General features: G+C 41.8%; 2 protein-coding genes and 1 long non-coding RNA gene across 11 annotated transcripts; 2 read left to right on the top strand and 1 right to left on the bottom strand.

The window, feature by feature from the left end:
* Positions 1–50,045: 50,045 nt before the first annotated feature.
* Positions 50,046–68,776, bottom strand: LOC135254912 (thyrotropin-releasing hormone receptor-like). Its single transcript, XM_064335512.1, has 4 exons — positions 68,535–68,776; positions 59,385–60,019; positions 58,316–58,724; positions 50,046–55,287 (listed from the first exon to the last, which is right to left on the bottom strand). The coding sequence occupies exons 2-4, from the start codon at positions 59,768–59,770 to the stop codon at positions 54,793–54,795; spliced, it is 1,290 nt and encodes a 429-aa protein (XP_064191582.1). The 5' UTR covers positions 59,771–60,019; positions 68,535–68,776; the 3' UTR covers positions 50,046–54,792.
* Positions 68,777–70,384: 1,608 nt separating this feature from the next.
* Positions 70,385–74,398, top strand: LOC135254911 (uncharacterized). 5 transcript variants are annotated; one of them, XR_010329987.1, is made up of 6 exons: positions 70,385–70,821; positions 71,414–71,709; positions 71,994–72,289; positions 72,574–72,869; positions 73,154–73,462; positions 73,924–74,394. It is a non-coding gene; the product is annotated as an uncharacterized LOC135254911 (long non-coding RNA). The 5 variants fall into 5 exon arrangements; XR_010329989.1 differs by lacking the exon at positions 70,385–70,821 and having other exon boundaries at positions 71,170–71,709; positions 71,994–72,329; positions 73,924–74,398; XR_010329988.1 differs by lacking the exon at positions 70,385–70,821 and having other exon boundaries at positions 71,171–71,709; positions 72,574–72,909; positions 73,924–74,398.
* A 4,153-nt stretch (positions 74,399–78,551) lies between these two features.
* On the top strand, positions 78,552–137,497 carry zc3h18 (zinc finger CCCH-type containing 18). 5 transcript variants are annotated; one of them, XM_064335508.1, is made up of 19 exons: positions 78,552–78,685; positions 80,069–80,949; positions 85,438–85,522; positions 91,955–92,103; positions 93,334–93,429; positions 97,330–97,487; positions 98,913–99,027; positions 100,034–100,305; positions 121,075–121,257; positions 121,880–122,005; positions 123,542–123,643; positions 125,479–125,688; positions 127,179–127,307; positions 128,408–128,416; positions 130,209–130,405; positions 131,423–131,622; positions 132,244–132,340; positions 135,886–135,979; positions 136,349–137,497. In XM_064335508.1, exons 2-19 carry the CDS (start codon positions 80,080–80,082, stop codon positions 136,569–136,571), a joined length of 3,315 nt encoding a protein of 1,104 aa, XP_064191578.1. In that variant the 5' UTR covers positions 78,552–78,685; positions 80,069–80,079; the 3' UTR covers positions 136,572–137,497. The 5 variants fall into 5 exon arrangements, with proteins under 5 accessions (XP_064191578.1, XP_064191579.1, XP_064191581.1 ...); XM_064335509.1 differs by having other exon boundaries at positions 78,562–78,658; XM_064335511.1 differs by having other exon boundaries at positions 78,618–78,803; positions 132,247–132,340.
* Positions 137,498–144,179: the final 6,682 nt, after the last annotated feature.

Here is a 144,179-nt window from a genome sequence, read left to right as displayed (position 1 = left end):
TTTTGGGTGTCACAGTAGTCCCCGTGCTTGTGACAGCATGTCTGGTCTGGCTGAGACACGCCAGGGGAATCCCCCCGTGATACCACTAGATCTGCCATCCTTTACTGCTGGGGCCACTTGCAGGACCCTGGTCCACAACATCCTCACCTTGGCCAAAACCACTGGCAAAAGAGGAAAGGAGGGAAAATGGACAGATGGAACTGAGGCCACATTTTCGCTAGAATATCCACCCACAATGTCCCTCTGGGGTCCACTATTAAATACCACTACAGGCAATGAGTAGTTTCTTGAGTGGCAAAGAGGTCAATCTAAGCATCCCTGAATTGGGCCCAGATAGCCTGCACAATATCTGGCTGGAGTTGCTATTCCCCTGCTCTGGGTCCTCCCCTGAACAGAAGAATGGCTGCCACATTGTCCTTCTCTGGCAGATGTACATCCCTCAGTGACACCCCCTAAGCATGTGCCCAAAGTGGGAGCTTTCATATCTCTGAAGAGATAGAGAGTACACCCTGCCTTGGTGGTTGATGAAAGAAACCACAGCGGAATTGTCTATTTGGATGACGACATGCTTTTCTTGGAACTTCGGAAGGAAGTACACCAAAGAACAAAATACTGGTTATAGCTCGAGCAGGTTTATATGAACCCATCTCCAGGTGGGTTACCACAGACCCTAAACTGGGTTGCCATGCCACATGGTACCCCGGCTCACCTCAGAGACACCTGTAGTTATGACCACCCTGGAGCTCACTGGAACACCCCATTGAAGGCCCAGAGTTGAAAGCCACTACTCTATGGCTGGAAGGCAATCTGGGTCCAACGGAAGAATCTGTTGGCCACCCACTAATGGGCTCACCTTGTGCTGCACAAACCACTGCTGCAGTGGGAAATGTGATGCAGCCCCAATGGCACTACCTGCTATACTTCACGGTCACCTGTTTCTCCATAACAATGTGGGTGAGGTATTCCCTCAACTCTAATATCCTCTCGGGTATCAAAAAGGTTCTCATCATAGTCGAATCCAAAACCAAGTCGAGATAAGTCACTGTTCTTACTTTAAAGAGGTAAGGCGACTTTTTTCCCTGCTTAAGGTTAAACCTAGCCTGAGGAGATGGGTCAACACAGTCCTTGTGTTGCATCTGGCTTGTTGCTCCGTTGGGGCACATATCAATCAAACATACCAACCTCATTCTAATATTAGGACTGGTAGTGAAACTGCCAGTATATAGATTTCACAGTCAAGGATTTTAAATTATATGATCACTACAATAAAAAGACTAGAACAGAAAATGTACAAAAGTACAGTGCTACCCTATGGGCTGCTTTCTTTTCTAAACATACGAATGGTGTTATTGTCATTGCGGGATGCTCTAAAAGGCTTAACATGCTTAACAGCAACTTAATGTACTTCAACTATGAGCTAGAAATCCCAAATTTTTTACAGATGAAGCTTAGTATGAGTAATAATTGTGCAAAACGATGTGAGTATCATTTTAAGAAAAAACACCTTCTACTGTATGCTCGTTAAGCACTGTTTCAACAAGTTGCTTAACTGGGCTCAATATACCTAAACAAAGACCAATAAACCCCCAAATTTGCACAGATGAAGCTTGAGTACTGTGAGTAGGCCTACTAACTGCAAAAGAATTAGAAAATGCTATGAAACATGTGTTTTAACCATTGTTTTTCCTGCTTAATTTTGCTTAACAAAGCTTAATTTACTAAAACAATGATCTAGAATGGAATAGGAAATACATTTAATGAGCATAAAATGCATTTTTCTTTAATCATTTTCTTGTTCTTTTGCACACTCTCAGTACTCATGCTAAGCTTCATCTATGCCAATGTTGGGCTTTGGGCAAATTTTATAGCTCTTTGTTTAGGTTCTGTAACTACATTAAAGCCTTCCTAATCAGCTTGTTACACTGGAAAAACAGTGCTTAATGAGCACTTAAAGGCATTTTTCATTAAGCTTCATCAAGCAAAGAAAAGAAAAAAAAGGGACATTTTTTCTTAAACATGAGAGTCAGCAGGGGAATGGTTTCCAGAAATAAAGTCCAACAATTCTTCAGGAAAATAATGAATTCTTATTGAACTGAGGCCAAGTCCCCACAACAAAATAGGGATAAAACATCACAACATAACCACCAAATTTCGAACATCAACCGAAAAGTGACGAGGACAAATCAAGGGTGCACTGCCGCTTTCAGAGCAGAGGCTGCAATAGACAATGCCACACTCAGGTAATAGAATCTGGCGAATGTCAGTGAGGAAGGCAAGCCAGCTGCAGCACAAACTTCTCCCAAAGAAGCACCCCTGAACAGTGCCCAAGAGGCAGCCACTCCCCGGGTGAAGTGGGCCACCACACCTGTGTGCAGGGGCACCCCAGCACTGCAGTAGGCTAACTCTATCGACCCGACCAACCAGCAAGCCAGTCGCTGCTTAAACACAGCCTGGGCTTGCACTGAGACCCCATAGCAGACAAAAAGCTGATCTGTTCATATGACAGAGCAGGTGCGCTCAATATGAAACTCTTCAGTGCTTGAACTCATCAAATTAGGTATTACCTAGCTGCCTCTGGAGAGTCATGAGGAGGGGGATGAAAGGGGTCCAGAAGTAAAGGCCTGGACATTAACGAACAAGGCAGAACCTTTGGCTGGAATGCAGGTTTAGGGAGGAGAGGGATAGCCGAGCCTTCCAGTCCTAAGCACAAACATGCTGGGTGTGCAGACAGGGCATGCAGCTCACTCACACAACTTACCGAGGCAATAGCCAAAAGAAAAGCTGCTTTTAGTGAGAGGAGTTCTAGCTTTAGATAGGGTAGGGGCTCAAAAGCGGGCCCTGTAAGAATGTCCAAGACAAACCACAAGTCCCATAAGGGGAATATTTTGGTAAAATGTAAAATAAAAGGAATATTTTGGTAAAATGTGGGGAAAACACATGGTAAATGTGGTCTGCAGGAGAAGCGGATTGGTCTTGGCAATGCGGGCTGGTGGAGAGAGCACACATGCCTGGGTTGCGTAAACTAATCAGCCCAGGTGTTTAAAGGTGTGTTTCTCTCCACAGTTCGGGGCCGAGACTGGGAGCACACACTGAGAAAGTGAGTTTTGAGTTTCATTTCATTTTTTTTTAGTTTGTCTGAGCACCACATGATGGAGAAAGAACTGCCGCTGAAAAGCTGGAGGTCAGCTGAGAAGCTGGCCAGCTAGGAGCGGGGAACTGAAAAGTTCCCACTCAGTTTAGCTTTATTTTGTCTTTTTTTATTTTAGTTTGTTGTTTTAGTTAATTTTGTTTAGCCCGGAACCTGTGAGGGGGAAGGTATTTGTTTATTTAATTTTGTGTTGGTGTGAGTGCTTTCTCTCTCCATGTAGCAACTAGCAGTGCGCTGCTGGAACTTCCTCATCTCTTTCCCAGGGGTGTCACATTGGCTTGTGACATTTTGGTGCCAAAATCCAAGAGGGAGTGGTCTTGGCGTAACCTGAATTAGCCTCCGGCTGAATTCTGGGGTTGGGGGTGTGTAGCATTCGTTCTGCTAGAGAAGCAGATTGGTCTTGGCTGCGCCAACTGGTGGAGAGAGCACACGCACCTGAGTTGCGTTAACTAATCAGCCCAGGTGCTTAAAGGTGTGTTCTTCTCCACAGTTTGGGCCGAGACCAGGACACACACACCGAGAGAGTGAGTCTTTAAGTTTCAGTTTGTCAAAGCATGACTAAGAAACTAAACCACTGCTGAAAAGCAGGAGGAGCTGGTCAGCTGGGAAGCTGTCCAGCTGGGAGCAGGGAACTGGAAAGTTGTCACTCCATTTTACTTTCTTTTGTCTTTCTTATGTTGGTTTGTTTTTGTCGGGAACCCGTGAAGTGGAAGGGTGAAGATGTTAGTTTATTTAACTTTCTGTTGGTGTGGGTATGCTCTCTCTCCATGCGGCAACCAACGAGGTGTCACACTGGCATGTGACATTAAAATAATAGTTTCATGTCATATCGGCACCCCATAGTATATTTTGTAAACTAGCTGTCGACCGCACTAATGGTTGTGCTGTGGCGGAACATTGACAAACTCCTTTCCTGTTACTTGGGTGATGTTTTTTCTCTGCTTGGCTATTGGAGACCTGTTTTTGCATTTGTATGGATTTATTCCCTGCTATTAAAATAAACTACCTCTTGTTAGAGACTCATCATCTAATGCTAGTTTTACAGAAAATTGAAGTAAATTTGTTATAAAAGTAAAAGGTTACATTTTTCCTTCATAAGTATCTGTGCTCATCTACTTGCATGGATGCGTAAACTGTGTTGCGGTTTGGATTTTTGAGAGGCCAAATCCAGGTAGAAATACATGTCTGGATAAATGTTGATTATAGCCTATAACTCAGACTTTACTTGAACAAGTCTGTCTTTGCAATACCAATTTAGGAATGTAAGTCAGCACAGAGCTCAGTCTGCCAGAATTCCTTAGGTTATCACCTAATCAGTACCCCATTGCTACACAGCAAGTGATAATGAACTCTGAGTATATTTTACTGGAGTACAATTTTATCCCTTGTAGGCTCTTATAATCACTGAGTTAATTCAACAATGACTGGTTCAAATAAATGTGTCACTGACGACTTATAGTTTCATGAAAACTCATTCCAAATCACTACTCACCACATACCCACAGATTACCAGTTGCTATGGCTCTCCTAAAATACACTGTGTGGCATGTAATGTGGAAAATAGTCATGGCTGACAGGCAAGTGCAATGGAGATTCTCTGTGTGGGTGCAGGTGGCATAGTAGTGACAAAAGAACATAATTCATTTGGGTCTTTCAAACCATGAAAAAAGAGGAAAAAGTAAATGAGTTAAATATGAGACTTCATCAGCTGCTTTGAAGTTGTGAGAAGCTGGCAGACTATTGGGAGTGTGTGTGCATGTGTGTGTGTGTGTGTTTGCGCATATGTGTGTGTACTGTATGTATGCATAACTGCAAAATGTACAAGTACCCTTGATGAAAATTTCTTCTGTGATCCAAAGAACCAAAACAACATTGATACGTACTGAAAACTGAACCAGAACAAGTCATTGTTTGCCTGCATGCATTTGTTTGTGTGTACAGTACATGTGTGGAATTTGTGTTTGTGCATGTGTGTTTGTGTGTAGCGTGGCATTTGTGTTTTATGTGTGGTGTTTGTGTGTCTGCATGTGTACTCACAAGAGATAATAGGAACAGATGTCCACAATTATATTTTTGCTCACTGTTTGTTGATGTAGACAGACTGCAACCTTCAGGCTGAGCTTTGCTGGGTTCAACAGGGGAAGGGAAGGGGTTAAAACAGTGGATAATTGTGTCACATGGTGGATTGGGAGCAGCAGCATTCCCCAGAACACGACTTAGGATGATCAGAAAATCTTCAAGGTCTCAGGGATAAAGCAGGGACCTCGTTAAACCAGACCTTGTTAAGCTTGCAGGGCGCACCTCATAGATGATGAATCTATTCGAAAGAATTGAGCACAAATAGCTCCCTCCATGCAACCCCCCCACCACCCCCACCCTGCGATTAGTCACCCATCCTGCAAGTCGCTTGCTTTCCCTCTCTCCCCTCTCCCCTGCTCCAAAACATTCAATAATTAGATAAGTAGGAAATACAGAAATGTTTTTTGATCAGTCCAAAAATATCAACAATATATGGGGTTTGAACATGGCACTGCTGTGATATGACCAAAACCCCAGCTGAGATGTTTCAAAAGCTGACTTCCATTTATATCTGAGAAAGGTTGGCTGGAGCTCCAACGGTGACTGAATTTTGAACCACCTGCTGACTGCTACATCTTAGGAAAGGTTGATGTATGTGTTGAAGAAGACTGGGCTGAACAAATGAAATCTGCTCAGGATGTGAGGTCATACTGTTCCAAAGCTGCCCAGAGGCTACTGAAGACTAGGATTTAATATATTCTGGTTTTACCATTTTGTATAAAATGTCATATTGGAAATAGCAGGCCATTTTGTGCTTGTTCATTTGCCCCAAAGGCAACTGAAGGCATGCTGTTCCAGAGCTGCTCCACAGGTAACTCCACCCACCTTCTACCTCACCCCATTATGAACATGGGGATCCAGGATTCTGACTGATCAGGTGCAAGCATACCTGCGAGCAGAGACAACAGTGCAGGCTCACCTTCACCATCACCGCCCACCAACAAATCCAGAAGGCTAACTGCAATGACCTCAGCAATGCAGTTTAGATCAAGAGGCCAATGAACTCCCATTATAACTGGAATGACAGTTCCTGATCACACAGATTACAAAAACCATTCCAACTTTCATACAGGTCGGTAGTCCAGTGGACTAAAGTCAAGGTTTATAAGCCTTGCTGAGGTCATTGCAATTGGCCCCATGTGCTACAGCTTAACCGTGGAAGCGGAAAAACCATCACTGACTACTTCAATTTACCATTACAGCAAAACCCCTGGTAAGAGTGTAGATGCTCTTTGTACAAATGAACCCTTCTTCTAACTGAGATGCTGTATGTTGTTGCCCACACTTATAAATAGAATCTTTACAATGATAAATATAATTAAGGAAAACTTGAAATCAAATACAAATCGTGAATAATAATAGCAAATGTCTGGCTTTTGGGGCTGGCTTGTGATGTGTAGCTGAATGGTGTCCAGTATGACAAGCTTACTGTGCTTTTTCCTTGATCAGGAGAGCCTCTGGGAACTTGAAGTGTTAACATTGTACAAACTGTATTTAAACCAATGATCTTCATACTCAGGTCCTGGAGGACTGCAGCCTCTGCTGGTATCGGATGTTTTCAGCACATAAGTGCTTCATTTAAACCATTATTTCCAAGGCCTAAATTGGCTGCTGACTGAAATAAAAACCACCAAACCTGCAGAGAAAAAAGCTCTCTCATCAGTACTGGATTTTGAGATCCTGGATCTAAACTTCAAAAACTTTCAGGAGATAAGATCAGGCGGTGAGGAAATGAAAATGAAAATTGAAGGCATACCATAAGTTGTGTTGCTTGTTTCTGGCAATAAAACAACAAAAAATGATTGGATTGATGAGTGGCATGTTCTTTTGGGATGTGATGCTCTTTTTCATACTGTTTAGAGCCTGTTCACTGTTTTTCCTTCGAACAAAATCGGTGCCTTTTAAAAACTTGAACTGCATGCAGAGAGACATTTGAAACACTCCTCTGAAGAAAACATGTCGATCTTTTGCTAGCTGTAGTTTCTTTGTGGTATCCATGGAAATGGGAGGTGTGGTGGTGTGGGTGGGGGAGGCTAAAGTATTTTTAACATCTTGTACAAATGGATTAGGTAGGTTCTTTAAGAGTTACTGGATGTACTTTGAAATTGCTAATTGGAAAGTTATCGCTGTGGAACAATGGTGGCCTTGGTGGTCTCCAGACTTCCCCCTGGCATCTGAGAAGAATGAGGAGGGCGGGTGGAGGTGGGGTGTTTCTCCTTTTTAGCGAAATTATGTAGATGTGTGGTCTTGAAAACAAGCTTTAAAAGGCTGATACAGGACCAGTACATCACTCAGAGAACCAGTTTACAATAATCTGTGCTCCACATTTCTTATTTATACAAATCTTCAATTAGTGTATATTTACATTTTAGGCATTTAGCTGATTTACGGCTTACTTACAATTAGTGCACAAAGAAAAGGACTAGATTTGTAAATCACCAGATGAGCAAATAAAGGGTTTAGTTAAATGATCGCCTGTACAAATAAATGTTTCTAATTTTATGTTTTTTTCATTTTTGTTTTTTTTTGCAACACGGAGCTGGATAATGGTTGCTGTGGAGATGTTCATGTGTTCCCTGACATTAATAGTGGCATTATGTTGGTTTAATGGTTGTGTGTGGTTGATTTTCATATTCCTCAACTGCTCCTTCTGACCCGTTTTGTCATTTTAGCCTTGACAGTGCAGTTGACATTTTAACTGTGAAACTGGAATTGTTTTTGCAGCCTATTATTTTAATTATTTCAACATTGCTGCATTGTTCACCTGGACTTTTCCTTTTATGAACAAGGAGATAATGGCCTAGTTATGCATTTAGGCTGATGGCAAATCTGTTAATAGGTACAGAAATATTTTGACCATATACAATATATCTTGCCTTAAATATAGCCAGCTAGTTATTACAGTATGTCCACATTATCTTGCTTGTACAGACATGTTCTTGTGAAGACATCTTCTCCTGAGCATTATGCTGAGATTATACTGACCATTACATCATCTAAAGGAACGGCATTGCGGAGCACATGAAACTGCAACATGCGTCTCCATACTCCCAAGCTTCTGAATTCCGCCCCCTCCTTTTCTATGGGGTGCCAAATGTCAAGTAAAACACAACATGATTTTTTTTCTTCTGATTTAGCCTAAGTATGGCATTTCCCTGAAGATTAAGACTAAGTTAATATAATTTATATATATTTTCCGCTGGCGTATTCAAATGACTTATGGCTTGTTTACACAGGACAAACAATATGTGTCCTTTCATGCGAGCCTAACAAAGTACATTAGAAACCATTGAAACCATTATTTTATAGGCTAAAATGCTTTTCAGTTTACACTATAATATATTTCCACTGCCTGGCTGTCTACTGGACAGAATTTATACTGTCCACCTCAAGTTGTTACTGGTGCATGGTGGGTTCCATCAGCTATACTGAGGGGCTTCTTGGCCAGTACTTGTCAGAGAAGTGGACTCATCTTGTTTCAGAGTGTCTATCCAAACTGGAGATAATAACATTCATATGTACGCATTGCATTCCACATGTTTCTAGTGGCAAAATGGATAACAATGACAATTCCTCTGGAAGTAAACAATGGACATTCTATTGATGCTTCACAATTTCTGGGCTAAAAATGAGTATGTATTTGATACGCTCGGTCCTTGCGTATCAAATACACTGACTTGACAGTGATTTGTGTTGTCTGTGGATTGCCAAAACACATAGAAGCTGAGGGCCCCCAAGCTTGTTTTGTCACCCCACATGTTACAACTGTTGTTGCTAAAACATTGGCACCGTAAAATAGTTTATTGAACTGTGAGTTTTGACGCTTTCAAACGATATCATGTGACCAGACTGATTGAAATTTGCACCAAATTAACAAACAAAAAAACTCAACTAATCCCTCAGCCTTAACTCTTTACACACTGGCCACAATTTATTCACATGTTGATTGGCTACATAAATTCAAACTCATGTCTTGTTAATGAAATCTTGCACATCAAATGGAAAATTCTGCTTGCGATAATGCGACATTGATTTTGTTGGGAGCAACATCAGAGTTTTCATTTGCAGTACTATTTATCTGGCCAATTATCGTTGTGCAGTTCCTGTCCAGTCCTGGAAGTGGGGGAGCTGGGAGCCCCAGCAGGGCAATTGGGGAGCCTTGAATTGGCAGAGGTGAGGCAGTCAAAAATCAATCAGCCAATCAATCTCTGTTTTGTACACCACCATTAGCAACATGGTTTCACGCAGCGCTTCACTGTGGAAATTTTCAGGAATTAATTTTAAAAATGTATTTTTAAAAAGGCCTTAAAAACCTGCAGACGCCAGTAAGGCATTAAGAACACAAAGAACACGAATCCACAGCCAGTTAATAAACACTGGTCTGCCCAGAGAATCAGCACAATGGCATGTCTGGTGCTCAGCTTACAAGCTATCAGTGACACATTGAATCGGGTACTGTAAGGACAGATTCAGATATTTTGTTTAAAACAAGGTGACCCAGGCCAAGTTCCATTCCATGACAAACATCATTTAAAAAAAATAATATGTGGCTGTGGTCATTGTGTGTAATTGGTCAGGACATCTTTTCAATTTGATTTCAAGTTTCACATTCAGGCTTGAATTCTGGGTTTATTCCTTTTCCTTTGTCCCAGGGCACCAGAAAATTTTAATCTCGTGAACGTAATTCAATTCATTATGCAGTTACAAACTCCAGAGCTTTTAATTACATTGAGAATGTCGTATTATTCAGATTTCTGTCTCATCTGCGGTGCTATAGTTTGCATAGAAAACTAAACGCTGAATACCTGAAGGACACACACTGCATTGCATTAACCAGATAAAGCACATCACACAGCGCTGCTTCATATTAATTGAAACAAAAAAGAAACTTAAGCAGAATAACAGGTTTGCCAGGGTGCATATTTACTGTAATCACTGCTGCTACGGATGATGCTATGCTGTTGCCATAGCATTCTCCCAGCTGCCTTCTTTTTCAGAGATTCTCAGGTATGTGAATGACTGGAGCAGACCTGCAAGGTCACTGGCAGATCGTGGGCAGTATTTTTAAACCTGTAGTGGGTGGTGAGGGAAATACAATGATAGTACTGGCACGACAGTACATGATTTTGTAAAATTTTTATTTCTTAACAGGTATTATATGAGGTTTAGGCGTTGGATAATTTATTTTGCAGTGGTGGTAGTAGCTGGTTTTAAATGAAAAGTAAATTATTTTTCATTTACTTATCTAAATTAAATGTCATTTATTTTTTGCTGTTTCCATGAATTATTGTTAATTATAATACACCGAAAGTCATAGTGAAACATAGAATCAGGCTGGGCCATGTGGTGTTGAGCATAAAGACCATCATCTGTTCATTAATTGATTCAGGTGTTTCAGTGCCAGGTAATTTTCTATGTACGGTACACCCATACTTGACATTCTGGCTCTACTGTTCTCAGATAAGAAGGGACACCCTTGTACTAGCTGAATGATTAACATGTCATGTTGGTTACTTACAAGTGGCTTCATAAAGCCCTGTATGGACCAGGGCTGTAGCCATCCCAAAATGGTGAGATCCAAGATACAAACCTTTGGTGAGGGGTCTGTGTGTCCTCTTCCAGAAAAATGTTGGCTATTTAAAACTAATTTGCTGCATTTTCACAATACATTTCCATGCTTTATTCCAGTGGTTCCAAACCCTGTTCTTGGAGATACACTGTTCAGTAGGTTTTCACTCCAACCCTAACAAACCACACCTCATTCAAGATAGCATGGTGGCACTGCAGAAAAATATGTTTTGCTAATGGGGTTGCAGCTATGGAAATTTTCAATCTCACAGGGAAAAATTACAGAGGTCTGAACCTCGGTGCCCTCCTATGAGGCTGTGGCACTGGTATTGACCACTTGTTGTTAATAAGTACAAGTTAATAGAAGGGATCAAAAAAGGGGTCAGGAAAAAATACGCCTCCCACATCCCAAATACTCATAACCTCTTGTAATAGCGTCTTTAGTGTCAACTACATTATAAGTACATCGTCAAAGGAGTTGAGCTGGTCATTATGGTGGTTTTCACATTTAAGGGTTTTTACAAACCTGAGAACGTTTTTACAAGATAGTCTCAGGTAAGCTGCACAAACAAGTGAACTGTGGTTTGGTTCTCAGCTGAGAAAGGAAATAATCAGTAGGCGCATGCACAAAGTTGGAAGTACTGTATGAGGGGCACTGCATTAGTGAAGCGCTATCCAAAATGATTAATAGACATTAATGGACAACATTGATGAGCCAAAGCATATTACACAAACACACCATGGTTTGACATTTGTTGTATACTAGGACACCTGCCTAGCAATGACAAAAAAATACACTTATGGAAACACACTGGTTTGGATTCCAGAAAACTCCATGTGAAACGGACCTAAGCTCATCCTGTGCTAGGAGGTCCCCACTGTGTTTTCCTGGGGTCAGGCCAGAGCAGGGCTGCCCAACCCTGTTTCTGAAGATCTACCATCCTGTAGGTTTTTATTTCAACCCTAATTTGGCATGCCCGATTCTACTAATTAGCAGCTCAAAACATAGCTGTTGAATGAAGTGTACTGAAAACCTACAGGGGGTGAATCAGGGGAGTGAGAAAATGGCTGAGGGATAACTCACTGGTTATGAATGGAGAAGGCTGAAGCATCAGCACAATACTACTCTGGCAGAATGCTCCTCACTTCACAGTATTTCAAAATAAGCACATTACAGAGATTTATTCAGCATTCTGCAGGTGCAGTCTGCTGATTACCAAGGTTCTTCTATTTTATAACAAAGAAGAGACTCTCTCAAGCTAAAGCAAGGAATTTTAGCTGTAATGGAGACCTTGTCTGATATTAACCATAGATTGTCCATTTTGTCCATTTTGCTCTATCTTGTATGATTCAGGAGTGAAAATGAATGTTGTTAGCAGGCAGATTCAGCCAGGTACGAGCACAGCCCTCTGGTGACTTTTGTTTAATAACCAAAAATGTTCTTCTGTAAACCTCTCATCATATGCAAACCCTCCGTCAGAATTTTTTTTTGAAGTAGTGTTATTTGGTACTAAGATCATTTTTAAATGCAACCTGCCCATTTTAACTAAGAATGATGATGCATCCCCCCTCCCCCCAGCCAATATTTTTTTGACTCTACAGGCTTTCTATGTGGATATATTAATTAGTTCTCAATCATGGGTAGTATCTCTTTTGAGTTTACAGAGAACATTGAGAATGACATCTCCCTTGCTGGATGTGGAATGCTTAATTAAAGGATGTCGAAAAACGAACTGCAACTGATAAAAACTCATTTTTCAATCGTTCCACAGCTCATGTTATGATTTCTGACGCATGGCACTGGTCGCAGGGAGAGACAAGAGAAAAGAAGAGGTGCAACAGTTTACTGATACAGTATATGCACCCCTCAGCTCCTGCCCTTCATTCTCCGCACCATCCCCAACCACTCGATCCTCAGAGCTGAACCTTCTCAACCTTCTGTTCTCATTTGCTGTCTTTGAGCTGGAGGTGTATTTTTGAGAGATGTAATTAAAAAGAACTAATGACTGAAAAATAGAAAATTATTTTACCGTTCTTAATTACATGGCAGTGCAATTTCACTGATTCAGCTGGGTTTGGAATGGGCTCAAACCTGGGGCACATTTTACTAATGAAGATCTCTCTCTCTTTCTCTCTTTCTCTCTTTCTCTCTTTCTCACTCTCTATCTCTCTTTTTTTACATAGTGTAGTTTAGTCTTTTACTTTTGACTCAATTTAAAACAGAAGTCCATCCCTTGAAGCACCCCCCACCACCACCACCATCATGGCTTGTTGTAAATTCATAATCATTACTATATATCATTCAGAAACTAAACATTGAAAAGCAGGGGAAACCCAAACACTGTCTCGTAAAACACAGACCTCTGTTCAACAAAGATTAAGAAAATATATACTTTAATTAATTTGACATGCTCAGGATAGAAAATTGAAAGCAAATTGAGCCGACACTATAATTCAGTCTCTCTAATGCTTGATGGTTTGAAAGATAGGTAGTTATCTTTCTGGAATTAAAAATATGTCACTGTCAAGGACTTGTTCATGTGACTTTGTTAGTGTCTCGTGAGTATGTAATATTCCAATCAATCAAAAACTGAAAACGAAATCCTCTGGTAACCGATAGTAATTTCTTAGGCCAGTTTATAAAACAAAGAAAAACCTATTAGTCATTTAGTGACTAATCATTTCCTGGCTGATTAAACAGTCACTTGAAATCAATGGCTGAATGGTCATTAATTCAATGATTTGTTGTTTTCAAACTATTTCCTTTAAATAATGTCTAAATGGTAGTGGCAGTGTGGCATCTAGGAATGATCAGAGGATGGATCGATCTGGATTCTTTTACTCATCTTTGTGTCTTAGTAACAAAAAATTATATCACTTACAAAACTAATAGAACCTTTACAAAAGGGGTCCATAACTCCAGCCTTGAATGGCTAGTGTGTTGGTTTTTATCCCAGTGAATTTGTTCTGGTTCAGTTTTCAGTATGCATCAATGTTGGTTTGGCTCTTTGGATCATAGTAAAATGTTTTCATAGGGTACTTGTACATTTTGCAGTTATGCATACATACAGTACACACACACACACACGCACATACACATGCACACACATGCAAACACATGCACAAACACATTCTTGTTAGGATGTGTTCAGAAGTACAGGCCCAGTTAAAGCTATTGACAAATTTATCTTTGGCTGGAGAACTCTGATGAGCGCTGGTGAATACAGAGTCTACTATGTGGATTCCATCACCAATTTCATTGTACTCACTCAATAATTACTGCTGGCTGGAACACAGAATCTCCATGTGTTTGACCTCTGTCATTCCCCTAATTGGAGAGCCCCCATATTCTGCTATTTTGATGAAGAATGTTTTTTTAGTTTTTTTCCGAGGGAAGTCTTTATTTTTAACATAATGTGACAAAGTCTATGCAGACCAAGCATGAAAACACTCCTGTTTTTTCTCATGTTGACCGAAGAAATTATTTCGTCTTCAATATTGTGATCTCAGCAGCAATCATTCAATTATTCACCATTCAGACTGCAGCTAAGAATAGCCCCTCTAAAAAGAACTGTAAAACCATCATCCAGAGGAGTAGCATTCTGCTAGCCTGATTTATTTCCCCCTTTGTTATTTAACACTGAACTTATGGGGAGAAGGGCAGTGCTCACTGAACTGAAAAAACTCATTTTTTCCAAACTTTTCAGTACTCTCTGTTTGAGGATAGATATTGCTTACAGATGGCCTGCAGTTTGATGTTACCTTTAAATTTAATTCTTCTAAATTCTGCTTGTAGATCAGAAGCTTACCCAGCTAACACAAAATGTTTACAAGACATTCCTGTGTCCAGATTCCCATTTGGTAGTAAGATAATGCTATGATGAGAATGTTCCCAAAGTCAAACAAGTTCTGTCACTCACAAAAAAAATACTCCAGACATGACAAATACAAAATTACAACTCCCCCTGATTGTCACCATTTATAGTCATGAAAAACATCATGAAGGACACATTAAAAAAATGTTGCAAAAAAAAAGTATTGAAAAAGATGATTTAAAATCCCTGATAACATGACTGTGAATGACTATCCACAACTGAGATTATCAACAGAACAGCATTCCAAGTTCATGTCCAATGTCAAGTCCATGTTCCTGGAAACTAAAAGATTATATTTAATGGCTGTCTGAAAATAGACAAGTGTACAGTTAAATGCAAAAGTACTGGGACAATAATCCAATGTGCTGGAGTACAGGGCCAAAACAACACAATTTGTGTCACTCTCCCAATGTGCATTTAGCTGTATGTCTTCTTAACATTTACCATAATTTTATGGGGAGTGTTCTGATAACCAAAAATTGTTAGCTGTCAGTTTCCTTCTCTATAGTACCTCTGTATTTTTTGGTATGCTTTGCATTTCTCCACCTCTGTTCTGATCTTTCATATTATTGTTTTAAGAGTAATGTATTGGGTCTGGTTGACCGCTGGCTGGTACACTTCATGGTGCAACACTCTACGTGGCGGTAGTGTAGTATAATGGGTAAGGAGCTGGTCTTGTAACCTAATAGTCACAGGTTTGTTTCCCAGGTAGGACAGTGCCATTGTACCCTTGAGCTTGAGCCTGCATTGCTTCAGTATCAATCCAGCTGTATGAATCGGTCCTATATAAATGCTATGCAAAAAGTTGCCTTATAGATACCTCATGGAAGGTATTTTCTTTTTTGCAACAAAGTTCAGTTTATTGTATTTTTGCCCATCTTTTTCATAGCCTGGAGGTCCATGGCTAGAGTAGAATGCTCTGAAACCAATCAATGTGTAAGAGAAAGTACGTGTCTCTATTCAGTAGGATGTTTGAGTTTGGCACTTTGAGTAAGTTTCTCTTTTTCATGTCTCAGATTGACAGAATTTGCACAGTAGGCATTACACATTGAATTCTGGAGATAATAACACCTAATTATATGATTATACATTTTAAGATCCACTTTTTATGTGTCTAACCTATTTACTGATCATATTGTTTTGTGGAAAGATGTTTTGCTTTTGTTATTATAATGTGGTTCTTGTAAATATATTTCCAAGATACTTTGTTCTGTATTGTTTGCTCTTGTTATCCCTGGGACTTGATCTATACAAACAGGGGATGATGGATATTTAGGATTTAAAAAGGTGCATTGTTCCCTTGTAACCTCTTAAAGAAGAATTGGTCAATCCATTCAGTGAATGACTGGATTATATAATTGTCCTGTAAACAAGGCAATAGAGAACTAAGAGAGGCCTAATTTGAATATTCTTTTGAAGCTGAAGTGGGGAGAAAAATATCATTTCACACAATGGCCTTCTAGACCGGTAGTCACCAAAAAAGAAGAAAAAAAAACTTCTATATTTGGGTACCCATCAGAATTATTTCCTCTCTTGCTGGACAAATATTAGAGGGAATGCTTTTTACTTAAGGGGAATTTTAAATGAAAATGTTTGATGATTAAAAGCATATGTGGAGAAAGTGACTTTGCTCATTTCTTTTGGAGAAGGCCACATAAAAGCCGCATGGCGCATATCTCCCTTTGGACAGAAAAGCCCAGTCGCATGAAAAATGCATGAAAAATGCAGGTCTTATTATCAGTGGGAAGGAAAGAACAGAGACACGGTGGCTGCCGGCGTGCTGGGCTCGAGCCCACTGGCAACAGAAACGCTTCTGTTCCTGTTGTCGGTGTATCCTGTAGCATATTATAACTGCTCACAGCTAATGAGCCAGCTTTGTGAGTCCAAATGGCTCCTGAAACCATTGTGCCTTCTGCTAGTGTTTATCAATCTGTGGCCCGAATCACATTGTGTAAAAAAATTAACAAGCAAATAAAAACAAATTTATTCAATGACTGTCGTGTATTTAATGAACAGTTTACTTGTGGGGGTTGTTTTATGCTGACTTGAATTCTCCATGCCCTGTAACATAACCTTTTACCTTTAATCACTAATTGCATGTTTCATGTGCATCCTGTCATGATGAATGGGGAAGGACCTGGTCAAATATATTCAGTGCTAATGAAGTAACTGGCCAATGTCATCTGAAATCATATTTTCTTGCTAGCATCCGGAGATTTCTTCAAAATATCACAGCATTTTCTTTCTTTTTTATTTTGAAGTATTTTAAACTGTTTGGCACCTGGTGTAGGTCTGTACATATCCGATTCCCACCATAAATTGGAACGTCCAGTTATCTGCAGAATTCATGCGTCCCACTGCCAATCTGGGAGAGCGCAGACATACACAGTTCTCCTCAGAAATAAGTGGTGTCAACAGCTGCTTCTTTTCACACCACAAAATTACAGTTCAGCTTGCATAGACCGGAGTCAAAGAAAGACCTGTCATATGCAGCTTTTATATGCAGTTCACTTATTGACCAGTTGGACCCCTGACCTACTGAACCGTCCTGTACCCTGTGTGATGCTGCTCTATGGAGCTACCAGCCACAGTCCGCAAAGGTGTGCTTGGGAGTCGATCCAAGACTGCCTGCGGGTATCATCCACAGGGTGGTGCCTTTACCAAATGAGCCGCCAAGCACAGCATTCCCTTTCCAATGCGAGCAGGTGTTCATTCACATGTCCGAGTGTTTGTTTACTTGCAGTCATGACACAACAGTGACTCAGGCTGCACAAATAGCATTTGGAGTGAGTCATTCATAATGTTTTAAAAAGCCAATTAAATAATTATAGAATGAATCTTAATGGGCCTCACAAGCACTGTCTTCAAGATAATTTATCTGAGGGCAGTTTATCCGGCAGATGCAGATGTTCCCATTAGAGGTTTTTGTTGTGTCCCAAATGTCGAAATATAGTAATAACCTTGCCTACAAGAACTCAGCATGTAACTTAACATGGAGCCTGGATGGAATGTCCTAGAATGTGAACCCAGCCCAGCAGTCAACCAATGACATGCAAACTTTTCATTTTGCAAATACATGATTGTTGGGAAAGTGAGAAAGCCAAATGTGTTGATAGGCAGAAAAACCTATTGTGTCAATCATTAAAATGTACCACTCACAACCAGAATCAAATTAATATATTTATTAAGTTACAACAACTATTTAATGTCTAATCTAAAGACGAAGGTTCAACTCAACCTTAACAAACAATGAATGTTAGAGACATAGACACCATAACCAAATAAATGAATGAAAGAACATATCAAACAACAGTTTGATTCTCTTTAGATAATCTCAAGTAAATCAATACCAAAGTTCAAAAATCAAAAGATAGCAGAATATTACAGAGCCAGGGATGAAAAGCAAAAATGGCACATGCAGGACTGCACAACAAACACCAGACCCAGCTGCAAGATTCCCAGATCCCAACTCGCAGATGTCCATCCCCATCAACCAACAAAATAAAGGCCCACAATTTAAGTAACTGGAAGAAGGGGAGGGAATGATCAGATATCACCTCTTAGTCCTGCACTTCCACCACTTTTGCTTTTCCATGGTTCCTTCATAGGGTGGGAGTGGAGTCAATATCCTTGTCTTTTCAGCCAGGTGCTTGCAGAAATAGCAATAGCCAATTTTTCAGAAAAGCTTATGAAATAACTTTCATGGATTTACTACTTTGGAGGCATTTAAAGGCAGAAAACGAATGGTTCAATATCTAGAAACTGGGGCAAAAACAGTTCTCTGCAGCAGTGGATCTGTAAAGCTTAAGGTTGCCACTGTGAGCCTCACACCAATACAGCAAGCGCACAGCAGGTGTAGAGTGAAGTACTGATGTACTGGTGAAAGCGAAGAGGCAGCCGCAGCAATTGACTAAAACCTGTGAATGGGAGCTAGCCCTAGATATGGCAAGCTTAACTTTTTTTCTTTCATGTTATGCTTCAACCTCTGTTTTTATTAATTTATACTTAATTACATTGTAACCACTGAAATTAATTAAACATAACATTGTCTCTTAAAGAGGATTGTAGTTTTATTGATGATTTAATTTTCATCATTGCCATAACTTAATCTTATTGAATATGTCAATTGCTGTTCATTTCTTAGTGTGTTTGTTTTGAATCTGACCTCATATTTATTTTATTCAGGATATATACAACATTGAGCTGCACTTATTTGTATGAACTGTGTTATAACAATGAATAAAGTTAATAATAGTTCTCTTGAGCTTAAGCTCAAGAGGAGGTTCAGACACAGCTGCAACCTGGATATGTATTCAAAAAGCTTCTCAGCGCAGGTTTCCCCTGCCCATGTCCTACCCTTATCAATTAAGAGCTGAGCGGCAAAACTGACCCTAGATCCCTATACCTCACCTACTTTGAGTCCAACCCTGAGTTGGTTCTCTGAGAGGGCTCATGGGTATGGGCCCTGAACCCTTCTCAGAACCTACATAGCTGCAGGGTGAAGGAGCTCTCTGCATGTGACTATCTCCTGCCCCCCACTTACCCACTCATCCACCCCCTCTGCTCCATTACACCCACCCCCCTCTCCCGGCCCCCCAACCCCCCTCCCCCAACCGTCCCCCCCCCCCCCCCCCCCACCACCACAGAGTAGTTCTCCTGCTATGGCAGTATTTGGAGACCAGATGGAGTCATCCTCTCCCCTGATTCTGTTGCCAACTGTCTGTCAGTGCCCTCGTCATGGCAACACTGTCTCGATCCACCTCCTGGAGCTGTGGCAGTGGGCGGGTTTCATGAGGCAGGTCACCTTTGTTTAACCTCTCTGTCATTGTATCAGTGCATAAAGCCATCTGCTGAAAGGACATCTCTGCGTCAATCACGTGGCATATGTGTTTAGGTTTGTTTTTGGTGTTTTGAAAATCAGTGAGCTCGAGAGGTCTGTGAGAGAGAGAATTACAGGTGAGCAGTCAGATGTGGCGCTTAGAAGAAGGGATAGAGGATAAAGGGGAAAGGAAGAGCAGGGGGAAAGAGAGGGCAGGAGAAAGAGGAGAGAATTCTTCGCTGAAAGTCATGTGATACGGAAGCATTAGTGAACTTGCAGTGTCTTTACAAAAGACTTGAATCTGCGTTTGAGTGATGTCTTTCTGTATGTGTCACTTTGTGCGCGTGTGTGAATGTGTGTGCGCTCCTGCGTGTGTGTTCATGTATCTGGCCCCCTTGCCATGACTCAGACCAAAGCGCTATCGATCAGGGTGATGACATCCCCGCCGACAGCCCACGGGATCGGTCCGTTTTTAGAACCCTGAATGTTCTTTTCTTTTGTCCTTTCTTTCCGTCAGCGTCGCTCAATGGCTCAATCGATGCCTCCTGCTCCCCGGGCCTGCTGGGATTGTACATACTGCAAGAGGAGAGGCTGAGGGAGACCAGATGGGAGGGGCTAACGCCGATGACACATCGCGCCATGGTATGAGCTAGAACTTCTGTTCCATTCAAAGTTTGAATGCAATATTGGAATGTGGGGAGCACAATGAGGCACGATCTGTTTCAGGATTTCATGCCAATTTACTTGCTCTTACTCAATTAGCCCAATCATTCATTTCATACATTTTTGGTAATGCGCCACTGCTGCAGACTTGAGAGACTTACAGAAATGTTTTACATGCACATACAATAAAGCTCATCAAATAACACATGTTGACCTACCAGGCAGCTCTTTTTAAAATATATGATCAGAATGTCAGATATGAAGCCATCAAAGCAATGGAGTACCAGCATCTTGGGGTTTGTGAAATTTGAATGAGATCATGAAGCGCTTGGAAGCCATTACCTATACATCCAATGGCAGACTGGCTAGACCCTAATGAACACTCTCAAAGGGTGGTGACACATACTGTATATATAAGTCTCTTCCAGAGGCAACTTGAGGCAACAAGAAATTGCCTGTAGAGATGATATGGGAGAAGGAGCTTACAAGTGCTGGGGCCACGCCAGGCAGCAAAAACCTGGCCTAATATGAGTGGAGCATCTAGGAATCTATCACACCAGCTCATTCATTTTAAATTAATGCATAGGGCATGTGACACATCATATAGACGGTTCAAAATTAAACTGATTACTTCTCCACATTGTACTGTATGTCAAGGCAATGCCGCAGGGACCTTCTTGCACATGTTTTGAGAATGTTCGGTCGTCCACACATTCTGGGGTCATGTCCGCTCAATGATACGTAAATGAGTAGGAGCCTGCTTCAACCCAGATGCCTGCCTATGCCTGCTTAATGATGACTCTTCTCATAATTCCACAATGGCTCAGTGCAGACTGCTCCTGGCAGGCTTTACTGCAGTGAAAAAACTATCTAGCAGCGCTGTATACATCCAGACGTAGTGTTGAAGAGATACTGGATACTTACTCTACAATATATATACAGTATATGTGAATTTAGAGTGAACTACTGCTTGTCTAAATAGAGCGAAGCCCTCAATGATGCAGGCCTGAGCTGAAAGCTCTACAAAGATCAGGAATTTTCTTCCGGGTTAAGTCCACTTCATAAATGTTTTTTCCCAGTCTGTATATAGCAACATGGAAATAAGTATTTATTAATTCTTTTTCAATTTTTATGACATGAGCTGACATGATACAAGACCACGTTATGGTATTAATAATTAGTGTTGTCTGTAGTGATATTGTTGGTACCGTAGTGTTTCTGGTTTTTGTTTGGTGTGTCTGTATAGGTTAGTAATATGTGCGTATGTATAAAAAAATCTATTAAAATGTTGATCAGATAAAATAACACCTTTTCAAAACTACCTTCTGTGGGTTTCCTTTTGCTGTTCTCTCTTTGTATGTGCACACTCGTGTTCAATCAGCATCTTGCAGCCAGGGTTCACCTGAGCTTCTAAAGTCTCCAACTACACGAGCACTCAGTGACTTCTTTCAATGGCCATCCTGTATAAATCCGTTTCCATGGCGACCAACCACTTCTTCAGCTTATTCGCTACGGTTTCAGAACTCACAACTAAGAATACACATAAAGCGCACATATTCGTTGGACAATGTTCCCTAGTAATATCTTCAGATATTCACCATGCAATGAATGTTGAAATGCAGTCCTTCCAGTTTACAAAAGATCAAAGCTGCAGAAAAGATGTATTTTGAATTATTTAACAAATGTTTTAGTATGTTTTAAAAAAAATACCAAGCAATAACTCAGCCAGCCGACTCAGAACTTGACTCATTGTTATGAAATGAAAGGGTGAACCTCCTTTGGGTTCTTTCAGTCCAGGTTGATCATGGATTAGTATCCAAGCCTTACTGAACAGATTAACTTGCTCTTGAATGCACACATACTTGCACACGCATTCACTCTCAGACTGTATGTAGTTCATGAAGGGTTTCATTACTGGAATAAATATATATTTTCCCTTTATATTTCTCCCTCTCTCCATTTATTTTCTTTCCCCATTTCTTTCTTGTCTCCTTCTCTACATCTTGCCCTTTTTCTTTTCTGTTCTGCCCATCCTTTTAATCTTCTCTGCTTCTCATTCATTCACCTATTCATTTGACTCCTGAGTGCAGCAGCTACATGTTTTGAGCAGGGGAACTGGAAAATGAGCAGCTACCCAGTTGATTCATGCTAAAATGCATCCTCATTATTTTCCTTTTTAAAAAATCTGACTCAAGCTATCTTCACACACAGAAGTATTTAATTATGGTTAATTAAAGATGAATTAATCAGCCAGTGCAAGATGACTTCCCCCTGCTGTTGGCTTTTCTACTGCCCGTGTGTGTGTGTGTGTGTGTGCGTGTGTGTTTCCTGACTCTCAGCTACCTCTCTGAACAAGTTATTGAATCCAATCCTATCACATATTCTAAATGGCTGTTATGAATACAAAGGGTTGTACATAGCAAGGCATGGTAGAATTGTGGAACTGTTAATGAAGGACCTATTACCATTATATCCATCTACTATGAGAATGTACAAGCATTCCTGTGTCATTTCTACCATGTTCTACCTTTGCAATAATGATAATGACATAATCTATAATGCCTCTGCTAATTCTCCAGATGTTGTTGATCATGAAACCAGAGTTGTGCATGTTTTGGAGGTAGGCTGTACTTTTGTACTAAGGTACTGAAGTACAACCTGATGTGTTAGCTCTTGAACAAATTGGCAATAAATGTAGGTTATTAGTATTTATATTTGGTAGCCTTGGCAACAAAAGACTAGTGGTAAGGGGCAAAGCAGCTGGAAAGATAATATCTTTCACTGAATATCTTTCAAAGATAATATAATAACAATATTATTGTTCCATGTCAACAATTACGAGTAGCCTTAGTAGGCAGGAAATCTTGTGTTAAGATGGAAACCATTTCCATTCAAAATGCTGAACTTCAATGATTATTTGAACAGATTCATCACCACTGGGAAACAATAGTTACTTTAATTGTCCAATCAAATATTGCGCCTTTTGCATAAATAAAAGAATTTGCCTCTGTTATGACCCCTGTCTTAAGTTTGTTTATATTTGTCTCTCTTATTCGTGTTTTGTTCTTTCAGTTCCTCATCTGATTGGCTGATTCTGTCTTTGGTCACTCTGTTTGAAAAAGTCGCTGTTTGCCACTTACCAGTGGAGACTAACTCTTCAAACTTGCGCTTGGTGTGTTGTGGATAGTAATTGCTTAATCGCATATTTTACCCTATTCTTGTTTCATACCAATTCCTGTCTAGCCCTTCTGGTTCGTTTGCTGATTAGATCTCATGTCCGAAGCTCAACGTTCAAATCCACCTTGTGCCCAGTACCCTTTGAAGGCTAGTCAGCTTTCAGTTAGATTTGGATAGGCAGATAGGGAGTTACTGGTCGGCTTGCAGTACATTTCCCTTACCCATTCCCCTTATCATTCATCCTGTTACGGTCTGACCCTAAACTAGGTGGTAACAACTACATTATGAAAAACAATTTAGTTAAGACAAAAGAAATGTTCTGGCTAGCTTTGCAAAAGAAACAGTGAAAGAATTGCACTACCAGTATGTACAAGCGCTCTCCTGTATGTTGCATCATCATTTGAGCACCGTATGTTGTAACTATTATCAACGTATTGTAAAAACCAAAATTACCTGTTAACCCATTAATCTAAAGGTTTATTTGAGCAGTGCATTGTGCAGTTGTTCGTGGAATAGGCCTTAGGACTCACTATATAAATGTTGATGGGTGAATATTTATTTCTGATACTGTTTTTCAAATAAAATCTAATTTTATGTGCATACATTTTTTTTCAAATTCTATATAGCCAATAAATAAATAAATAAATAACAGTAATGGATCTTCAGCCCTTCGTAAATGTGTCAACAATGTCCACAGTGTTGTAGTCTGTATTTCCAGTCACTTGTCTCCCCAGTACTGTCTCTGTGTCTGTGTTCCCTGAGCTGCTTCACTCCCCTGTACTTGTGTGATTTCACTATTCGGGTGGTTCCGGGTTTTCGTGGTTTCCCCCCTTCTTTCCAGTCTCGCTTTACTTCCTGCTTATTTCTAGTTTTACTAATTTCTACTAATCCCTACTAATTTATAGATTGTAAAGTACTAACCTCACTAATATACTAACATGTGAATATTACTAATGGACTAACACACACTAGTTTTGGGTTTTTGATAGTTTAGATCACTATACTAATACATTAACCAGTCTCCCCTTTTCCATGCTGCGCTGTAGCTCCGCCCCTTTTCTTTCTAGCCTGCTCTAACGCTGAGTTCTGCAATTGCCTGCACCTGTCTCTTGCTCTAACTGCACCTCTCTCTCTCGGCACGTGTTTTACCTGCTTCACCCAGGCCGTCTATTATCATTGTTGTCTATGTGATTCCAGTCCGCGTTTTTGTCAGTCCCCTGTCATTGAATTAGTTTTCCTAATGTTCTTCACCTGGATGTTGTTTGTTACTCCTCCCTCACTCACTTAACCCCTCCTTGATTGTTACCTTCCCCAGTGTATAAATGTCAGTCTTTTCCACCAGCTCAGAGTCGGAACGTTGATTGTATTCATTGTGCCGATTATTTGTAAGCCTTTGTCTATCGAGATTCCTGCGACACCCGTTTGCCCGACTTCGAGTTTGCCTGCCCCTTTTGGTTTTGTTTGCTTCTGGTTCGACCTTCGCTTTCCCTTGACTTCTCTTTTGCCTGTCCCTTTGTACTTTCGCCATTCTGATCTCCTGGTTTTTGATTTTTTGCCTGTTTTTTCACTATTCTTTTGGAAACTCGATTCGGCACCGTCCTTTCTCTGATTACCTGGCTTCGAACCTCGGACTGAATAAAGACAACGTTTTTTGGATTTCCCTGGTCTGCGTGTGGGTCCTTAGAACATCACACACAGATCTTATATCTAAAGGGAGGCTGTTTTTCTTTATTTCATAAGCCCGATCAGTTTTCATTTTTAGTTTAGCCTGAGGGATAGCCAACATGTCTTAACTTTAGTCAGAAGATCTGGGAGACCTACTTGTGGTGTAAGGCTGGAGTAACTCACTAATGTAAGGCTGCGTCAGACCATGCAGAGCCTTATTGGTAATAACAAGAATTGAGTTTGGTTCTGAATTTGATTGGGAGCCAGTATAATGAAGTTAAGATAGGAGTAACCATCTGTTGGACCTGGTAAACAGCCTAGCAGCAGTGTTCTGGGCCAAGATTTGCTCAGGCATGTAAAAAGTGAATTGCAATATTCCAGATGAGATGAAATGAATGAGTGAATGATTAATCTCATTTCAGGTCTGGACAGAACTGGCCAGAGTTTGGCAATATTCCACACCTGGAAAAAAAACGAGAACAAGTCAACATCCTGACATGTCGGTCAAAATTCATTTACTGATCAAAAATGACACCTCTATTTCTGAGACTAGACCTAATGATTGAAGAGAGGGAACCAATGCAATGTTGAACCTTGGAAGCCAAACTATCTGGTGCAATACTTATAACTTCGGTTTTGTCTATGCTGAGCTGCAGGAGATTGTTTGCTATCCAGTTCTTGATGATGCTTAGACAATCATTTTAAACAATCAACTTTAGGTAGCTTATATAGTAAAAATAAATCTCACTCTACTGTTTCCATAATTTTGGAAGACACTCTATTTGACTTAATTGGTGATTCAATGGAATCAAACAAAAGAACACATTTTCCAATTTATAAATTTGCTTCCAAAAGAATTAAATGTCACGATCATTCTTTCAACACTTTGTATTCCCTCTGCTTACAAGAATAAGGGCACTGAGCCTTTTTCTGTTGTTTTTTTCTGAATGTTTAGGTTTAAAGGAAAAATACAGCTGATTGTCATCCATGTATCAATGATCAGAATTTTCAATGCAAACAAAATAGGACCCAAGACTGAGCCTTGCGACACATCCCATGCCAGAGTAGCAGAGGATACAAAGTTATCAACAGACACTGAAAAACTTCTGACAGGTATGAAGAAAATAATTCCAGGCCAGTCCCAGTAATGCCCACCCACTGTCTGAACTATTCAATCAAAATATTGTGGTCAATGGTATCAAAAGCTGCATTATGATCCAACAGTGGCAGAACAGAGCATTCTCCTGCATCAGTGCACATCAAGATGCCACTAGAGACTCTGAGGAGAGCTGTTGCAGTACAATTCTCCAGACTGTATGTGCTACCAAGACAACCATTGACTGTTTAACCACCACTTTTTTGAAGATTCTTGAAATTAAAGGGAATTTTTGGCTGGTAATTTTTGTAGTAGGGATAGATAATGATTGGAATTTATAGGGAGAGGCTGAACTATTGCTTGTATGAAAAATGCAGGGACTCAACCTGATTGTAGGAAGCTGTTGGTAATATAAAACATGCAGGACCCAATACATTTTTAGCAATTAAGTGATATCTGGCATGGCATGGTATCTAGGGGGCTGGAAGATGCTAGCATATAAAACACCAGATTAGTGATGTATTAAGGAGAGATGGAAGTGAGGCAACCAAAGTTACAAGCTGAGATGGAAAGTTTGTTAAAGGAGTGTGTGAGAGGGAGATGTTAGCCATTATATCTTTAATCTTATTGACAAGAAAGTTGAGAAAATGATCATTTTTTTGAAAATACACATTGTAAGACAGGCAGGAGTAGCAATTTTATTAATTTTGGATTATGTTTGCTGGGAGATATGAGTCAGAGCAGTAGGCAACCCATGCATTTTTACCATGTTGTCAATGGCAGATGAAGGTTCCTTAAGATAAAGGTAGTAAAATTGGAGTTTAGTGGATTTCCCCAAGTACTCCACCTATTCACACTTGAAACTATGAATGTTACCATTCATCCAAGGGGATGAATTGAAAAGGAAACCAATCTAGTTTTTACCGCAGCTACGTCATCCAGAACAGAAGTGCAAACAGGGCCACAGTAAGTGAAACTATGCGATCTGAGTGTATAGTTTCTATGTAAATTAAGTCAGAAGGATTCAGCCTTGTTGTTTGCTACGTAAACTTCACAGCACACTTGTAGCAGGACGGTGTGTCCAGTCAGATTTCTTTATGGGGCGTGGAAAGTGGTTACTGTACTTGTGACGCACTAAGTTGATAACATTCTCAACCGCCTGAAAATAGGACGATACATTTAAAACGCGTATTTCTCCAAAAATAAAGAACGGACATATTTAATACTTTACTCATTGTGTTTCTTCAATGCCTCTTGTGCAAATAGCACATAAAACCGAGAAAGTGTGAAAACCACCATGTTACTCCTTTAATGTAAATGTTGAAATCTCCAACAATAATTACTTTATCAAGGCTAAGGATAGAGGACAAAAAGTCAATAAATTCTGACCGGAAGAAACTGTTCAAGCCAGGGGTACGGTACATTAAAATACAAAAGAATGAATATGCTTGTCCACTATAGATCACTTGTTGTTCAAGAGGAGAACAGCCCAGTGCTTACTGTGCGACAGATGAAGTAGTTCCCAAACACAACAGCAAGGCCTCCACCCCACACTGCTCGATTATGGCAGGGCTGCAGATGGGGGGGGGGGGCAACTGGGGCATTTTGTCCTGGTCCCAGGCCCAAGGGGGGCCGAGGATATGGGGCGCAGCTATTTTCAATTTGTTACGAAATATATTGGGGGGCCCTCACAATATATTTTGTCCTGGGCCTGAGAGTTCATAGCTGCAGCCCTGGATTACGAGACCATATTCCATGCTTCTCTGCCAGGTCTCAGTCAAAAAGAGGAAATCCAAATTCCTTGAGACAAAAGATTATTAAGTACAATGGTCTTATTTGCAATGGAATAAGCATAAATCAGCGTCATCCTAAGAGGCGTAAGTCCACCCACATTGGAGGTAGGGGCTCGAGCCAAGGGGTGCAACTGCCAAAAGTTCACCGTTGCATGGAAGGGAAGGCAACCAGCTCACAGGGTGTGTCATGGAAGACAGGTCAGAGGCAGGAGTAACTGATGTTTCTGTCCATGGAACTCCAGGACAAGGAGAAACCATTTGTGGCAGGGACAGAGCTAGCAGAAAGAAAACTCATAGGAACCAATGCAGTTTCTCAACAATGCCTTGCTTCCAAAGCCACCTCAGCGTCCCCTGCGTCCCACTCCTTTTCCTGCAGCAGCAGCAGAAGCTTTGGTGGTGCTGGCTTCTGGGAAGACAGGCTTCTGGTGCAACTGGCAGAAAGAGCAAGGTTTGAAGGCACCATGCCTCAGATTTGAGTCACTGTTATCCACCATTAGGCAATCAAATGAAATCCCCCCTCCCCCCCTTTTTCATGACACTTGTTACATGTTGCCCCATCCCAGCACTTTTTGGCAATTTGTATTTGTCCTAATACTGTAGCTTATTCTTCTGCCTAGTTGGCTTTTCAGAGGTTAGGTCTGAATAGTGTTCACTGTGTGAACTAAACTGTGTTCTTGGCTAGAAATAGCTGTACAAAATAAGTATTGTATCTTACTGAACCTGTGCTTAGTAGTTGTCTATGACCATGAAATGCACTTTTTGTACGTCGCTTTGGATAAAAGTGTCTGCCAAATAAATGTAATGTAATGTAATGTAAGAGTCTGGTGATCATACACCTAAACAGCAGGCACATCCTGTATAAATATATCAATACAGCTACACGGAGGACAGATTGGACCAGAAAAGTCAGTCAGACAGAGGCAAAGCTAAACACAGGCTCCATCTTTCCCCTTGACCTTTTTCTAAATGTAAGAGTTTGTCCCCACATGGTGGTAGAACATGTACAACATCAGCCCCCATCACTATGTGCCCCTATTCCAAGCAATGGTGGAGGCATGTGGGGATAAACTAGACATGCCAGGTCATGCCAAGGGTGGAAGCGCAGATGCCAAAAGATCTTTCCATCACTCCTTGACCGAGAGAAACAAAAGCAGAGACTCTATTAGTTAAAGAAGAATCATTTATTTCATTTTTTATTTGTTTGTACGCTTGTATTTGTCTCCAAGCACTGTGTGTTATTTTTCTGTTTCTTTTTATTTTATATAGCGGGCCCAGTACTGCAATGTGTAAAAAAACAAAAAAAAGAAAACAATTTAGTATTTTCCGGCTATGTGTATGCTTTTGTATGCATTTCTTTTTATATTGTATTTTTTTTCTGGAGTGAGTGGTATGTGTTTGTGTTCATGTAGGACTGGGGGGCAATTAAGCGGTGGGTGGGGAGAGGACAGAGCAGGGACCTCTAAATCAAGTGAGTGGGGCTGTGAGTGGGGCAGCAGCAGGAGTGTTACCCTGGGACCAGATTTGGGCGTGATGGGAACGGAATTCCTGGTGGTGAATGCACTCGTCGTCGAACATCGTGGGGTGCGTGTGTTTGGCACCGAGGGGGGTTCCCAGGGTTGATCCGGCTGCTTTTTGTGCTGGAAGCTGTGGGACTGGATGGTGTGGGCTGCTGGGGCTGACAATGACCAGCTGGGAGCGAAGTTTCCTGGTGTTCCAAAGACCGGGAGTGGAGACTTTCGGTTACAGAATGAGTCTTATTTTGGGATGTAGGGAATCCCAGCATAGTGATGCGAGCCTTTGTTTTTCTCCCTCTTTTTGTGTGTGGGTGTATGTGAGTTTGTGGAGGCCTCCCCTGGCAGTAGGTCTCCACAGACGGTTGGCATTGCTCTCCTCCCCTCATGAAGAGGAGCGCAGCACAGGGGAGCTGGTGAGAGCACAGGGAGGGTGGCATGACATGGCTGTCTGCATGAGTGGGAGTGGGAGAATACTTACCATAGGGTATCTGAGTATGTGCAGTGGGGGAGCAGGGTCTAGTTCTGAATGGGTTGTCGTCTACAAAACGTGTTACTTGCCTTGTCTGGAGTTATCCATTGACAGGTGGATTCCAGTAGGAAAAAAATCACTTTACAGTTGGGTAATGGGGAAACAGTTTCTGCTGACATACTGAAACTTGACTGCAAGTGCATCGCCCAGGAAGGAAATGACACCAACAACATCCACAAAGAAAAAAAAACCCACAATGAAATGGTTATTTGACCGTAAAATCTACTTTATGGACTTGAACCCCTTTGAGAGCCTGTGATTTCATTGGAAAAGGCAAGGCCAAAGAATATGAATTATATGGAAAGATTCTAATGATGAATGGTCTCTGATCCATTTCAAAGTATTTTCCATTTTTCAGAAGACTTTACTGAAAAAGGCTCAGTGCCCTTATCCTTGTAAGCAGAGGGAATACAAAGTATTGAAAGAATGATCGTGACATTTAATTCTTTTGGAAGCAAATTTATAAATTGGAAAATGTGTTCTTTTGTTTCATTCCATTGAATCACCAATTAAGTCAAATTGAATGCCCTCCAAAATGGAAACAGTAGAGTAAGATTTATTTTTACTATATAGGCTACCTAACACATTTCAAATTTCAGATCAAAAGAATATAAGATAAAAGTACAGACTATCAGCTTTTATTTCATGGTATTTACATGGTATATATGCTTTTCAGTTTTACTGAAACTGCTGTTTTTGTGAGTCTCCCCATTTTCAGCTGTCCAACAGTAAGTTAACAGATGATTGGCAGTTGTTAACTGTTTCTCAGGTGTTTCCTTTCGCATGGATTGTTCACACATGAATGCAGTGAGAGGTCTAGACTTCACTCAGCTTTTGTTTTTATTTGTGCAGACTGCATTTGCAGTCAGAGGCATACACCGTCATGAAGACCGAAAGACTAATGGTGGCTGCAAAACAACTAATCTGTAAACCGAGAATATAGAAGAATTAATTACGAAGCATTGCACAGAAACTGGGTATATCAAGTACAGCAGTTTGGGAAGTCTTGACAAAGATACCACTGATGGACTGATAATCACTGTACAGGTCGGCCAAGGAAAACAACTGCAGTTGATGGCAGACTAATTGAAAAAACCCCAAAAACAATGGTCAGTGACATCACCAGCAGTCTCCAGGGGGCAGAGGGGAAAATATCATAAGTCACCAAACGCAGAAGTCTTCGAGAGCAAAATTATTATACTGCAAGATGAAAACCTCTCATCAGCTGGAATCAAAAGGCCAGATTATAATTTGCCAAAAAATACAAAGATGAGTCAGAAGAGCTCTAGAAAAATAAACCTTTACCAAAGTGATAGAAAGCCAGAGGTGGGGAGACAGGAAAGAACAGCCCATAATTCAAAGCATACCACCTCATCTGTGAAATATGGAGGAGGTAGCGCCATGGGCTGGGCATGTATGGCTGCTTTGGGAACAGGCCTACTCATCTTTATTGATGATGTAATGGAGGATGGCAGCAATAAAATGAAGTCAGAAGCGAGGAGACAGATTTCTTTCAGCTATGCACAAAGAAATTCCTCCAACCTCATCCACAGGCACTTCATTCTGCAGCAAGACAATGACTTCTGCCTACCTAACCAAAGCATCTATCAATGGGAAACTGGAAAATTTCGCACTGCCAAGTCAGTCAACTAATTTAAATTCAATCAAGCATGCATTCACTTACTGAAGAGGAGACAGTAAACAGAACCCCCAAAACAAAGATCGACTGAAAATGGCTGCTGTGCAGGCCTGGGAAGGCATGTCTAAAGAAGGTACCAAACGTTTGATGATTTCAGTGGGTCGTAGACATGAGGCGGTTATTGCATTCACTGATTACGCTCCCATACATTAGAATTTATTGCTTTATTTACTCAGAAGTTCATCCATTAACTTGCTTTGGCACTGCTAAAAATTATGGGACTTAACACAAAAACAGCTGTTTCTGCAAAACATATATGTATATAAATACCATGAGATAAAAAACCTAATAGTCTGTACTTTACTCTCACATTCATCTTTTGATTTCAAATTTAGCAAAAAGAACAATTTCACACTATTGTTAACATACTTTTGGAGGGAACTGAGTATTCTACCACAATATAGCTCAGTACTACTATTATTTACTCTTTATTCATACTTGATGCAGTCTTTTTTGTTTATCTTTATAAAGGTTAAGTCAGGGTGTGACTATGTGTGTGTGCAGATGTAAAGGTGCCTGTGTTCATCTTCTTCCTGCCAGACAGTGATTTATGTTTGACTAGACCCTGGAGACAGGAGGGGTGGTGGGAGTATTGATTAGTGCTTAGTGATAGTTGAAAACATTCAGGCTCTCACCCCACTCTGTAGACTCAGGCAGTATTGATCAGTGATTAGTGGTGATGGTATTCATTCAGGCATGTATGCTCCCTGCAGACTGACATTCTTCTCATCCCCAGCAAAGCGGTCTGGAAATCCTCCATGAAACAAACACTATCTCCCCAACCAGCACAGGGTGTGATTACAGCGTGGCAGTAAGGCTGTGAAAGGTTTTGGTGAAATCAAAACCAGAGAAAATTCACAACACGAAAAGGGAGAGGAGTCCACAAAAACTGACATCTCTGATGATATATTCAACACAATGAAATGTCCTACTTTAAGACTCTCAGTGGTGGTTTCATATCGACCATATTATGGCAGAAACAAGGGTGCCTTCCCGCATGTCCATTTTGTGTACACACTTCTGGTTTGCGGGGTTGCCATTAGTCTTTGTAAAGACTAGACTGCTCACCACAAATGTTACTAGCTATAATAATCAATTAATTCAGAACACAGATGGCCCAAGCTAAAATAAATGATACAAGGCAATGATACAAGTTGGTAAAATAATGATTGTTGCAATTTTCTGGTTGGAAGCAGATATTTTTTAGTACTTCTTGAATCCTTTCTGGTGGAAGTGGGCCTCTCCCAAGTGTCATCACAGGGTCAAGCCAGTTCCTGTTTACGGTTAGAGACAGTAGCTAAAAGAGCATGTTTGTCACTCCTGTTCAGCTAAGTGATCACATTAAACCACCATCTCAACTGTTCACTAAGCAGGATATTCACCTCCATGTCTATCTAGCAAATCTAGCATCTAACATTACCTCACTACATTTCATTACATTGTACCATTCATTTAGCAGACACTCTTACCCAGACTGACTTACAATACAGACAAAACATGAGTGTGTTCACTTGATTAACATGAGCAATAATGCCTGACCTGGCTTACAACAGCCCCAGAGCAGCGAGTAAGATGAGGATGAAAGGCAAAGCTGTTTTATTTATTTTTGTAATAACAGCATATACTTCTGTTATAAAATAAATACCAGAATATTCTGGAATTCTCGCATCTCCCTGTGTCCAACTCTTCTGTCCACCAAAGGGGTGTGTCATGGCCTGCGACAATAACATTATAACTTTTGCATCGTTGCAAACATCTTTCTTACGTTGATATTTTTTAGGTGGCATTTTCCACCAGTAAACACATAAGCTGGCAACCTCATGACTGTCATCAACAATAAACATAATCAACTTTGTGCTTTGTGGGTCTGTGTACTTGGCCAAATACTGCTCTGGAGTAGTCTTAGCTAAAGTCTGGATAGAGTGCACATCAAGCGAACAGAACTTTTGATTATTCAAGAAATGGAACACACTTGCCCACTTATGCTAAATGCGTAGATGCATGCCGAGTGCCCAAGCAAGCAAGTGGGCATACTGGGACAGCCACAGCTTATAGGTACCGTATAGCACATTTAGTCAAGGGTGAACAAACGGGACTGCCCAGTTGTCTGAGAAGGATCGGGGTGGAGACAGCGTGATGGACAGCTGTCACAAGAATCAGGGAGGGTATAGCTTTCACAGACATCTGGGTGGAGGCTGTGTGATGGACACCTGTCGCAGGGATCTGGAGAAGGATACAGCATGACAGGCAGTTGTGACAGCAATCAGGAGACAGAAACTGTGCAAAGGACAACACATCTCTTTACCCTGATTTACTGGACCATTTCTTTCTGTCCCTTATTCTGATCCTGTCACCATACCAGAATTGAAACCAGAAATCAGTAACCTGTCTGCTTGATCTGACACGCACACATGCAGACACACACACACACACACACAGACTGAATCAGCTGAGACACTAAAGGGGTTAAATGTCTGTTCTGTGTTGCTCTGCTACACACTGCATGTGTTAGGAATACTGTATTTACTGGTTTTTATTTTGTGTCAATAAAGCATTTTGGAATTGGACCAAGGGAGAAAGAAACTGTGATAAACAGATTTCAGAGGGATCTGAATGAATGGGTTACTTATATGCAATTACTACTACTACTACTGTGGATAGGTTAGGTGGATGATTACACACTGTTGAGTTTTAAGTAAACAAAACCCTATATGTGGTGATGCGTGTGAACCATGCATGATTAATAAGTCACTGTAGCAGTCGATCCGCCGGAGAGGCGGATTGGTCTCGGCTGCGCCAGCTGGTGGAGAGAGCACACACACCTGGGTTGCGTTAGCTAATCAGCCCAGGTGCTTAAAGGTGTGCTGCTCTCCACAGTTTGGAGACCATTAGCTAACACCAAGAGTGCTGTTATGATTTTCGTTTCATTTTTGTTTGAGCACTGATGAAAAAGAAAACATTCCTGGAGGAGCTGGACCTGGGCGGGAAGGAGGGTCAGCTACGGGCGGCGCACGGGAAAGTAGTTGCACCTTTTTACTTTCTTTTGTCTTTGTTATTTTAGCTTGTTTTAGTTTATTGTTTTTGCTCGAAACCTGTGAGGGGGAAGGGTGAAGGTGTTCGTTTATTTTATTTCAAGTTTGTGTGGATGCGCTCTCTCTCTCTCACTGCCGCATCTCCCTCCCAGGGGTGTCACATTGGCGTGTGACAGTCACAATCATCACATATTCAACCCAATAATCTCTCACCCTGTACCATGGTAATGTTGCTTTTCAAAAAAACGTGAATCCTCATTCTAAAATCAAACTTACATGTGTTGTCGTGACAGGAGTGCTGTGGTCATAAAATGGAGAGCACTAGTTTTTTTTCATGGTAGTTACACTTATCATGCATCCTAAGGTAGTGAATTGCCATACTTTTAGTGTAGATTTTTGCACCATATTACGCTCATTTTCTTTCCAATCTGTATGTTGTCATGAAGTTTACAAAGCACTGACAAGCATAAATATACGGCAGTTAGTGGGAGAAGACAATCACGATTGTTGCCTTTTGTGTCTCAGTGAATATATAAGTTCCACACCACTTGTTTGCATTTTTTACCAAACTTTTATTGAAGCTAGAATCCCAAGTTTATGGAAGGCAGCTCCGGGAAATCTCTATATAAAGATGGAGATACTAGCGATATAAACAATTATCACACAATTTAACTTGTTAGAGCTTTTTAGAGATGAAAAGCATTTTACAACCACAAAAATCTGGTTTTAGGCCCGGTCATAGCACAATAACAGCAGAAACTCTTGTGATAAATGATATTGTCAACTCTTTGGATGATAAACAGCATTGTGCAGAACTCTTCATTGACTGATCTGAGGCATTTGACACCGTTGACCATAATATTTTGTTGAATTAGTAATCTTACATTTGACTGGATGAACCTTCTCTTAAGTAGTTTTATGCATACCTTGGGGGTTGGGGGTGGGGGGTGGGGGTGGGTTGGGGGGTGTAGTCACACTATTTATTGATTAAGTTGTCTTAAATAGGACTGAAAGAACCTTCTCTTATATAGTTTTATGCATACCTCTGGGGGGTATTAAATCAAGCTCTCTTGAAATGAATAATGATGTCCCTGAAGAGTCCATAAATAGCATAGTATTCTTAACACCACATTGTAATGTTCATTTTTATGCAGATGATACATTCTTACATGCCACTGGCTCCTCACTTAACTAGGCTGTTACTAATTTACAGTCAGCCTTTGGTGCTTTTCTGTTGGCTCTTATTAATCACAAGCTTGTTTTGAATTTGGATAAAACAAAATGGTTTTTATGCCTCCACCACAGCCGTGGCAGGAGACATTATGTTTTTGGGTTGTCCGTCCGTCTGTCCATCCTTCCGTCCGTCCCAATTCTCGTGAACGCGATATCTCAGGAACGCCTTGAGGGAATTTCTTCAAATTTGGCAAAAACGTCCACTTGGACTCAAGGATGAACTGATTAGATTTTGGTGGTCAAAGGTCAAGGTCACTGTGCCCTCACAAAACACGATTTTTTTGGCCAACTCAAGAATTCATACGCTAATTATGACAAAGTTTCACACAAATGTCTAATAGGATAAAATGATGAAGTGATGATATTTTATATCCAAACTGACTACTGGTTGGTGGAAGCATACAACCGCGAGGCGGTATTTCTAGTTTTTCAAGACATCTATTGGGAATTACTTCTAATGTCTGCATTAATACACTTCAGGCTACCCAAACTGACACTGTAGAATTTTGTAAAAACTTGAAAATTTGCCTGAATGGTAAATTGTCCTTTAAGACCTTTAATTGTTCTTTAAGGTGGAACATCTATCTCTAAAGGGAAAAGCTAAAATTGGATTCTTGTACAGAAATAAGACATTATCACTCCTTTGTTAATAAGGAAACCATTGTACAATCAACTGTCTTGTCAGTATTTGATCAGGGAGAAATTTTGTATATGCACATTGCACCTTACACGTTAAAACCTCTTCATGCAGTGCATCATAGTGCATTGCGTTTTATCACTGGGGATGCATTTCTTACTCATCACTGTATTTTGTATGAAAAAGTAGGAAGGTGCCTTTTAGCAAAGAGAAGGGAACTGCATTACATTTCTGTTTATCTATCAGACTCTGCCTAAGAAACTTCCCCACTACCTCTCATCTTTAATTACTTTTAAATCCTGTAATTATGGTACCAGGTTTCCTTTGATATATCCTTGTATGATGTTTGACAGCAGAAAGTTAACATGTGACTGATTTGTACTTAATTGTCTGTTTAAAGTTTTTAGGCATGTTTTATTTGTTCACAGGTCTCCCTTGCAAGAGATATTGATCTTAATGAGGCTACCTGTAAAAATAAAGAATAAAAAATAATAAATATATTATTTTGTGTGTTCTACCACTAATTATGTCTTTGCCTAAATCATCACCCTGTAATTGGTTGAATCTCTTTTTAATCATAGGCCATGTTTGTGCACTTGCCTACTATTGAGTAAACAAGTCTTACACAACTCAATAGTAAATAGTCAACTCAATAGTAGGCAAGTGTTCTGATTCGAACATAGCCATGCTCTCCTTCAAATTTAGGTGATGATATAACATGGAGTACCCCAATTGATGACCAGGGATGGGTAATTGCTGCGCTGACGAGCTGAATAAGGGGATGGCAAGCTGGGGCCAAACATCAGTTTAAATTCAGTGCAGCTGGTGTCTTGGAGAGCTGCTTCACATGGGAATCCTGTGTGCATTTGGAGACATGGTGGCTGTTACATGTGTAGTAGTTTCTCCTCTTAAGTAATGTTCAAATCTTTGTCTATGTGAAATTATTGTGTTGTATTTATGTTCTACCAGACACTGTGAAAAATGTAGCTTTCAAAGCATATGTGTATGTCCCAACTTGCACATATTTATGATGCCTCTTTTTAAGTTGATGTTGCGCTCGTTCTATGGTAATGTAGCTATACCCTATACCCTAATAAAGATTTACTCATGTTGTAGTCCACCTTAGTGCATTCTCTTTTACATTTTACAAGTGAAGGGGAGAAGATGGTGGACTACAGAATTTTAGCTTTTGTTTAAATCAAGTTTTAAAACCTCTTACAGACCCCTCACCAGTCTGTTGTAGTATAAGGGCACTTGGCTGCAGTTTGTAATCACTGTGTGGTGTGTGTGATTTTGTATGTGTGTGTGAGTGTGGAATGGTGATCGCTGCTGTGTAGTACTCTATAACTTTAGTGTGCTGTGCTTTGTGATGGCTTTCGTATTGTATTGCAGCTACCCTACATTTCTGTGGCCCTATTCCCTTGCGGCCTGGTCACTTTATGGCCTGCTTCTAAACCTTTTATTATATCAATAAATTGACCATAATCCCGAAAAACCTGTCTTTGTCTGAATTGCATTTGTTGCCCCCAAAGCCCTGCTCCAAGTTTCCTTTATTTATTTATTTTTTACATTTATCCTGCATTGATTTCCATTTTAGCAGCACATTACATTTTCGGGTTCCTGTACTGTACATATGCTTTTGGTAGTGTCTATCTGTTGGGACACAATGATATCTGTTCTGACAGATGTGACTGAATTTAAAACCTCTTCTGGACTTATGAAGTGGAACAATTCTCTCAGTCTACCACAATCCCCCCTCCTCCCCAACTGTCTCTGACTGCTTAGTGAGAAGCGCTGAGGGATTCCTCTCTTTCCAGAAGTTTCTGTAACGTCTACCCAACGGCAGGCCACAGGCATGCACACTCCCTCAGGGTTTAGCAGTGCATCCCTCAAGTTTATACATTCGCTGTTTTAAAATCAAAAGAAAAATCTTTAGCTATAGAGATTCTTTAACACTTTACCATTTGAGTAACACTTTACCATTTGTTAACAGGGACATTGTACAATATCTATGTAGAAGTGCTTCAATTGGCTTTCATTTTCAGTCTGCCTTTTCACTTGTGATGTGTGAGAATGTGCTTATGGGCTTACCTGGGGCCTAATCCAGTGACTTGAAATGTAATGGGAATGTTCAAAAATGGAAACAAGACTGTACGGCATGACTGCACAATGTTGCAGGCATGGGAAGTGAAAGGGTGACTTTGTGTGGCCTTTACAGTTCATCTCCCATTCATCTGTCCTGATCCTCCTAGACCTTTCTGCTGCCTTTGACACCGTCAACCATCCCATCCTCCTGTCCTCCCTGGCAGCTATGGGGATCTGTGGCACAGCACTTGACTGGATTGAGTCCTACCTCTCCGGTCGCTCCTTCCAAGTCGCCTGGGCTGGTGCAGTATCAGCACCTCGCCCCCTTGCCACAGGAGTTCCCCAGGGCTCTGTCCTTGGTCCCCTCCTATTCTCCCTGTACACCCAATCTCTTGGTCCTGTAATCTCTGCCCATGGGTTGTCCTATCATTGTTATGCCGATGACACCCAACTCTTTCTCTCCTTCCCGCCCTCTGACACTCAGGTCTCTGCTCGCATCTCTGCCTGCCTGAGGGACATCCAGAGCTGGATGGATAACCACTATCTTAAGCTGAACCCAGGCAAGACGGAGATGATCTTCATCCCTGCTCCATCCTCTAACCTTCTTGACTTTTCTATTTCCCTGGGGGACACTGTGGTGTCATCATCACCCACCGCAAAAAACCTTGGAGTGGTGATGGACAACAGACTGTCCCTCTCCCAGAACATCACGGCGGTGAGTCGAACGTGCAGGTTCTTCCTGTACAACATCCGGAGAATCCGCCCCTTCCTCACCACCTACGCAACCCAGCTCCTGGTTCAAGCGATGGTCCTGTCCCGCTTGGACTACTGCAACTCGCTACTGGCTGGTCTGCCAGCATCCGCCATCAGACCCCTGCAGCTCATCCAGAATGCTGCAGCGCGTCTGGTCTACAACCTCCCCAGACATTCCCATGTCACCCCCTGCTCACTGACCTCCACTGGCTGCCTGTTATGGCTCGCATCAAATTTAAGTCCTTGGTGCTTGCATACCAGGCAGCTAAGGGGTCAGCACCAGGGTACATTCAGAGGATCATCAGACCCTACACACCAGCCAGACCTCTCCGTTCTGCCACCTCTGGACGCTTGGCACCTCCCCCTCTTCGCGTCTGCACTTCCCGCTCCTGTCTGCTGTCTGTCCTGGCCCCTCGCTGGTGGAATGACCTCCCCGTGATGGTCAGAACAGCAGAGAATCTCACCACTTTCAAACGCAGACTGAAGACTCATCTCTTCAGGCTGCACCTCTCCCCACCCCTCCCTAGCCTATAGTTCAGCTCATTGTACCTAGCTAGGATAATTTGATTATATTAGTGTATCTGGCAGGATTGTTTTTGTATGATTAGGTGTGATTCCAGTGCTAGTTTGTACTTTGTACTTGGTAGGATTCTTGCTGCTGAACAAGCTTACTCTACAGGGTTGGAGTCCTGATCGATGTGGTCACTTCTGGCACTACGATCCTTACTTCACTCTAGTGTTTCTTTTGCGCCTCTACATCATGAAACCTATGCACTTGTTGTACGTCGCTCTGGATAAGAGCGTCTGCTAAATGCCTATAATGTAATGTAATGTAATGTACAGTATACTGTGGCCAGTCGCAAACTTTAACACCTAACTCTACTACCAACCCACTGAAGCCAATCCCTCACAAAATAGCAGCAAAACATCTCTCAAACGAGTGCTGCAAAATATTGCAAACCTTCAACAGTGAATTAAACAAAACTTTGAAATGTAACAGAATGTCTTGCATATTGAATAAACCCCTGATGTGGATGAATGTTACGCTGTGTTGCTGTGCTCACGCCCTCTGGAGTGAGTCTTGCACATCTCTGTGAAGCCTGTTTTTAAGACAAGAGGTACAGATCTCTCTTTGCTCCTCTCACCTAATTGTTCTTCCTCCACTTCATTTACAGTCACCACAGTCCTCATTAAAACCAATCAGATCACCATCACCAACAATGGTACAGTCACTGTCACCATGGAAATCAGAAGGGCATGGAACGAGGGAGCCGAAAAAAGATGACGAGAGCCCGCCGACGCTAGTCTCTCGTTGAGCCCATCTATTGGCCTTGTACCCTCCCCCCCGTCCCCTGTCCCCCCGTGCACAAACACACACTACAGAAATTTAGCTGTGAGCAGCTGCAGTCCAATTTCCAAGTTCTGCAGCTGCTCACTTTCATGTGTTTGCAAATGCAAAAAAAAGAGTGAAAAAGTTCCAAAATTGAAAAAATACCATAGTAACAGCATGGAGAGGGGGGTGTGGGAGACACTGCCAGTAGCTGATGGGTTTTATCCACAGGGGATTTGAAAATTCTTGCTCTTACAACCATCCGTTTCTTTTTTAACAACTTTTCTTGTTATTCCAAACAAATTATCTGGCCCAGGGGCAAAATATATTGGCAGGACCCATCTCTATATATTTTGTAAAAAATAAAAAATAGCTACACCCTGTATCCTGGCCTCCCCCTTGAGCCCGGGCCCAGGACAAAGTGTCCTAGTTGTCTCCACCTATTTATGGCCCTGTCCCTTAACTTGGAATACTAAATTGCAGTTGTGCCTGCTGTTTGTCAAATGTCACACCAAGATGAACCACTCAAGTCTAATGTTATGTTTCATACTTTGCATGTATGTAGCACCTTTCACAGTTTCAGAAGATTTTGCAGTGTTTATATCACATCCGCCATCAATGTGTAGAATCCCCTCCAGAATGGTGTGTCAACCATTTTGTGCAAGAACATCCGGGTATATCTGTTGCACAGATATCACTAGATGTTACAATGCTGTGTTATATATGGACACAATCATTGTATGATTGGGTCAGTATGTTGATGTAAATTGCTAGTTTTCTGAGAGATACATTGAGGTTAATCATGTCTTTGGCCTCCTGGTGGTGTGAGGTGACCACACTCAATCCCACTCACTCGCAACCATTTTTCGGGCAGTGGAAGTGTACGAAGGCAACTACCAGACTGCTGACGTTTCTTGAGTTGACGTTTCCATGACAATGGTCCTGTCACTCATGACAGGTGTGATTCACATTAGCAGGTAACATTGCCTCCACGCTAACTAATCTTGGCCAGTGGGTTGAGAAATTGTGTGTGGGGGATGGGGGGTGGAAATGGGACCAGCAGGGCATCCCTAATCGAATTGACACAGCAAGGAGCACTGGCCTTGATCGAGTAATTACTGTGTGCCGTACAGCTCCTACCTCCATACACACAAACATATACACACACACAGAGGCACACACACACACACACATTCACACACACTTGCTGGGCCATTTCCAATTTAATCTCAGTTCCAATAAAGGAGACAAAAAGGGCAGGTGAAAAGCGGAGAGAACGAATGAACACCCGTTTCCCCAGCACCATTCTCTTTTTTCTTTCTTCCTTGACCTCATTGTGCATCCCATAGACCAGGATGTGCACAACTCCATTCCTGGAGGACCAGTGTGCATGCTAGTTTTTGTTCCAACCAATTACCTTGGTTTTAGTTTTCTGCGGCTCTTAGAATTACGCTGATCTGTGGCTCTAGCGTGTGTTTGTACAAATGTCAGATCAAGACATGACTGAACAAATTAAATAATGAAGAGCACAGAAGTTAACGTCTCAAAATCCTGAAACGGATCAGCCCTTTGTTGTGCACCCCTGCTGTGGAGAGTGCAGATCAATGTTTACATCAGTCCATTCCAGCTGTGAGCATGTGAAGGACCGCATCGACAGTCACGACTGCGGCGGCTGCAATAAAGACCCGTCTGGCAAGCAACAGCTAGCCATCTCTGCCAGGGTTTCATGCATCATCTCTACAGTGGTGGGCTAGCCAACAGTCTAGCATGGCTCAGCAATTAACAGAAGGCAAAATAGTTGGTGAATCATCCCACAACTAGTGGACTGCTCTGGTGATCAATTTCAGAACTGGGCCAACATTTGCTCTTCGTGGTGATAATTTTCTTTAGTGCCCAGCCCATGGGGGCTCTTCAAAATAAGCAGAGTAACTGGAATGATACGAGATGTGAAGTCCAAGGCGAGAGGAATAGAGGTAGGTGATTCTAGAATTGGGGATACTAGTGCTTTGTTTGAGCCATAGCTTCCTATACCATACTAAAAACACTGCCTGTGTGTAGTAATACAGTCCAGCTTTGTTACTTTTATTACGTCTCACTCCACCTTACAACCACCATTTACACACATGCACACTCTCTCTCACTTAATGTTATTTTATCATTCATTTTTTTACTTTAAAAAGTGACTCATTGAGTTGCCCAATAGCAGTGTTCAGAATTGGAGACATCGGTGGGCTGACATTGTTGTGGCGATCTGAGCCCCTTGCTGTAGGTTTATGGAAACTGGGGGTTGCATTTTTTTTCAGTCAATGATATTGATTTGAGAGAACAGGAAGGAAATTTCCTTTACCTCCAGCCAAGGCTTGTCTAACCCAGCTCGCAATCTCCCTTCAGATGGAAGCCATATTGATGTGGGATTGACGTTTTTTCTTTTGTGCTGTTTTTCCATTCATATTATGGAAGGATGTCGGTTGCACCTCAAAGGGCCTGAAAGCAAGAACCGCTGCTCATCTCCTAACCCTTGTTAATATTTGCTTGTCTATGAAATTGCAGGCGCAGCAAAAACAATGTGTGTTATTAAACAGAACTAATTTATGACTTGTGCGGTCATTGACCTAGCACGCCTGTGTGTTTCCTGTGTGCACTCCTGTGTGTTTTGTACAGTCCAATACTTGGGCTCTCATCTGACACAGGGGATTAGACAGGAAAAACAAGCGTTTCTGTTCAGTTGTGGCTTTTCAGGTTATGTGTTCTCAACGATAAGCTAAGTTCAATTTCCCTTCTTGGTATTCAGGCTTTGCAAACATTCATTTCATTTACATGAAAATGTGAAGTCTACGGAACCATTGGCTAATCTGGTGTTTTAGCCAGTTTTTACCTGCTGCACTTTTATCTAATATCTTCTTTTTCTGTCTTTTGAATAGAGCCTAAATGAAAGACTTTCTCTTTGTATGGATGCTTCACCAAAATGGGCAACAAAGTAGCGTTAATATCGCCAGATTAAAGGAGGGATGGGGGACCAGTTTAATTGAAACTGTAACGACGAGAGAAGAGGGTGGAAACAAAGGGGAACAAAAGAGGCCAAAGTTTCTTTTTTATATGGTCTTGGTTTGTTAAAAAGCATATTTCATTCTCCCATTATTTCTCTCAATTTGGAATATTCAATCGCAATGTAGAGCCTGTCCCTCTGCTGCACTGTAGTAGGTCCCAGAATGCAGTGCAAAGAATGTTCCGGCTTCTCAGTATAGTACAGCAGCCTGGCCGTCCTGTTGCTCTAAAGGGTGAGTCTCCTTGCGTAGCTCGTTGGCACAGGCCCTCTGCACGTGCCTGATTGGTCAGAAGAGTCCTATTGCCCTTGCATTTTCTGCCAAAGCCCTCCCAACATGCTTTGCTGTAACCAGTTACACCTGTTAATGCATCTGAACCGCACATTAGTTTCTGCAGTCTGACATAACGGTCCTCACAACGAGTTACATTACATTACATTACATTACAGGCATTTAGCAGACGCTCTTATCCAGAGCGACTTACACAACTTTTTACATAGGACTTTACATTGTATCCATTTATACAGCTGGATATATACTGAAGCAATGCAGGTAAATACCTTGCTCAAGGGTACAACAGCAGTGTCCTTACCGGAATCGAACTACACCTTTCGTTCAGCGCAGTTCCCTTACCCACTGTGCCACACTCCGAGTTAATGTGAAAGATCTGTCAATATGTGCATTTGGTGAGTGGCTTGGATCCCTTCATGGTCTCTGAATTAATCCGTGTCCATCAAATCTGGTGACAGTGATCGGGATTTGGCTTTGTATTGAGGGCGATAGGTCACTGCTACCACTGCAACAAAAGCCAGTGCTTTTACTGGATAACTCTGGACAGATCTGAACACCCTGCTTAATGAAGTCATGATTCATGATATTTGTGGAGCTCAGTGAACATCCCACCTCGGCCCGGGCTGTCTGATCTCATTGAATGGCGCTCTATTGAAAAGGATGGTTATCGCTCACGGGACTGGCTACCCTGCTCACCGTCGGAAATCCATTTCAGGGGACGTCTTATCTGCCTCATCAACACCTCTCCAATCTAATAACTGCACAAAACGCATGTAACCACGGCAACCACCAACTAACTGACTAACTGCGGCTGGGTGGACTCGGTCTGCACAGGAGCCTCCATTTGTCATTGGCGTTCCACAGAAAATTTGTTTGATCAGTGATTTCACGGCCAGATGTCTTCTGTATTAGAGCACGAGAAGAGGAGACGCAAAGGATTTGCATATGTGCATCTGCTTGTGTGTGTGTGTGTGTGTGTGTGTGTGTGGGCACGTGTGCATGTATGTGTGCACGTGTGTTTATCTTATTTTACACTAATGAAGAAAAGCACCCTTGCAAGGGCAATGTCTCAGTCTCATTGTTTTAAAGGTTACAGTTCAATCTATGATTTCATGATAATTTAATTACTGTAACCTATAAACAATTTGACAGCCACCAGCTCTATTCTATAAATAACCCATTCCAAACAAATAGGAACAGTGTCTAAAATGTGGACTAGTGCAGGAAACAATGAATGACATAGAATTTTGATGCTATGAAAATGAACACTGTTGCATGTGAGGTGCAGTACAGAATGATAAGAAAGTCAATGTGTTACCATGAACTGTTCCAGTGGCAGTGGTGTTGAACATTGGGTAAAGTACAACAAACGTGGGTGCCAGTCTAAATGACTTAAACTGGAATTCATTTCTTTGGAGCGGACCAGGCCCCAGGATTTGAGGAGTGCAAGGTATGATTACATTGCAGCCATTACTCCATAGCCTCAGGCATTTTGGGATTACCATAAGGAAAAGAAATACATTTCAAAATGCCAATGTTTGAAACATTGTATATATTTTATGAAATATATACTTATGAATATATGCTCATTGTTAACATGGTGACATTGAGTAACATTGTTAAGACAACTACACTGTGTGAACTGTCATGGTATAATTTACTGAACTGCAGTTTTTAATGAGCCATTTTTCAAGCCATCAAAGTACCAACAATACAGAAAACATAAGAAACTAGAAGAGTGCACTCAGTAGAGTGCAGATCTCCACCAGGCGTGTTAGCTTTGCTGATGCAACAACACAGGCTACACAATCAATGAAACCAGAGAAATACAATATTACAAGTTTTTACCAAAATCCCAAAAACGCCGATTCAGTGAAGTAACGCTAAAGGTGGTGACATGTTAGCTAATATCATTCATATCAGCCATGATGTTTTAGACAGAGCAAACGTTGACGTTATAGTCTGGCACTTTCGTTTCAAATCCTGACAGGAACAATCTGGACGGGAACAATTCGAAAAGACCAGCGATGTAAAATATAAATTTCAACATGAAAATGGCAACCAAATAATTAGTTGGCTGATTATTTTGTTGGCATTTTAACGTAGAAATTGACATTTTACATCGTTGGTCTTTCATTCCAAACGGAAGCAGTTGTTGATCACTTGCAGCCCCTACCGGCCGGTTAGGAGGAGTGAGGAGTTAGAACTCAACGTATTTCAATGGACAATGATGGAAATTAATTAAAATAAAATACTTGTCGTTGACCGATTTGCTAAATATTCGCGAATTCAGGTCCTTGGCCTGCTGCCAGCATGCACAACAAGTATTAGGCTGATCGGCCCAGTAGTATGCGAGACTAGCTGTGGACAGTTACACAAACAAACACGTGACCAAACGCATAATCCCTTCCAGGCTCTCGCCTGGCGGAGATAAAAAGCGATGGAATCTTAAAAGTAAAAAGTAATGTTGGAGTTGTACCATCTATGGTAAAAACATTTTATTCATGGTTTGTTGTGTTCTATTTCAACAGATTTGCTGATTTAATTAAAGTTGAATTTGAATAGTCCTAAAAACTAGCTAACTAGGCACATCAAACTTTTTGCAGCATACATTACAGAAAATACACTTCAAGAAACTCCAAAGCAGCTTGTACAGCAATGTTATTTTTCCAGAGGTTGTACATATGAACAGATTAATTTTTAAATTATAATTCAGTCCTTCCTCCTTTGTTTTTTTTCTTCATTCATAGAAGTAGAAAGCAGAAACAGTAACAGGCAGAGAGGAGATCTCAGAAGGTGCCTTGGTGGGGGATCAAACCCCCCATGGCTTTGGAGTCGCCACCTCACAAACTGTGCCTCACATCCCACTTGAACAAATGTTTTACAGTTTACTCACAAGCATAAACACCTGTTTATATATCATGATGCTACTGCTTTCCTTAAACAAATTCATTTTATACAAATTCATTTTATAAAATGTACTCACAAATTAATTTTATCCCACTTACTCACAACACCCATTTATACATCAGCTTTCCTTGAGCGTAGTGGTCTCGTGGTTGCATGCTCTAAAGAACATATGTCCAACCAAAAATAATATTACTCTAGGAATAACAACCCTGTACAAGCTGCTTTGGAGTTACTTACAGGGTATTTCCTTACCTATTTATGGCATAGTAAACCTAGCAGGTTGTCAGAAAATTGTCTGGTCACAACACACACAAGAACACCCTAACACTGAAAAAATATCAACAATATAGTATCTGTAATAATATTGAATGATACCAGAAAGTGTACTATCCCTTTACGGCAGGGGTGCACAACTCCTGGAGGGCTAGTTTGCGTGTTGGTTTTTGTTCCAACCAATTACCTTAGTTTTAGTTTTCTGACAGGTTTATAAACTATGCTGGTTCACTCCTGTACTTGAGCACAGTAAAATCTTTAGGATACACTTGCTGTTTGTGGCTGTAGCTGGTGCTTACATTAATGTCAGGTCAAGATAGCCATCCATCCATCCATTATCTATACCCGCTTATTCCTGGGCAGGGTTGCATCGATGTGCTGGAGCCTATCCCAGCATGCATTGGGCACGAGGCAAAAACATAAGCTGGACAGTTCGCCAGTCCAGCGAGGACACAGGGAGAACATGCACACAGAAAGGTCCAGGCTGGGTCAGATGAAGATATGACTGAGCTAATTAAATAATTAAATGTCCTAGAAAATAAAATCTGTGAATTCTTTGCTGATGCATTATTTTAATATTTTTCTGCATTCACAAACGGCTGAGAAATATTTTTAAATGGTTCTTGCAAAAAAATGTATAAAAGCCTGTGCCGAAATTGGCTTGCTTTCTCCCTTGGCCAAATGCCAGGTTTTCAGTGGGCGGGGTTAACTGGGTGTTCGTTTCATAACAAAAAACCTTAAGTCCAGTGAAATCCTTTCCATGTGTAATATGCAATTGATGTTCTTGCCATTTTTGTGTGGATAAGCCAAGCTAAGTTGAAAATGCCTAAGCATAGCCCCTTCTCTGGATGCAGAGAAAGCAATACACTTTTATCTTGTCACAAAAATGTAGAGAGCTACAAAAAATGAGTTTTATTTCTGGAACCCACAGGCGCTGTGCTAATTTTCGCCTGGAACTTGTTGCAGAATGTGGTGGACCAGTAAGTTGGCCTACCATTAGTTAGAGACATTTAAATAGCTTTCAAGTTTCGACATGTGGAATCTAAGACTTCTGGACGTAATGTCTGGAGTTTGAGACTGCTATAGCGTCTCCTGTTAGTGTACAGTAGCTCAGTGTTACGTTACTAAACAGTGAATGATCTTCAAGTTTAACTATATGATAGTAAAGCCTAGTTCATATTGCTTTCTTTCGTTTGGTCTAGTAGTGTAAGTGCAGTGCTCTAACCTAGCTAGCAATTAGGAGTGGTTTACATATGCCGTGTCCTACGGATATGAATGTTAATCAGCATAGAATTCACGCCCACCCTGTTCTTGTCTGCTGAAAAGGTCACAATAATCTGTGTTTATTACAATTTAATGGTTTTAATTGGGTTAAAACTTGAAAGAAATTTGTGTATTAATAAGACAATCAACTGTCACTTCTGTGGAATATAACCACAATTTGAATCCAGTTTCCTGGACCTTTAAGAGTAGACGCTGGCACAAAATCCTGAAACGGATCGGCCCTTGTTGTGCACACCTGCTTTAAGGTTTCCTCAGTAGGAGACTTAGTGTCCTGTCTCCTTCTCATATTCACAAAGCATTGATCTAGTATCAGTTAAGCCTTTGAGCTCATAAAGATGAGACCCTAAGTATACAGGCCCCAAAGTAGCATGGTGAGTGCATCATAATGGCATTGCTGAGAGTTTCCAATTTTATCTTTTCCATCAATTTGCTTCATTTTTAAACTCTGGGGCAGAGTGCTCTGTGACCATACACAGATTAAATGGTTTAAAGTAAGAGGTAAAGGCCATTTTTTTGCCATTTTCTCCCCAATTTAGTTGTTATACCAATTCCACGTGTGTATCACATTCCTGGTTGATGCACTATCCTCTGTCGGTCTGGGGAGGGTGTAGACTACCACATGCCTCCTCCGATACATGCAAATCTGTTTGGGGTGCGGGGGGGGGGGCGGGGGGGGGGGGGGGTGGGGGTGCTGTTGGATTCCGTCGAGCGGGGGGGGGAGGCGGGGATGTGCGCTGTTCAATTTTGTCAAAGGGGGGCGGGGTTCGCTTGGTAAAATCCTTCTTACATTACATTGTTATTAAATGTTCGGTTGCCATTCCTTTTAAAATGAATACCGCTAGTTCCACGATAGGGGATGAATAACATAATTGCGATAATAATAACCCTAGATAAACATTGGATCGTGTGGCCCCCCCCTGGCGGTTGCGGCCCTAAACAACCGAATAGACCGTTTATGCCACGGGCCAGCCCTGGATACATGTGAAGTCACCAGCCACTTTTTTTCATCTGACAGTGAGGAGTTTCACTGGGAGAGCATAACGTGCGTGGAGGTTCATGCTATCTCCCCCAGATCCCCTCAAGATCCCCTCCCTGCTGAACAGGCGCCCTGACCAACCAGTAGGAGTTGCTAATGCAATGATCAGGATTCATATCCTCACTGGCTTCCCACCCACGAACACTGCCAATTGTGTTCCTAGGAGCGTCTGACCAAGCCGGAGGTACCACTACTGGGGATTGAACCCGGGTCTCTGCGGTGGTAGGCGAGTGCTTATAACTCTACACTACCCAGACGGCCCCGAAGGCCATTTTTAATATTATAAATCTGTGGCCTTGAATAAAAGCCATTGTGGCCTTATCTGCAATTGCTGAGGTTCTTGATTCAGTTCCATGAAGCTAATTTTAGAATGTACAAGTTGCCAATTATGACAATCATCTCAAAGCTCATTATCCAATTCTTTGCAGTTATAAATGTATGTGAAAATGAACAAATTATTGTTAGGACATCAGACTGGCATTAACTAATCATAAAGCAACAGTGAAAAAAGATAATTTCCTCATAATTTTATTAGATTTGGGCAAATAAACACATCTACAATGCTACACGTGCGCTCAGATACAAACACAAAGCTTGTTTCACACATTCATTCAGAGCTATGGCGTCACAGCATTGAGAGATCACATTCAAAACTGACAGAACAACAATAAGGAGGCAGATAAAAGTCCCATAATAACCTTTACAGTCTGCAATACTGGAAATACCGTATCAGCAATATAATACAAGGTGAAAGCAAACAGGTGGAAATATGTATCTGTATTTTTCAACCACTTTCAGATTAAAGGGCCATTTCACAGTCCATTATGAATCTGATAAAACAGGCTGTGTTAAAAAATAATTACTCTCCACACTGACAAATGACAGCAATTTACCTATAATATGCATCCGATTACGAGGGCAGATGTTGTGCTGAAGAGACTGTGGGAGAACTGACGCTTACTGCACAGTGAATGACAGGAGTGCAGGTTCAAGCACACACAAACGCACAATCAAAGATTACTGTACATGCACACACACTCATACATACACACACATTCAAAGATGAATGTATACACACACACACATCCAGAGGTGAATGTACACACACACACACACATCCAGAGATTAATGTACACACACCGCACACGCATATATACACCACACACACACACACACACACACACGCATATATACACCACACACACACACACACACACACACACACACAAACCTGCACACACACACATATAGATGGATGGGGTAAAGCAGAAGGTTAGACGTGGACAGAAAGGGAAGATATAAACAGATGGAAAATGAAAGCAAGACGGACAGGAAGATGAAGTGCACAGTCCCGGTTTGATGGTGGAAACACTCCACTTCACAACAAGTTCCACGAGGGCTTTAACAAGACAGTGACAGATGATCCCTCCCACACAGCTACACTGTCACATCTGAACAGCCAGCCGATCTCAGATATACAGCGTGTCACATTTGTATTAATAAAGAACCCTCACCCTCTCTCAGTTTGACACATCCAAATCCATAAGCAACAGCAGAGCTACAGTATATCACATCCATATTCATAAAGAACAGCTAACCTCACAGAGATACAGTGTGTCACATCCATATTCATACAGGACAGCAGTCTACCAAGAAGGATATAGTGCACCATATTCGTATCCATAAAGAATAGCTACCCTCTCAACGAGGGTGTGTAGAATGTGTACATTTGCATTCATAGATGACAGCCATCTTCACATCGATAGTATGAAACACCTGTATCAATAAAGAACAGCAGCACTCCACACCGCTATATTCAAAATTACAGCAGTGGTCCAAGAGAGGTACAGGGTGTCACATTTGTATCCATAAAGAACGGCCATCCTCTCCAAATTGTGTTTATAGTCTCCCAGATCCTTGTAACCAGTCCTAACATAACCTCCTCTCAGGAAGGGTTCTGAGGGAGCATGTCTTTTCCCACATATACTCATTCCAGTGGCTGAAATCTCTTTTATTTATTTTCCACTGTTTAGGCCGGAAACCTTCCAGGGAGTCGTTTTCTTTTTTAACCCCTTCACGCAGCCGCCAAATCTGGCCAATCGATTTCTGACCATTTAGTTGGGGTTCTAGTTAAGGCTTTATAACTCCAGATGTGAGCATTTCAGAGACTTGGAAAAATTGCTTAAATTAAGCAAGACACTGGTAGAAACAAAGTGCCAGAAATGCAATTGGCGAAAATGTAAAATGAATGCAAAAATGAAATTGTTCTCATTTAGTTTGAAATAAAATAGAGAGAGATCCCATGTATAAAATACGTAAAACTATACATGCCCTAGGTCATACAATCATTGACCTTATATAAGTGTGCAAAAATCTGAGGCTGATATCTATATGTGAACAGTGTGCCCTGGTGTCCTTTAGCGTCTCCAAAATCTAACCAAAATGTCAAAACTGTGCATTGCAGTAAATCATAATATAATCTTATATTTCACCACAAATTTAACTGTTTTGACTCACACATCTCACTTTTGCATCATCTTTCCACCATCAGTATAAGGGTCTAAGATATCTTGGGTTCCAAAAACCTATCTGAAAAATGTATAAAATGCCTTTTCTCCATTATAAAGCATATGAGCTTGCCCCTTATGATGATTTTAGATGAAACATTGATATTACATTGAATAATCATGCAAAAACATTGTGGTACACATATCTAAATATGTAATCATTCACTCTTGTATGTGTTTTCTGTACACAACAGTATGTAATCTTTTGATGCATGGGGATGGGACAACATTTTCCAAATGCTACTATTTATGATTACTCCAAGGGAAATGTTACGTTCATCTAGTCCATATCAGCACACAGTAAATCTGAATGAATATTTTCAATGCCCTAAGTGGAAAGTATAGCCCATGGAGATACCAATAGCCCACATTATGTACAATAACAGTACAATGAAATAATACACCAACATCAGAAAAATGTTGCCGATGTTTTTGCTTTAAGGTAAACCGATGCATCAAACATAACACATTACTGAGCCATTTACTGAGAACATTTACACTACAGTGTGTGAAATGCCCGAATTATAGAATAACATAAACCTCTTGAAAGACACTCAATTTAATTGTGAGTGGTATGAATTCTAGCAAAGTAGGTCACTGCGAGCCACAATGCTAACTCTGCTCAGGATATGCTAACAATGCCCCTGCACTAACATATATTAGTTTGTGCCCAATACAAATATGTTCAGCATTATTTGCAAAAGCTAAGTTGTCTATTATGACCAATGTGAACATAACAATATCAAAAACAAAACACAACATAAATAATTGAAATGTTACAAGCAGTAATACATACAGCTTCACCATGTTCGTATGTATCCTTGTTAGACTTCATGCTTCCTATTCCTCTCCTGACTCACTCCCCAAATCCATATCAGCATGGCGAAAACTTGCTTTAGCCATGGTGGCGAGTTGGCAAAATTAGTAAAATCTTTCAAAAACCAAAGGAAAACAACAACTGCACCTCAATGTCTGCATGACATTATGGTTCACAGCACAATGCTGCGTTTAAGAAACCATTCAGGCTGTTACATTTGGCTCTCAATCATTGTTATAAATTTCAAATGAGATGTGCCATACACCACTGGACAGTGGATACTCCCCTCTACTGGATTAAAGATACCGAAAAAAGTTATCTAACCAACCAGAATGAATTGAAAAGTGTTACGACAGCACAAAATGCAAGTTGGGTTTTGCACGTGGCCAATGTAAATGCCTATCCCCGCTTTCTATTTGCGTGCTTATTTCTCAAATGAATTAAACAACCACTAAATTGTGAAACATGTAAAAAAAAATCATAAGATTGTATTTTTATTCCATATTTACTCACATGTTTTGTTCATAGAATTATGCCGTATATTTACACAAGAATCTCTCTTGTTTGTTTCGCTATTCTGTGAGCAGCGTTTTTTACCCCTTTATTGGCATACCTTTGGGCTATTGTTGGCTTTATCTTGTTGCTATGAAGGAATACTAATTTTTGGTGTTGAAAGCATATTTTTATGAACTCCCAGATAGGCATTACTGTCCAATGTCTCACGCTTAGGGGGTTTACTTGCAGCAGAGTCTGCAGGGAGGGGGTGCTTGTTAGATGGATGACCTACGCAGCAATGATGGCACTTAGAAACTCTGTATTAGGCATAGTTGTCATATATTGTCTCCAAATAAAGCTAGAACACAGTGTTAATTCCACTCATATTTTGTTTGCAGAAGAACTGAATTTCTGAGTTGAACAATTTCAGGACGCTGGCATCCTGGCCACTAGGGAACTTGCGTGAAGGGGTTAAACAGGAATGGGCAATAATTCTTCTGTGTGCTGAGTCATTAATCAGTGGCAAAATAATTCTCCAGTTTGTGAATGAGTGAGCCAATCATTTTCCAGTATGCTATTTGTTGACAAGTGGGCTTATCAGACTACATTCTGATACATTTATTCAAAAAATGTCTGGTCACGCTCCTGTTTAAGGATATTTGGACCAACCAATCAGACTCCAGGTTGGTATATATGCAGATGACCAGTCTATTTGCTGATGTTTTTTAAAGCATCCCATTTCAATTTGTAAAAAAATAAAATGAAATAAAAAAGTAAAAACACTGGTTAATCAAGCTCATGTCTACTGCAGTATTCATATTATAGTCTTGAATTATTTTCAACTAAACAGTACAACAGTGCTTTTTTATGCAATAGTGTATCATTTTTCATTGCACGAACATTAAAATCTTAAAAGTTATTTTAATCTTTTGCCATGAAAAAAAGTGTTTTTCAGTAGCTAGTTGACTAGGTAAGGAACTAGCTGCTTCTAGCCCCTAGCTAGCTAGCTCCCGAGTATCAAGCTTGGATAGATTTGGATATCTTGCAATTATCATTGAATGGCAATGAATTAAGAGGCTATAAAGTACATTTGGCATAATAAAAACTGGCCTAAAGATTGTTTTAAAGATTAACTTGTCATCTTCCATTGTTGAATTTACTAATTTGTTTTCTTGTGACATTTGATGGTGGTCGATGGTAAAAGTAAAAACATTTTCTATTTTGAAAGCAAGTTCATTGGGTTATCAATGCCAGCAGCGTTCCTCCAGTGTCGATTACAAATGTAATATTGTTGTCTCATTGAAACCAGTCGTTAAAACACCTTGGAACGCATCCCTTGATGTGTCAAAAACACAGGGAAGGGCTCCTTCGCATGACCCTCTACACTATGCTGTGCTGCATTTTGTTGTTCTTCGTCTCTGTGGAACAGGGTGTTGCTTCCAGGGCATCACTGACCGTGTCCCTCTTCTCCCTCCATCTCTCGGAGGTATCCGCGTCTACTCTGTCCTTTCCGAAGGAAACTGCTTTGCCCTTCTTTTCGGTCTCTGCGGCAACCTTTGTCTTGGTCCCGTTGCCAGCGGTCGAGGGGTCTCTGGCCGTGCTGTAGCCGGCGGTTACCATGGAGAGGGTCCGTCGCCGAGCCGCCTCCCCCTGGCAGCGGTAGAGGTCACGGAAAGCAGAGCGGAAACGCTGGGACATCAGGTTGTAGACCACGGGGTTGATGGCACTGTTGGCGTAGATGCAGGTCCTGCAGAAGAGCAAGAACCAGGCGTCCAAGTAGGGCGTGGTAACAAAGGAGTTGACCAACACCAGCGTTCGGTAAGGCATCCACAGCAGGGCAAACAGGACCACCACCACTGCCAGCATCTTTGTTACCTACAATGAGGAGAGGTGGTAGATATTATACCTGCTGAAATTTATTAAGACATAAACCCACAGATGTTTAATTCACTTTACGTATTTTGTTTTTACACAAATGACACAAAAACTTTTTGCATTTACTGGTCTGTATTTTGAGCCAAAAAAGTATTTTTAATGAAATGAACTTCATTGAAAGAGACAGTGACAGTGAGGGAGTGAAAAGAGAAAGGGTAGTGAAGGAGAAAGCGAGAGGTTTATCAGATCCAACTATAAAATGCTCAAAAATGTGGTCTCCGCTTATCAGTGATAACAATGGTTCAAATTGTATACAAACTTTTCTCACACTTTTCTGATTTTTAATAATTTTCCTTCAACCTTTCCTTTGTATCAAACAACAGTGGAAGATAAAAATATAGATATAAAAAATGCTGTGGTGACGCAAGTGTCAACAAGCTGAAAACTGAAAGGTTTTCTTTCAAAGAGCATATTCCCCCTGCTGAAATGCACTCCCTGACTCTGACCTTTAGAAGAATTCAGAAACAGTTGCACTGTGGAAAATGCCCAAAACGAATAAGGAAGTGGCAGGGTGGTACAGTTTAATTAATGAGCTAAAAGATAATGGATAATGGATAATGGGCATGTTTCTAAAGGCATTTATGGATTATGCAAATGGATTCCAGAACAAACGATGCTGGCCTGACCAGCTAAAGGTTTTCCTTTCCTGGAAACACAGAGTATCACTGGCACTGACTCTGGCAAACCGTTTATGTCCAAAGACACACAGCAAAGGTAACAAGCTCATGGCTCTTTGCACACAGATATACTGCTCCATCATTCCATGCAGTGTGAATCAGCAGATCTCACCAATGTACTGCATCATTTAATGTAGTGCATATCAGCAAGTTTCACTGTCCTGAGCTGCCCCTTCCTGGGGTTTATTCCGATGGTTAGAATGTTAAGGGTGAAAGAATGTACAGTACTCACTACAACATGCCTGCAAAGTATAAGAACTGTGAAGCTCGGCCAACCAAAAGTGTATTATTCTTTCTATTGACTATATTGATTCTTATTTCTATTGTCATTCCAAGTGAATCTGCAACCCTGACCCATGTATTATGCTTTAGTTTTGCAGTTCCTAAACTATAATATACAAGTAAATGCAAAACAAAATGTTACAAAAGCCTCCGGTCATCAAACCACAAATGAATGGCAGTAATTTCTTTGCAGAAAGACACATTTGCTTCAAATCATAACATTATTTTGTCAAATTAATTGAATGAGGCTTAATTGAACTGCAAACTAAGCAGAGAAACAGGCCTGATGTGCGTAGAGCAAATATCCTGGGGTGTCCTGAACATGTACACATTAAAATAACTGTCTTATTTTTTCCAGAGCAATCTTTTTTGTAATTTTTTTTTTTACTGAACTCAACAAACTATATTTATGATGGAAAAGAACCAGTTCTGTTGTTGCTTTCATCCAGGGGTAATCAATTCCAGCAACCTAATTGGTTATTATTTTTAAATTAATGAAATGCCCGTAAATCAACCAAAGAAATCAAGAACTGGGTAAAGACAAAATAATGTGAAAACGATATTGTAGGTGGGTGTGGGTGTGGCTCAGCTGAGGGGAGAGGCAGGTGGGAGTGGCTCACAGGAACAGGGCTGGGAGGGAGTTAATTAGCACAGGTGTTCCTGGTCACTAGTTGCTCGGCCAGGAACACCTGTGCTAATTAACTCTCCCAGCCCTGTTCCTGTGAGCCACTCCCACCTGCCTCTCCCCTCAGCTGAGCCACACCCACACCCACCTACAGATATGTCAGCAAAGGACGTTAGGACTTATTCCATCATTGTCATTGTCATATCATTGTTATCTCTTATGTAAAATTGTTGCATTTTCTGACAGTCCATATGAAGTGGGATTATAAAGTATATATCTCATGGCACAGATAAAGAAAAGAGAGTAGATGACAGCTGTAGTACTGTAACATAGCATAATGACAAGAAAAGGCCATTTAGCCTAATGATGATCCCCATTTTCCTACAACAAAAGTGTGCCTAGTGCTTAGTTTACCTACCGAATAGATCTAGCTCTGTAAACCCCCAGATTTTCTGCCTCTACTACATGACCTGGCAAGCTATTCCACGGAGTGACTACTCTCTGGGTGAAAGAAATGTCTGTATTCATTTCCATTCATACCCCCTCATTCTACAAACAGAACTCAACCGACCAATTACTCAACTGTAATTTTTTACTGGAGCAGGTAATACTTTACATAGACTATATGCCAAACTAAAGTCTACATAACAGTCATGAGAATGCCAAAAGATACAATTGCCATTATCATTGACCAAATGCGAACTTGCCACCTAAAAGCTTGAGCAGAAGGAAAAGGTCAACTTCTGTTTGGAATTTGCATGTATATATTATGTATATATCTCCCATAGTTGACATGATGTCTGGATTGGTCTGTGTGTAGGTGTGTCACTGAGTGCATGGGTCTTCTTATTGCCCCATGCCTGCTGATTTTGGCCTCAGCTCGACCTTTGCAGATAAATACATTACTGAGTATCAATGGTTTGTTACAGCCTGTGTTTCCCCATTATATCACTACTAATTTGACCCATACTTACTTTCTTCATAAATGCAATGAAGGTAGTTGTAAAAGCCTAATGCCATACAAGGCCACCTGCCAAACAATGCTTGCCTGTTGTTCAACCCCTGCAAATTGTACAGAACTGGGCAATATAAAGCACATTTATTTGAATTGTGCATTTCCATGCCTGTATTTCATATGTAATACTGGTTCCACAAATCATCTTCCTATGGTTTATATCTCTGTGCCACCAGCAAAACATTACATGATGCCACCATTTTGATTTTAGCATATGGATCGCCTCAGCACCTGCTACAGCACAGAACCTGGTTTCTGTTTCTTGGAGGGAACCTTTTCCAGATAAATGCACGTTTCCTGTGGGGCACGTTTTCCCATCGCAAACGCCTTTTTCAAATGGGACCGATTTTCCCAATGCACGCGGCACACCTGTTTCCTGGAGGAGAGTGCGCTCCTGTGGCGGCCTTTGGCTCCGCCCTCAGGCGGCTCCTTGCAGCTCCGACGCAGCGTGGTGGCAGTGTGAGCCTCGCTCTTGGTGGGCTGAGGCAGGGGCCCCAGGTAGAGGATCCGGGCGATGAGGGCATACAGCACGATGGCCAGCAGTAGCGGCAGGACGTAGAAGATGGCGAAGTCGGTGAGGTAGATGGGCAGGTAGAGGTCACGGGACACCCTGTACCCGCACTGCACCCGCTGGTCTGCGTTCACCTGGATGTCCACCAGGAAGAACCAGAGCAGGCAGTAGACGCAGGTGAGCGCCCACACGCCCGCGATGATGCGCTTGGCCCGGGAAACCGTGCAAACGGTCTGAGCCCTCATCGGGTGACAGATTGCGATGTACCTTGAAGAAGGAGCAACAAAAAGTAAACCTGTGTCAACCCACGTCCAAAACAAGGGTAGAAGAGAACTGAACCTGTGCCTAGTTGAGGTGTGTGCAGGTCTGCTTGTTTTCCATGTATCAGCAGTGAATTCAGGCTATTGGCTACAGACAATCAGTTCCTTAATTCTATCCTTATATACTGAAACACACCAAAATCCAGCAGACACAGTCCTCCAAGATTTACATTTCATATCACTGAACTAGGCAGTAGCTCCATTTCATTTAGCATTGATTTATGCAAGTTTAAAATGTTTATTCCCAAACTAAATCCATTATAAATGCATGTTTAGGCATATGGAAACAGCCATGCCCACACTTTCCCCTCAATTGTATTGATTTATGTGTATGTCATAGGTTATTCTGTCACTTACAGAAATGGAATACACTGAAACATTTTGTCAATGTATAGAAGATAATAATAATAAGAAAACTGCTCTGAAACATCATGTTTCACAATATTACATGCATATTTTAAAAATATTATATATTTATATATTATAATATATAATATACATGATATATTATATTGTGAAGTGCTGATGTCTCAATAATATATTTCATTTCATTATATTATTGGCATGTTCTGTTTCTGTCTTTAAGGAGAGCGCGCTCACCGCTCACCTCTCAATAGTGAAGGCGGTAATGGAACAGGAAGACACGTTGATGCCCAGGTACTGGAAGTAGGTGATGCCCAGGCAGCCAGCGTGCCCGTACACCCAGGTGCCCGTCAAGCTGTCAGAAACGTTGGGCAAGCCGGCGGCCACCAGCACGATGAGGTCGGCCACTGCCAGGCTGACCAGGTAGCAGTTGGTGGGCGTGCGCATGTGACGAGTGGTGAGGACCACCAGGACCACCATTACGTTTCCCACGATGCCCAGGCTGCACACCAGCAGCACCAGGAACACGGACACCGTCTTATACTGCAGCGACTCGGAGACAGTGTCCACGGCACTCAGCGAGATGTTTGTCGGGGTGTCCATCCTGGAACTTGAGTTTTCTGTCATCATTGTTTTGTGTGTGTGTGTGTGTGTGTGTGTGCTGGGTTTGTATTGCCCTGAATTGAATTTAAGTGATTGTAGGCAAGTGTGAGCGTGTTTTTGTCAGGTGGCTTGGTCTTTCTTTGAGTCAGTCAGCCTTGAGGTTTACGGGAAAAGAACACCGTTTTTTGTTTGCTGGTGTAAATCTTGGCAAGCGGTACGCCTTCAGAGCTTGCCTTTCCTCCTGAACACAATCAGAGGCATCTTTCTGATAATCGCCTGGGAGAGAGAAAAAGAAGTGCTAAAGGTTAATGGCACGACTGGCGTCATAAACGCATTGGTAAAGGTGTTTTCCCGCCGCAATGCAGTTCTGATGATTAATTACATGTGCGTTCATCACCGCAGATAAGCGCTGTTCGCACGCCTCCCTGCGATGCGACACTTCAACAGCCAGCTTCGCAAGGGTTTGTCTGTTTGTCACCATGGAAACGAAACCTGGCGTCTCCTCCTATCTTCATTCTCTTACTGCTGCCGACTCTCTCATATCTGCACGAAGCACCTTCCAAGAGCATAATTGCCCTGGTACTGCTGGCGAGTACATCCGCTACATGCTAACAAAGGAGAGAAGCACTTTTTCTCGAACCCAATTGTTACAAGGCCGACATTTCATCCGTCGTTCACAAATTCTTGCACACTCCCATCTCGTGTCAATTATCAGTAAACCTTACAAAGCTACATCACCGTATTGATGTGTTCTGGACGTTATTGTCTGTTGCCAGCATTTTCAACATATTTTTTAAATAAAAAAACAGAGCGGGACTGTCAGCCCTCCTCTCGTATTATTCATAGGTGGAAAGCAGAGGGAGTAACACATAAGGAAATGGCCACAGCTGAGAATGATGCCACTGAGGAGGACTGAACCTCTATCTGCCCTATGGACTGCATCATGCATCTTGCTATCATTTTCAACCTTTAGCAAATTACTGAAAAAAGCACTTTCTACAAAAAATCTATGCATATAAAAATCCCCAATCATGATCCCATTTTCAAAACTTCCATGTAAATTTTAGGAACTGTGATTTTTCTGCCCAGGTGCAAATATTCAGTTTTATAATATAAGGATAATATAAGCATATTGATATCAGACCAACAGTGTAAATGAGTAAACACACCCAAAATATGTCTCGTTGACAAGAAAAGTACAAAAAGGCTGCTGTGTTCAAGTTCTGACGCAAAACATGTGTAAAACTTTTTTTAAATGACCACATCTTTGGTCTGCCTTCACCCAACGATACAAGTGACCTCCATTGCTTTTACTGTACATGTGCTGTTTGTTGAGTGAACTTGGGGTTAATCATTTCATTGTGTCATGTTGATTTCCTGTCATGAAATGTGCACCATGTCCTGCCGGTTCTTACTATTTTCAGCAATGGGGTTATCAAACCTCTCTCTGGCTTATTAGTCAGTTGGCGTGTGCTGTGATTGGAAAAGGGAGCCAGACATCTGTGACTTCTTCCGCCATCTCTTTCCCCTTGAAATGAGGTAACGCCTTTTCCAGAGAGCCCCCGGTGATGAATTGAGGTGACCGCATTTAAATCAACCCTGCTGTACTATAGGCTTGCCCAGGTGAAATTTCTCACCATATTCTATATTTATGTAACATTAGCCATAAATTTTCTTTCGTGTGGAACTAGCATTAGCTCAAGCATTTTATTAGCTGATCTGACCTCCACAGCTGAGCTGGTGAGGCATTATCAGAGGGCACATAATAATTATCTCAGTGCAAAGGGAAAATGAGTGATTGCTCCAACAGGAACCTTCAGGAATTATACCAGGGTGAAAGGGAAAATCGGTAATTATCCCAGGTTGAAAGGGAATTCAGCCTGTGATTATCCCAGGGTGAATAGAACGTCAGTGATTATCCCAGGGTGACAGTGTAGTAGTTTCAATGGAACTTGACTGTGTACTGTTTTCTCACTCACAACTCTAAGGCCAGAATTGTTTATACGTTTGAAAAGCTAATTAGTATTTGACCCAAAGTGTCACCCTGCCACAAAGACAGCAATGGAACGACTCTTTATTAACTACAGGACTGTTGCAAGAATGAGGGTCCCAAAGTAAGAAAAGGAGGCATGAGTGGTAATATTCAGAACTGGATGAGCAGACAGCCACATAAACAACCATTACCAACAATCCTACAGGGCAATGTGGACAGAATAAGGAATAAAACTGGCAAACTACATGCATGTGCCCAACACATCTTGGACTATCTGCAATCCTGCCTCATCCTGCTTTTCAGAACCATGGCTTTCAGAGACAGATCCAGATACATCGGTAGACCTGGAGAATTTCACGCTCATCAGAATGGCCTGCAATATTAACAAAAAGACAAGGCGGGGGTGCATGTGCTTGTATCAGCAAAAAATATTGCAATCCTGGGCTCATCACAACAACAAAAAAAAACAAGTGTGCACAAAAGACGTTAAACTGTTGCCAATGAATTTAGCCCATATGGTTTACCAAGGGAGCTGCCCAAGATCAGATTGTTTCTAGTCTACATTCCCCAGTCTGCTGATATGTAGGTCGCTGCCAGTACCACGTATGAACACATGTCTCAGGCTAAGACTGAAGCCCCAGGGGCAGCTAATACTTACATTAGCTGACCCTGAGGCCTGCCTAGATCTTTGTTATGGTAACATCCAAAGTGGCCATTATTCAAATACCTGTCTTGGGCAGTTCAGACCATAACATGATAACGTTACCACCTAAGTTATAAAGTTATAACCAAACTAAGCGCAGGCATGAGAAAACCAACAGGGTAGAGGTCGCGGGACGGACACCAGAAGCAACAGACACCCCCCAAGCTTGTCTGGAAAGCACAGACTGGGATGTTTTCATGAACAGTACAGGGGATGTTAACGAAACCGCCATGACTATTTCAAGCTGTATATAATTCTGTGCGAATATGGTTATACCTACTCAAACAATGAATTATGGGTGACTCCTCAACCAGAAAAAGTGGGAAAAAAGACCAGGTCAAAACCTAGTATATGGCTGGACCTAACACACTTGATCCGGCCGACCAATGGTGTAACTTCATAACTCGGCCGACCAATGGTGTAACTTCATCACTCAGTCACAGACATTCGCGTTTATTATAGGGCTGGCCCCACTGTTGCGGTCCAGCCAAAAATTAAGCAATGTAAGGAAATGAATAAAGACAGACTAGAACAGCTTTTTAGGAAGGAAGGATACAAAAAACCTTGGTAGGGGCCAATATTGGGGAATATCACTGGGTACAAACCTAGGAGGAAAAGTATGACGGCTGCAGGTAAACTTTCCTTTGCCAATGACTTGAATGTTTTTTATTGCCGGGTTGACGACCTAGATTTTCGGGAAGAGCAAGCTGAACTGATTAAAAGAGTCAACGATAATACACCAGCCACTAAATCAGTGATTATAACAGAGGATGAGGTGAGAGACCAATTCAGCCAGGTCAAATTAGGAAAATCAAGCTGCCCTGATGACATCAGCTGTAGGACATGTGCTGGCCAACTAATCAGCCCCTTCTGGCAGCTATTCCAGCGGTCACTGGACACTGCCTCAGTCCCTGAGCAGTGGAAAGTCTTGGATTGCTCCTGTGTGCAAAAACAGCAGACCCGAAGAGATGAACGACGTACGACTTTTAACGCTTTAACGTCGGTCCCAGTGAATAGCCTGAAAAAGCTGGTGTTAAAACACCTGCTTCCTGACTTCTCCTTCCACCGGGATGCTTTTCAGTTCGCATGTTAGGAAGATAGGGGGTAGATGATGCAGCGCTGGTCGTGATCAACAGCACGGACGAACGTCTGGAACAGGCTCATCAGTCTCATCAAAATCATGTTCATTGATTTCAGTAGTGCTTTCAGCACTCACTGGTTGGCAAGCTAATGGATCTATGGGTCAACTACAATATAATCCTATGGATTAAGGATTTCCTGGTGATTTGCAGCCAACAAGTAAAAGTCAACTCTGTGATTGTCATTACATTACATTACAGGCATTTAGCAGACGCTCTTATCCAGAGCGACTTACACTTTTTACATAGCATTTTACATTGTATCCATTTATACAGCTGGATATATACTGAAGCAATGCAGGTTAAGTACCTTGCTCAAGGGTACAACGGCAGTGTCCTTACCCGGGAATCGAACCTGCGACGTTTCGGTTAAAAGCCCAGTTCCTTACCCACTGTGCTACACTCAGTCCTCTCCTAGAACAATCAGTACAGGAGCACCTCAGGGCTGTTTTGGCACCCATTTCATATAGGCTACTTCGCATACTAATGAATGTCAAGCTTCTGAGACATCTTTTTTTATTTTTTTAAATATGTGGATAACACAGCATTAGAGGATTTTTTAACATTGGCCAGTGTTTCTTTAATGTGTTTTGAGAGTGAGATAGGAAAATTCATTCAATGGCGCACTAACAATTATTTGCAGGTCAATGTTAAGAAAACCGCAGACATGGTTATTGATTCTAAATGTAACAGGTCTAATTGCTCACCCAGATTCGTGGTGAATCAAAGAGAGTCTCAAAATACAAATACCTTGGCATTGAGGTTGACAATAAACTCAATTTTACTGACTGTGCAGCATCTAAAGCAAAAAAAAAAAAAACTGCAGCAGAGAATGTTTTTTATGCGACAGCTGAACAGAATAAATGTTAACTACAGTGTCCAACAAATTTGTATTAAAGTCTGTATTCCAAAGTGTTCTGACTTTTGGTGTGATTTGTGTGTTAGGGAATGTGTGCGCCCAAGATTATAACAAAGGTAATTAAGACAGTGAGTAGGATCATAGGAACAGCACAAGATTAAAATAGTGAGTATGATCATAGGAACAGCACAAAATTAAGACAGTGAGTAGGATCATAGGAACAGCACAAAATTAAGACAGTGAGTAGGTTCATAGGAACAGCACAAAATTAAGACAGTGAGTAGGATCATAGGAACAGCACAAATTTAAGACAGTGAGTAGGACCATAGGAACAGCACAAAATGAAGACAGTGAGTAGGATCATAGGAACAGCACAAAATGAAGACAGTGAGTAGGATCATAGGAACAGCACAAAATTAAGACAGTGAGTAGGTTCATAGGAACAGCACAGAATTAAGACAGTGAGTAGGACCATAGGAACAGCACAAAATTAAGACAGTGAGTAGGATCATAGGAACAGCACAAAATGAAGACAGTGAGTAGGATCATAGGAACAGCACAAAATTAAGACAGTGAGTAGGTTCATAGGAACAGCACAAAATTAAGACAGTGAGTAGGATCATAGGAACAGCACAAAATTAAGACAGTGAGTAGGATCATAGGAACAGCACAAAATGAAGACAGTGAGTAGGATCATAGGAACAGCACAAAATTAAGACAGTGAGTAGGATCATAGGAACTGAGCAGGTGACACTAGCCCCGCTCTACTGACCTTATCTTAAATAAGGTCCACTGCATTCTTAATGACGTTACTCATTCCATACACCAGAAATTTAAAATGAGAGAGTGGGGCAAAACAGTTTAGCTTAAAATTAAAACGACCAGGTTCAAGCAATCTTTATTCCTGCTGCCATTAATGTATTTAACAGCTAGTACTGAATGTGCTGGGGAAATGTATTGACTTATGTAATAAGTGCTTATTTATTATATTATCTTATATTTCTACCACAACCAATTAATACATTTTAAATATTTATATATTATGGGGTTCATTTTGCACAACTGCATTGTATTGTGTGTGTGTGTGTGTGTGAGAGAGGGGGGGGGGTGGCAGAGAGGCAAAAGTTAAGGGTGAGGAGACGTGTAGTTATGTATTGTATTCTCTGAACTGCTGTTTGTAGACTTGTTGATGTTGTACTGTTTCAAAGTAAGCATGTTTGCACTTTTGATCAAATGAATTTCCTACTTGGATAATAAAGTTAATACCCTGTGATGGACTGGTGAACTGTCCAGAAATGTGCGGGTATAGATAATGAATGGATGTATAGATAATAAAGTTAAACTTGACTTGAAGAAAACTATTAGTGACTATCCCAGGGTGAAGGATTAGGGTTAGGGTTAGGGTGAAGGGAACTTCAATGATTATCTAGGGTGAAAAGAGCTTCAGTGACTACTGTATCTCACGGTGAAGGTAACTGCAGTGATTATCTAAGGGTGAAGGGAACTTCACTGACTACTGTATCTCAAGGGTAAAGGGAACTCGAGTGATTATCTAGGGTGAAGGGAACTTCAATGACTACTGTATCCCAGGGTGAACGGAACTGCAGTGATTATCTAAGAGTGAAGGGAACTTCAATGACTACTGTATCTCAAGGGTGAAGGGAACTCGAGTGATTATCTAGGGTGAAGGGAACTTCAATGACTACTGTATCCCAGGGTGAACGGAACTGCAGTGATTGTCTAAGAGTGAAGGGAACTTCAATGACTACTGTATCTCCGGGTGAAGGGAACTGCAGTGATTATCTAGGGTGAAAAGACCTTCAATGACTACCGTATCTCAGGGTAAAGGGAACTTCCAGGAATATCTCAATATGAAGGACACTTTAGCCATAGAATTCAAATCTGATAATTGCTTTATTTCTTGCTGATATACAGATTTATAAATTCTATTCAATGTCCTATTCAAATTGAAGTAGCTGATACCTCTCAACTGTTTCACTGTTGCATCTGGCTCACTCAGGGTCACTTAAAGCCCACATGAATAGTTGTTTATTTTGAACACTGGGGACCTGAAATCACAATACAACAGGCTCTATGCATGCAATGCTTCTGCGTTTATCTTGCCAATGCGCCATTTTTCAGTTTATTCAGAAGTGCATCTTTACACACTGGAGAGAAGGCCTCACGGGTGTAGTGGCGGGTACACTCACTTACTTTACCAGGGTGTTTGCATATGCTGATTTCTAATGATGAGTTTAGTAATAGTCCTGTGCATTATACTACCTTCAATACACACATTCAGTTTTTTAAGAATATGTTCCAGTGCTGCCTGTAAATATGATTGAGAGAGAGAGAGAGAGAGAGAGAGAGAGACTGCAATGCTAACAGTTCAGCAACAACGAATGTCCCCTCATCCAGCACCCAGCTGGTCCTTAGGCTCACTTCACTAATACCCTCTAACACCTTACAACCTCAGGAGCACAGCATCGAAATTGAATCAATTAGAGTCAACCACATTACAACAAGGTCCAAAGAAAACTACACCGACCACTGGGAAACACAAATACAAGCACAAACAAAACGTGACGTTGGATGGCCTTAAAAACAGTATGTCATGGAAAACTGACCACGGTGACTGATCAAAAATTAAAAATAACTTTGACAGTGTACAGATTCAGTGAGCACAGCCAGGCCACTGAGAAGGACAGGCACAGACAGACCGGCTTCCCACGGGGAGGCTAGGCCACTGCAGTCAAGGAGCAAAGTAAACAGAGCTGCACTTCTCAATAGCTGTGAGAAATACAAGGCAATACAAGCAAAATATTACACCAAATGTATACAGAATTGTTATGTGTTAAAAAAAAATGTCAACATCAGCATCAACTCCCCTTTTTATTACAGGAAAACTGTGTAGCTTTGACAACCCAAAACGTCACCTCATGTTATAGTACAAACTGTAATTACTGATACTTCATAGAATCAATTTGTCCAGTAATGTTATTCAGCATTATTCGTAATTGAATGTTACATCTGTAAATTTACCCGTGCTTTGGCATAAGACTTTTCCTCGTCATTAATTTGAATTTGACAAAGGGTGGAGTTGAGGAGCATGACATAGCTAGGGGGGGGGGGGGGGGTGGAATTGCTTTAATTACTTTAAAATAACTAAAACATTGTTATATTTCACAACGTTGACAGACACAGCCTATCTGTATATTTGAATTAATTTGTTAGAGAAAGCTGTGCTTAGCCAAGGAAATTTCATTTAGATTTGATTATCGTAGGGAAATGTTTGCATTAATTTTTTATTATTTTTTTAAAGACGCAAAACACATCGGTTTTCGGTGACAGAATATCGTATTTCAATATATGCTGTAGACCCCTGTCCTGCGATGGTGAAGCTGATTACGAGCTTTTTGTGCGAGGACGAAGCGCCTCAAGCGACGTATGCGGTCTGTGATATGAAGCTGTCCCTCAGTTAGAATTTTTAAATTTCCTGACCAAGTTTATCACTACGAGATTAAGAATTAAATAGAATTGAAGGGAATGAGACACGCGCTGTCATGTGTGTGTGTGTGCTTGTGTGTGAGTAGCCTAATAAGCCAAATAATAAGTAGAACTATTTTTTTATTCCTCGAATATAGCGATTCATTTAAATTAACTGAATTATTATACACGCAAATCAACTGAGCTTGTTCAACACGCAGCTTCCAGAGAACAAATCATTATTGCTTCTCATTTCTAAGCGACTGAGAATAACACAACATTATGAAAACTCACGCATTTCATAACTTCCGTCGGCACACGAAAATAAGGGTACTTAGGGAGAGGCATACTCTCTAAAAAATGTCCTCAGGAGGATACCCAGTCATTAATTTAAAATATATGCCGATGGTTGTAGTATATTCTTGAACAACGGATGCATACAATTTATTTTAAATCCCATTCACAATATGATATAGCCTACCTCCAAAGAAATGTTATTCTCGCAGACCTTCGCAAAGAAAACTTTATATACTTTATACTGCTTCAGAATAGTCTAGTCTACTTAATGATGAAAAACATTATGAGAAATTATGAGAAATAATCGTACCTACCTAAAATATATCCCTGTTGGATCGTAAGCGGATAACTCCGAATGAAAGGACCGCGACGTAGATTGCCTCAAGGAATTCGCCGCTCCTCTCCGCAGAATAATTTGTATAGCTTATTTATCGCATTACCAAGTTCTGGCTCACAAGGAAAGCACTTAAATGCGCGCGTCTGACACCTGCAGCTCGAGCACAGTGTCCCGAACTTGGTAGCCGTTGCCCGCTCAGTGCGTCTGTCTCGTGTTATCGTCGCCGCTGCTCTGTAGCCTTCACAGTGCTGAAATAGCTGAAAACAGTAATGTTGGAGTGCGTGCACTGGGAACACGTGGAGGGGTCACAAATGCTGTGTCGGATGTTACAATTTTTGACTACTTTACTTATCTCGTCTGAGTTTCCCTTGAAATAGCCTACTATGATAGCGATTGTTTAATTTGCGTACGATATTACATACCAGATCAACGTTTCAATTTCTTTATAATAATAATAATAATAATAATAATAATAATAATAATAGCTCTGTAATCGATTTTTATTTCACATCAGTGTCACTTATGCCACTGAAATGATAAAACACAAATACTTTCAAATAAAAGGTACGTTGATCAAATCAGTTCAGATGAAAAACTGCTCCATTAAAACGTTCGGAAAATCTTATTTGATGGTTGTGCAGGAAATATTAGGACACATACGTGCCATTTGCATCACAAGTAATGGCATAAATAATACATACTTGTATTCATATATTTTTATTTAGATACTATTTAGTGATTTGTGCTGCGTATCTTTCCGCAATGGAATAAGCGAGATCAGAAAACATGTTGAAGATGAGTTTTCAGTCAGGATAAATGGTGTATGCTAATGAACAACAGGGCTTTTATGTTTGGCGTGTTTCTCCTTTATTGAAGTTAGGTCTTTATTGCATCTAATTTACATAAGTAACTGCAACGTGGTTGGATAGGCTAATTACATCAGTTGGTCATTTTTGGCCGGCAGTAGGCTAGCCTATCATTTGTCTGTGAATCAAGTTGTTTGCATATCGGAGACGTGAATGAGCAAAACACGGTCGCCGGTACAGAAGATAAAAAGGGGACAATCATTTGTTACCTGAGCAATAAAATCTGGTTAGCACCGACAACACTTCTTTACTCCCACCTAGCGACAGGAATTGGTACAGGAACTACATACATTGTATTGTTGCGAGCAGGGACATGCACAGACATTTTGAGGGGCTGTTGCTCTAACCTGAAAAAGAGAGAGCCAACTTTTTTTCTTTTTTTTTTTTAAGTCAGTGACATTTCCTTCTGACGTCTACGACGGCGATCGCAACCACAACATTTATTTTGCCGTTTTTTGTAGCTATAGCTATTTCCGTGGATAAAATTACATTTATTATTATTATTATTATTATTGGTAAAAACATTTACTTAATATCCAGGGAGGTAGCCAGTGATTTAATCATCAACTGATTTAGATAAATTCAGATGAATCAATTTCACCCTGCTTTAATTTATATTCTGGATCTGGGGTTATCCGGGAGTCCACGAAGCGGTACATAATTTTTTATTGATTTTTATTTATTATTAATTTTTGCTTAATTTTCCCATTCATTGAATGCATTTTTAGTTATGACTACCAGAATGTGACGCAATAGAAGTCACGTGGAAAATGTATGGCCCATTGTTACGTCATCAAAACGTTTGAAATATCATATATAAATTTAACACACACACACACACACACACTCACACACACACAAAAAACAAACAAACAAAAAACAACAGGTCAAGTAGCCTAGGTACCTTGTACAAAGTCACGTTCTTTGTGGCAGGACAAAGCTTTCAGGATCAGCATTTTCCGGTCGCTCCATCGTCGGAGCGACCGGAAAATGGTGGCCGTGAAGAGAATGCCCCGTGTTCACTCGAGGATATGCACTCAAGAAGCACGACTTCTCGCTGCTCTTACGGGCGAGAATGCTTTCGATCACCATATCGTTCGCTTTTACGAAGCTTTTGCGGACTAGTTTCACATTTACTTGGTGGAAGAGGTAATGGACCAGACCCTGGATGCCTTCCAGAAAGCCAACGCGCTGATGAAGTGTACCTCCGGACGGTTATTCTCCAGGTGGCCACAGCCCTGGATAGATATGGGCATCGTTCACACTGGCATCAAGCAGGAAAACATCATGCTCATGAATCAGCGCCGCCAGCCCTTCCAAGTAAAACGGATCGACTTGGAGCCGCTATTACCGCCGATGGCCTAGCTTCAATGTGGACGTCAGCTACATCCAGCCCAGGTCAGCGGACTAGACATGTGCTGTAAATGTCGTAACGCTTTGCAAGCAGCAAGAGAAGAAATCTAGCTAAGTTTGCTGTTTTCTGAATTGCAATAATTGTGTTCGGACCACGAAGCTACAAAAGATAATTCAGTAAAACACAGGAAATGTAAAAGCATTAACCTGGCTTAGGCTATAATGCAGGCCAGTTGTTAGTTTAGGATTGGCCCAATTGAACGCATTGGGGGATCTGAATAATGTGTACAATTGAGCATTCGCGACTTGTGGAGAGAAGTATCTTAAAATTTATTTTCTATGAAATTGGTGAGGAACGAGTCACAAAAATGGTTTTGAATTCCTTCAATTAGGCTAAATTGTGTTTAGTTTGATACAGCAATAGTTATGTACTAACAACACATTGATATTCATGCATAGGACCACTAGGAATGGCCTAATATGGTTTCTGTGTATGTTGTTAATGTATATTATCTTAGTTAGAGGAAGTGACTAGTTCATACACACATACGTTATTCTGTGTAGGAATTATGGTCCCAGATGTTTCTTATCGTTTGATCTCATTGAGTTGGATCTTTATTCTTTAAATCTTTTGCAGTATTCATTTATGGCAATGGACAGCAGCCAGGGGCCATATTCATCCTCTAGGAGTGGTGATTTGGGATCGGTTTTCCTTGGCCCATAGCCTGGCCTTGACCATTGATTAGGGCAAAGAAGGCGAAATGGGCTACAACTTGATCCCAGATCACCACTAGCCTACAGTTATGAATTTGGCCCAGGAGATCCAGCAGAGCTAACAGGACACTGGGATCTATCACCAGCTCTCTGGAATTAGCAATAAGAAGTCGAGTTGCCACAAAACAGCACAAGAAGCCTTACATAATGGAGAAATTGGTGAGGATAGAGTCACAAAAATAGTTTTGAATTGCTCCAGGTAAATTGTGTTTAGTTTGATACAGCAATAGTTATGTACTAACAACACATTGATATTCATGCATAGGACCACTAGGAATGGCCTAATATGGTTTCTGTGTATGTTGTTAATGTATATTATCTTAGTTAGAGGAAGTGACTAGTTCATACACTCATCCATTATTCTGTGTAGGCATTATGGTCCCAGATGATTCTTATTGTTTGATGTCATTGAGTTGGATCTTTATTCTTTAAATCTTTTGCAGTATTCATTTATGGCAATGGACAGCAGCCAGGGGCCATATTCATCCTCTAGGAGTGGTGATTTGGGATCGGTTTTCCTTGGCCCATAGCCTGGCCTTGACCATTGATTAGGGCAAAGAAGGCGAAATGGGCTACAACTTGATCCCAGATCACCACTAGCCTACAGTTATGAATTTGGCCCAGGAGATCCAGCAGAGCTAACAGGACACTGGGATCTATCACCAGCTCTCTGGAATTAGCAATAAGAAGTCGAGTTGCCACAAAACAGCACAAGAAGCCTTACATAATGGAGAAATTGGTGAGGATAGAGTCACGAAAATAGTTTTGAATTGCTCCAGGTAAATTGTGTTTAGTTTGATACAGCAATAGTTATGTACTAACAACACATTGATATTCATGCATAGGACCACTAGGAATGGCCTAATATGGTTTCTGTGTATGTTGTTAATGTATATTATCTTAGTTAGAGGAAGTGACTAGTTCATACACTCATCCATTATTCTGTGTAGGCATTATGGTCCCAGATGATTCTTATTGTTTGATCTCATTGAGTTGGATCTTTATTCTTTAAATCTTTTGCAGTATTCATTTATGGCAATGGACAGCAGCCAGGGGCCATATTCATCCTCTAGGAGTGGTGATTTGGGATCGGTTTTCCTTGGCCCATAGCCTGGCCTTGACCATTGATTAGGGCAAAGAAGGCGAAATGGGCTACAACTTGATCCCAGATCACCACTAGCCTACAGTTATGAATTTGGCCCAGGAGATCCAGCAGAGCTAACAGGACACTGGGATCTATCACCAGCTCTCTGGAATTAGCAATAAGAAGTCGAGTTGCCACAAAACAGCACAAGAAGCCTTACATAATGGAGAAATTGGTGAGGATAGAGTCACGAAAATAGTTTTGAATTGCTCCAGGTAAATTGTGTTTAGTTTGATACAGCAATAGTTATGTGCTAACAACACATTGATAATGATGCACTGAACCAGTAGGAATGGCCTAATATGGTTTCTGTGTATGTTGTTAATGTATATTATCTTTGTTAGATGAAGTCACTAGTTCATACACACATCCCTTATTCTGTGTGGGCATTATGGTCCCAGATGATTCTTATTGTTTGATGTCATTGAGTTGGATCTTTATTCTTTAAATCTTTTGCAGTATTCATTTATGGCAATGGACAGCAGCCAGGGGCCATATTCATCCTCTAGGAGTGGTGATTTGGGATCGGTTTTCCTTGGCCCATAGCCTGGCCTTGACCATTGATTAGGGCAAAGAAGGCGAAATGGGCTACAACTTGATCCCAGATCACCACTAGCCTACAGTTATGAATTTGGCCCAGGAGTTCCAGCAGAGCTACCAGGACACTGGGATACATGAGCAGCTCTCTCTCTCTGAACTCATTGATGAGCAACAAGAATTCAAGTAGTCACAAAACAGCTCAAGAAGCATTACATGATGGAGAATATGGTGAGGAAAGAGTCTCGAAAATTGTATTGAATTGCTCTAATATTAATTTTTCTTCATTTGAAACTTGGGTTATAACAAGACTATAGTTATGTTTTAACAACATATATCGATAACAATGCACAAGACCAGTAGAAATGGCCTTATGTTGTTTATGTGTATGATGTTTATGTATATTACCTGAACTAGAGGAATTCACTGGTTCATACACACATCTATATTCATAAATGAGTTGGGAGTGGTGAACTAGATCTACTCTCATGAATTCTGGCCTGGAAGTTGTTCCAGCAAGGTGAACAGGAGTCTGGGATTCACCAGCAGCCTAGTCTAGGGGGGTCAGTTTAGAAACTAGGTAAGCTAGGCTAAATTAATTTGTTTAATTAATTAATTAATTGTCCATATGACTTCTGTTGTGCAGATGCTAAGTTTGTTTCTACCTGTCTATCCCTCCCATTCTCACACAGGAGACACTCATGCCCACCCACATCTTTGTGTCAATCCCTCCCAAACCTTGTCCTCTGTGACAGGATGCATGGCATTACCACTCCGCCACGTGGGACGCTGTCGGACTACGCCTCCCTGGACTTCCTCCAGTTCCTTGTCATCGCTAAGATCTCTAAGGCATTGGGGATCTGTGGCATAGTGTGACCACTTGATTGCATCTCTGCAGGCAGCAGCCGTTCTATGTTACCTGTCAGCCTATCTTTACAATTGACACCAGGCCAGCCAGCGGAGGATGGGCTCCCCCTCTACAACCGGGTTCCTCCCGAGATTTCTTCCCATTGGGGAGTTTTTTCTCGCCACAGTTTGAGTGTTTTTCATCCCACTGGGGATCTTACTTGCTCATTGTCTTGGGGGTTCAGGCCTGGTGCCAACTGTCTGTAAAAATTGCAATTCAAATAAAATGGAATTTAACTGACAACTGCATCTTGAAAGTCTTTCAGTTATGAGAGCATAACTCCCTTCTCTTTGGAGTGTGCTTTTACATAGCCTACACACTGTCGCTCCAATTCCACTGAGCAATGCCACTGACCACACACACTCAAGTCGGGTTATATTTCACATAGTCGCCATGTAGGCACTTTATTTAGTTTATTCAAAGTCTCAGTTTCAGTGAAAACCTGAAAGTGTCTTAGTGGTGTTTTTTCCTCAGAGTTTGAAGACTTATCATTTCTGAAACTCCAGCGTCCACAATTATTCATCCCCACTTGTGGATATCCGCAATGATATTTTATTTTTACTAGTCAAAATGTATTTTTGGATATCCAAAATTACATTATAGATATCTGGAACGGTTTTTTCATTTTGGATATCTGAAATTAAAATTGACTAGTAGCAATTGGATTGTAGATACCTGAAATGGGAATTTTTCCTAGTATGAATTCTATTGCAGATTTCCAGAATGTTCATTCTGGATAGGAAGAATGATGGAATGACGTTGTGGATATCTGAAATTGAAAGCCCAATACACATGAATGGCAAAAGTGACACCATTTGTCCTAGGAAGAACGTTGTGGATATCTGAAATGACAATTGTGGCTAGGAAGAATGTCATTGTGGATATCTGAAATGTTCATTTTGACTAGGAAGAATTGAATTGTGGATATCTGCAATACATATCCAGTCTAGCTATTAAATGTTAAAACGGCCACTTTTACTTTTTAAGGATTTAAATACTTAAGGCTACTACCACACGAGATATCAGTCAGTATACTCATTCTGAGAACAGGTCTAGTTGTATCTGCTACTATGGAGGCAACTGTAAATTAATAAGACTAGCTTCTAGAAAAAAATTCAAATTGCATAATTACCCTGAAGTTAGCACAAAATCAACAATGTATGTAATGAATGCCAAGGTTTGTTATGGAAGCTGTGGTTGTTTTGGGGAGTCGTGCGAAAGTGTCAGTCATGAAGCACATTTGTGCCCAGAGCAGCATGCACACATGGGCTTACTGCAGACCTAACTCACAGAAAAATTCTGAAATGTTCTGAAACAGCACCGCATGTTTCCCAAAATAGGTGCTTCCTCGAGAGGTAATCGTTTCTTTCAAGGAAACGGTTTGATGTTTTGCAGCGCTCGGGGCAGAAGTGCCCCTCTAAGCACGGACATAGGACCATCTTACTTAAACCCATCAAGAAAAAAAAGACTGAACTTGAGTTCATGCCATAGACTGTATAAAAATAAGTTCATGCCTGCCAGCACTGACATGGTCATCATTTACAGCTACATAGCATCAAGACAGTCATAAAACTATTCATGTGTTGGGTGCAGCTAAGTCGTCAGTTTACAGTAAGCACACGTTGATCCACTAATCTTTAAACATAAAATAAATGGATCTGGTAAACGAACAATCTTTGACTCGTATCAATCTTTCCTGACTATATTAAGATAAATGGTCTATATGTAGTAACTTGCGAGCACTTCCCAAGAGGGACCAGGCGGATCTTGAATAATGGTCATGCTTTATTAAGAAGGCTGTGTTCTTCTCAAGCAGGGGGAAAGGCTGACATTACATACATCATACAAGCACAAATTCTCACTTCTGTGACATCACATAACACAAAAAAGCATGTGAACACTGAGCTAGCCCTTCTGTGGTGAGCTAGCTACCTGGACCACAATACAGGCATGCAAACAAGCTAGCCCATTGTTAGCTTGCTAGATACCTCTATTAGCCACTGCTACACTATTCTCCCCTTTAAAAAAACAAGCAACCACCTTGTTGTTGTAGGCCCTTCCCACTGCAGTTCCTACCCAAATCCACCAGCTAAGCTGAAGTTTGGCACTGGCACATACCTTGACGAGTCAGTGGCAGGTTGGTGTCCCCACCAGGAGATGGGAGGGAAGGACCAGATCAGGCACTGACTCAATGCCTGTCACGTCCTCTCTGGCAGTGGGCGGTGACACTGGAACTGACACAGATGAACAGGTGCAGGATCAGGCAGGGATTGTACTGGCTATGGTGATGGCGACCCTGCCTGCGAGGCAAATCACTGTACCCTCTACCCCAACCTGGTGCTTGAACAAACGGAGGCTGGCTTGTGCTTGAGAGCTGTGACAGCTGGCTGGAGTCAGGGGCAAGCAAGGACCCCTGGTAGGCGGCCAGGCAGTTCCTGTGGAGTACCACAGCCCTCAGCTGGAGTTGGACCTCATAAACTACCTCATATATGCTCTGCAGCACATTGCAGGGGCCCTAACAGTTACTGTCCAGCTTAGGTGACCGGCCCTATATCTTCTCCCCTGGCTGGAACACATGACTGGTGCAGCAGGTGTTACTCTTGCAATTCTGTGAAGTTGCTGCACCGGCTGTGCTCCTGGGCCAGCTGGTGGACCTGGTCCAGGCAGTCCTGCTGTTGGTACATACTCTGGGCCAGGCAGAGTGAGCAGACTGTAGTCTGGGGGTTGGTAAACCAGGGTGCAGAGGTCTACTGTGGTCAATGCCACTGAGGAGCAATCTGTTGACCTACAGCTCAAATCTCTTTTGTCAATATAATTCTGTAGAATTCTATTGATCAATAGAAACAAGTCCCTTAATTAACAGAACTGCAAATTTACAATACAATTGTTGTGGCGTGATTTATGACTTCATTTGGTTATTAGCTTATGAATAAATCCATATCATTTAATGATGTCTCTCCGTGAATGTTGCTCAAATAACTGATAATGTTCTCTTACATTGAAAATCACTTTGAATAAGAGTCTGCTGAATAAATGCACATTTCGTGTCAATTACGAAATGCCTGTCTTGGAAATTAGTGCTTTTAAAAACGGGGATGCTATATACAATAAAGATATTGCAGGTGTATGCAATAAAGATATCACAAAAAAACTCTTGATTAGAGTTTCACTTGATTAGAGGTTGCAATTATGCTTATCATGACGTCTGATATGCTAAACATATTGAGAAAGAGATGGTGAAGTGTGGATAATAATCTTAAGATCAATAAGTCAACAAGCTGTGATAGTATATACCATACAAGAAGAATCAAGAATAAAACATGTATGCAATTTTGTTGGTTGTATATTTAAAAAGTGCAGCGCAACCTTCATTACAATTCAAAGCTAGTTCCTTGACTCAAACATGCGGGTTTTACAATTACTTTTTAAAAAATAATTATTTAACATGCGTGAATCATCCATGGGTCCTTACATCCATGGGTCCTCTAAAGACTCTACTGTGGGTGTATTTAGTAGGGGGAAAAATGGAGAAATGATTTACATGCTAGGGATGCATGGCACTGGATCACATGTTGTGTGGGTTTTAAAGTTGGCATGTGATTGGTTGACAAGTGTGGCTATATAAGAAAGAGTTCTGGGACTTTCAAAGTGTTCACAGAGTGACATACCTATAATTGCCTGCCATGGCAGTTAGCTGTTAAAATAAAACAAAACCTTTTCTTAATCTAACTACATATGTGTTGTGGTTCTTGCAAGAGCAAACACTCATTTTATTATGTTGGGATACAACACTTGGAGCCAGCTGCTGCTTGTTTTCACTTTAGTCCAACAGCTGAGCAGCATGGCCATTGCAGTACACTTCTTAGGCAGGTGGTGCTGGAAGCCTGCAGGAGTATCATTTTTCCAGAGGAATTTCTGATTCCTGATCATAAGAGTGAGCTGAACTTTTCCTCTGTGCAATGCTATCACCAATTATGCCCAACACCGCAACAGATTCCTGGCCATAGGCTTCATTGGCAGTTTTGTAATTAATTTCTAGACCTGGGCATCATTTTGTGTCTTTGTCACTATACATACTTTATATGTCTGCAAGGCATTGATAATACAGATTACAAAGGTTGTGGAATTGTTGGAATTTTGTTAACATTTTTCACACATTATTTATGTACACAATAGTTTACTGTAGTAGCAGGGATACAATACTTAAACTGTTATATATTTGGATGCACATTCATCTCTGAAGCCAAAACTTGAGCGACTGAATGAACTCCTCAAAATTAAACTTTCCTATACCTTAGTTAAAGAAGCTAATATCCTCTGTATTGTTTCACACTCCGACAGGGGAGGCATTTTTCAAAGAGCGATGGTGATTCAAGTATCTTTTCCGAATGGTCAACGAATATATAAATGAGTCTAGCATCTTGCAGGATGCACAGCATCTTTACTGCTACAGTCCTGCGAAAGGCGACGCACAGACTGTCGTGTCGTGATGACGTCAAGGCAATGGCCGCTCTCACTGTGTAATGCAGAGTTTTTGATTCTCTCCGGTAAAAAGAAAATAGCATTGATCTGATTACTTATTGTTGTTTATCAAACTTAGACGGGGAGCGACTGGGTAGTTTTTAAGATCACAGCCCTGTTTCCAAAGACGATCAGTCTGGAAAGGTACCAGTTAGCTCGTCAAATGTTTATTGGCTAAGTAGCTAGCTAGTTTGCTAGCCCTGGCTACGCTTAGTCTGGTTGTTTAGAGGGTTAATTGTGTCATTGTTAATGAGCAGAAAACGTGGGTGGTAACATATTAACAGATAAAGCAGTATTTGTGAACGAAATCTTGCATCAAAGTGTGTTATTTAAGTTGGATATATGTTGTGGGAAGGTGCGGCGTTTGCTGAAATCATCTGCGGCGCCGGTGGCGTGGTGGTGGATTGCAAGGGCAGTGTTCGGGCCTGCTAGCTTTTTAGCTCGCTCAAGACAGAGTAAAACGTCCATCGTTGTATTACCTTGCTAATGGCTTATATTATCTTAGTGATAGGCAAGTTTACTGATCAAACAACGCGTTTTGAGTTGTAGACTTATGTGTCAAAGACCACAACGTGGTAGCTAATTTTAAAGACAAACATGGATTGTACCCAGTGTGCGTTAATGTGCGCCTTTTTAATTTAGCAAAATGGCTAGCTCGCTAATCCACTATCTAAGATATGGGTGATCCTCTGTTGGAGTAATTTGGGAAGCTTTTTTTATATCGGCGATGTTGAGAAGTTGTTGGTTAGTTTTATTTGTCAAATCTCGGTTATATATGCGTTAGCTAGTTGGCTGCCCACATAAAATAAAACATGTTTTGACGCGCAGTTAGGTATCGGAGTAACGGTGTACTTTACGTAATCAGAAAACAATCTATTGTTTGCAGTTTAATTAATTGCAGTTAACTTTTTTAGCCAGAGGAGTTGATATCATTAGTTGGTGGAATGAAGAGTAGGTTATACATTGTAAGCCTCGGTTTGAATATTGGGATACAGTTGACCTGCTCTGACCAGGACATTTACCAACCCAGGGGGCATTGCCTCTCCCATGACGATAGTTTACTGGTATCCCAAGTTTTTGTTTTTTTATTAGCTAATATTTTTCTCCATGATGTTGACTCTGCATATGGGTTTAGTGCTGTAAAATGCGGCATGGCAAATAGTAATTGATCTGACTGACAGGCAGACTAAATTATTGTAATGCAAAACAAGTAATTGTTGTATATGATTATATTAATTAACAGTGAATTTATGCTGTTGAAAGGTGTGCTGCATCTCAAATTTTTTGAGGGGGAGGTGTGAAGTACTTTATCTCCTGCCCATGATTTTGGCATTTTGGAGGTATGTGAGGTGTATACTAACCGCTGATATCATTGATGTGGGCCTCTCTTGTTCCCGTTGTTTCTGAAGAATAATCTGTAATGGACACCCCTGAGAGCCCTGCCCAGTCCCCGCAATCCCCACTGGAGGAGGAGAGAGGCTACTCCGACAGCGAACTCCTGAACGACGACGAGCAGGACGGAGAGGAGGAGGAAGAGGGTGGGGGCGGGGCCTCGGAGTTGGACGATGAAGAGCTGGAGGAAGGAGTCGAGCAGGACGGGGAGCAGGAACAGCAGCAGATGCTACTGCATGACTTGGGCCATGAGCGTGTTTCTGACCAAGAGGAGGAGGAAGAGGAGGGGCAGCATGGAGAGTGGGCGCATCTGAACAGGGAAGAGGAGCTGAGGAGGGGAAGTGCAGTGCACCAGTTCCTGGAGGAAGAGGACGAAGAGGAAGAGGAGGAGGAAGAAGACAGGGTCAGCCCATGCCCCAAGTCTCCTGACTCTGATCCGGAGCAGGAGAGGCCTCCCGAAGAGGATGACGAAGACAACGGGGCAAAGGCAGCAGCACTGACTCTCGCGACGGAGCGTGTGACCGCTGATGAAGAGGAGGAGGATGAAGAAGAGGTGGTCCAGAGGAGGGTGGTGAGTGACCCCAAGGACGAGTCGCCCTCTGTGTCGCGAGAGCTGGACGAGCACGAGCTGGACTACGACGAGGAGGTGCCCGAGGAGGCAGCTGGCCCCGCCCAGGAGGACGAGGAGGCAGGGAGAGGTGGGGCCGGAGATGAGGGGGAGGAGGATGAGGAGGAAGAGGAGGTCAAGGTGAAGAAGGCTGAGGTCCTGCCCCCTCAGGAGGAGCTGCAGTCCAAGAAGCCTGAGGAGCCTCGCCCCCAGGAGAGGGGAAGACGGGAGTCTTTTCGTGACAAGAAGAAAGACGAGGATGACGGTGAGATCGACGAGGGAGAGATTGACGTGAGTACAGCCTGTCTGTTGAGGTAGCTTTACAATACACTTGTGCTTTCTCCTTTCTTCCTCAATTGGAAATGCCCAGTTCTATGCACCTACCATGCCTCTCTTTTATCCGTTATGCCATTAAGCACGTGCTCCCCTCCAAAAAGCATAATGTCAAGCCACCACTCATTTTCACACCACAGTCCACAAGTAGAGCTTGCACAAACATGAAAAGCTTTAGACTAAGTATACAGCAAAACCAGATTTTGTCCTGTCTCCTCTCACATAATTTTAAAATTTGCAAATTGGGGTTGAGAGTACAGTGGGGAGGAGGGAGGAGATAAAGTTAGGGGGCGGGGTGTTGAATCCAGTTAGTAATGTGTCATAGGCATGTAGGTGGAGCCAGTGAAGGAGAAAACGATCTCGCATCTGTCACTGTGGATCAAGCTGGCTATCATTGCTGTTTTGTTATAATGTCAGCAAATTACATTGAATTGTTGTTTTCTGAAGACCTGCAAAGTTATTTTGGCAAAATAAACCAAATAGGACTCCAGTGCTATTCTTAAGAAGTTACAGAGTGACAAATGATCCAACACAGTAGTCTGTGGTATCTTTCCCTGATATTATGTTCTATTTTATTTAATCTCCTGGTAAGGAACCACTTCTGCAGCGTAATGGTCATTGACAATGAAAAGTAGACAAACACCAACTAGGTGGCTATGATCAAACGGTTTCACTTTGGACATTTTATTACAGTAGCAATCTTAATTTTGTGAGTGGTGCTTTGGCAGCCATGGGCTCAACAGTTGAAGCCCATGCTTGAGTTAAAATGAGAAAACGGGTAGACGTGGCGTACTTGCTGCAATTTAAAAAATACAAAAATTGGAAAATGCCCCAATCGGAAAGGACTAATGTTACAATTAGAAAAGCCATGTACAATTATGAAAACTAGTCTAACTAAATCTTAACAGAAAGCAAGCTATAAAATACTACTACTAGGCCTACTACTAACTACTGCCAACAAACTACCATAGAGCTAAATAACTTCATAGAAATATATCTGTAATCAGCAATGTCAGGGGCCAATCACCAAGAGTGAGCTGCAGAGCATTGAGTGCAATTTGTATTTTTCTTAAACGTAAACAAAATTGTGCAACAGTTTAGTTGCCTTCATACCACGTGTCATCTTACAGTTTTTACAGTTAGCTACTGGGAAATCTTTTAATGTGAAACCATTTTCAGGGCTGTCATACTTGTAGACAACATGATGTAGCTTTATATCAAGGCTCAGGAATTACACACTGCTGTTGTGTGTGTTTGTGTGTGTGGGGAAGGAGGGGGATTTTTATGGCCTGATTGCAGCTGCCAGTGACATGCTGTAGACCATGCATGACGAATTTGGTTAGAATTGGGCAAATGTTCTGGAAGTACGAAAGTTTGTTTTTCAGAAAATCCTATATTGTGAATGATATGGGTTCTGTGATATTATTTGTTCATGAGGAGGTCGACATTTGGAAGAAATTTGGTGCATGTACATGAAACGGGATGGCAATAATAAGTTTTCAATGTTGCAATGTTGCACAGTGCCACCTAGAGTGTCAGTTGCATGGGTGCCCTGCATAAGTAATTGACAGCCATACCGGACATGAATTTTCAAATTTCATACTTTTTTGAGTATGGGAAAGGGGTGAAAATTCAGCCAGAGGTGGAAGGAATATTAATAAGAAGAATGATGCATGGGCCTCTAATAATAAGCACCAATCGCCATTCTCGCAAACACAATAAGGGTCCTATGCCCCCTTGGTCCAATGCCCCCTATAAATGAAGCTAGGATTGAACAAGGAAAGACTAAAAAGGATTTCTGGCTAAGATAATCTAAAGGAAAAAGAAATACTGGCCAGACTGTCACAACCTGACCACAGGTGGTTTGAAATAAGTGGAATAATTTGTGCGGTTGAAATAGATGAGATCAAATCCAGAATACTTTCCCATTGATCAAGAAGAGGGGTGGAAATTGGGCATTGATTTGCTTGCGTCAAAGCAGTTTTTCACCTACGTCACGTCAGTTCTTTTCCTGTGTCCCCTGGGGCTAGACTTCAGCAGAAATGCAGCTTAAAATTTTCACCGATGGCAGGGTTAGATAAAAAAAAAATAAAGAAAGAAAAGATATTCATAAAATTTAACCCTGTCATTGATGAAAAGTTCTACAGTCAGATTTATGTGATTTATTAAATGGAGACGGGGTCCTCTGCTTTAGAAATCAAAAAACTTGATTTAGTGTTTATTACCACTTTAATGTGTATCTTGGGCATGTATACTGTGAGCCACCGTATTGGCCAGCAGGGATCACTGGTGAGCGATGAAACGTAGGATATTCATCTGCGCCAATGAATCTCTGGGTGATGCTACGTTATACAGTTGTTATAATGAACTTTCTGCTGAGTACGGTGAAAGGGGAAGCAGAGTGGGCATATTTTTCTGCCCTTCCAAAAGAAATTCAGGCTTGGGCAGGGCTCTATGCTTAACATTTTTATCAAGTTGAAAAATTTTGGAGCACACTAGTGCATCCCAATTAGTAGATATGCTCCGAAATTATTTTTCCAGTTAGCACACATCACTTTGCAGGTGCAAATGCTCCTTAAATAGAAATAATGTCGTGCCTGGTTTCCCTTTTCTCCAGTTCGTCCCTGGTGATAGCATGATAGACACACCTCATCGAAACCATAATTTGTTTCAGTATTAACCACACCCTTTGACCACGCAATCAGAATAGAGAAACCCTTTGTTGTGCCCACATATGCTCCTGTACGGCTGAGCAAGGGGGTGGTTAGATTAGAGCTCAGTGAAAGTGTTTACTGTCAGCTGTGTGTGCTAATGTGAGCATGCCATTGAATGGCGCACTGCCATGACAACAGGAAAAGCATCTTGCTTTTCCCAGCATTGAGCATTTTTCATCTCTCTCCTTATTGGACCTCATATCCATGGTCTAATCACCTCTGCGCTGTGGGCAGACCACAAAATTCAGCATTGTCAGGAATGGGAATGAACACCCAAGTTATCTGTTCGTTCCATAATACCTTCCAAAAATGCGCCTATAAACTAGTTTGAAAATGACAGGCACAGGTTGATTTGCAGGTGGCACACGGGTGTAAACCATTAAAAAGGTGAGCCAGCAGATTACTCATTAAATGTATACATGCAAATACAAATGCATGAATTTGAAGCACAGCACAGACCCATTTACATTTGCATCCCCCCCATCCATACCATGCCCACACCTGTAACTGTTACCTGCACACAAAGACGCACCTGCGCTATGAATCATGGATGCAATAGTTAGTTGTACAGCCTGTCCGGTATGAGCCTGAACAGGTGGGAAGCCTCCTTCCTGGAGGGCTTGAACAGTTTCTGGATCCATGTCAGCCTATCTGAATTATTGTAATTACCCGATCATTTATGAGATCTCTGCATTTAATCTGCATTTATTGATTAGCTGTGGAATGGCAGCTGAAGACTGTTTTTGTGTCCCTACATAAAGCATTTTACTGTGAACTAATCTGTAAAGAGGATGTAGTGTATGCAGCTAATTAGCTTATTGAGCTGGTGTAATCGGTGGAAACAAATCTCTGAAATGGATGAAGCCAACCAGGACCAGGATTCTCTGCTCCATGCCGAAAGGTTCCTTCTGCTCGTGACCCTAGTCAACCTGTCATAGTCTGGCCACATTCCTGGTTTATAATTTCCTGAGAATAAAACTAGTAGCACTTGCTCCCTGAAGTAGCAGAACGGTCGCAAATATTTTATATGAAATGCAAGGGCAGGTTGACTCCAAGCCAATCGCATCCTACTGAAATCCATTGTGGCGCGTGGGCATGAATTAAGATGTTAGCCTGTGTTTTTGCAGGTGTTGTTAGTGAAGTCAGTGATGGGGTGCAAACTTTGTGTCACTGTACTGTTTAACGCAGTTTCTGAGGCATGAGCCAATCAAGAGTTCTGGTTCATGCCATGCTCAGTGTTAGGACATTAACCATAAATGTTGCTTCTGGATATCCAAGCCTTTTTTGCACCAGGTAACAGCAACTGAGCACCTGTGACACAGAGGGAGAGGTATGTGATTATTTTATGGTACGAGACAAAAACTGACACACTGTAACCCTGCAGTCTTGGATGCAGAACACACTGCTCTGGTGACAGCCTGGTATTGGTCAGGTACATCTCCTGCATTCACGGGTGCTTGGTTAAATAAGATTGCGTCATGCCGATCATCAGAATCCATTAGTAGCCATGTAGATCATACCCAGCACATGCCCCCTTTCCCATATATGGTAGCATGAGAGCAAAAAATACAACCACTACAGCTATCATAAATGTACTAGTGCAGATGAATACCGGTTTGGGGAGACATGTAAACATGAGTCTAGGCCTGGCAGATCCCTTCCTTCCCGGAGAGGAAGAGGTATTTTGAGGAAAGTGAAGTTGACATAATGTGATTTTCTTGTGGCTTTGCAGGACGATGACCTGGAGGAGGGGGAGGTGAAGGACCCCATGGACAGGAAGCTCCGCCCCCGCCCCATCTGCAGGTTCTTCATGAAGGGTAAGGGCCTCAAAGCTGTGGCCTGTAGCCTGTAGCCTACTCGCCAGCATGCCCATCACCTGCGTGGAACTCCGCTGCCCCATTCACCTATAAACTACTCACCTGTGACCCACTCGCCTTTAGTCTGCTCACCTGTACTGCACTTGCGTGTTAAACACTCCGCTGTTCCTCATTCACCTGTGCCCCGCCCACTTTTAAAACACTCCCCTCGCATGTCACTCCATTAAACAACTTGTGCCTCTATGGCACTCAGCTTTTCCTCATTCACCTGTGCCCCGCCCACTTTTAAATCACTCATCGTTTGCCACTCCTTTAAGCCACTGTTCCTCACTCGAGCAGTCACCTGTGCACCAATTAGCTGTGAAGCATTTGTTTGTGAGCCACTTACCTGTATTTGAGATCCATGAGCAAATCATTACACAAAAAAACATTGTATGTATGGAAACTGACCAATACTCGTGTGCCATTGTAAAATACTAAGGGCAGTGCCATTTCAAGTTCATTTGCAAATATAATTGTCTGTTTTTTAAAACCTTGTCCACAAATTAACAGGATAAAAGCTACAAGGACTTTTGTAGTTGCTCTGTGATTTTGGCCATGGGGTTACAGTTCCCCACAATGGTTGACTTAGCTGGTGAACATGCTGGCATACAAACATGAAAAAGGGCTCCTTTTATGTCCTGATTTGGCTCCTGTTCCTCAGATTTTGGGCCTTTGCTTTGGTATGAGTTTCTATGTGGTGTATCCTGGATGTTGGGAACCGTAGTTCAAGATTTCAGTGGCAGCAGATCTAAGTCTGCCGTTTTACATTTTCATGTTCCTCAAATCCTGGAGGTCTGCAGTATCTCCTGGTTTTTGGCGCGTAAGGACTTAAGTCCTTAATTTACATCATTGATTGGCTAAAAAGTCTGAACACTTGGTTTCCAATGTCCAAATTGTCTGCATAAAACCCTGCAGCCACTGAGGTTCTCTATGAGGACTGGCATTTGCTGTTCTTGTTCTAATTGGTGCACCAGAAGGTGATGAGAACTGAATTTAAATTGGATCACGCAAAAGAGCTGTACTGCATGCAAATGAATGCAAGATATACTCGTTGCTCAAACATGGTTTTATTTGGTGATTAAGTACAGTACCTGAATGCCCAAGTGGGATTGTTTTCGGACAGCAGGGGGCAGCATTACATCATCAGTGATCAGCTGTGGGTTGCCAGAGTTTTCCCAGCCAGCTTTACGTTCTGTGAACTGAAAGTCAAATGAAAATTGAAGTCGTTGTGTGCCTTGTTGGATTGTATGATGGTCACATTTCACCGTATTTATTTCTGGCAAAAAACCTAATGCTTCGCCTCAAATGTGCAAGAAGGCTTTGTACTATTATAATCTCTTGAAACTTCTATGAATGACACATACAATTAATGTGTTTTTTAAAGCCAGGTTGAATATTAAATTGTAATCCATCTAGGCCAACCTATAGTTGTAAAGTTTGTAAGTAATATTTGGTTCCATTTTAAAAAAAATGGAAGTAGCGGGTGGCATTGGCCGCAAACTTTTAATGCAGAACATCTGTTTCTTGCTTTTAACTTGTGACAATGTTAAATTGCATTGTCCCAGACAAATGAGTTAATAAACAAAACAAAAAAAAGTAAAGAACAAAAAATGCAAAAAGCTGGGATAATTTCATGTTCCAGAAATCATAAAATGATGTTTGTGTCTAAATTAACATGGCAGCGCACTGCAGTCTCTGACTCTGGCTATAGCGTGACACTCTGAGACGGATGGCTTCAATGTCTACGTTTACATGCGCAAAATATTCCAGTTTTTGCCCTTATTCCGAAAAAGACAGTATTCCTCCTACTAAGCTGTTAATGGTGAATGAAAATGAATATTCCACTAATATTCTCGTTTACATGCAGCCGTGCATACTCCATACCTGTCAACATTGGAATTTGAAAATAAGGGAAATTTTCCAGTGCCCCGCCCCGGGCCGTCCCGCAACCCCCTACCACTGTCAACATACCCCTTACATTTAGACAAGGGTACACACAGTGAATCCTAAAATCACCACTAGGTGCAGCCACTTGCTTTAAAATATCAGTGCAACAAGGATTGGGTTAACTAGTTCCTACAGTAAGTAGGCTAAGTGACTACAGTTAGGTGGTCAGAATCAGATTCCTCCTCCTCCTCCTCCTTCTTCTATTGGCGGGTGCCGTTTGATTGAATGACTTCTTGTCACTAGATGTTACAGCTAATGTTCTAGGCCCGGCCGCTATACCTATCGTCAACGTTACCGCCAGCCTTTTTTTTTTTTTAAAGTAGTGATGTACGCTGTGTTTGACAGGGGTCGATGCCCTAACATGGTGTTTATCACGTCACAATATGGGAAAGTGGAACGCCGTTTTCCACCGGTGGCGGACTTGTTTGACCGTGCGAACACAGCCTCCCTCTTTCATTCGTTCAACCACCTTCTTGAAAAGGTCGGCGTGGCGATATTTGCACATATCCAAAAACCTGTTGATATCCAAGTAAAAGTAGGTGTGTTTTTCCTTCCGACCATAAATGTGGGTGTTTCTTTTGTGCGTGCATCCCTACCCCAGCCTTGCAAACTGTTGGCTAGTTGGTTTGTTTACAATGCCCCCGATTAAGAGATGCATATTCCGAATGCGCTGTATACATGCGTCTTAATCGGAAAATGCTACATTCGGAATAAGGCCTAATTCGGAATATCCAAACGGAATATGCTGTTTACATGACCCGTATCAAATTTGGAATATTGTCATATTCGGAATAATAGTGGAAAATTCACGTGCATGTAAACGTAGTCAATGGTGCTGTGTTGGATCACAAATGTCCATGAACATGCAAGTATTTCTTTGCTGCCATTTGTAAAATGTGCCGACATTTGCTCTACTGATCCTATAATCTTGAAGGGGACATAAGGTAAAGGGAAGCATTTTAGTGTTGTTGATCCTAGAAGCCTTACTGTGTGTGTATTAGAAGTAGCCTACTCCCCCTTTTATTTATTTATTTGTTGATTTGTCAGGGACAATACATATTGACCTTGTTACCGTTTAAAACATGAAACGAATGCATTGTCATGCATTTCTAGCCAAATCTGATTTGCAGCCCCTGTCCCTGGTTAGGCTTTTGAGTTTTAATAATAATTTCCGGACCTAAACCTGTATGCTACAATATGCTCCTTGCTCTGATAAATGTTATGTCCTTTTTTTATTTAAAACGGTCTTATTCAGCGATATTACTTTTTTTACGAGATATTACGAGATTAAATTTTTCTAATAGATATATGGTTGGGGGAAAATGGCAAAGCAGTCCTTATTGAAGCTTCTCCACCTAATTTTGTTTTTTGTCAATTAGGAGGAGGAGGTGTTTATGCAGGTATCTACAATTGCAAACAAATGTTTTTTTTGGGGATTTTTCTGTATTTGAATATCTTGCAGTTATACTGAAATGCGATGCACCACCTTATTGAAATGCCACTGATACACCTGTACTGCTTGTCGCTGCATATAGGCCTCCTGTGAAGCAGAGCTCACTGTTTTTAGCTGAATTTGCTCAATTTTATCCTTTCAGTTTTCATGTTGATGATACCTCTGACTCCAGTACTATGGACATCGCGAATCTGATCCATTCTCTTGACTTTAATCAGCACGTAACAGGGCCAGCCGGTACGAAAGGCACATGCTGGACATGGTTATATGTAGAGGCCTACATGTCACTGTTAATCTCGATCATGCTGTGTCAGATCATTCGCGTGTATTTAAAAAAAAATAATAATTTGAGTAAGAAAGTGGCAGAAGGTCAGAATCGTGTTCTCAATTCGATTACCACTGAGGAGTTTATTCACGGGTAAAAATGTGAATCCTAAGAAACTGAACTCCTCTTCTTGAGATGAATTGGTTAACATTTTTAATGGCACACTTAAATCTACCATAGATGCTGTAGCTCCAATTAAAGTTAAAAGAGTCTCATCCGAAGAGAAAGCACCCTGGATTAATGACAAGACCAGGCAACTAAAAATGAACTGCTATAAAGCTAAACGTAAATGGAGAAATACAAAACAGATTTATTTTGACTTGTATTAAGACCAGCTTACCAGCTAGAACAGAGCTATAAATAAGGAAATCAAGGCAGTCTTATTTCACTGGAGACAGTACTGATCACAAGGATAACCAGTGGAGTTTGTTCTATACAAACTCCTGAACCCCGCCCCTGCTAAAGATTCTAGCTCCACATCTTTTAACTGCCCCAACAGATCCTGAGTTATAAGCTGAAATATTTGGGCATGTAATTTAAGCGGAATTTTCCAAAAAGGGGGTGGGTGGCAAGAGGTTTTTAAGAAGAATAATCTTGATTCTTCTGTGACTTTAGGCCCATATCTGATCTCCTGTTTTACGCAAGATTTACGCAAGATGAACAAAGTGGTTTTCAAGCAGCTGAATGACTTCCTTGACACGGACAACATCTTTGATAAGTTACTGTCGGATGTCCGTGGAAACCATAGCACGGAAAACTGCCCTGGCGAAGATTGTAAATGACCTACAGTTGAGTGTGGATTCTGGCGGTGTATTGATTCTTGTTCTTCTTGATCTTCTTGATCTTCTTGATCTTACTGGTGCTTTTGACACTGTAGACCATGCAACCTTAATTCGTCATCTTGCGAAATGGGGTTGGAATCTCTGACACAGCACTGAGCTGGTTTAGGTCATGTCTATAAGAGAAAATTATGTTTCTCTGGGTGAAACCTCTAACAAGTTTGACATAGCACGTGGGGTTCCATAGGGATTCATTTTGGGACCTTTGCTTTTTGCCCTGTACATGTTACCCGAGGTCAGGTAATTAGACAGCATGGTGTTAACTTCGACATTTATGCTGATGACACCCAGTTGTATATCTCAGTCCTACCTGATCAAAACAGGGCTGTCAGCTCCCTCGAAATGAATTAAAGCATTACAGAATTAAAGCTTTGGATGTCTTGACAATATTCATAAATTGAATGAAGAAGAAACTAGATTTTGGTCATTGGGTCCTAAATACAAAAAGACAATTTATTCAGTAAACTGGGATCTTTGGTTTCTAGTTGTAAATCTCTTGTAAATAAAATTAGGTGTTAATCTTGGTTCCAAATTGAACTTTCAAGCTCTTGGTAATAATGGTCACCAAAATGGCCTTCGTTCATTTAAGAAATATTTTTAAAGTAAGGCTTTTTCTCTCTGAGACAGTTGCTGAGAGATTGATGAATTCTTTTGTTACAAGTAGGTTAGATTATTATAACGCGCTACTCTGCGGTATTACCAAACATGCTATATATATTGGCTGCAACTTGTACACATGTTGTAGCCCAAGTACTGACGAAGACCGAAAAAGAGCCCAAATTACTCCTATGCTTCCTCTTTTGCACAGGTTACCAGTTAGTTTTAGAATTGATGTTATGGTGCTTTTTTTCTCTTCTTTTTTTCCCCTTGCTCTGGTACCCTCATGCATTACTGACATGTTAAGATATCAGCCTGTACAAAAAATTTTAAACAAATTTGACCTAAGTACTTGTTTCCTTTAAAATAATTTTGGCTCATCCTTTTTTAGTGTTATTTTTGTATTTTTATGTTTTCAATTTCCTTGTCTGTTATTATTACTCCTGGTAATTTTATCATTTTCTTCTTATTTCAATTTATTTATTCTTAATTTAAAAAAAAAAAATTGTATATTAAGTCTGTCTATTTCTGTTTTGCCATGTGTCTCTTGAATGATATATATATTTTTTATTATTATTAGTATTATTATTATTATTATTAGTATTATTATTATCAATAATAATAATAATAATCATGAACCATTATTATTTGTTGATGAACAGAGGGGTCCAAGATAAATGAAGGTGAATCTAACAACACATACACAAGCTATAAAACACGACAAAAGCAATAACATCCTCCTTTAAAGATAGCTAACCAAAAGCCAAGCTGGCACACCAGCTGAGCCATTTGACAGGACAGTAGTGGGAATAAACAGATACTAAGAGGCCAAATATCATTAGGTTGGATTGAACCACGATGAACCAGTCAAAACACGCAAAAGGAGTATTGCAAAATGTTGGATTTCTAGGAAATGATGTTGCAAAACTGCCACCACAACGATTTCCGCCCCTGCTATTGAATCAAGTTGCACATGCTGACTTTATTAGACTTGACTTTTATGAGACTGCGTATCACTTGGAAATGTCATCTTGACAAAATTTAGATTTATTTGAAAGTTTTATCATTGAGAAATACCATGTTTGTAGGAAGCTTCAGGAAAAGAGCTCCTCCTTTGGGAATTACAGATCTCATCTCTCTCCCCTCTCCTCCATTCCTGCCTTTTCCCTCCCTGCATCTCCTCTCTCTCCCCTCTTCTCCCCTCTTATTGTTCTCTCCCTCTATCTCAGGTAACTGCACTTGGGGAATGAACTGCAGGTTTATCCATCCTGGGGTGAATGACAAGGGGAACTACTCTCTCATCAGCAAGCCTGACCCTTTTTCTCCCAACGGGGGGGCCCCAGGAGGCCCACACCCCCTCATGCCCTCCAACCCCTGGGTATGAACTCCGCCCACCCCACGCCCTTCCTTACCCCACTCTGTGTTGTTGTGTTTGCCACTGTTTGTGCTTTGTACTAGTTTGTGTGCTCGTGCACAGTTAAGCAAGTGTGCTTGTACCTTTTGTAAGTGTGTGTATACTATACACATATATTTGCTTTTTAATTAGTATCTGTGTCTTAAAAAATGGCTGTGTGCTTTCATGTCATTAGTGTGCATGTGCATGTATGTGTGAGATTTTATCTGCTTATTTTGTATGTGTTTGTGTGTGTGTGTGTATTAGAATTTGTGTTGCATTTTATTTGTATCTGTGTATTGGTTTCGATGTGCTTGTATGTTTATTATATGCATTTGTTTTTGTGTGTTAAGTATTAGGGATGCAACTTGAAATTTAAATGCAGTATTTTAAGAGAACAATTGTTCACAAAATTCAGTATTTTACTGTATCAAAATAAATAGAACATGGATGCAGCTTAAGTTTTTCCTCAAAAGGTAAAGCACCACTTTGTTTAATATGTGTTTCTCCTGCTTGTAAGTGACACACTAGGGTGATGTTGATGTAAATGGGTCATCATGTTCAATGCGTTTTTGTTGAACATACAGAACATTGGCGAAGCAATGCTTGCACAGCAATGTTGTTTTAACCACCACTTTTTTCCCCCATCACTGCTGTTGTTAACACTAAATCCGTGATGCTTCCAAACAGCAGATTTGTTGGAGGATCCTCTAACTGTGTTTTGTCTCATGTATACTTTCCAAACTCACCAGTTTACTGGTGCTTCAGCTATATGCTGCACTTGCCACAACTTCACCTGTGTGAATAGTTCTGCCTGACTATTGATATAAATGACAGCAACATGAGTTAACTGATCTTTGTATTCCTTATTATTGGTGTAGAAATTGCCAATTTAAGCTTTACAAGACACAATTTTATGAGTGCCTATTTTGAAAACATAGTTTGACATAAAGTGATTTTTGAAGAAAGTGAACTGAACCATGGCTGGTGAATTGGTTTGGTTTATTTACATGAACTGTTGCATCCCTAGTGTGCACCTGTATGGTGGCTTGTTTTTTGTGCAGGTTTCTGTATTTGTGCCTGTATGTTATAATCATGTGTGTTTGTTATAGTACCTGTGTGATTGTATGCTATTAACGTGTGGATTTTAGTATCTGTCGGTTTGAATGTTATTGGTATGCATGTGTATCAATACTTGTGTGTTCTCTCTTCCAGGGAGGCCCCGCGGTTGAGGAGTTGCCCCCGCCGCCCCCACCTTTGGAGCCCCCAGTGGAGAGTGCTTGGGAGAGAGGGCTTCGCCACGCCAAAGAAGTACGCCCCATCCACGCCCCCCACCTGCCTGTCAAATTCGCCACACCGGTGTTGAACACATAAGACATATAGGATATGTACAGTAGAACTTCACATACAGAGTGGTTCTGAGATCAGCAATAGTATTTAACTTGGACAGTGAAGTTGAAATGAAGCCATTTTAATTTGTATCATTAATTGGAATACCTTATTATGAACTGGCTCTCCTTTTGTAGCCATACATCTTTTCATAATTTAACAATCAATGATTGGACAAGCTCCAAGGTGGATCTCATTAGAGCATTTTTTTCTATTTTGCATTCACGAAAGACACTGCGTAATGATTACATGTTGGGGGAAAAAGTCTACCCACTAAAAAGCTTGCTTTCTGAAAAACAAAAGCAATGTGAGTTGAATTATCACTAAATGTGTCCAGACTTGCATTAGAATGTACTTTTTTATTTTTATTTTTTAATACTACGTTTGTTTTGCAAAATCATAAGAAGCAGCAGCATAATAACCCTGGCTGTAGTTCAAAACTGTTACAAAAAAGTGATACTTAATACTCTCAAAAGCAAAAACAATACAAACTGTTAGTTGAAACGTCATGAAGAATCTGTGTGTAGGTTACAGGGAAACTATTGAGCAAGAAAGGGGCTAGAGGAGATTGGCTAATACTTACTGGAGTTCACAGGGATGATTCAAGCTATATCATAAGACACAATACTGGGTACCTCATTCAGTTAAAGGAAAATTCCAGGCTAAAACAGTTTTGTCGTTAGTAAACATATAGCAGCAATGTGAGATTCATTCCAGGGGTTATGTAATATTTGCAATATATTGAACTTTTTTGTTATTTACAGTTTTTTTCAGTTGTTATCCTGTCAGGCTTCTTCTGGATCTGGCTTCAGTGTGTTATATTCCTACATTTTACCCAGAACTACTTTTGCCACTCCCTTTTGTGATAAGGGGCGTGGCATACAGCCAGCCTGCTAGATTGGCTGATATTGATATTTGCTAGCTAGCTAGTTGTATTTAGCTAAAAGACTAGAAGCAAAGTCGGAGATCATGGCCATGCCCCCAATCTCCCACAAAGCCACGCTGTTGCATTCTGGGCTATTGAGGCTGCTAGCATGGCAGAAATTGGTATGACCTGTTGATAAATGATCGATTTCTCTCAGTAGGAGTATTGATTTGCAGGCATTCATGGCAGAACCCCTGACTTGTTATCTTTAATGGGCTTAAATAAGTATCGGTTGGTAAATATACAGTTGGTGCTATAGCGAGTTGACGACGCGCTCTCCTTTAAAATCTAATTGTGCCTGCCGTGGCAATATCACTGCATGACCTCACATCATCTACAGAACTGCAGTATAACTGCAAAAAACTGAAATACTATACCAAATAGGAAAATAGGACCTGGGTTTCGTTTTACATTACCGTAATGCTGTCTTCGACCTCATTGATTAGTCAAGTGTCAAGTGATGAGGTTCCTTGATAGATTTATAAATTGTATTTAGTTATTTAGTCTGTAAAACTATAGGTCATAGCTTTCAAGTAAGATAGCGATTATGATTGTTAATTGTTCCGCATTGTGGTAGCGTTTTATTGCTAATGTTTGCTGCTTTGCATGGTAAATCATAGAAAGACATGATGCGTGTGAAATATCCTCATTATAAAATACCACTAACCTATTTAAAGATACTCAATTTCAAAAATAACATATATAACCGAAATACTTTGAGCAGTAGGCTAATACTTACATAGCAATGATGAAATCTTATCTGTTTTCAATAGATAGAGACAGAGACAGTAAATCAATGACATATTTCTGTATACTTCTGTCTTACACCAGAAAAGGATATCAGCTAGGTCTATCAGCAAACATATGGCTTAGCTATGCCCAGAAATCCTCAATAATAATAGTATTTTCCAAGATATTACAAATAATCGTTATCAACGTTTCGTTGGGTGCAGTGTATTTTACTGCTACCACATGTGAATGCGATGATAAGAAAACTTTCAATTGCGCTGACCAAAAAAATGCTATTCCAAAAGCAGAATTAGACATGTTATACATCGTTAGAAAGTTTATACTCTCACCTATTGAATAAATGGATCAAGCCAGACTGTACTAAAAAGGGCGACAACGCTGTAAACAACCCGTGTGGTATTACACACAGCTATATTGGAAGGTACCCACGCATCACAAATGCGCCCTCTCTAGAGCCGTTTGTCAGTTCTGGGCTACTGTAGAAACATTGCGGTGCAACATGGCGGCCTCTGTGGAAGAGGACCTGCTCCCTATGTAGATATAAAGGGCTCATTCTGAGGTAACGAAAACAGAACGATTCTTATTTTCATGGGATTATACGCAAATTAAAACATACCTATGAATATTATATTCCATTTCTACCAGGTCCGTTCCGCTAAATTCTACACACTGCACCTTTAAGGCACCATGCTGTTGTGCATGGATGAGTTACATTGTCTCAGACCTAATCCATACAATACCATCAGCAGCTGTGGTCGGTAGCTCCATAGGGGAATGTGTAATTGGCGATTGTGTTTCCCAGGGTATGAGGGTGTTCAGTCAGTTAGGGGTCCACGTTCATCGCTGTCTTGAAACCCCTGCTGGTTGATTCAGCACCTGTGAACTGCATGCAGAAGCCACATGTGAAAGGCCTTCCTCCGACTGTATAAGCTTAGGTATAGTCTGTGGTGTGAAAAGAAGCAGCTGGTGACACCACATGTTTTGGAGGATAATTGTAGATGTCTATATTAACCTGAATCGGGTGGGGGAAATTGATTAAAATCAGAAAAGAAAAGACTCACACTCACTTAGTGCTTCAAAAAAGAAATAATGCTGTTTATTTTACCACGTGAACATTGACTTTTCGACCACATTGGTCTCCCTCAGACCAGGTGTTTAAAAGCATGTCTTTTAACATGTTAACTTTTTAACATGGAGTAACTGTCTTTGTAAAACTCTTTATATTTACCCATTATTTATTTAGGTGAGTCCCATTGAAACCTCAGCTAAGGGAGTCTAGGCTTTTCATTGCTTCAAAGGGTGTCTGTCTCAATTTGCCTTGTTTTCCCTCGGGTTATTTTCATTTACATACTGGCCACTGATTGTTTACATTTGAACAGTGGATGCCCTCTTTTTGTGGAATGGCCTGTGTACTTGGCAGATACGAGACTCTGCAATGAGGGGGCGTCTGTTTTGCGTTGTCTTTTCCACATACGTCTGATGACGTGGTACGGGAGTGTGATAGCAGTGTACCCGATTGTTGACAGTCAAGTACAATAGAGGTGTCCATATATACAGTGTGACCTCCGAGATGCAAATACTTTGGGATTACAGGTCATTTGCAACTCTGAAAGCGATGTAAAAAATGCGCCAGTTTTAAGAATTCGCACCTTAAAATAACGATTTATTTGGAATTGGCTAATGTGCTTATTTTTAAATAGGCTGATCTCATTGTGGAGCTATTATCTTTAGCAGAAGATAACAACCCAAAATAATCAAGTGATTATATGCATTCTGTGTCTTGGCCATCTGATGCAAATTGTTTTCATTATTTTTATGGACTGATTTTGTTGCCTCCCCCCTTCTTTATATCAGTGTGCGTTAACTTGTGTCTGTCTCCTTTGTATTCTTTGTAATAGCTAAGACATTACCGTAACTAATTTTGGCGCAGTGTTAAGTTTTTTTTCCTCAGTGTAAAATGGAACTTGTTTTAGGTTAACGTTTGGCTGTGCCTCAGTAATAATAAAGTATTTTATGTTGTTCAGTTGCAATTGTTTGTCACTTCTGGTTTCAAACTGCATTTGGTTCGTCCTCCAAGAAGAGATTCTTTTCTATAATGTTCTATTGTACATCCTCTGAATATATACGCCCTCCCCCTTCCTCTCCAGGTTTTGAAGAAAGCCACCATACGCAAGGAGCAGGAGCCCGACTTGGAGGAGAAACGGTTCAATGTGACCATCGGCGAGGACGAGCGGGAGTTCGACAAAGAGAACGAGTTCTTCAGGGAGCGCAATTATCGCATCACCAGGGAGATCCGCGAGCCGGGGTCAGTACATCTGTCCTAACATAAGCCAACTAAGCTACCCGCAGCACTGCTGTCCATGACTTATTTACTCCACAAAAACCCCAATATAAGGCAACTAATCTGCTCCCAAAACAGGCTAATTAATCAACCCCATAATAAACCCAAAACAGGGCCACTGTTCAACCCAGCAGTGCCCAGATTTAAGTAATGGTGTAAATGATCCTTCTACTTTTCTTCTAAGGTTCCTTTATAAGGGTCAGCCGCTGAACTCTGTGATATGGAACGGATGCAACCGCCTGATTCTGTTGTCAAAGTTGCAGAAGTCAATGTGACTTCCAGTGCACTGCAACACTCAGTTTCCGCATAGGTTATAATGGTGAAACTGATGCCTTTTTCAAACTAAGCGGTTTACTGTCATATTTTCAACACAGTTATACCCATAACACATATAAGAATTGGAATTTATTTGTGATTTTTTTTCCCCCACGATTCAATAACAAAGTTGTAGTCGAGTTGTTTTACTCATCGGGGAATCAACACAAGACTCTGGTTGGTTGTACTGAACACCCGATAATGGCTAGCAGGTGGATTGTCTACCATCGTGCGGAGGCTGAACGAAATGTAATTACGACACCGCGTGAAGTAGTTGGAGCAAGCAGTGAATGACTCTTCTCGTTTGTGTCTGTCAGTCCACTCTCAGTTCTGCATTTTGTCAGAGCCCACTGAAGTAAAGTTAAATATCAATTTCGAGGGCGGTGTATTCTTTGAGATGTCATTCACAATAGGTCTTTTGTATATTTGTCTGTGGGTTTTGAATGAGGTATATTAGCAAGCATGAAGTAACACTGTTGTAAGTAAAGCGCTAAAACGATAAAACTTATATTGCTGTTTGTTACTTTGTAGGCTGAATACTACCACATCAGCATCACTAGGACTATGTACTTACAGCTGTGTGAATGTTATGCCATCTGAGCTGGTTTTGCTTGTTGTAAAGTACCTTTTCGATGGCAACTTCAAAGAGTTGATACGTCAAGTCGTATGTGTAATTAAGACGTATGAGATGATGAGTAAAACAACTGGACTAACTTAATCGAATCGTGTCAAGTAAAAGCACATATATGATCCTTATGCTTAGATATATTATAACTGGGCTGAAATGAAAATATGGCGGTAAACCCCTTAGTTTTGGTAGTTTCTTTATTGTAGCCTATATTGAAATTGAGGGTTGCGGTGCACTGACTGCCGTATTGGTTTCTGCAACTCCTGGCTCCTTTTGCCTACCCAGTTCCTATATACGCTCTCTGGGGTCGGCTTCCTTGTTGATTAGTGTGGCAGAGTTTTTTTGTGGAGTTTGCTTTGATTTGTGTACGAAGGCCGGGTGAATGTTCGGGAGTTTATGTTGTTTTGTTGTGTGTGCACGTGCCTGAGTGTGTTTTCTATCTGCAGCAATGAACCCTACCCGGAGTACTATGACTATGAAATGGAGGCTTTCTGGAGAGGAGGTCAATATGAGAACTTTAGAGTACAGTACACAGAAACTCCCCTGCCCTACCATTATAACGTAAGTACGCATTTATACGTATGCACACACGTGATCAGACATGTGTGTTGCATGTGAACACTCACACACGCACAGATGTATGTGCAAACATACCAAACCTGGGTCAGATACATATTTGAAATCCTCCAACTCTCGTTGTTGGTAAAATTTGAAAACCCTTCCACAGAGCCTGAAGTATTTTAAACTGACCACAACATATTGTCATGTGCAGGGCTTGGGAGTAAGGTATATTCTTATCTTCCCCCCCAGGCCACTGACTTCTGTAGGTTTTCTTTGGTACTGATTTGACTTTAACATCAGCTAGATCATTATTAGTTACCTTTGATAAGCATTGTCTTTGGCTTTAATACGCACAAGAAGTCGAAATTAATGCAACACCATTGACAGATTTAGCTAAGATTTCTTAAGTTTGTAAATGATGGTCATTTCTGCCTGTCAGTCCTCCTGTATTTCACACAGTAAATCAACACATTTATATCACTGCCATCAATGTTTCATAAAATTAGACAAAATGTTGATACCGTTCATGGAGGCATCTGTAACCGATATTTTTTTTCTTTTGCTAAATGTTTATTTGAACTTCAGAAATATCTGCTCTAGAAGCATAAGGGTTATACATCTGACTTGTATCTAACAAATAAATAGGTAGATTGACACAGAAAATGCAAAAACAGCTATGTTGCTTTTTTAAAATCTGAAAGTAAAACAACAAATAAAAAATTTTCTACATGGGGCCTGCGGTGATGTGGGATTTACTGGGCTGTGTGGAAAATAAATTATTTGGACCACCTGGTCAGGCCTTGTCAAGCCCTCAGAATAATAATAGTATGCATGTCGACAAAGAAAGTCTCTTGCGCATAAAATATCACAATCCGATAATACAACCGAATTCTGTGTGTCTGTGTGCGTGTGTGTCTGTGTGCGTGTCTGCGTACGTGTGTGTGCGTGTCTGTACGTGCGTGCGTGCGTGTGTGTCTGTACGCGTGTGCATGCGCCCATTTCTCAGGAGCGGGACAGGGAGCGAGACAGACAGCGGGAGCGGGATCGCGAGAGAGAGAGGGAGCAGCGGGAGAGGGAGCGGCGTCAGCGCGAGCGGGAGAGGGAGAGAGAGAGGGAGCGGGAGAGGGAGAGGCAGCGCAGGAAGGAGGAGTGGGAGCGGGACCGCATCAAGAGAGAGGAGAAGGAGAGGCCGAGAGAGCGCCCCCTGCGGGAGCCACGAGAGAAGAAGGAAGACAAAGACAAACCCAAACCCAGATCCCCAGCTGCCCCGCCTCCCAGGTGAGTCATAAACCCCGCCCCCATGGAAGCCTTTAACTCCGCCCACCCATGTGTGGTCCAAGCTCACAGCCCAGGAGAGACGTAAACCACACCCAAAAAGATAATGTATAAGTGCTAAACATCATAGACCTTGGGAAGCAGTGTTGGTTGCATAGGTTGTGTTCAGATCTGATTTCCTTAATTGGATGCAAATTTTGTCTAATTGGATGTTTTGAATCCATACCATTTCCTTTTTGGCATGAAGAGCACTGTTTTTTTAAGGCCCCGCTCATTTTTACTCTGACTCCTGTGCATGATCTGATCATCATCATTCTTATTGGTTGGGTGGTTAGTCTGGAAGGAGCAAACATTATTGGCCGTAGAGATGGGTAAAAAAAAAAATCATAGTTTTAGTTTTACTTGCACTGGAGAGATATATTTTCAGTTATGTAGATCATTTTGGCGATGCTACATTGTTCTGAAAATCTGTTTTTATGCTGAAAATAAGAATTCAAAATTCCCTGTCAATATCAGCCTGTCCCAGCACAGATGATACGTGATGCATCTGTAACTTGTGAGTGACTGCATATATAGCGTGTAGTAGAGGTCGACTGATGAACAAGCACGGCCGTTTTGAAGGCATTTGACGATGTGCCGGGGTGGAGGTCGCTGATATAATTTGTTGTGCATGCACACCCTCCAGTGTCAAAATGAGTTTTTCTCCAGCCTTGTGACTGTTTAGCACCTTCTAAGCCTTCAGAAAGTTATGGGATGGGGAAAGTACGGTAGGCTATGCGTCTAACCCAATTTAAACATCTAGAATAATTTAAATGGTGCTGGAAATGTTTGTAAAAGTCTGTTCATTTTTATCATGTGATCTATAGCAGTAGCTAAGTATCAGCAACATATTCTTGGCATTCAACAGGGCTCCAGACTAACTTTTTACATTGGTTGCACTGGTGCGCCTAACTTTTCCATTTAGGTGCACCAGCGCATAATTTAGGTGCACCCTGTAGACGACCTCACACTCCTTCGTGGAAATGTCTGTATCTCCATCAATCATGAATGACATGTACACGTCAAATCCGCGATTTGAACAGACGTCTTTTTTTTCCCGAAGTGTCTGCGATCACCCCAATGAACTGGGCACAGGCAGTGTCGTTGCAGTAGTTTACATTTAACCCATTCTTTTTCATAAGGATGATCTGGGAGTTACATTTAGTAAAAGGTAGCACTTCTTTGGCTGCATTATAAGCCGTGTTAAATTTTATTATAATTTCTGACTCCTCACTGCTTCGGTTTGCCGTTGCCTGGCGCTGAAACGCTGCGGGGAGGGGGGGCTGCTCTGCCGACCACGCGCCTGCCACGGCACAGGACGCGTTTCTTGGAGACACCGTGCTTTTTTTAACGTTTCAGTTCGGAACGTCGATGCTCCCGACAGCAAAAGCGCCGTTCCCAGCCGCGCTTTGGCCGCACTCTTCGCAATAAATGAAATGCATAACGTTGGCCGTTTTATCGTGTCCGAGCCACGGAAATTGGACAAGCCATTCTTCGCGAAAGGCATGTATTATGGCCTTTTTGTATGTGGTAGGCTCTGGCTCTGGCTCTGGCTCTGGCTCAGAGTCAGATGAGGCCATCTCCGCCGAAGATGTTGGGTCGGTAGGCCTCTCGGGCGGGGACATGTGAAGCGGTACTCCGTGATTTTTCTGGATTGAAAACAGCAATTTTTCTGTCAGTCATTTTTAATTACCGTTATGTTTTAAGGTTGTGATGTTGCTTGAGGAAGAGTGCAGGGCACGGTTTCACACACACACTTGCCTTATTTTTTTTCCCCACCCACATTCAGCAAAGAAGGATATCAGGGTCGGATCCAGTCGGAGGCAGAGTAGGGGCGGGTCTTCGTAGAATGCCGGTGGGGAAAAAAATAATGCTACACGCATACACACACAGAGACAGGCCTGCTAAATGTCAGGCGCATCGTTGCGACCAATGAAAATGTTTAGTCGCTCTTGACAGATTTTTGGTCGCACTCTGGAGCCTTGTTCAAGCATTTACAAATGGCCACACTGGAAATGTTAACCTGTGAGTGATGATTCCCTGGTACATTTCATTGATTGGCTACCTCATTCAGACAACGTAAAAAGGGAAATTATTGCTAAAAAGGGAAATTATTGCTTTTAATAATGCAGGCCAAAATACCACCCCTGTAGGGATGGTCTAAATTTATTTTAAGCTTCATGATTTTACATAGTTCAGCTATTTGTAACTTTTTGGCTCTTATCCACTAGCCTCGTGTTTGAGCTAGCTGGTGGCTGCCTTGCTGACGTAAGCCAGCCTGGCACCTAAATTAAACATGCTATGAGTTCTGTAGTGTTAGCTTTTTTTTAGCCAGCATAGCATAGCCTGCTTTGTTGGTTATTCAAGTTTGCATAATCAACCCATATGAGCACAGTATATTTGGAATACTGTCCAGCTGTTTCATCAGTCGGTGAAATATTGATATTTATTCATTTAATCGTTTCTTATCTGACTTATTTTTTTGGCTGGACCGCAACAGCGGGGCCAGCCCTACAAACGCGAATGTCTGTGACTGAGTGACTGAGTGTTCTGACTGAGTGATAAAGTTACACCATTGGCTGGCCGGATCCCGTGTGTTAGGTCCAGCCATATACTAGGTTTTAGGGGAGGGTCAGGGAAGCAATGGAAGACTGTGCCAGAGTGCACACTACTAAGAGTTTGTTAGTAAAAGCTTTTTGAGAGGATGAATAATTACTTTTGTTTGGCATGGATCCTTTTGAAGACTATATCGGGTGAGTTCCTTTAGACTTTGAATCCGTCATTATGCTGAGAAATAGCTAAACCATTTTTATTGATAGTATTTGAGTTTCTCTGCAAACGCGCAAACATGCTGGTATAATAAAACAATGATGGTAAATATACATTCACCGGCCACTTTATTAGGTACACCTGTTCAACCGCTCGTTAACACAAATATCTAATCAGCCAATCATGTGGCGGCAACTCAGTGCATTAAGGCATGTAGACATGGTCATGATGATCTGCTGAAGTTCAAACCAAGCATCAGAATGGGGAAGGAAGGTGATTTAAGTGACTTTGGTTGTCGGTGCCAGACGGGCTGGTTTGAGTATAGAGGGTATGCATTGACGTCACTTTCCCACCGGAATACCCCCCCTCAGTCGGGACTGAGTGGCAAAACATGTTGCGACATAGCTGGGTTTAGTAGAGGAAACTGCAAAACCGGGAGTAAAACAAACGATTATCTGCTTAAATTAAAGGCAGTTGGACTCGACAGTGATCCTTACAACTTTCCAAAGAACCAGTGGTCCATGGACATTCAACAAGAAATCGGAGCTATCTTTTTACAGACTGCCGAAAGCTAAAGAGAAGCAAATGCATTGCTGCAATTCGCAGAAACAACTAGAATCCAGGCACCGAAACGTGGATTTACGGTTGTTATTTTGTTTCAGGTATGTTGGATTTTTGGGTAAAATCATATCTTAATAATTTATATGCTTGGCTAGCTAACACTATCTAACCATCCCCCCTTTGTAGAACACAAGGCTCATCATCATGGATGTTTTTTTAATAAATGCTGACAAAAAAATTTACAGTTACACAGAATGTAAATGAAAGATGCTAAATATTTAATAGTAGTCAATACAGTACATAACTTAAGGTATGATTTTACCCAAAAATCCAACATACCTGACACAAAATGACAACCACAAATCCACGTTTCGGTGCCTGAATTCCAGTTGTTTCTGCGAATTGCAGCGATCCATTTGCTTCTCTTTTCTTTAGCTTTCGGCAGTCTGTAAAAAGCTCCGATTGCTTGTTGAGTCTATTTGTACAGTCAATCGCACAACAGCTGTTTCCCATTTCAGATGTGTTTTTTGTGTTTTCGCAGCATTCAAGCTGAACGCTAACGCTGCCGCTCATTAGTCTTTCTGCCACACAGTGGGTGTAACCGCAGTGACTTCCACTTACTGGGACGTCATGTGCATACTGTCTATTTCAGAAACTGCTGATCTACTGGGATTTTCACGCACAACCATCTCTAGGGTTTACAGAAAATGGTCTGAAAAAGAGAAAATATCCAGTGAGCAGCAGTTCTCTGGGCGAAAATGCCTTGTTGATGGCAGAGGTCAGAGGAGAATGGCCAGACTGGTTCGAGCTGATAGAAAGGCAACAGTAACTCGAATAACCACTCGTTACAACCGAGGTATGCAGAAGAGCATCTCTGAACGCACAACACAACCATTTTGTTCAGGACCAGTTTGTCGAATAGAAGACATCCGTGATCCTGACACTGACATTTAGCAGAATCTAGGGCCATTTAAGTACAGTAGTTGGTGTGAATTTTCATTTCTCACATGCAGTTTACACTTGGTACTTTCAACCTTTCACGAGAAAGTGCTTCATTTGCACATTCATTTGCGCATTAGGCTATAGAAACTTCAGGGGGCTCATTTATAAAATGAACTTGCGTGCATAGGTCAAGTGAAGTCCTGACGTAGAGTCACAGCTGTTTCGAGTCAAATCGAGTCATGTTGAAATTTTATAAATTGCTACTTTGGCGTGATTTTCTACGTACGCGCCACGCAGTTGATCTAAAATACGTTTTATAAATGAGGCCCCAGATGTAGTATGAAAGTTCACCGATGTCCTCTATTCTCTATTCTTGTAGCGAATAACGCCCAGGCCAGTTTAGAGAGAGCGTGCATGTGCATTTTGCGCTCGACTATGAGCAGCTTTTTTTTGTTCATTATAGGCAAATGATATTCGAATATATTCGAACGTTCCAAAGAACTTTCCAAAGAACCAGTGGTCCATGGACATTCAACAAGAAATCGGAGCTATCTTTTTACAGACTGCCGAAAGCTAAAGAGAAGCAAATGCATTGCTGCAATTCGCAGAAACAACTAGAATCCAGGCACCGAAACGTGGATTTACGGTTGTTATTTTGTTTCAGGTATGTTGGATTTTTGGGTAAAATCATATCTTAATAATTTATATGCTTGGCTAGCTAACACTATCTAACCATCCCCCCTTTGTAGAACACAAGGCTCATCATCATGGATGTTTTTTTAATAAATGCTGACAAAAAAATTTACAGTTACACAGAATGTAAATGAAAGATGCTAAATATTTAATAGTAGTCAATACAGTACATAACTTAAGGTATGATTTTACCCAAAAATCCAACATACCTGACACAAAATGACAACCACAAATCCACGTTTCGGTGCCTGAATTCCAGTTGTTTCTGCGAATTGCAGCGATCCATTTGCTTCTCTTTTCTTTAGCTTTCGGCAGTCTGTAAAAAGCTCCGATTGCTTGTTGAGTCTATTTGTACAGTCAATCGCACAACAGCTGTTTCCCATTTCAGATGTGTTTTTTGTGTTTTCGCAGCATTCAAGCTGAACGCTAACGCTGCCGCTCATTAGTCTTTCTGCCACACAGTGGGTGTAACCGCAGTGACTTCCACTTACTGGGACGTCATGTGCATACTGTCTATTTCAGAAACTGCTGATCTACTGGGATTTTCACGCACAACCATCTCTAGGGTTTACAGAAAATGGTCTGAAAAAGAGAAAATATCCAGTGAGCAGCAGTTCTCTGGGCGAAAATGCCTTGTTGATGGCAGAGGTCAGAGGAGAATGGCCAGACTGGTTCGAGCTGATAGAAAGGCAACAGTAACTCGAATAACCACTCGTTACAACCGAGGTATGCAGAAGAGCATCTCTGAACGCACAACACAACCATTTTGTTCAGGACCAGTTTGTCGAATAGAAACATCCGTGATCTGACATGACATTTAGCAAATCTAGGGCCATTTAAGTACAGTAGTTGGTGTGAATTTCATTTACATGCAGTTTACACTTGTATTAACTTACGAGAAATGTCATTGCACATCATTGCGCATTAGCTATAAAACTTCAGGGGGCTCATTTTAAAATGAACTTGCGTGCATAGGTCAGTGAATCCTGACGTAGAGTACAGCTTTCGAGTCGAATCAGACTTTGATTTTTATAAATTCTATTTGCGTATTCTACGTACGCGCCACGCGTTGATTAAATGTTTTTTAAATGGGCCAGATGTAGTATGAAGTCACCGTGTCCTCTATTCTCTATCTTGTACGCAGATCAACGCCAGGCCAGTTTAGAGAGCGTGATGTGATTTTGCGCTCGCTATAGCACTTTTTTTTTCATAAGGCTGATACGAATATATTCGAACGTTCCAAAGACTTTAGAACAGGGCATGGCATATCAAGAATGAGCTATCTTTTACAGACTGCCGAAGCAAAGAAGCAAAGCAATTTGATTCGCAGAACAACTAGAACACGACCGAAAGGATTAGGTTTTATTTGTTTAGGATGTTGATATTTTTGGTATCAATCTTAAATTTATTTGCTACTACACTATTAAACTCCCCTTTTAACAAGGCATCAATGATGTTTTTAATAATGTGACAAAAATTTAATTACAAGCATGATGAGATGCTAAATATATATAATCAAAAGCAATAATATAAGGTAGATTTACCAAATCCACTACGAACCATGCACAAAACCATTGTGCCTGAATTCCAGTTGTTTTGCAATTGCAGGCCATTTCTTTCTTTCTTAGCTTCGGCAGTTCTGTAAAAATCCATTTTTGAGTCATGTAAGTAGCACAAAGCTGTTTCCATTTCAGATGTGATTTTTTGGTTTTCGCAGCATCAAGTGAACGTAGTGCCGCTATTAGTCTTTCTGCAACATGTTAACCAGTGGCTTCCACTTACTGGACTCAGCATCGTCTATTTCAGAAATGCTGATCAGGGATTTTCACCAACATCTTAGTTTAGAAAATGGTCTGAAAGGAAAATTCCAGGAAGAGTTCTCTGGGCAAAATGCCTTGTTGTGGAGAGGTAGAGAGATGCAACTGGTCGGCATACTTGAAAGGTAATTACCAATAAACCACTACACCAAGAACCAGAGAAACTTTGAAGCACAACAACCATTTTTTCAGGGTTTTGCGAATGCATGCGATCCGATGCATTTGCGTCTGCCTTTTAAGTCTAGTTGGTGTGAATTCATTTCTCCATGCAGTTTACACTTGTACTTTCAACCTTTCACGAGAAGTGCTTTTTGCCATTCATTTGGCATAGGCTATGAAACTCAGGGGCTCATTATAAATGAACTTGGTGCATAGGTCAGTGAATCCGACGTAGGCAAGCTTTCAGTCAATCAGTCATGTTGAAATTTATAAATTGCTACTTGGCTATTTTCTAGTACGCCAGAGTTGAAAAAACGTTTTATAATGAGGCCCGAGTATATGAAAGTTCACCGATGTCTCTATTCTCTATCTTGTAGCGAATAGCCCAGGCCAGTTAGAAGCAGCGTCATGTGCATTTTGCGCTCGACTATGAGCAGCTTTTTTTTGTTCATTATAGGCAAATGATATTCGAATATATTCGAACGTTAACTAATTACAAAAGCTAATATTTGAACTGAATTTCATGGCACTTTTTACAGCCTTACTGCCAAGTGTAATTGGCACATATAGGCTGCTTGGCTTGGCTTTCATGCTCATGAAACTGTCTGTTGGCTCTGGAAGGAGCCCCTGGCCAAAGTGTGTGTGATACGTTTGGAAATTAGGTCAATATCATTATAAAGTGCTGAACTGAAATGGCTGGGTTCACCGGTTCTCATAGAGGGAATTCCCAGGCCGTAGGCGGGATATTAATTTCCTTGAAATTGTGCCTGACTGCAGAGTAGGTTTATTTTTTTTTAGGTAGGTGTATGGCGGTTACTTTCTGTGGCTTGATCTCCAGGAAGAAGATTTTGGTTTTTTTTTTTTTGTCAGGGAATGTGGTCTGATAGGAAAATTGATTTTTGCTCGACTTTGGCACTCCAGGAAGTAGCATTGGCTGACATATTCTGCCTCTGTCAGGTTTGTCGGGCAATAAAATCACTGCCGGAGAAGCCCAGTGCTAGGTTATCTGAGAGACAACGTGTAGTGTTAAACAACACTGGGATACCTACTGAGTTTTTTTTGTTGGTCTTGTGGCAAAGTGTTTGCTTTATGCAGCAGAAGCCAGTGTTCTGTCCTCCTCGGTTTGGAAGTCCCTGTTCTATGGTGTGGAACCCTGTGCACTATGGTTTGGAAGCCTCTCTTCTATGGTTTGAAGCCAATGTTCTATGCTGTGATAGCCTGTGCTCTGTGGCTTGGAAAGCCCTGTTCTGTAGTTTGGAAGCAAATTATCTATAGTGTGATAGTCTGTGGACCTTGGTTTGGAAGCCCCTGCTGTATGGTGTGGACCCCTGTGTTCTACGGTTTGGAAGCCTCTGTTCTATAGTTTGAGAGAAAATGTTCTATGCTGTGATAGCCTGTGCTCTGTGGGTTGGAGTGACCAGTTCTATAGTTTGGAAGTGAATTATCTATAGTGTGATAGTCTGTGGTCCTTGGTTTGGAAGCCCCTGTTCTATGGTGTGGAACCCTGTGCTCTATGGTTTGGAAGCCTCTGTTCTATAGTGTGGTATATAGTGTATAGTGTTCTAAAAGGCCATTACAGTGGTGTAACAGGCTTTCAGGTCCGTTATACTTGGGCTATCAAAGAGATGAACCTGCATGTTTATTCGCCTTTTTGGGCAGGTTTGTTAAGCATTGCTCTTACTGACATACATCATTTCCTTTTGCTTGGTATGTCATTGCATTACTCCGCTTGTAACAGGCAAGCTTGTCCACCATGAAGCTGACGGTCCAAAATAACAGCTAGAGATATTTATACCGTCTTTCTCTGAGGAGGGGTTGGAATGACATGAATTGTTTCCCCGCCTTCAGTGAGGTGCTTGGAATGCCATTGTCTCGAGCCTTAGGCCTGGACTACAAATTGGGCATCATCAGCACACCGTAGCCGAACCTCGGCGTGTGAAATGAGCAGCTCACACAATGTGATTGAGGTCATGCGATGAAATCACTTGACAAGGTTAAAGATTTGCTGTTGGCATCAGCCAAGTAAACCTGTGGGTTAAAATGTGACTCCTGTGGCTAACCATTCGGAATTCGGTTCGGACATTGATCACACCTTGATTTGAAAATGGAGAAAATGTAATGGAGAAATTCTCTTTTTGCCAGCTTTTGTTCAGAAAGAGTGGGTTCTCAAGTGGGCACTGAAAGTCACTGCACAGGTCTTTGTCCCGACAGGAAACGGATGTTTGCTTAAGAGCTCTATCTGGCCATCACACCTTCCCCACGCTGGGTCATTCGTCTAAAAGACTCTTTTTTTCCCCCTCCGTTCAATTGACTACAGCTCTGCCCTCTTATATGGACATACTGACATTCAACTGCTGTGATACACAGATTAGGAGTTTCCATGCATCCTGTTTGCCCGTTACAAGCCAACCTGAAACGGAGGCTCCGATTTGTAGTTCCTCTCCCATTACTCTGTACACCTGTAGTGATGCTGGAGAGATAAAATTATAAGGCTGCCATCAGCACATTTTTTACCGGTGATATGCCATAAATCTTTTCATCTCAGCCTCATCTGAATTAAATACCGGTGCTTTGTGAGTTGGAACTATTAACAGTGTCTGTTTATCTTTGACTACCAGTTATGGCACGCGTGATTTCATGCTCTCAATGGGTGATTAGTCATGCATTGTAAAGGGGGCACGGTTTTGAAAAATGCTCTTCTGCAGGAAAGAAATGCTCCTGAACTCTTCACTGGGGGAACACTGTTGCGTTTCCCATGTGTTTTTGTTCACTGTGTGTATAGTAGTTGTAGCATATATAAATATAATTTGTTGCATCCGTCCATCATATTTGTGTTGCCATCACCACAGCTGTAAAAAAAAGAATATTGACCCCAGTCCTGATCAGAGATAATGGGAGTGTCGTGGTTCATGAACTGCACCTATAACTAAGGTTGCATGTTTCATTCTCACTGTGAGGCACTGCCATTGTGGCCTTGTTCAAGACACTTAATCTGAATTGCTCAGGAAGTGTGGATGTGTATTTAATTGTATTGTATAATTGTATAAACAAAAAAAACCACAGTGAGAAAGTTCACTAGATAAGTAAAGTAGAATTTAGAAAGTTCACTCTGGCGGCAGTGTAGTATAATGGGAAGGAGCTAGACTTGTGACCTAAAGGTCACAGGTTCGATTCCCAGGTAGGACACTGCTGTTGTACCCATGAGCAACGTACTTAACCTGCATTGCTTCAGTATATATCCAGCTGCATAAATGCAACGTAAATGCAGTAGGGCTGGGCTATATGGACAAAACCAAATATCATGATATTTTTGACCAAATACCTCGATATCAATATTGTGATGATATTGTGGGGATGACTATTGGTACTTTCACAAAATTACACAATGAGATTTTTGATAAATAATCATCAGTAATGCCTATGTAATAACTAAGTGAGTAAAGGGAAATAATAGAACTGCTAGAACAGTCAGGTAAGTTCAGAAAATTACACCACTTTACTGTGATGCTGCCTTTAAAACCAGGAAAAGACAACACTTATGCCATATCACGATATTGCGATATAGGCTACAAAATCCCAGATGATATGTAGTCTCATATCACGATATCAGTATAATATCGATATATTGCCCAGCCCTAAAATGCAGTGTAAAAAGTTGTGTAAGTTGCTCTGGATAAGAGCGTCTGTTCAAAGCTTGTAATGTAATGTAGTACGTGTCTACTGAAAGCCTATATTTAAACCTAACTTTGTGGGTTAAATGGGAGGGGGGTGGTGGTCCAGGCTCTTTGGACTTTATCTCCCCTTCCCCATTCTCAGGGTAGAAGTCGGGTTTGTCGGGCAGGTTTGCTGTGCAGTGTCTAAAAAAAGACTGTGTTTTATACCCAGGCTGCAGGAGGGAGGAGTCAGTCTTGCATCACACCTGGAGTTCTGCCAAAAATGAGATTACAGATGCTTTTATGAACTTTTATGACTAACTGCTTGTACACATTGTAGAGAGTAGGGGTACGGGTTGTTTATTTTTGTTCACGCCTCTGGAATGTGTCCCCCTCCCATTTGTATTTTTCCCCTAGGTGCTCATTGTCGTTCACGTTTGGCTGACTCACCTTGGCCCACATGGCTGCTAGGAGGCGGTGACCTCACACGTTTGCTGTTTTGAGTTACGATGTAATCGACAAGCCTCTGCTCTGCCCCTGCCCCGCCCCATCAATTCCCCGGTGAAAATAAGACACCTTTCTTCAGAAAGAGTGGGAAGGGAGAGGTGTTGGTGCAATCGTGTATGTTTCAGGAAGCAAATGAAAGCATGTTTTTGGGCAGGGTATTTTGGAGGAGCAGATTCTTATCCACTGGAGGATAGGTTCCGATCATCAGGAAGTGTTTCCTGGGAAGCTGAAGGGGGATTTGACCCATTTATGTGCATATGATGAGGTCTTATTGTTACATTGTTTTCCCCCTTTGCCATCTGATTCAGCCAAAGCAGCTGAGGCTGAAACTTTACCCCCACAGGCAGGGATCTCCAACTTCAGGGGGCCATAACGATCGCTGGCTTTCAGTGTGTTACAAATTTCTATGAAACAGTTATTTATTTAAAATTTAAAATGTATTCCAAAAAAAATAAAAATGAATTATGCCTTAAACAGGTATGGTTTTGGCCTTAAACGACATAGCTTTTATGCCCGCTCTGACACCATTTAAGCGATTGATTGGCTGAAGTGTACACACCTGAACCTGTTTACACTGCAGCCTGCTACACTGGGCCAGACTTTGTGATCTCCGCTGTAGTGAGTTTGCGTTTGTCTCTAGGGTTTGTAGCGACGACTTGTCGGTTGCGCCGCTTCTGAGAGCCTAAATTAAGACGCTGGTAATTTATACCCAGTCCTTACCTTGGGGGCGGAGAGTGGTGAGGTCACGGCTGGGACATAGTCTGGTGAGGTGTTGCATCACGCCTGGAGTTCTGCCAAGATTCTCTCCAGAAGACTATGTCAACACACTAGAACGAGCAATCACGTTGGAGGGGAGTGGCTTGTGTGAGAGTGAAAGTCTTTGATCGCAGTTTGCCGATTGATGCTGATACAGCAGAGTTGGCTCTAGCTGGTGCCAGTGGGCCAGGAACTAGGAACCTATTGCGGAACTCGGGTCTAAATTAAGTTCCGGGGACTTTATTTTACCCCCAAAAAAGTCCCTGCTCGGGGGGTAGTACTTTCCAAAAGTACCGGAACTTTTGGGATGGGGCGCAAGCGCTGAAAATTTCTGATCGGTCGACTAGGCTACTCGCAGTGTTTTATTTCAACCGCCATTTTTAAAAATCTGCAGCCGCAAACCAATTTATTTTCATAATAACCCTGAAATCAAACTTGTATGTTATGCGGCGCAGTAGCCCACTTTTGGTTATAGCCTGCCAACGTCTTGGAATTAGCCTATAACATGTGTGGTCTTTTCTTTTCTTTTCTTGCTTTAGTATTAGTTTTATAAAATGTTAAGCATTCGTGCTGGGACAGCATATTACGTAACAAAACATTCAAACGGTTTAATTCGGTTGCTGAATATTTTCTTCCGGATTTTCTTTGTTAGCCCGTTGTAATTGTTTGATACAGTTATGTGAGGTATGCGGTAGTTCTGCGTAATTTACATTGGTGAAACAGTAAAAGCAAACTGGAAATCACCTTTCGCACTTTTTGTCAGGGTAAAATAACAGGTTAATTCTAGTAATCGCCCCTTTTGCTTTTTCAGACTGCTATAATTTTACTCTGCCATTCTTCAATTCCACGAAAAGACCAGGAAGACTATGGACTAATTTATGGTGCATGGTTCGCATCTGGAGGGCACACTTCGCTGCTCGGCTAGCAGTAACTTTGAAGGAAAGCAAACGGTGGCTGTACCACTGTTAATTTAAATTTTCACGCAAGTCCGAGTTTTCGTTCTGTTCTAGTCATTTTGCGATTAGCCTATATGGAATTGATGATGAGAAAGTAATCAATTCAACAGCAAATTGTTTACGACGTGTGCATGTTTTCTGCTGTTGTTGCCAGTTATTTGTGGAATGTGAATGCATTCTGTTGCCTCAGATGTCCAGACATGAAAGTGCATGTTCGCATAAAAACATAATGAATGTGTTTGAGAGGATATATAAAACAGTTACAATCTGACTATTGGCCTGTTATATCCTATTTGTTGCATAACAACGGTCCAAGTCCAACTACCAACGACAGTTTTGATTGACAACAAATATGCCCAAACAGCCGCGGAAGAATATTTCAATTTCAGGTGATTAAATCGATAAAAATCAATAAATACAAAAGTAACCATATATAGTCATTGTTGGTAACCCGTTGTATATAAGTGGAATAAACCCCTCCGGGCTGTCCCGGTTAATAGAAAATAATGTAGGCTACTTCGGTGGTAGTATGGGGTTACAGAAGAAATCATAGGACAGATGGACCGACGACAAAGTCGCTTTTTTATACGTCAGCGGCCAATTTGCCTAATCTTCGCGGGACTTTGGACTGTGGTGGAAACGCAGACAACAGTGGGCTGAAGGAACCTTTTAGTTCCTTGAAAAGTAGTTCCTTTTAGGGTACTTTAGGTGGAAATGCGGCTTAATTGAATTGGCTGGTGGCCTAGTGAGAGAGAGTAGACTTGCCTGCTAAAGCAAGGCTCGAGACAGCGAAGCAGTCGGGAGGCGGCTCGTGTTAGGCAGGATGAAAAATAGAGGTAGCATTTTGTGACCGGTAAGTCCTTTATTGTCTGAGGTGTAATCCAACAGGAACTGTAGAGACTTGTTTTGATGTCATCAGTATGTGGTGATGATGTAATCCAAGGAGAATGGTAGGATAGAGACTTGTTTTGATGTAATCTGTAGATGGTGAAATCTTCTGAAGAAAATAAGAAACGTGCACAGGTAAAGCAGCAGAAATTTGATACAGTCGTTTGTTCCCTGGGGTAGCTCCCACTACATTTACATCAGTATGAAGGAAGTGGTTACAATGGTATGTAAAGTTAAAACAACGTTACAGGGTCATTCCTGGCTGAACATAGGGCTTTGGTGGTGACTTTGCGTAACCGCGACTGCAGTAGCACCGGCTTTACCACCACTGTTCGCCACTATTTACCTGCATTTAGAATGTGAAGTTCCGTAAAACAAATCCAAAAAAATATAAAAATCGAAATGTATTTATATGGTGCATTTCACAACAATTGTCACAAAATACACTATACAGACAACCCTGGCCTAAATCCCCACAGGAGCAAGCCTAAAGCAACAGTGGAAAGGAAAATCTGCCTGTGGCAGATGGGAAGAAACCTTGGAAGGAACCAGGCTCAAGGGGGAAACCCATGCTCCTTTGGTCCGTTCAGGGTGTAGGTTAGTGACCAACATGGGCATTCTGTCAGTGTTTGTCGATCAAATTAGTGGCAACTAAATGAGAGTCTTGAGGTAGCGGCTCAGATGATGGGCGGGGCCAGGTGGCGGTGGCGGGGAGCAGCAGGTGGCGACGGAAGTGGGCAGGGTGGAGACGGCAACGAAAGAGGGGCTGGACCGCAGTTGTGGGGGAGTCCAGACGACAGCACTCTGAAATCTGGGGCAAAAGGCAGCATGGGGAAGAAAATTGAAATGGCCATTAGAGAATGTGCAATAGAACAACAGGGGGTAAAGTAACGTGGCCCCACCAGGAATAGTCTGCGGCGGCATAGCTACTAGGATGGGGATCGAGAACCCATGCACTCATGAGGGGGGGACAACCATACCCACCTATCAGGAGCCAGCCTATGTAAAGTGGGGTCACAGCTGATTGCAGCAGGGTTTCCGCCAGTGTATTGCAAACCCGGCGGCCCGCTGGGCCTAAGTTGACCCCCCGCCTGCCCTAAGCATCGAGGAACTTATTTATTTTTTTAATGTGTTTTTAAGATGTTTTTAAACTACAGTTACAGTGGGGTGGCTTGGTTGAAAAGCTCACCAGCGACATCTGTTGGTTAAAACGTGAACACAATAGGAAAACAGCAGGTCTGAGATCAGTGTTCTTTACCCTCATTGTGCGTAGAGTGACATTCAACTTTTTCACAGTCTCTGCATTCAACACTTGACGCTTCTAACTATCACGAGCTAACCTTACCTAGCAAGCCACCATTTCTTATTTGGTAGGCTAACTAACCTCGTTACAAACTGCGTTATCACTTCATCTCGTCGGTAAGTACATTCTTTTTATATTAACTTAAACAGTGTGTAGGTTACGTTTAGCATGAATGTAACGTTTGATATATTGGAACATTACATGACTTATTAATCGCCAACGAAATAACGACTTCACTTGTTTATTAATAACGTTAGCTTGATGACATTCATGTGCACGACAGCGTTGTCCGTGAAAACTGCCTGACTTGTTTACATTTTAGACAGATGTGGCTACAGAGTAAATCCATCGTTGTTTCCGTCCCAGCACTTTCAACACCAGTAATATCGGAAAAGTCCTAAAATTTCTTACGGTGAAGAGTGCCTGACCGGCAACCGTAGAAATGTGTTAACACAGCGGCAAAATTAGGCTATATCTAGAAATACCAAAAACGCTACGGTTGAGGATCAGGCACTCTTCCCGCGGCGACATATCTCAGGACGTAAGAATGGTTGTCTGGCAGTCGGAGGGTTGCCGGTTCGATCCCCGCCCTGGGCGTGTCGAAGTGTCCCTGAGCAAGACACCTAACCCCTAACTGCTCTGGTGAGTGAGAGGCATCAATTGTAAAGCGCTTTGGATAAAAGCGCTATATAAATGCAGTCCATTTACCAAGAAGAAATTTCAGGATTTTTTCGATATTGTTTGTGTCTAAAGTGCTGCGATAGATAGATTTAATCAGGAGCCACATCTGTCCAAAGTGTAAACAAGTCAGGCAGTTTTCACGGTCGGGAAAAATTTATGACAACGTGGTCATGTAGCTAACTTAACTGGCTAGCCAAACAGTCAGTAACACAGATACTTCCTTGGGGCCATTTAGGGATAATTTCAAGGATGAAAGGTAGCCTACTGTAAAAGCCAAAAAACCTTAGACAGTTTTTTTTAAATGTTTAAATGTGCCCAGCATTCCAAGGCTTGTTGTAAGATTCAGTAGCCAATCAGGACTTGAATACAAGTTTTTTTGTAGGGTGCAAAAACCTTGATATTATTTATTTTAATTTCTTTTGTTGTTGTTGAAATGTGCCCAGCATTCCAAGGCTGTAAGAATCAGCAGCCAGTCAGGACTTTTTTCAAGTTTTTTTGTAGAGTGCAAAAACTTTATTATTTATTTTAATTTATTTTGTTGTTGTTGAAAACACAGCATTCCAAGACTGTACATTGTTGTCAGATTCTTTGTAAGACTCTGCTATGCTGTAAATAGTTGATTTTTAAAAATGTGAGTTGAATAAATGACTTATTTATAACAACATTCACATTACGTAGTCATATTTTCAAATCTCCAGTTTTAGCACCTACTTAATGTAGGGCCCTATGGAATCTGTGTTATAGCTTTTTTAAATTCTCAATTCCGTGCTTCTGTCCGTGATTCTGTTATCACAGAAACTATAGGGCCCTACCTTAATGCTGCCATCAGTCTGTCGCTGGCCCGCGCCGGGCGCCCGTCAAAAAAGACACTTGGCCGCCGGCCCGCACCGGGCCCTGTCAAAAGATACTTGCCACTGGGCCTTTTCTGGGGGAAACCCTGGGCAGGTAACAGTAAAGAAAGGATGCAACCCCACATTGCTGTATGGCTACCGCCTTCTCCCACCCTGTTTTCGGACTATAATTGATTATAAGCCTGAGCATAAAGGTGCGTTTTTAATCTAGATTTAAATCTTGAGACTGTGTCTGACTCTCTTACATTTTGGAAGGGTGTTCCACAGTAGTGGGGCTCTGTAGGAGAAAACTCTACCCCCCTGTAGGTTTTTAGGTATTTCAATATACTATTATAAAGTCTGAGAACAGAAAGCGTTGAGATGTAGTCTATAAACAATGAAACACATGGTTAAAATAAAAAATTGAACCAATAAATGCACGGGCCATTTCTATTTGTTTTACATGTGGGGTTTTTTTTTTTCTTCTTTCTTTCGATTTCTCCGATAGGTGGCTTAGGCAACTTGGAAAAACACTTAGGCGGCCCACCTAACGGTGAAGAAAAAACATTTTCTTGCTAATGCATTACTTGCTAGTTGTTTGTGATCGTTTCTACAAGCCACCTAGCTACCTAACCCAATATAACTTTGAAGACATTGGCTGGCTAATTCGCAATGTTACTCACTTTTTGATGCTATTTAATGTATATTAATGTAATTTAATGTTTATCATGTCATGTGTCATTGCCACGGCATCAGCTAATGGGGATCCTTTAAATAAACAAAATAAACACTAGCTAGACATTAGACAGCTTAGTTAGGCAGCTGACTAACATCTTTCAGATCTAGGTTACTGCAAATATGATTTTTATTCAGACTGGACAAAGAACATGAAACATGACGTTAAACCCGGTCCACATTTAATGAACACAACTGTGTGTCAAAAATAGGTGACACGCCCACAAGCGGCCAAATGTGGGACGCGGGAGCGGTGCCAGGCGGCGTAGCTGTGTACAGTGTGGCTTCACCATAAGACATTTCAATGCAGGAAAAACCTGTGTGTTAGCCCTTGCTGTGGTTAGTTACACACTTGTGCTGTACTCTTTGGCTACATTATTTCCAGTATCAAGTTGGCAAAGCTATATCCCAAACGTGATATGTAACGTTATGTCGATAATATAAATGAATGCAAAGCTGTTGAATGTTAATCAAGTTCAAGTACTTTAAGTTTAATGTTGACACCAGATATTCATGTAATTGGACTATCCAGAGAGTTTCTGTTTACTATAATTTTTCATCATGATTTTAGTTGAATATGATCCCGAAATCTTATGTAGCACGATGAGCTTTATTTTTACTGCTAAGTTGAAGTGTGATTCCAGTTCTTTAAATAAACAGTACAACACATAACTTTTACTTCATTTTTTTGATGGCTCATGTAGGCTCAAGCATCTTACAAGTTGATACAACTGCATAAAATATACACAATTTTCTGTTGGGCGGGCAAGGGGGGCATGCACCAGACCCCCCTAGACGGTTTGTGTTCCCCCCACCTCATTTTCCAAAAATCCTGTGAGAAAACACTGTTCAGATTTGTGCCCTGACAACAGAGCTATGTGCAGAGATGAGCAATTAATTTGGGAAGGAAGTATATAATCACTATATTCACTACTGAATATAGCAATGGATTAAATTATTATGCATTGATGTGCTTTTTAGTATACATTATGCATGCATATTAAAATTAAAACAAAATCAACAACTGATACAGCCCCTGGCAGGAGGCAATAAAGGAAGAAGGAAATGACCTACATGTAACCTATTACTGGGATAATTGGCAACATAGTGCATTGTACTATCTAGATCAGTGCGACCACGTCACCAACCAGAGTAATGGTGTTGAGCTCAACTAAAATGATTCCCTATTAATAATTACTATTGAATTTTGAACCAGCCATATGGGGCTTGACAAGCCTTTTGTGTTACCCTCTACTTTGTCTTACCTTCTGTTTTTCCCACCAAATACCCTGGCTCAGTGTATTAGCTGAATAAAACAAATGCCGTTTCACTTCTGGATTTTGCTTAAATGTTTAATACACAGAAACAAGAAATCATGTGATTAATGAGAGCATTAATTCATGTTGCTTAAACCTGAAGTAATTGTGCTGTTTAAACAGTTAAGGGCAGAATTAGGCATGACATTCAGAAATGAAGATGCTGAATTCTCTACCTGTGCCTTCATGCCTTCAAATTTCTTTCTTGAAAAGTGGAAGTTTGTTCACAACGGTAATCTGTTTTATGGGCTAAAAATAGCCCTGGCAGCTGTACTGTTTTCCCGTTGTCTGGGATGTAGATTAGTGCAGTGTTTGCTTTATGTCAGCGCTGTGGAATTTTCAGTCACGTTAACTGCACACTGTAGGTGACATCACCTTTGTACATCACCGTGCAAGACCTTGTATTTTCTGGTTTCGTCATTTCTTGGAACTGGAAGGACAAACCACTGACTTGTTACTCATTATGGAATTAAAGGTGACCATTTTTTTCTCTGCATTATTTAATTGCACTCTTGATTAATAAGCGACATGCAAAATTCCCTTCCTCGCACTGGAATGAGTGAAATCTTCAGTGACCCTTTCTCCTGCACTCTCAGGACCATTCTCAAACTTCTGCACCCTGAGGCCAGTTCTTAAACTCCTACACTGGAGCCCATTCTCAATCTCCAGCGTGCTGTTTGGGGATCATTCTCGATCTCCTGCACTCTGGGGCCCATGCTCAGTCTCCTGCACTCTGGGGCCCATGCTCAGTCTCCTGCACTCTGGGGCCCATGCTCAGTCTCCTGCACTCTGGGGCCCATGCTCAGTCTCCTGCACTCTGGGGCCCATGCTCAGTCTCCTGCACTCTGGGGCCCATGCTCAGTCTCCTGCACTCTGGGGCCCATGCTCAGTCTCCTGCACTCTGGGGCCCATGCTCAGTCTCCTGCACTCTGGGGCCCATGCTCAGTCTCCTGCACTCTGCGGCCCATGCTCAGTCTCCTGCAATCTGATGCACTGAAGCCCGTGTAGATGTTAGGACAGCCTGGTAATGTCCGATCTCCTCTCTTCTAGTTCCTTTAACAAATATTTGATCAGTTGGATGTTTTGTGTCTCATTACATTGATCGCTTTTTAGCGGCATTTCCCTACAGGAAGAAATAGGAAATTAGCCTCATCTGTTTGGTCTTGCTTTGTTTGTCTGTCCACATTCTTGTGTTTGGAGTATGAGCCATTGCACTCTTTATTGCAGTTATTTCCCTATTTAGATTTTTCACCAGAGGATTACTGTCCAATCATCTCGCAGTCAAACATGACAAGTTAATGCGATCTTTACCATAATATCAGTTTCAGCCGTTCTTTGGGGAAGGGGGACTGCCTTGTTTTGTTTGTTTTTTTTTTTTTATCTCTTCCGATTGCGTCAGGGTTTTTTGTATCCGTGTGAAGTGTGAAGAGTCTAAGCTTTACAATGGTGTACCTGTTACAGCAGTGCACCTTGAATCAGTGACAGATAAAAGCAATAATTTAAGAGAATGCTGTTTTTAGACCCTGGCTTCTAATTGGGGCTATAAGAAATTAGTGGCGTGCCGCCATTCTCATTGTAATGTCGATCATATTCTTCCTAGATATTAGTACCAGTTTTAAAATGGCAGCTCATAAGCCAGTTTAAAAAAATTAAGTTATTAGACTTGATTGAAGCAAAAGCACTAAGAAATTTGCGCAGTAAATGGGTGTCGGTCAGACACCATTACTGAAACCTGCCTTGGCGATCACCTCTGTACAACGGTCACTTGCACGATGCCCACTTTTAATTTTTCCCCTGAGCTACTGCCTTAGGCAGGTTTCACCATAATTGGTGGCTTGATTGAGGCAGTGATTGGTTGAAAGAGGAATTAATTATTGGGCAGATTCAATGATTGATTGGCTGATTCAATGATTGATCAGTATTTTTGAACGACTGGTCGACTGGTCACTGGTTGACGGAACAAGCGAGTGACTGATTGACTGAGTTGAAAGAATTGTTGATTAAGGACACAATTATGTAATTGAGTGTATACTTGATTGGTTGGTTTAGATGGCTGCGTGAGCGGTTGGTCGGGTTATTGGTTGGATTGGAGAGAGAGAGTCTTTGGTTGAGTATGTCGATGGTTGATTGAGTGCTGTTAACAGAACCACGCTCTTCCCTCACACAGGCCTTTGGACCCCCCTCCCCAGAAGGAGCTTGGACCACTGTCTAAGCGTCCGGATGAGTGGAGGGACCCCTGGCGCCGGTCCAAGTCCCCCAGAAGGCGACCAGGAATGACGGGGTCCCCCCCACGCGGACGTAGGAGACACCGCCCCTCGGGCTCATCTGTTTCCCTCTCCAACTCCTCCAGGTACTGCTTTGTATTGTATTCATAAAGCATTGGCGTCATTGGTGACTTTACACTTTTGGGTTGTTTTCATACAGCATTGGACTCAAAATTTTACCCCTTAGGATTGCATTCATAAAGCATTGGTGTCGAAACTTTACCCCTTAAGATTGCATTCAGAACGCATCAGTTTCAAAATTTAACCCCTTCGGATTGCATTCATGAAGCATTGGTACCAAAACTTTACGCCTTAAGGTTGCATTCATAAAGCATCAGTCTCAAAATTTAACCGCTTAGGATTGCATTCATAAAGCATTGGTCTGAAGACTTTACCCCTTGGCATTGTAGTCATAAGTAATTGTTCTCAAAATTTTACCCATAAGGGCTGTATTCATAATTAATTAGTCTAATCCTTCTTAAATGGTGGGTTACTTTTGAAGCCTGCACCTCTTCTTTTTTAAGTTGAGTCACATTAAATAAATAGAAAATTGGTTTCTTTCAAGTAGTAAGTTGCATTCCCCTGCATTTATCCGCCTCATTGGATCACATGGAGCAGTAGCCTTATCCTTGTCGTGCAGTGGGCTGTATTAATGAAACATTAGCCTGGGCACTGCGGCGTACCTCTAACTGCTCCTGTGTTCTGCAGGTCGTCGTCGCGCTCCTCCTCCTACACGGGCACGGGCTCGTCCCGCTCGCGGTCCCGCTCCTCCTCCTTCAGCTCCTACTCCAGCCACTCCTCCCATCACAGCTCCCTCAGCGGGAGCCGCTCCAGGTGAGACACGCCCCCGCACGCCCCGCCTCGCCCCGTCAATCTCGGATTCATCACACCCCCCCCGCACACCAGACTTCTCACCAGTTATGCCCGACTCCTCCGCCCCTACATATCTATCTCCTCTCTTGTGCACCTGACTCCTCCCCGAATATGCATGTCTCCTCCCACATATTAACTGACTGCCCTGTTATCCTTAACTATTCCCCCTACGCAACTCGACTCCACTGCTGTTTACCAGACGCATCCCATCTGGCTTCTCCTGTGTCTTGAGTGCATTGATGTGCAGCAGACAGTTGGGATGATTGGAGTGTTTAGGCCTTGAGCTGGCAGTTCACTCTACATTTTCATTGTTCCGCATGTTGCATCTTAGTTGTGGTTGCTGAAGACCAGGCCTGGGTCAAATACGTATTTGTTTTGGATTCAAGCAGTTTTTTACGCTTTACTGATCTTGTTTGGTGTAATGGAACCAATGAAATACTCTCAAAAAGTGCAAACCCCACCTTCTGGTCATATTGGCAGGCTCCATTACACCAGGAAAGATCAATGGAGCACAGAAAAGTGTTTGAATCCAAAACAAATACGTATTTGACACAGGTCTGCTGCAGACCCATCCCAACGCTGCAGTATCCTCCCGTTATTTACATAGATAGAAATGCTTGTTTTCAAATGCTCCTGAAAGCGCTTTCAGCTCATTGGAAATAACACATAATGAATAAACACTTTTGCTAGCCTGTATACAAAGAGCTGATTGATTGCTTAGGGAGTTGGATCTTAGCGGTATCAATGCCGTCACTGCGATATTTGCAGTTGTGACTTGTGGACAGTTATTGGATTATAAAATACCATCATCATCAACCTGGGGTGTCAATTTCAGCCGTCCTTTGGGGAAGGGGACTGCCTTGTTTTTTTTTTTGTTTGTTTTTTTTTTTTTAATCGATTCCGATTACGTCAGGATTTTTTGCATCAAAGTGTGAAGAGTCTAAGCTTTACAGTGGTGAACCTGTTACAGCAGTGCGTCTTGAATCAGTGACAGATAAAAGCAATAATTTTTAGACGCTGGCTTCTAATTGGGGCTATAAGAGATTAGTGGCATGCCGCCATCCTCATTGTATTGTGGATCGTTTTCTTACTAGATATTTGTACCAGTTTTAAAATGGCAGCTCATAAGCCAGTTTTGCTGACACTTGACAAAACAATTAAGTTATTAGACAAGTTGATTGAAACAAAAGACCAGACCTGGGTCAAATACATATTTGTTTTGGATTCAAGTAGTTTTCTACGCTTTACTGATCTTGTAAAGCATAGAAAACTACTTGAACCCAAATACTTTCCGGGAGCACAGAGCATCCTCACAGAATATCCTCCCTAACGTTTACATTTTCATTTGTACAATAAGTCTATGTATTTGTTGTTAGTCTTGGTCCTTAGCTGATTAAACATGCTTGTGTAGGAGTAGTTTAGTTTGTGTCTGTGCAAGCTGGCTAGCTACGGTGTGCTTTGGCCAGTGCCTTGATTAGGTCTTTTCTTCTCTGGCAGGTCCAGATCTTTCTCCTCGTCCCGCTCCCCCTCCCCTACCCCACCTGCTCAGAGGAACTCTTCCAAGACTAAAATGGAGCCACCAGTGGCTCCACCCAAAGGGTGAGTTTCTTTGCACACAAACACAAGACGCCCCACACATATACTGTGCAAGGTACAACCTGCAGTCCAACCTACTTGCAGGAAGTTGAGTATTATCACACATTACTCATGAACAAATACACATTCAGTTTCATTTTCTCAGCACAATAACGTCACTGGACTGTACCTTCGGTACAAATAATTAATCCCACAAGCGTTCTTTCAGTCAAACAGGAGAAGTGCACGGCAGCGCACGGCAGGGCACTGAAATTTTGGGTGGCAAGAATTGCAGCTCAGCACTGAGTTACGCTCAAAATGCCTGACCAGAGGTTGTGTTAACGTAGGTTTCTGCGGTATTTACACAGAGCCAAAACACAGGGGGAAAAAATCATTGCTTTACATAAATGCAGGTATATCAAGGTCTTATAAGATTACAACGGACGATGACCCAGACTTGAAACACAACAAACGAATTAATGTTACTTCTGTTTCTTTGAGCCTGTCATCTTTTGGTGTCTGTCTTTGTTGCTTATTGATCATAATATTTAAACATTCATCAGTAGCATTGCCAGATTCAGAGAGAAAGCACTTGATTTGAGTAAAAATTCAAAAACGAGGTGTCACTTGCTCCAGGGAGCTTTTTAAAGATAATCCTTCTCATTTGTTTTCTGTGTCATCATTGAGTTTGTTGCCCTTTAAAAACGGTGGAACATTTAAAAAAGTTAAGGCTAATATAGTATGGTAAGATTGTCGGCTATATTAAGAAGTGCATTCCGAGTCGGTTTGTAATGCGCAGCAAGCTGTCCATGGTATGCTAGAGTTATGTAATTTTGTTTTTCATGCCCGCCATGGCAGTGTTATAATAATGTGGTCACTAAAGGTGCTGCATCAACAGGCTGTTAATCTTCGTCTGTAGAGGTGTTCCTAGAAAAAAGTCAAGGTTGTTTACAAAAATAGTTCACATTTAAAGTTGTATAGATGAGGATTTTCCGTTCGTGCAAGGCCGTGCTATATTCCTAGGCGCTTGATGACGTGGTGTTGTTTTCCCGCTCAATTTTGTTATGTACGTCACAGCTATCGGATTTTTATTTCGTTATTTCCCCTTAGTTAGGACTAGTGAGCTGTTCCTGTCATGAGCGAATGCAGCCTTATAGGGAGGGGGGTATCACTTGCCTTGCTGTAATATTTATTTCAAAATGAAAAATGTTAATTGTGATAATTGATAAAAGATAATTGTGTATTTTTTGTAACACCACAAGGGGATAGACTTGCAGTAGTTATGACGAAGGCCACGTCATCGTTTGAAATGCAGTAGTGTCGTAGAATAGCTCCAAGGAGAACTGACGTCGGGCATTGCGTGTGCAGAAAATGTTTTCCGAAACGTACTTCTGCCTACGGCACTGTAGCTTGCTCAACATGAGTAAATACGGCAGAAATGGCTCCTGTGGTTTTGGACACAGATTTTGAAATGTCCAGAAGCAGCATTCCATAGGCACTGCCTAAATGGTTGCAAAAGTTATGAATTAAAAAGATCGATTTTCCTGCAGCAGAGTGAAAATATAGAATTGGAATAATGTAGTATTGACACAATAAACAATCTGGTGAAATAAGTGCCTGGAGGAAAGACATGTTGTGTGTGCCTGCTAAAATTTGACTACCAATTAAGGATTTAAGAATCTTATTCTATCCTCACACATAAGAATCTATTGATGTTTTTGTTCTATGAATATTGAGGATGTATTGGTTGATCATTTCTGGCTGATGGTGGTTGTTTCTTGTGGTGTTAAAGCGAGTTCTAGGGAACAAAGTGAGGAGCGTGGAAGTAACTCATTTTCCCCCCCCTCCCCATCCTAAAGCCCGCCACCGAAACCTGCTCCTCTACCCCCCCGGCGGGAGAAGGCCCCGCCCAAGACCCCAGCCAGCCCTCCGCCCCCGGGCCCACCAGGAAAGCCCCTAAAACCAGCCCCCGAGGGTGTCAAGCCAGTCAACCCGCGGGACGCGGGCAAATTCGTCAACCCCAGGGAGGGGCGCAGAAAGGAGCGTCAGCGTCACAACCCCCCCAGGAGGTACGCGTATCGCCCCCACTGCCGCTCACCCACTGCTTCCCTGCCCCAGGCATGCCCGTCCCTGGCCCTGGATAGGGGTCGCTGGTTTTCATCCACTTTCAACCAGCTTGGTGGTATTTTGCGTGTGCGAGCTTGTGTGTGTGTGCGCGGCGCATGCTTGCGTTTCTATGTTTACACGAGTATTCGTACGCACATGCGTTCACCTGTGCTCCCTAATGGCTTTGTTGTGCATGTGTGTTTGTGCACGTGTGCACATCCATTCACTTGTGCTCGTGGTCAAGGCCTTTATTGTGCATGTGTGCGTGTGTGATTTTCAGTGTGCTTAAGTGTGTACATATTCCCGCTTTTATGTGTGATGCTCGCACATGCGTATGCGTCCTTCTAGTTCAGGGGTCCTCAGTCTTTTCCAGAAAGGGCCGGTGTGCGTGCAGGCTTTTGTTCCAACCAAGCAGTAACACACCTGATTCCACTAATCAACCACAAGAATCTCTGCTAAGGATTTTGATTAGTGGAATCAGGTGTGTAACCGCTTGGTTGGAATGAAAGCCTGCATCCACACTGGCCCTTTCTGGATAAGATTGAGGACCCCTGTTCTAGTTTAAATTAACCTGATGGACCTGCAGGTAACGTGCTGCCCTGCAGTCATTTGAATGTGTAAATCAGGTGGTTTTTTTATGCGTCGTACAGTGTATTGTGGGGGATTGAATTCTCCTGCATTGAGGGCTCTCTGTTCGTCAGGGGGATTCCTCTGCCCTTTGAGGCTTTGAGTGGGCGTGGCCTAGGCGGTGGGGGCGTCGGCGAGTGGACATTTGGCCACTTGACAGGAAAGGGCCTTCCCCAAACTGTTTGGGAAACACAGAATCGTCTAGAATGTGATTGTATGCTGCAGAATTAAGATTTTCCTTCACTGGAACTAAGGGGCCTAGTGCAAACCATGAAAAACAGCCCCAGGCCACGGGGTTTCCAGATACTGTTGGTCATTTAGTGTACGTCAAGTGTGCTATTAAATGGGACGGGGTGGTCACAGAAAATGTATTTTTTCCACAATAACGACCGGGATAAGCTGTATTTGTATTTCTTATTTGCGATTTAATATTTACTTGGTACTGTAAACATGTTCATATAACTTGGACAAGTAGGCCGTCTGTGTCTGTTAATGCCATACTAACGCTAGCGCAGTTAACGGAGTGATTCAGTCGCGCGACAGATGTTAGTTAGCATGTAAGGAAACTCAGCGATGGCTTTTAATGATGCTGTTTGTACTGACGACAGTTGTGTATTTGGACTGCACGTCTCCATCCAGCTGTTAACGTGCACATCTCTGCGGTAGTGCTGCTGGGCTTTCACGCCATTTTGGTTCGGTGTTGTTTTGAGGGTCGCTGCAGAACCGGTGCTGGGGGGCTTAATAACCGAAAAGCGGTGACGACGCGAGAGGCCGGTTAGCGCTGCGGTAACCGCCGCTCCCTGCTCGCTCTCTGTCCCTCTCCCAGGCGAACGGTCAGCGGCAGCATGAGCGGCAGCGCCAGCAGCTACAGCGGCTCCAGCTCCCGCTCCCCCTCCGGCTCCCGAACGCGCTCCTCCTCCGCCTCCATCTCCCGCTCCGGCTCCAGGAAGTCCAGGTGTGTCCCAGCACGGTGTGACGGGGCCAAAACTCTGGGAGAAGTGGGCAGAAACATGGAAGTCCTATGGCACTATTGCGATGGGAAAATACTTTTTTTTTGTCCATGCATTCTGGGAATTTGGGAGAAGTGATGAGGGGAGAACCAGGTGAAGACAGACAGACATAAGCCCGTGTTGGTCAGAGAAGACCCTCTCATCCTGCACCCATGTCCCTGGCCCACTCCCTGCGAGGCTCTGACCTCACTTCCTGTGAAGGTGGTGGAAATACATTCCACCCAGCTTCTGTGGAACTTCTCTCAAAGATAATATTTATTTAAATGTTCATGACTCATATATTTCTTCATGTTGAACATAACTGCGACAATCAACCTTCATTTATGTCATTCAGTACCCGTCCCATATCGCTTATCCTGCTTTTCCCCCTTTTTCTTCCAATTTGGTGTACCCAATGGTGTGTTAGCGCTGATTGCCGTGTCGTCTGTTATGTTGGAGAGCGCGGACAAGCAAGTGCTGTCCTTTGAAACACGCGTGATGTGCCCAGCGGCACAGCTCACAAATTAGGCTCACACAGACGTGAGTCAGAGGAAGACGCTTCACTTGCTGCTTCACAGGCGGATGTTCGGGTGTCTGATTCACTGGCGGGGGTCACTAGAGAATGATGCGGTGCCACGCCCTGGTACCTGCTGCGTTATTTTTTTTAAGAGCCAATGATGAAAAACACCAACTGTCGATTCACACTGATGACGACGAGGTCCCAAGCAGTAAATGTTATTATTGTGACCACCCACCCCCCCACGCGCATATTGATGCGTGTCATACCATACTGACCTCCCATGACTATGATGCAGTGGCCAGCTATTATTGGCCACACTCGACAGACCTACAAACAGGAGGCTGGCTTACGTCAGCCTGCAGTAGGAAGAGCGGGGAACTAGACACGTCCCCACTTCCTCTAACCTGTCGGAAACTTTGTCTCCTGGCTTCCTGCTGGCTGTAAATGAATTGTGTATGTGTCAGACTGAAATGTTTACTCACTCAAGTTTTATGTTGTTTTTTTCCCCCCTTCCCCATGCTTTTGAACTACCGGTGGACACCGCAGAAAATCCAGGTACCTAGTCATCACCTCTCCACACCTGGCCTCCGCAGTATCTTTTGTTCTAATTGCTGTTATGATAGTGAACACCATGAAATTGGTCTCATTATGCATTGGGGATTTCTCATGCAAGTTAATGTTTTGTTGCAAAATTTGCAACAGAAAATTCCTGTCGTGTAAAATGAGTTTTTCCGTTCCCTTTTAATAATACCTGTGTTCTACTGCGTGGATTGTGTTCTTCTGTGTGTGTGTGACTGCATGTGTATGTGTATGTGTGTACATGTACGCATGTACATACATGCTTAATTGATTACATTTGTCTTCAAACAATTCAAATGTGGTAAGTGCTGATTCTGAGCTTTCATTTAAGGGTATTTTTATACACTGGTTTCACCATGTAGAAATTACAGCACTTATACGTAGCACCACATTTTCGGGCAAAATAATGCTTTGGACAAATGGCTTCACAGGTCTTTCTGATGAGTCGGGTGTGTTTGGTTGCTTCGTTGGTGCAGGTATAAGGGCATTCAGTATCTATCTTTGATTCTAGGCTTTTGATTGTCTTCGGAGTCTGATATTGGGGTTTGTCATCAGAGTTGTGCCAGTGAAAGTTAAGGAAGGCTGAGAAATAAGAAAAAAACAGAGATGTACTGTAGGCCAAACCTTGTTAAGACTAAAGAGCTCTGGTGAGTTCAGTAATCACCTAAGGGCCTGGTAAGCCAAGGTAGACCTCTACAGATGTTGACTGAAGACTTCTCGCCATAATGGCGAAAAACCCACAAACACCCGACTGACAGATCAGAAAGACTTTTCAGGACGCAGACATGAATGTGTCTGTCTTCTGCCTGCAGAACTACAGAGGCTACACTGCAACATGCAAACCACTAGTTAGCCACAAAAACAGATTAGCCAGGCTGCAGTTTGCTAAGTACTTAAAAGCGCCTGCAGCGTTCTGGAAAAAGGGTCTTACGGACAGATGAGACCAAGATTGTATCTGAGTGATGACATGAGCAAAGCGTGGAGGCCAAAAGGAACTGAAGTCATAGAACTCAAAACAATCTTATTAAAAATAACAGAGACTTTGGTCAGCATAATTCATCATTACCAAGAACTTGGCCGTCGTACTTTTTAATTGGAACAACTTTATAAACGATTACTTTTTCCAAATGTGAAAGTAGTTCCTTTTCAAGTAGAGTGACAGTAAGAGAGGCAGTGCACATGCTCGGGAATTGCATGCTGTTGTGTGTACTAATGCGCAGAATTTCCAGTACACAGCTTGTGGCTATGTGGCTACTACTGTAAATATACTGCCTGCGAGACGTGGCTTCCCTCGGCTTGCCTATTCACTACCGCATCGAATGTGTACAAATGTGCCGCACCGACACAGAGAAAATAGTCCCCATCTAAATGAACCATTATGCACTTGGAGAACAGAAATATTTTCAGTTTAGGTATTTTCACACAATATATTGACGATGCTGAAAAAAAAAATTACTGGCATTATCCTTTAAGGCAACAAGCCCCCAAAACAAATAGGAAGATGAAGATGACTGTCCTTGTCCCAAACATTATGGAACTCACTGTGTGTGCGTGTGTGGTTGTGTGTGTGTGTGTGCGCGCGTGCGGTTATATGTGTGTGTGTGTGTGCCTGTGTGTGTGTGTGTGTGTGTGTGTGTGCGTGCGGTTATATGTGGGTGCCTGTGTGTGTGCCTGTGTGTGTGCGCGCGCGCCTGTATGTGTATACTGTGATTGTATGCTATACTGTATGTATATATACGTGACTCAGCGCCTCCCCTTCTCTCCCGAGGTCCCTGAGCGTGAGCAGTGTCTCCTCGGTGTCCTCGGCCTCCTCCAGCACCAGCTCCAGGCGGAGCGCTGACTCGGACGACATGTACGCCGACCTGGCCAGTCCCGTGTCCTCCGCCAGCTCGCGCTCGCCCACGCCTGGCCACGCCCGCAAGGACAAGGCCCCGCCTCGCGAGAGGGGGCCCAACAAGGACAAAGGTAGCACGGCCTCCCTGTCCGCGCAAGCTTTTTCCTGATGAATCGAAAAGTGGATGTTTTCACACCAGCCACACATCTCAGCCAGAAGCTGATTTTGGCGTGCTGTAAGCACACCGTCGCTAGTTCCTTATGGTGGTTTAATCAATAAATGCACATATTTGAAGTCACTTTGGTGTAGAAGCGTCCACTAAATATGTAAATTGGACATGCCTCCAAAGCTGAAGTGGAGGAGAAGGTTCTGCAATAAAGCCAAATACTTGTGGTCCTCAGAAACTTTTATGGTGTGAAAATTAGTATTTCTTTTAATAATATGGAAAAGTATTTAGTAAAAATCACATTTTTGTACTGACCACTTTGTAGGCCTGGGATTCGTGTTGTGATAAGAGCAGAAGTCTCCAGTGAGGAAAAATTCTGACTTTTTTTCTGTTTTCCACAAATGTTAACAGTCTGAAAATGTAGTGTGCAGTGAACAAACAACAAATAGCATTTGCTGGGAAAGACACGGAGAACAAGTCAGTCGACAATCATTTGCTTGTTGCATTTAATTTTTAAGATAAAATATTTAAAACTGATCGACAGTTGTAATCTACATATCTGTGTTGAAAATTTCTCTCCGCGTTTTCGTGAAAATTGGAATCACTTGTATACAGGGGTCGAAAGTCTTAAAGTAAAAGTCTTGCCATGTGTTTCTTCCACCCATGAACTCAGCCAGCTGATTTCACTAATCGGTTATACCTAAAGAATTGTGCTAATTAGCAAATCCAGGTGATTTGAACGAAATATTGGAAAGGACATTTACTCTCTGAGCCTGGGGTTTCTGCCTCTGCTTGCAAACTAAATAAAACATTCAATTTGAAGTTCAGTAGTACCTGTTACGTGGGAGCAGTTGGCTGTGAACATGACTTGGGGGACTTGAAAACAGTGTCGGTCAACAATGATTATTCTGTGGTTCTTATGTTGTGGTTGAGCTGTGGTTGTGTTGTGCTTGAACTTTGCTTGTGTTGTGGTCCTTTACAGGAAAGCCAACAAAAAAGGATGAGCCATTCAAAGATGACCGCAGAAAGCCAGACCCATCTGCCCCGCCCCCCAAAATCTCCACCTCATCTTCACAGAGAATGGGGCCAGGCAGTAAGGGCCACCCCCTGCACACACCCCCCATGGGACCCCCTGGAGGCTATGGCTCTCACAAAGACATCAAGCTCACTCTGCTCCACAAGGTGATTGGACGGACGGTTGTGCTTGGAGGTTTGGCCAGCACTCCTGTTGGTCTATTGGGGGGATGATTTCACACCCTTTCATCAGAGATGTAATATTACCAGATTTTTTGTGATTAAGGAGAAAGTATTGATTTGTCACATACAGAGCCAGTCATAAGCTCGCACACACACCAAGAGCTTCCACAGTCTTTGACAGTTTATAACAGGAGAGCGCATTCAGCACTCAAACAAAATACTGATTAGCAAAATTAGAGACATTTAGGTTCTGAAAAATTGTATTTGCTGATTAATCAAAAAAATATGTCTTGAAAATCACACCACTTTTCAGGAAACTAGGAAGTTAGAGAAAACTATAGACCTAGAACCTGCCAACAGTCTTTAAGTAAACTTTTGGGGTATATGGGAAGACATGCCAAAATGAGTTAGCACGGTTACTTCCTGGTCTGGCTGTAGTTTCTCGTTTGGTTACATTTTTGTGTGTGTGCATACGGCCAGATGGAGCATTTCGGTTAAAACTTAAATAAACTTTCGCATAGATAATTGCTGGTTTATTTTAGGTGCTTGTTTGTTTGGTTTGTGCAAACATTTTACAGTGGTATTTTGCATACATTTCCTAAACAGCAGACAGACCGTGGAAACAGGAAGAGATACCTGCCGTCTGACAAGGACCGGCCCATGTCTCCGCCCACCAAGAGGACAGCTATGTCACCTGAGAGAGGTAAGCGCTAGGGCTCTGGGCCAGGAACCACCCCAAACTCGCTTGACTGTATGGGAACTGTTGGGCTTCTGCCTATGGAAAATATTTAAAGTTCATGTAGTTGAAATATGTGTTGCATGCATGTTATTTCCTATGTAAGACAGGTTGGGCTGGCTACTTTGTTAAATAATAGACGGTAAAATGAAATGGCACATTCTTGCACCATGTTTGCCTGAGTAGTATTATATTCCTTACATTGTTTCTTGTTTGTTCTGCGGTCTAATTTAGGTAATGTAAGACTTAAAATTGAATTAGCGAATGGTTGCTTACTAGTCGTTGGCTGAGTGGGCTGGTGTGCATTCAAAACCATACAAGTTTACACTTATGACCATAACTTGTGACTTAAAAACATTGCGATTGGCAAGAGTGCTGCACTGAAGGAAAAAACTGAACCGGAACACGCGTTCCGATTCACTCCCGTTTGGTATAACGACAGCACTGCTTATAATAACTTGTCTAGTTGGAGTACTAGGCTAACGCAACCTATTGCTAATAGCGTTATCACAAATGAAATTTAACAGAAGTCTGCATCAACTGGAACTATCCCTAAACATTTAGAAACAAATGGCAGTAGGCCGCCTCTAAAATTAGTTATGTATAAACATACAGTATTTGGCTAACTAATAAGTTATCACTCGTTTCAGTTAAGTAAACAAGTTCATGTGGATGAGTTTTTTCTAGCAGTAGGCTATTTGTGTACACATAATAGACTAATCACTTTGCACGTAATAAATTAATGTGCAGGGCACTACAAAAAGTCAAATTAGTTTTTATTTAATGGCATTCTGTGCAGGATTTTTACCTTGAAAATATTATAAAATGCTAAGGCATATTATGATGCACTGGCGATCTCCGTCTTTAAGCACTCTTGTTGAATTTGTGCACCTTTACCTATGTTTGTTATTCTAAAATGTGTTTGGGACCTGGATGTGGCGCTCTTGTCTGTCTGGGGAGGAGTGAGTGTGGTTACAGAGCCTGTGGTTTGGGATCAGATCTCAGTGGAGTGTTTGTTGCTGGCTAACTAGCCGCTGCGGTGACACAGATACAGCGAAGCAAAAAGACAAGCTGACGGGGCTCGTTCAAGAACTAGAATTAACCTTGGAATTGCTTTTCCTCTGTGGTGTGGTGTCAGCTGTTCGCCAAAGATAGGAAAGCAATGCAGAGTCTTGCTTTCTGATTGACCTGTAAGTAACATTACCTTTAGCTGTCTAGTTAGGATTGCCAGGCGTGCAGTTTTTGACCAGAATGTCCGGTTTTCTAATTAGTTGTACATGTTTGGTTTACGGTCTCGACCGGACAGATGTGATGTCCGGTCCAAGTAATTAATGGGAGAAATTTGCCAGTAGTTTCTAATGAATTTGCAAATCAGTGACTCAGTCGGGTACTCGGTGGTGAGTGGGAGGGGTTGCAGACGGAGGAGGAAACTTGTTTGTTGAGAATGACAGCAAAGGTTTAAAAAGAAATCCTGCATAGTATGCCTTTAAAACTAAGTGGCCTAATATACATTGGAACCAAAAGTCTGGGTACACTAGCCCTTTTTCACGGGCTAATACAACTCTGATAGCATGTACAGGAGCCAAGATTGTCACACTCACCAAGATCACACACTCCTACCCCAAAGATGCACTTACTAAACACAGTAATTCTTTCACACTGCTCGACATCAATTATATCAAAATGGTAGAAATATTCTGATGAACGTTTGCCTTTTCAAACTCGCCCATCGTGAAAGTTACGGGTACTGGGGTTACGCAGCCTGGGGGGCTTTTCCGCGTTCCTCCACCATGCCGCCGACGCGAAGGCACAAAGGCGGGCCGTTTGACAGCCAGCCATGCTGCGCGTCGAAGCGTGCCGGTGTTTTGAAAAGCGTTTCGGGATTGTCTGTCATGTTGTTTTGTGCCCAGGCGCAAGGCGGACTGAGCGATAAGAGGCTGTGGAATGGGGAAAAGGCTTCTGTAAACTTATTATGTATTGAATTCCCAACCACATTATTATTACTTGAAATGCTCTCCAGAGAGTACAGAGTGCCACAATGGATCTTAAGCCCCCCCCCCCCCCCCAGAAAGAAAGAACTTATGGTTAAAAGGAACTTAACCTTATGGTTGTCTGTGTAGTTTAGCACAAGGCTGGGGTAATGATTAATTGACCAGAATGTTTGGCCTGCATTTGCATTTACATCTACATCAGAGCCGTTCTGTAAAACGTTTCAATCATTAATCTCAAGTTTTAAAGTCCCGCATTAGGTTTGAATAAAATTGCTCGGGTGGATAATACACCTGTGCACCGTGGACATAGGGGCACACACGCTAGTGCATATGCATCTCTTAGACACATGCACACACACACACCCAGATACCTAATATTCTTGCAGAGACTGGCACTCAGATAAACTCTCATCACCCACCCACACATAGAAGCGCACTCGCACAGACAGATCTTTGTTTACTTATGTGGGTTCCATCTGCTTTGTTTTCTTGTATAGGAAAGTGACGTCTATTGTAAACAGTGTAGGAAATTTACATTTAAGGGCGTAATTCCCCCCCTCCCCCACACTGACTTAGAATCCAGGTGTATTTCAACATAAATGGGGGCAAATTACAAAATAACATTTCAGCTTTGTCACAAATGGTAGTAGTGACCTACTAGTCTGGGCACTTGCCATCATCAGTTTCAGTAAAAACTACAAGCAGTGCATAGATTCAGACAGGCTTTTATTGTAAAAAAACAACAACAGAAAAAACAAATCTAAAATCAATTAAAACATTAAAAACCATTGAGAGCTGTCTGTGTGTGTGTGTGTGTGTGTGTGTGTGTGTAAGCGAGAGAACTGGTCCAGGCTCCAGAACTTGTCTGGTTTTTTCTAACATGATGATGTGATTGTGTCTATTGTTATGGCGATGTTCAGAGTTCCATTCTCTCAGAATTGTACTGAATTGAACTGGGCCTTGTCATTTATGTTCTCAGTTTCTTGTGTTGTCAAGTGAACTGAAACCCCATTCTCGATCTCCAAGAATGGTTGGTCACCCAACACAATGAACTCAGTTATCCAGTTATTTTTTTGGCCTTGTCGCTTGCCGTAGGACTGATTTCGGCGTCCTCTTTGTAAAAGTTTCGCTCAGCAGACATCGTAGCAGACCTGTTGCAGCTCATTTCATAAACAGCTAGCCTCATTTGTGACGGCTAATGGATAGTGCTTGTTTGTGGCCATGATGGCAGGTTCAGTTTGGCGTTCAGTTTGAGTCAGAAAGTACGGAGACGAAGCTTCGCTACAGGTGAGAATTAAAATGTATATTAAGTGCCAGACTTTCTTAGCCAAAACGACACTGAAAATAATAAAAATAATACCATATTATATTATACTTATCGGGAGCCGATACAGATCCAGGGATGGAATTGGGACGTCCCTAGTGTGTGTGCATCTGTTTGTAGACTGAATTGGGCCAGCTCCTTTCTGCAGTCTGGGGACGTGGCACAACTGCTAAGATGCTTCCCTCTGTCACTCACAGGTCGGGACAGGAGGATGCTAAGACCGCCCCTCTCTCCCAGACTGGACCGCCCCCGAGGCCCTGGGCCACGCCCCATGCTCCCACAACCAGAGAGGTAACGCCAAAATTACACCCTCATGCTGGAGAGTTTCCCTTACCACTGTTACCCTGAACTAGCTGTAAGATTTCAGTCTTTCACTGTGTTGCTTCACCAAAGACAAATCATGTTTTTGGGACATACTGTATTCAGAATTTCTGTCTGTTTGCCCCAAGGCTATTACTAAACACTTATTGGCCTCTTAGACATTGGCTTCTTGGGTTGTCAATCACGCAAATAGGTATTTGCTTTGGTTTGCATTATCGATAATCCCTGGTGACCTCTGAAATGCAGAAATCCCAATGGGAACTCTATTATCCCTGTGCTCCGTTCCACGCTCTCATCGCTAGGGAAAGAGTAAAGCTGGGAATGTGTTCCCCTCTGCAGGAAACGGCCGCTTTCTCCGCCCCCCAAATCCTCTGGGAAGGGACCTGGAGCGTCATCTGGCAAGCCAGCGGGGGCGGGGCCAGGATCGGGCTCCAGCGGGCCGACCCCGCCCAAATCGGGCAAACCGAGCAGCACGCTGTCCCGGCGTGAGGAGCTCCTGAAACAGCTGAAGGCCGTGGAGGACGCCATCGCCCGCAAAAGGGCCAAGATCCCCGGGAAATAGGGGACGACACGGGGGGGGGGGGGGAGATGCGGTCGCCACGCTCGACCGGGAAACGTCAGGGCTCGCTTTGCCCTCAGAGAGAGGCCGTCAGATTTTTTTTATATGCGAGTGAAACGAAATAGAAAAAGTGGCAGCAGGGCATGGCTCCTCCCCCAACCCCTTTCATTCTGATTGGACAGGAAAACCTTGCCCCCCCCCCAACCCAGCTCTTTCTGTGCTAGAAAGATTCTACATCCTCCTGCACCCCCACAAACGCACACCTGCGTGCAGCCACCCACCCACACACACACACACACACATACACACACCCTCACCAATGAATTGTCTCAATGAAACATGATACCTTTAATGCATTCTCGCCATCTCTTTCTCTGAATGCTTTACATTTTTGGCGTCTCGAACTGTGTTGATGAGACTCCCCTCCCCCCCTCTCGGGTCTGTGACTATGGAGTTTCTGGAAACTGGTTTTCTGTTCGGAGAACAGACTCTGGAAAAACCTCTCTGGAAAAAAAGGCCCTACCCCGCGTCTCGGGACCCCTTTGTTTATGAAGGTCCCCTCTTTACCAGTGCACACGACTAATCTTAGTACCTGCATTTAGTGTTTTTCAGCTGTGTTGGATTTCTTAATGTGTACAATTATAGCAAACATGGGAGAAACAGAGATTTCTTCAAGTGTAAAATTATAGCGAACAAATTCCTGTGATGTGAAGTATGCCTTTTTTTAAATATCTGCAGCGTTTTCGTTTTTTTTTTTTCTCCCCCCCTCAGCTCTTCGTAATTAAAAAGGTCTGTCTATTTTATTTCCCCCAGTTTTAGTTGACACATACGGTGGGAGGTTGCGTGTGAGATTTCCTGCAGAAAGGGAGGAATTGTGTCTTACTTTTGTGACAGGAAAAGCAACTGAATAAACTATTTTGATAAAGAAACATGTTTTTTCTTTATTTTCTGTGTCTGGAACATTTTTTCCAGCAGAAGTTATGAATTTGTGTTGTAAGTCAAAAATGTCTTTCACGGGCTCGTTTCTGGATTTTTGGAATTCACACCTATTCTGAGGGATGTAACAAAACAAAAAGAGAATTTAAGGGTATGATTTTGTCTTGAATATTGAGAGAATTCATTTAGAATTGGGTGTCAAATGAGCTTATCAAAAATAACAAACCCGAATGATTATGTCTGGTTATCCGGTTATCTCATGTCTGCTCTGTGCACTGTCAACTTCACCCCAATTATGCAAAATTTTCTCGTCTTGGTCACAATTTATTTTGGTATTACACAGTTGAATTTATTTATTTAGTTTATTTAGTTGGAAGCACCCTCTGGTGATCAGTCCTGACCTGTGGTGAATCATGTGACTAGTCACATGACCAGCAACTGAAAGCAATTTATATAAATGTATTTAGCATCTTGTGTCCAACATGCTAGTTTTATTTTACAAATGTAACCTCCCAGACAAAGTATTATTTATTTTTCAAGCATTTATCAGTATTTTGGAACACTGGTGTCACTGACATTTTGTAGACATGGCTGTCATGCATGATTTTGATTTTGCTACATGTTTGTTTGCATTCTATATGATTTTGATTTTGCTTAATGTTTGGTTGCATTCTACGTTTTGATTTTGCCTCATGTTTGATTGCATCCTGTATGATGTAGATTTTGCTGCATGTTTAATTGCATGCAGCCTGATTTAGATGTTGCTGCATATTCCTTTGTGGTTTACCAATACTAGCCATTTCCTCTATGCTATCTTATTTGCTTATGTATATAACTCTCATTTAGCTTCGCTTCTTTTCTGAATGCGTACATTAATGACAAACAGAAGCCTATTTTGTGTCCCTGTATAAACTTTGTGGTGGAATGTTCCAGTGACCTGGCGTTGGTGTTTACAGCTTATTGACTTATCAAGCAGGGTAATTGATGGAAACAAAGATGATGCTAGGTGGGCCCTATTGGAAAAGAGTTCCTTTTCCTTCCCCTACCTACGCCTTACAAACACAGAAAACAGGCCATCCCTGTCTGTAAGGATCACAGCTGCAGAAATAAAATGGCGAACGTGATACATTTTTTTGGTTGAGTCTTAAAATAGCCTTTGCTCAGTCTGTATGCATAAGTACGTAGTAAGCCGCTATGGGTGTTCCTCTGAAGTGCTTTTCTCCTGTAACCTGTAATCCAGGAGTGAGGAACCCCATTCCTTAATGGCTGTATATGCAGATTTTTGTTTCCTCCTGTTAGCCTGGCTCAGTTGAATAACCCTCTCAGCACAGTTACAAAAGGTAATTGTGTAGCGGGTACAGAATCCTCTGTATGAAATTCATTTTTATTCTCACCAATCTACAAACAATACCCCGTAAAAACAAAATAGATTTTTAGGAATGTTAGCAAATTTATTAAAAATAAAAAAACTGCAATATCACATTTACATAAGGATACAGACCCTTTGCTATGACACTCAAAATTGAGCTGAGGTGCATCCTGTTTCCATTGATCATACTTGAGATGTTTCTACAACTTGATTGGAGTCCACCTGTGGTAAGTTCAATTGATTGGACATGATTTGGAAAAGCACACACCTGTTTATATAAGGTCCCACAGTTGTCAGTGCATGTCAGAGCAAAGACCAAGCCATGAAGTTGAAGGAATTGTCCGTAGACCTCCGAGACAGGATTGTGTTGAGGTACAGATCTGGGGAAGGGTACCAAACGTTTTCTGTAGCATTGAAGGTTCTGAAGAACACAGTGGCCTCCATAATGCTTAAATGGAAGAGGTTTGGAACCACCAGGACTCTGAACCGCTGCCCGGCCAAACTGAGCACACGGTGGAGGGGGGCCTTAGTCAGGGAGGGTGACCAAGAATCCAGTCGCCACTCTGACGGAGTTCCTCTGTAGATATGGGAAAACCTTCTAGAGGGCAACCATCTCTTCAGCACTCCACCAACCATGCCTTTATGGTAGAGTGGCCAGACGAAAACCACTCCTCAGTAAAAGGCACATGGCAGCCCGCTTGGAGTTTGCCAAAAGGCACCCAAATACTGAGAAACAAGATTTTCTTGTGTGATGAAACCACAGTGAAGCATGGTGGTGGCAGCATCATGCTGTGGGGATGTTTTTCAACAGCAGGAACTGGGAGACTATTCAGGATAGAGGTAAAGATGAACGGAGCAAAGAAGAGAGAGATCCTTGATGAAAACTTGTGCCAGAGTGCTCAGGACCTTAGACTGGGACGAAGGTTCACCTTCCAACAGGACAACGACCCTAAGCACACAGCCAAGAAGACTCAAGGCTGTAATCGCTGCCAAAGGTGCCTCAACAAAGTTCTGTTTTTTATTTTTAATAAATTTTCACAAATGTCTAAAAACCTATTTTTGTTTTGTCATTATGCGATATCGTGTGTAGATTGATGAGAATAAAAATGAATTTAATCCATTTTATAATAAGGCTGTAACATAACAAAATGTGTAAAAAGTGGGTCTGAATACTTTCCGAAGGCACTGTATGTTAATTATGAAACCAATACAGCCTCCTGGAATAGTATGAAGCTGTATTAAAGCCGCACCAGAAACTCCATGATTAATCCACTCGATTTTTGTTCATTCACCCCGCTGTGGAGTTTGTCAAGATTGTAGATCTCAGAGGTGTGGGGAGACTGGTCTACCAACTGAGTTTGCTTCCGTGCTGAACAAATTTTAAATCATTTAAAATGTTAAGCCACAACCCCCTAAACTCTGCCATGGGCAAATTCTAACTTGATCCGTCTTGTGAGTCTGTCATGAGTTCATCATGTTGTGATTGTTGAATAATTGATGCCATCACTTTATTATTGTACCCTATATCTTTTATTGGTTCTGTTTGTTGTGCAGTTCCCCAGTGCCTCAAACCCATGCATTTTGGCACTTCTGATCCTTTTAGTAGTCATCTGGCCAGTCTGTAAACTGGCCAAATAATGGCCAAAGATAGTTGTTATGTGGGGATCAACATACATGACGTTTGTGGCTGTCATGTATGACATCAGCATCAAGGAGGCTTGCAAGGGATGGATTTAGAGTGGAGCTGGCACCCACCTGGAGTCAAGAAACTAGCTGGCAGTCTAAGGCCCAAAACATACCCAACGCAAATGACAATGGCGGGCCAATGCCATGCAAACGCACGGCGCAGTTGGACATGCTGAGCGCGCGTTCTTATGTCCCTGCGAAGCTAATAAACCAGAGGCTTCAAGGGGGTGATCCAGGACAGTTGTGAAAGTGAGCGGAAGAAAATGTGAATGGAAGAATGTTGCTTCATGCATTTTTTACTGTTATAGCGTGCCTTGTTGCTGTGGTTCACACTGCAAATATTTCAGGTGACATTTTAGAATGCCACAATGCGTGAAATCGACTTTGGCAGGAGTTTGGGTCACAAAGCCTGCTCAACTGACGAGTGTTGCAATAGGAATAGTCACTAAAGTGACGTCTGCATCGGCAAATATGGTTGGAAATTGTGATCGAAAGCTCACATTCGATGGCTGTGATGCTGTAAGGAAAAACAGAAGAGAAACTCTTTCTCAATTCAGGACGTAAGCAGACTGTCAGCAAGAATAGTCTGTCAACAACTACATAGAGAGGGGATATTATAGTAGGGTTACAGTGCATAAACCCCTTGACAAATGCACATTTCAGTTCAGTGGTGCAAAAAGCATAGGCACTGATCTACAGAGATGGAAATAGGTGATACAGGCAAAAGAGTTATCCTTTACCATATTCTCAACAAGTGAGCGAGCGCATGTGTGGCGTACACCAAGCGAATGGTACAGGCCACAATGCTTGACCCCTACAGTGTGGGGGTCTGGTGGCGCTGTTATGCTGTGGGGGGCATTTTACTGGCATGGTTTCGGTCCACTGATCCCCTTAGAGTGAAGGGTAACTGCAAATTAATACAAAGTTATTCTGAGTGATCACCTTTATCCTATGATGAAACATTTCTAATCTGATGGGAGTGGTGTCTCCAGGATGACAATATCCCCATCCACAGGATACAAGAGGTCACTGAATAGTTTGATGAATATTAAAATGACATGAATTATATGCTGTGGTCTTCACAGCCACCGGATCTCAACCCAGTTGAACGCCTATAGGAGATTTTGGATTTATGTGTTAGACAGCGCTCTCCACCACCATCAAAACACCAAATGATCGAATATCTTTTGGAAGAATGGTGTTCCATCCCTCCAGCAGAGTTTCAGAGGCTTTGTAGAATCTATGCCAAGGCACATTGAAGCTGTTCTGGTGGCTTGTGCTGGCCCATCACCTTACTAAGACACTTTATGCTGGTGTTTCCTTTCACTTGTCACCCGTTTGTATGTAGGGTATGTTTCCTGAATACAGAAGTTTTTAGCATAAGACTTTATGCATGACGGTCCTCATTTGGCCTAACTGGGCTGGCTTGATTGTTGAAATGTGGCTAAGGAGTCTGTACAGTTTACCCATGGACCTCCCCTACTGAGTCCTACAGACCTCTGCGGATTTAGTTTTTTGATCCAGCTGAAATGAGCATCTATTGAACTGTTAAGTGAAGTCTGTACATGGGGGCAGACGAAAAGTAAGCTAAAATGTACTTAGAAAATACCTCTATAAACGGATTAGGTACAGGTACCTGGCCTGTATTAGATATGAAATTCATATGTGCAAATGCATAAAAAAACTGTTCATACCTGTAGCTGTACAGGAGCTATATTACATACACCTAGTTGATTGATTGGTTGATTGGCTGTGTGAGAACAATTCCTACCTGAGTCCTAAATGCTGAAACTGGTAGCTAAAGCCGCGTTTCCACCGCAGGAACTATACCCCGGAACTAGGAACCTTTTGAGGAACTCAGTGTGTTTCCACCGCAGGAACTAGGGTCTAAATTTAGTTCTGGGGGCTTTGTTTTACCCCCCAAAAGGTTCCTGCTCGGGGGGTAGTACTTTCCGAAAGTACAGGAACCTTTTGGGTTGAGCTTGCAGCGCTGAACATTTCTGATTGGTCGAGTACTCACGGGATTTTTTTGTGTCTATTTTCAGGCGCCATGTTTGAAAATATGCAGGCGCAAACCAATTTATTTTCATAATAACTTCAAATCAAACTTGTATGTTATGCGGCGCAGTAGCCTACTTTTGGTTATAGCCTGCCAACGTCTTGGAATTATAACGTGTGCTCTTCTGTTCTTTTCTTGCTTTAGTATTCGTTTTATAAAATGCTAAGCATTCGTGCTGGGACAGCATATTACGTACTAAAACATTCAAACGGATTAATTCGGTTGCTGAATATTTTCTTCCGGATTTTCTTAGCCCGTTGTAATTGACTCAAAACGTTTGATACAGTTATGTGAGGTATGCGGTAGTTCTGCGTAATTCACATTGGTGATACAGTAAAAGCAAACTGGAAATCACATTCCGCACTTTTTGTCAGGGTAAAATAACAGGTTAATTCTAGTAATCGTACCTTTAGCTTTTTCAGACTGCCGTAATTTTACTCTGCCATTCTTCAATTCCACAAAAAGACCAGGAAGACTATGGACTAATTTATGGTGCATGGTTCGCATCTGAAGGGCACACTTCGCTGCTCGGCTAGCAGTAACTTCGAAGGAAAACAAACGGTGGCTGTACCACTACTAATTTAAATTTTCACGCAAGTCCGAGTTTTCGTTCTATTCTTGTCATTTTGCGATTAGCCTATATGGAATTGACGATGAGAAAGTAATCAAACAGCAAATTGTTTACAACGTGTGCATGTTTTCTGCTGTTGTTGCCAGTTAGCCTATATTGGAAATGTGAATGCATTCTGTCGCTTCGGATGTCAAGACATGAAAGCGAATGTTCGCATAAAAACATAATGAATGTGTTTGAGAGGATATATAAAACAGTTACAATCTGACTATTGGTCTGTTATATCCTATTTGTTGCATAACGGTCCAAGTTCAACTACCAACGACAGTTTTGCTTGACAGCGGCAAAATATGCCCAAAAGGCTGCAGAAGAATATTTCAATTCCATGTGATTAAATCGATAAAAATCAATAAATACAAAAGTAACCATATATCGTCATTGTTGGTAACCCGTTGTATATAAGTGGAATAAACCCCTCCGGGCTGTCCCGGTTATTAGAAAATAATGTAGGCTACTTCGGTGGTAGTATGGGGTTACAGAAGAAATCATATGACAGATGGACCGACGACAACGTCGCTTTTTCATACGTCAGTGGGCTAATTTGCCTAATCTTCGCGGGACTTTAGACCCCGGTGGAAACGCAGACAACCATTGGCTGAAGGAACCTTTTAGTTCCTGGTAAAGTAGTAATTTTGGTGGAAACGCGGCTTAAGGGTGCATTCCAGAAACACAACATTTATCGATGCCTTGACATTTTGTTTACATTTGAACATTTGAAATGTTTAGCAAATCTGTTAGGTCTTGTGCCAGGGGTGATATGTTGTAACCAGAAGTGGCATGCAAATGTATTTACAAATTGGTGTCGCACTGTAGTCTGTACAGTTGCTCTATCAGCATTGGAACAGTGCTTTGCAACCACACATTTAACACTGCACTTGTTCTCTAGCTCAAGCAACGGGGGTGACTGCAGGGGACTGTGTATGCCAGTTT

The sequence above is a fragment of the Anguilla rostrata genome, chromosome 5 (genome assembly GCF_018555375.3).
Source record: "Anguilla rostrata isolate EN2019 chromosome 5, ASM1855537v3, whole genome shotgun sequence".
Lineage (NCBI taxonomy): Eukaryota > Metazoa > Chordata > Actinopteri > Anguilliformes > Anguillidae > Anguilla > Anguilla rostrata.
Note: the sequence above shows the minus strand (reverse complement) of the source record. Positions and strands in the feature narration are given on the sequence as shown.

Bases quoted from the DNA above. Each gene is read 5' to 3' on its own strand.
- LOC135254912 (XM_064335512.1), bottom strand. From the start codon at position 59,770: ATGATGACAGAAAACTCAAGTTCCAGGATGGACACCCCGACAAACATC. The intron at 58,725-59,384 runs GTGAGCGGTGAG...TCCTTCTTCAAG, and splicing joins ACCGCCTTCACTATTGAGAG to GTACATCGCAATCTGTCACC. The intron at 55,288-58,315 runs GTGTGCCGCGTG...TCCTCATTGTAG, and splicing joins CACTCTCCTCCAGGAAACAG to GTAACAAAGATGCTGGCAGT.
- zc3h18 (XM_064335508.1), top strand. From the start codon at position 80,080: ATGGACACCCCTGAGAGCCCTGCCCAGTCCCCGCAATCCCCACTGGAG. The intron at 121,258-121,879 runs GTACTGCTTTGT...TGTGTTCTGCAG, and splicing joins TCCCTCTCCAACTCCTCCAG to GTCGTCGTCGCGCTCCTCCT. The intron at 130,406-131,422 runs GTAGCACGGCCT...GGTCCTTTACAG, and splicing joins GGGGCCCAACAAGGACAAAG to GAAAGCCAACAAAAAAGGAT.